Source organism: Mesoplodon bidens (genome assembly GCF_964165515.1).
Source record: "Mesoplodon bidens genome assembly, chromosome: 13".
NCBI classification, from domain to species: Eukaryota; Metazoa; Chordata; class Mammalia; order Artiodactyla; family Ziphiidae; genus Mesoplodon; species Mesoplodon bidens.
The window spans coordinates 38,037,028-38,144,007 of record NC_138169.1 but is presented as its reverse complement, the minus strand read 5'-3'; the positions used below and the strand labels follow the sequence as shown (position 1 = coordinate 38,144,007).

Below are 106,980 nucleotides of genomic sequence, written 5' to 3'. Positions count from 1 at the left end.
CATTGCAAAACCAGGTCAACCAAGAGAGCTGCTGCTGCTTCTTTTTTTTTTTTTTTTCATGTGGACTATTTTTAAAATCTTTATTGAATTTGTTACAATATTGCTTCTGTTTTATGTTTTGGTGTTTTGGCCGTGAGGTATATGGGATCTTAGCTCCCTGACCAGGGATCGAACCCATGCCACCTGCCTTAGAAGGCACAGTCTTAACCACTGGACCCCCAGGGACGTCCCCAAGAGAGCTGCTTCTATTCTAAGTTCAGGAAACCACTCAATCCCAAAGTATACCAACGTGGCAAGCATCAGGATAGTGTCATGATCAGGAAGTCACACCACTGCAGTTTCTCTGCGGTACTTTGCCATGCCTGCTGCATTCCACACCACGTTAGATGATGTGTTTCATTCTCTTACCATTTAGGAACTTTGTGTCTGAACAGTGGGGTCTCTGTCAGTAATACCTCAGAAAAATCCTTTTCATGAGCCTCCCTATCTGCTGGCATTACCATACCCTCCATCTCACCTCTGCCTTTTATAGGTGCATCTGCTCAACCAAAATAAATCACATTCAGAATTCTAGCTGTAAGAAAGTCTGGGAAATGGAGCTTTTAGCTTTCTATCCTCTTGATTACAGGAAGACACAGAGTGTAGAATAAGATTCAGCCTCAAGCCTGCCCACCCACCACTCCTGAGAGCTTGGGTTGAAGTCAGGGATTATGGGCTAGAAAGAAAACAGCCCTTGTCATGATTCACAAGCTCAAAACAACGATGGGTCACTTGTCATTATTTGGGGTTTCAGCTTAAAATAATCTGTCCATCCTTCGTTTAAAGAAATATCAATAAGTGAAATAATTTAAACATGGCAATCAAACTCTGATAAAGTATGTGTTTTTTCATGTCACTAGAAGTTTTGTAATAACTAAATTTGGTATTTACATAAATTAGTTTGTTGATTCTTACTGGGTTGCTGGTTTGAGCTTTTTAATTTTTATTTTTGGTATTCCAACACTTCTGCAGTTTTTCCTGCTCAGAAAGAAAACACAGCTACTAGCAGCTAGTAGGATGAATAAAGACAATGTCTTTAAAAATCAGTTAGTTGTGAAGGACATAATATATTGCACTACTACATTTTATTACTCTATGGTATCATTTAATGAGCAAACGTCTTAATTTTAGCGAAGTCAAATTTATTGATCTCCTTTATAGTTAGTGCTTTTTGTATTCTATTTAAGAACTCTCTCCTATTCACAGGGTCGTGAAGATAATTGTGCGTTAGCTTCTTGAAGTTTCATTGTTTTGACTTTAACATTTACACAATAGGGAAAGGATTGTCATGTCAATAAATGGTGTTGGGAAAACTGGATACCCACATACAAAAGAATGAAAATGGACCCTCAACTTACACAAAAATCAACTTGGATTAAAGTCTTAAGTGTAAGAACTAAAACTCAGACTCCTAGATGACAACATAGGGTAAAAGCTTCTTGACATTGGCCTTGGCAATGATTTCTTGGATATAACACCAAAGGCACAGGCAACAAAAGCAAAAACAGGCAAATGGAATTACATCAGACTAAAACTTCGGCACAGGAAAGGAAACAAAATAGTGAAAGGCAAGCTGAGGAATAAAAGAAAATATCCGCAAACCATATATCTGATAAAGGGTTAATATTCAAAAACTGTAAGGAAATCCTACAACTCAATAGCAAAAACCAAAAACAGATAACCTGATTTAAAGTTGGGCAAAGGACCTGAATAGACATTTCTCCAAAGATGATATACAAATGGCCAACAGGTGTATGAAGAGATACTCAACATCACTAATCCTCAGGGAAATTAAAATTACAGTGAGATATCATGTCGTACCTGTTTGAATGGCCATATCAAAAAAACCCAAAAACCCAAAAGATTTGTGGAATCTAAAAAATACAATAAACTAGTAAATAGAAGCAGACTCACAGAGAACAAACTAATGGTTACCAGTGGGGAGAGGGAAGGGGGAAGAGCAATATAGGAGTAAGGGGAAATAAAGGGTTATGGGATTACACAAAATCATCTGTGTGAAACTTTTTATTTTATTGGAGTATAGTTGATTTACAATGTTGTGTTACCTTCGGGTGTACAGCAGAGTGACTCAGTTACACATATACATATATTCATTCTTTTTCAGATTCTTTACCCATATAAGTTATTACAGAAAATTGAGTAGAGTTCCCTGTGCTATACAGTAGGTCCTTGTTGGTTATCTATTTTATATATAGTAGTGTGTGTTTATGTTAATCTGAAGCTCCTTATTTATCCCTCCCCACTACGTTTCCCCTTTGGTAACCATAAGTTTGTTTCCAAAATCTGTAAGTCTGTTTTGTAAATTTTTGTAAATAGTTCGTTTGTATTATTTTTTAAAAATTAGATTCCATGTATGAGTGATACATAGGATATTTGTCTTTGTCTGGCTTCACTTTGTATGATAATTTCTAGGTCCATCCATGTAGCTGCAAATAGCATTATTTCATTCTTTTTTATGGCTGAATAATATTCCATTGTATATATATACCACTTCTTTATCCATTTATCTGTCGATGGACATTTAGGTTGCTTCCGTGTCTTGGCTATTGTATATAGTGCTGCAGTGAACATTGGGTTCATTGTATCTTTTCGAATTATGGTTTTCTCCAGATATATGCCCAGGAGTGGGATTGCTGGATCATATGGTAGCTCTATTTTTAATAGTTTTTAAGGAACCTCCGTACTGTTCTCCATAGTGGCTGTACCAATTTACATTCCCACCAGCAGTGTGGGAGGGTTCCCTTTTCTCCACACCCTCTCCAGCATTTATTGTTTGTAGACTTTTTGTTGATGGCCATTTTGACCAGTGTGTGTATGAAACTTTTGAAAATTGTAAAGCACTATAGAATTTAAAGAACCTTTCATTCAATTAAAAAAAACATTATTTATCCCTTACATCAAAAAAAAAATAACAAAACAAACAAAAAAAGATCAGTGTTGGCAAAGATGTGGAGAAAAGGGAACTTCTGTACACTGTGCGAATGTAAATTAGTACAGCCACTATAGAAGACAGTATGGAGGTTCTCAAAAAAATTTTGCTTAGTCAGCATTACAGCATTATCAGGAGAGGCTAGATTATCAAACAATCCCCCAAATCTCAGGGGCTTACAAAAACAAAGGTTTATTTCTCCCTCACATGACCTGTCCACCATGGGTCAGCTGCAGCTTTGTTCCACATCCTATTCACTCTGGGACTCCATAGCAGCCTCTCTCACGAACATCACTGACCATCATGGCAAAGGAAAAGAGAACATGGTGACCCATGAGCTAAATCTTAATGCTTTGGCCCAGATGCAACACATGTCACTCTCATTAATATCTCATGGCCAAAGTAAGTCATAGGCCAAACCTGCCATCAAGGAGAGGAGGATACATAATCATATGATTGGGAAGGACAGGAAATTGGGGGAACAATAATGTTTCCTACCACAATTATTTCCTTTTTCTTTGACCAACAAATCAAGGTTTTTACACATGAGCACCTCAATACCCCATTTTACTGAAAGAAAAGTGGTATGATTTTTGTCTATTTTTGCCAATTTAACGTAATCTTTTCCATTTTCCCCCTCCAAGCTATATTTCTTAGAGTGACAGAATTTTAATGTTGGAAGTGATTTTAGAGATAGTCCAACTCAAGCTACTTATTGTATCAATACTCAGGGAGGAAATTGTAACATGTCCATGTCCTAAATTGCAATTAGACACAAAACAGGATAGAACCCATGTCTCCCAGCTCATAATTGAATGCTGCTTCTACCACATATAGTTTCATTTTCAAACCTGAGTTATTAAAATGATATGCTTTTTAATAGAGTACATGTTATTCAATACACGAACATGATTACAGAAGACATTTAAACGTGTAGGAAAAAATGTAAAGATGGAACTCATGTTTGGATATCACTTTACAACATATGCTTTTGTATACAGAATCTTTTGGTTGCAAATGGAAAACCCAACTCAAACTGACTAAAGAAGAGGAAATTTATTGACTCGTGTAATTATAAAGTTTAGGAGAAAAGTTGGCTCTGAGCTTGAATCCAGGGGCTCGAATGATGTTGTCAGGATCCTTGTTTCTCCAGCTGTTTCCTCTGGGTTGGCCTCTTCACATAGTCTCAAGTCACTGAAGCACCAGGCTTACATTCTAGAAGTGTAGCAATCTCAGCCAAAAGCCTAATCATTCCTAGGATCTGGGGAAATCTTCTCACTGCTTGCATTATATGTCTATCCTTGAGCCTATTCCTGTGGGCAGAGGGTGTTACCAAACCAAACTTGGGTCCCCTTGCCCCATACACAGCAAAGCCAATCTACTGACACAGGGTTGTAATGCAGGAAAAATACAACAGTTATTGCAAGGCCAAGCAAGGAGAACGGGCAGGTCATGCTCAAAAGCCCTGAACTTCTGATGGCTTTCAGGGAAGGGACTTTAAAGACAAAGTGAGGGAGAGAGTCTCAGGGTATGTGATCGGCTTGTGCACAATTCTCTGATGGGTTGATGGTGAGGTAACAGGGTGATGTTTGGGGAATCTCCATCAACCTTCTGGTTCTAATTGGTCTGGGTTCGGCATGCAGTTCACTTCCTCCACCTGGCAAGGGTTTTAGTATCTGCAAAACAAATCAAGGATATGGCTCAGGATATTGTCTAGAGCCCTTGAGGAGGAACTAAAGGTCCTTGACTTTGTTTTATAGCTAAATTATTATTATTTTGTCTTGCGTGGCTGTTTTCCTGTGTTTCTTCATTTTCTCACTTCTCTGATTAAATTTGCTCTTTGGAACTCGTGGAAGACCTAGGAGGCTAAAGCTTTTTAACAAACAAGAGGTGGAGGACGTGGTGGGGGACCTGTCCCCAGGAAGCCCTTGCAGGGTCCTGCTTGGCTTCAAGGGAAGAAATGTTCTGATTGGTTACACATGAGGTCAGACCCACACAAACCTTGTACATTGAGAGAGGAGGAGGAAGGGTTGGTTTGCAAAGGGAAAATCAGGCTGCTTTTATGCAAAAACGCAAGAGGCAAAAGCAACAGATGTTCTTTATAGCTGCTGGTTGCTCTGGTTCTCTATAGGGAAAACCTGGAAATTTTGGCAAATTTTATAATCTTTAAAAAACTGAATAACAACCAGAAAATGGATTTGATATATAGGTGTATGGTGAAAAATAACATGAGAGTAATTACTATAAGAAATTTTAGCATACACATGGTCAACTTTTTTGTGGAATCAAAGGAATCTGAATGTGAGGATAAGAAGTAAACTGGGACTCAAAATTCATGTGATTAAAAGACTTTCTTTGGGAAGTGCCTGCATTTTTTCCCTCCTGTTTCCCTCCCAAACACACTACCCACCACCAATTTTTGTTATAATGTGTGTGGGTTTCTAGGAGGAAAGAAATTTCTAGTTTTGTTGCTATGGCTCTCGGGTGAGTTGCCAGGAGGAAAACAACACTGCTGCTATTTTTTTGACAGAGCATTCTGTCGCACTGAGAACTCAATTGAGAGCGCATGAGCAAGCAGATTTTAAACCAATATTTCTGCTACTACCACCCAGTTCTCCATTTAAATTTTCTGCTTCAGTGTTCCAAAAATGTTGCTCCAAATTACATGATATGCAAATTATCCTTTTTCTCATTGTAGGAAAAAAAAAGTAGAGAACATTGATGTGGTCTTTCTGTCTTGACTGAAAGGGATCCCTATAAAAGAATTCTTGATGTAGGTTAGATCTTCACTTTGGAGTAAGAGATTACATGGAAGAAATTTCAGTATTACTCTTCTTGTTTGTGATGACTAGAGACTTTAAGAAGATAGAAAACCCCACTTAGCTAAGACTAAACTTTTTATCCTGGCACACAGGCTCTCTCTAATTGCGTCCCATATCACCCACCCTACATTATCTATTGCCACAGCCCTGCACATGTGTCCTCTGCACTATTCTAGCTAGTCTCCTTCCTGTCCTCCGCATGCATAGTTATTATTTATTTTAATAATTTTTCCTACATTTTCTGATAGGTTATGAGCTCCTGCAATGCAGGGTCCATGAGTCGACAATAAATAATTGTTGAATTAATGAATTTGATTGCTATGATATTTTGCTTTTTCTCTCTAAAACCTTCCTGCTCCCAACTGCTTCCCATTTGCTTCAGTTTCTTTCTACTCTGAATTCCTATCAGCAACACCCAAAATCCACTCTTCAGCAAATATATCAGATACCCTCCATGCTGGGTCTTGGCCCTGATAGAGACTACATTTCCCAGACTTCCACGCAGCTTGGCTGTATAATTGTTTTCACCAGCGAAATGTGAATGGGCGTGGTTTGTGCACATCCCTCCCCTTACTCTTGCTTAAAAGGAAATTACTGCCCTGTACTTTTCTCCATTAGATTCCTCCTGTGTGCTGTTAACCCAAATGTGTCTGCAACCCATCTTCGACCAAATAGAAAAAGACAGGTTCTTTACTGCTTTGCTGCTCAAAAGAGTGATTTCCTGAGAGCTTGTTAGTATCTTAGACTTCATCCAAGACCTACTGAATTAGAATCTGCATTTTAACAAGATCCCAGGTGATTCACATTCACATTAAACTTTGAGAAGCTCTGCTTTAGGGGCTGGCAGAGGAATTTTATGGAAAGAATGTTGGTCTTTGATGAAGACCTCGTGAAGCGGAGCAATTGCTCCTCCCATATCTATATGATTTGGGAATATAATATATGTTATATATTTATATATATTATATATAAATAATTTGAATATGAATATACATGTTTTCAAATTATTTAAGGCTAGACTTTTTCCTTCCAAGTGTTTATAATTTAGTAGAGGGGAAAAGATAGAGGAATATTAAAATTATAGATGCTATAAGAAAGTGTACTGCATATTTGCTGGTTTTCTTCTTGGGGTGGGGGAAGCTTGTGGTAGACAGTGTAATGCTCCCCCAAAGATGTCTGTGTCCTAATTTCCTAAACCTGTGAATATGTTACTATATATGCCAAAAGGGACTTTGCAGATATGACTACTCTAGGGATGTTAAATGAAATTATCCTGGGTTAGCCAGGTGAGGCCAATGTAACCTCAAGGGTCTTTATAAAGAGGGAGGCAGAGGGTCCAAGTCAGAAGAGTTGCTGGGAGGACGGAAGCTGAGGTCGGAGTGATGCCTTTGCTGGAGCGGGGCCATGAGACAAAGAATGCAGGCAGCCTCTAGAATCTGGGAAAGGTAAGGAATGGATTCTTCCCTAGAGCCTCCAGAAAGAGTGCAGTCTTGCCAATAGCATAAGGTTAGGACCGTTCTTGGACTTCTTCTGTCTGCCAGAACTGTTAAGATGATAAATTTGTGTTCTGGGGTTTTCTTGGTTTTTTTGTTTGTTTTTGGATTTTTGTTGTTTTGTTTGTTTTGTTTTAAGCTACTAAATGTGTGGTTATTTGTTACAGCAGCGATAGGAAATAAATACATAGCTCTTTGGTTTTGGGCAGCCCATGCCCCACACCCTGATGTGTCTGGGAGGTGGAGCCAGGCATTCTTTTCCTCATCCTTGGTCAATTATATGTTCTTGCTCAGGACATGGAATTTTGAGAGAGTGAGGTAGACTTGGAATTAGAAATTAGTCATGGGGGTGGTGGTAGCAGTGGCCAGACTGTTTCTGTGACATGACCTGGCCTATGTTTCCCACTGCCCATGTCACTGGGTTCCTATCCATTATCTAGACCTGTTTCACAGGTTTTCCTATTGATTGTGTCAGTTTACCCTGTCTTACCAATTAACTTCTTCTCTCAGGTTTCTATTGTTTACAGCCAAGAGCTCTGATGAATTCAGAGAAGCATATAGTTAATGTGTGCATATTTCAATATTCCTAGTAGATTCTCAGTCTTAGGAGGGGAGAGCCTTTGTTTCATTCATCTTTGTACCCACGGCTTCTACAGTGAGTGTCTTGCACCCAATACATACTTGTTGAATAAAAGGAGCAAACAACTACGTTGCTGCTACTTGAAAGAAAGGGGTAATTATAGAGGTAGGCTTGAAGTTTATATGAAGGAGTTAGCATTAAATAGAGACTTGAAAGATGCATAGGATTTCTGTTGGCCAGATAAGGAGGGGGCATTCTAAGCAATAAACCATAGGTGGTTCACCAGCTAAAAACCTTTCTGGTATTTGGCCACCTTTTGGAGACCTTGTTTATTTATTTATAAACATGCAGGTTAAGATATTACCAATATATTCATTATTTAAAGAAGTCAATCTTAAGCAGAAGATTCTCTCCATTAGACACCTGTAGACCAGGGCTTAGCAATGTATGAGACATGGGGCAAGGTTGCTGCTATCTACAACTCTTGCTGACATCCAGGGAGACCAGCCATGCAAATTTCCTTTTATGCTTCCTTTCAGTGCTAGCTAGCCCTGTTCCACATCCTTACTGTGCCCCATTTGTCTTAAATTCAAATTCCCAGATCCCCCAATGAGGCGAGAAGTTAGTTGTACCAAAAGTTGGGGGGGTGTGTGTTGAAAACAAAGTTAGTCTAGAAGACTCCCTGGTCAAGTATATAACGAGTAAGCTCAAAATAGTTTTCTCTCACATTCCAGTTCTCACAGCATCAAATAATTCCAGAGTACCTGCCAGATAGCCACAATTCCTGTTTATAGTTTGGTCAGGGGAATACAGACGTTAAAGAAATAGGCATATGATGAAAGTTACTAGAGGGAAAGCACAGGGTGCAATGAGAGACAGTATATGATAAGCACTGGCATCCTTCCATCTTTAGGCCTCCCTTACTGTCAACTTCACAGGGCAGCAAAGAGTTTCCCACTGAGGACCTATCCAGTATATTTTTAAAGATATATTTTATAGAACTACATTACTGAACATTTGGAAAATAGAGAACAAAGCTACCCATAGTCCTCTACTCGAGCCACACCCTACAAAATCCCTCTCAAATTTTTATTGTGTAATCTGTAATAGCTACCATTTATTGTACACTATGTGCAATGCACTGTGCTAAGTATCTTCTATACAGGATCTTATTTCATCCTCGCAACAATCCTATAATGTAGACATTTTATCTCCATTTTATAGATCAGGAAACTGAGGCTCAGAGGTTACACAGCTAGTAATAATGAGATTCAAAACAAATCTGAATCGCAAACCAAATCCAACAACACATGGAAAGGATCATACCCCCAATCAAGCTGGATTCATCCCAGGGTCACAGGGATGGTTCAGTATACACAAATCAATCAATGAGTTACAGCACATCAACAAAAGAAAATACAAAAACCACATGATCATCTCAATAGATGCAGAAAAAACATTTGATAAAAATTCAACATCCATTCATGATTAAAAACTCACCAAATTTGGTATAGAGGGAACAAATCTCAGCATAATAAAAGCTATTTATGACAAACTCACAGCCAACAAAATACTCAACGGTGAAAAGCTGAAAGCCCTCCTGCTAAATTCTGGGACAAGACAAGGATGCCTACTCTCACCACTTCTATTCAACATAGTATTGGAAATCCTAGCCACAGCAAACTGTGAAGAAAAAGAAACAAAAGGCATCCAATAGAAAGAGAGAGGTAAAAATGGCTTCCCTGGTGGCGCAGTGGTTGAGAGTCCACCTGCCGATGCAGGGAACACTGGTTCGTGCCCCGGTCCGGGAGGATCCCACATGCCGCGGAGCGGCTGGACCTGTGAGCCATGGCCGCTGAGCCTGCGCGTCCAGAGCCTGTGCTCCGCAACGGGAGAGGCCACAACAGTGAGAGGCCCGCGTACCGCAAAAACAAAACAGTGTAGTATTGCACAAAAACAGACAGATGGATCAATGGAACAGAACAGAGAGCCCAGAAATAAACCCACACACCTACGGTCAATTAACCTTTGACAGAGGAGGCAAGAATATACAATGGAGAAAAGATACCCTCTTCAAGAAGTGGTGCTCGGAAAGCTGGATAGCTACATGTAAAAGAATAAAATTAGAACATTCTCTAACACCATACACAAACATAAACTTAAAATGGGGCTTCACTGCCGGTGCAGTGGTTAAGAATCCGCCTGCCGATGCAGGGGACACAGCTTTGAGCCCTGGTCCAGGAAGATCCCACATGCCGTGGAGCAACAAAGCCCGTGCACCACAACTACTGAGCCTGCGTTCTAGAGCCTGCGAGCCACAACTGCTGGAGCCTGCGCACCTAAAGCCCGTGCTCTGCAACAAGAGAAGCCACTTCAATAAGAAGCCTGCGTACCACAACGAAGAGTAGCCCCCACTCGCCACAACTAAAGAAAGCCCGCGTGCAGCAACGAAGACCCAACGCAGCCAAAAATAAATATAAATAAATAAATAAATAAACTTAAAATGGATTAAAGACCTAAATGTAAGACCAGATACTATAAAACTCCTAAAGGAAAGCATAGGCAGAATGCTCTTTGACATAAATCGCAGCAATAGTTTTTTAGATCTGTCTCCTAGAGTAATGGAAATAAATGAGACCTAATTAAACATAAAAGCTTTTGCACAGCCAAGGAAACCACAAACAAACCACAAAGAAAACCTACAGAATGGGAGAAAATATTTGCAAATGATGTTACCGACAAGGGATTAATTTCCAAAATACACGAAGAGCTCATACAGCTCAATATCAAAAATACAACTCAATCAAAAAATGGGCAAAAGACCTAAATAGACATTTCTCCAAAGAAGACATGCAGATGGCCAACAGGCACATGAAAAGATGCTCAACATCACTAATTATTAGAGAAATGCAAATCAAAACTACAATGAGGTATTCCCTCATGATGGTCAGAATGACCATCATCAAAAATTCTACAAATAATAAATGCTAAAGAGGGTGTAAAGAAAAGAGAACCCTCCTGCACTGTTTGTGGGAGTGTAAATTGGTGCAGTCTATGGAGAACAGTATGGAGGTTCCTTACAAAGCTAAAAATAGACTTACTGTATGATCATGCAATCCCACTTCTGGGCATATATCTGGAGAAAAAAGATAATACATGCACCATGTTCATAGCAGCACTATTTACAATAGCCAAGACATGGTAGCAACCTATATATCCATCAACGGATGAGTGGATAAAGATGTGGCATACATATACAATGGAATACTACTCAGCCATAACATAGAATGAAATAATGCCATTTGCAGCAACATGGATGAACCTAGAGATTATTATACTAAGTGAAGTAAGAGAAAGACAAATATATGGTATCACTTATAAGTGGAATCTTTAAAAATGATACAAGTGAACATATTTACAAAACAGAAATAGACTCAGACATAGAAAACAAAGATATGGTTACCAAAGGGGAAAGTAGGGGGAGGGAAAAATTAGGAGTTTGAGATCAACAGATACTACTATTCATAAAATAAACAACAAGGCCTCACTGTATAGTACAGAGAAGTATATTCAATACCTTGTAATCTACACTGGAAAAGAATCTGAAAAAGTATATATATATATATTCTGAATATATATATATAATATAGAATACATATAGAATCACTTTTCTGTACACCTGAAACTAACACAACTTTTATTTTTTAATATTATTTATTTTTGGCTGCATTGGGTCTTCGCTGCTGCACGTGGTCTTTCTCTAGTTGCGGCGAGCGGGGGCTACTCTTTGTTGCAGTGCCCAGGCTTCTCACTGCAGTGGCTTCTCTTTGTTGCGGAGCACAGGCTCTAGGCATGTGGGCTCAGTAGTTGTGGTGCGCAGGCTCAGTAGTTGTGGCACACTGGCTTAGTTGCTCTGCGGCATGTGGGATCTTCCCAGAACAGGGATCGAACCCATGTTCCCTGCATTGTCAGGCGGATTCTTAACCACTGCGCCACCAGGGAAGTCCCTAACACAATTTTTAAATCAACTATACTTCAATAAAAAAAAGAAGTCTGGGGTGGGATACGGAGGGTGGGAGGGAGGGAGATGCAAGAGGGAAGAGGTATGGGGACGTGTATATGTATAACTGATTCACTTTGTTATAAAGTAGAAACTGACACACCATTGTAAAGCAATTATACTCTAATAAAGATGTTAAAAAAGTTTTTTAAAAAGTCTGAATCTATGAACAATGGTTTTATGTACTGCATAAATCCGATATACTCAATAAATCCGATATACTTTTTCCACTTAATATTACACATATTACTTTAATCTTCTGTATATCTTTGTGTTACTTTGGTCACATTTTGGATCATATTTTTATGATAGGCCTTGAATAATGAAGTAGTGAAGGGTGAGTAAGACTCCTGATGTAGACTGGTAAAACTCACTCTCCTATGGGCTGTACTGTTTTAAAATATGGACAATTTAATTTTGAAATACGGACAGTTTCAACTCCTCTTTTGCAGTATAGGTGATCATTATAAAACCTCTATATTAGGCAAGAAAGCACCTCAATTTTAATTTCCACGTTTTCAGAATTCCTTCGTTTATTTACAGGTTCTATTTCCTTTCTAACTCATCTAGAAAGTTTTAAACTGATCTCAGCCGTGACAATTTAGAGTTTGAAAAAGGCCTCAGAAACCTTCTAGTCTAGCTTCCTCATTTACCAGGCTGAGGAAACAGGTCCAGAACAATTAAGTGGAGGGCTGCACGTAACTTCCACGGGGCAGTCAAGGGCGCTGTATCTACTCCTTTACTAGAGCCAACCTAGGGTCCGAACAGGTGTTAGAAACAGCAGTAATACAACCAAGACAGACCTATCTCTGAAATATTCAGATCATTTTGATGTTTATTTCTGTTGCAAAATCTTGAATGGGAGGGCTAGACATTTTCATTAATAAGTAGACCAAGTTGAGGGGCGGAGCAAGGCTTTTCTCCAGCCTACATTAACAGAGAGAATAAAGCCCCAGCTCGTACTGCCCCACTGTTTGGAAACAGTGGTGAACGACCTCCTAAGAGGCTGCCGCTGGGACACTAGGTTCCCACTATGTCTGCAGCCGGGCGGGGCGGGGCGGGGCAGGGCAGGGCAGGGCTGGGCTGGGAGCCGGTGGGCGCAGACGGGGTGCAGTACGCAGGCGCGCACCTGTGAGGCGCAGGGGCCCCGGGCGCCCCGCCTCTCCCGGCCGCTCCCACCTCCCTTGTCTCTCCACCCGCAGGCCCCGCCTCGCCTCCTCCCCACAGGCGCCCCGTGGCTCGGGCGGCGGACGGCGTGTTGCTGCGTCATCGCCAGTGGCCGGTTTGAATGAGGCTCTCGTCGCACCGTGTCTGCCGCCAGCACCGCGCCTCCGCCTCGGCCGCCGCCACAGCTTCTTCACGGCCCTTTCCTTTCGCCGCCCTTGCCAGGCCCAGCCTTCCTGCGCCGCCGCAGCCTCCTAGCGCGCCCTGCCATGCCGCTCTACTCCGGTGAGCGCCCTCCTCGTCCCTTGCTCCACAGTCCCGCCCGGGGCTAGGCCTCTGTGTAGGCCTGGCCTGCAGGGCGGGCGCCCTGCTGAGCACGGGGCGGGGATTCCGCGGCGTGGAGGGGACCCTGGCCCCTTTCTCTCTCCCTGCGAGTTCCGGGCCCTGCTACGCGAGGGAGCCGTGCCCCTCCTGGGCCGCCGGGTGGGTGGGGTGGGAGCCGGAGGGGAGGTGGGGAAGCAGCGAGCGTCCACCCCTCCGAGTGATGACTTTGCAGAATAGTTCAGTCTCTGTCCTCGGGTGCGGGGTAGGGTGAGGTTGTGTCCTGGGGCAGCAGGGACCAGGCTGGAGGTGCAGTGGCATTTCCTGGGCCTCTTCAGTGGTAGCCGTAGCCGTGGAAGGGAGCGGCCAGGAGGGAAGCCTCGGTAACGGAGTGATGGAGGGACCAGGGATGTGAGGTTAAGCCTTCCTTCCTTCGTCGTTCTGGGGGTTTCCCTCCATAGTCTCCCTTCGCTTACCCCTTGGTGCCACCACCCCGTTTGTACCAATTTCAGTTTTATCCCGAGGCAGATTGCGAGCTTTTTGCTTCATTTTCATTTCATCAAACACTGTTTTGTGTTTCTGTGTCCGAAGCACAGTGGTAGCTTTGAGAGGTAAAGGAATACAAATGTCAGCGGGTATCATTTCCTTTTGATTGGCGTTTGACAGGGTTTTTTTTTTGCGTGATGGCATTCCAAGGTGTTGGCCAGGGATCATGTTTTTACTGAGTTAATGGACCTTGCTGTCTCCTAGTGTAATTCAAAATGGCCTCTAAAGTGTATGTGGTGGCTCCAGTTGGCTATGGATGTGTGATTCACTGGCCATCCTTGACACTCTATCATAATTCCTTTATTGAAGATTCAGCGTTTTCAAAGAATGACATCAAACAAAAGAATAATGTTTAAACTTGACATGGATTCTTGATGTTCTAGAATCTTGAATGCTTTAATAATGATTTTTTGTTTGTTTTTTGGTGAAGTATAAAAGAATAGCTTTATTGCTTTGCCAGGCCACAGCAGGCTAATGCCCTCAAAACTGTGTGTCCCCAAATGCTTTAATAATGATTGCTCAACCTCTTTTTCTAAGGCCACAACAATGGAACAGTAGAATGGTACTTGAAATCTTATTTTTATGCAATATAGAATTTAAGTGGCATTAATTAAGTAATGGCGGTAAATACCTGTGTATGCGAATACTTAACCACACACAGGTAGCTTGTTCCCCTCAAAAAATGCCTGTACTCACCAAACTTTCTATCTTAGAAATTGAGTTCCATCTTAAATATTTAATCAGATCTTTTCCTCATTTCCAAAATGAGGGAATTGAAGTAGATTTCGAAGGTTTCTTCCTTTGACATCTCCATATTGAGAATCTGTATTTTCAGATTCTGCAAAAAGCCCTATATTAAAATAAGAACATCTTAAGTACTGTCATAAGTTTTGATAGAAAATTAAACGTCCAGACACTTATGTGTTTAAGCGCTGTAAAAATTAGCGAACACTTTTTTGTCTGGTACAAAGCTAATGTTTTTTATACATGTTGCTTTGTTTTAATTTTCAACATAGTCCCGTGATACTAGTATAATTCTCCTTTATGGCAGCGGTCCTCAGCCTTTTTGGCACCAGAGACCAGTCGTGGAAGACAGTTTTTCCACAGTCCCGGGGTGGGGGGGGGCGTTGGGGGGCATGGTTTCGGGATGATTCAAGCACATTACATTTATTGTGCACTTTATTTCTGTTATTACTACATTGTAATATATAATGAAATAATTATACAACTCACCATAATGCACAATCATTGGGAGCCCTGAGCTGGTTTTCACTTCCCACTCACTGATAGGGTTTTGATATGAGTCTGCAAGCAATTGGTTTATTATGGTCTCTGTGCAGTCAGATCTGTCTGCTAATGATAATCTGTATTTGCAGCCGCTCCCCAGCGCTAGCATCACTGCCTCAGCTCCACCTCAGATCATCAGGCATTAGATTCTCATAAGGAGCAAGCAACCTAGATCCCTGCTTGCGCAGTTCACTGTAGGGTTCGTGCTCCAATGAGAATCTAATGCTGCTGATGATCTAACAGGAGGCGGAGCTCAGGCGGTAACGCAAGCCATGGGGAGCGGCTGTAAATACAGATGAAGCTTCTTTCCCTCACCTGCTGCTCACCTCCTGCTGTGCGGCCCAGTTCCTAACAGGCCATGGTCTGGTATGGTCCGTGGCCCCGGGGTTGGGAACCCCTGGTTTATGGGTAAGCAGAAAGTTTAACTTGCCCATGGTGACACAGCTAAATAAATTTCAGATAGATTCGTCTTCATTATTTCTAATACTGTTTTGATTTAGTCCTCTCTCTTTTGTTTGTACTATTGTTATATGTTTCTGGTTTGTCTCAATGATTGTAGTCGTTCCCCCTTCAAACCAATATTTTCTCTGCTGCTGGTAGAGTGTTCTAATGTTCAAACCAGACCAAAGTGGCCTTTATGAAAACCTTTCAGGGGCTGCACATATTGTACAACCTGAAACCTGTATGTTTTAACGTGACTTATGTTATCTTCCCTGTCTTGATCTTTGGTCAGTTTCTTCTTTTTCAGCTGCTTCCCCTTCACCCTGGGAATTACTTGTATCTCAGAGGACACCATGCTGCTTTATGCTTTTGAGTGTCTTTTCCAGGAATGCTTTTTTTTTTTTTTTTTTTTTTTGGCAGTACGCGGGCCTCTCCCTGTTGTGGCCTCTCCCGTTGCGGAGCACAGGCTCCGGACACGCAGGCTCAGCGGCCATGGCTCACGGGCCCAGCCGCTCCGCGGCATGTGGGATCTTCCTGGACCGGGGCATGAACCCGTGTCCCCTGCATCGGCAGGCGGACTCTGAACCACTGCGCCACCAGGGAAGCCCCTCCAGGAATGCTTTTATTCTTATTCTCTGGCTAACACCTGATTTTTTTCTTTGAGACTCAAAGTTGATAGTGGTAACTCACAGTTAACACTTTCTCCAGAGAATCCTTCCTCCCTCATGAAGCATTCCACTGTGCTCCTCTAGCTTTTGTAATATTTATATTGTATTGTTAATTATTTTAACCTTTTTCCTCTCTCCTTTATTAAACTGTGAGTTCGCAGAGAGTCTCCCTAATCCTTGTTACTGGGCTTATCATTGAATGAACGCTAACACGTTAATTGAACTAGTGAAAGAATAGGGATTTGGAGTCAGGGTCACTTTTTTATATTCTGATTTTAGTAATCAGAGAAATTAGACAACTATTAATTATGGGCTTCTCATTTTGCATAGGTATAAATTTTTCAGTGGAAAAAACTATGTACATCCTTGAATGAGTGAGTTTGTTTGTTTGTTTATTTATTTATTTTTGGCTGTGCTGTATGGCTTGTGGGATCTTAGTTCCCTGACCAGGGATTGAAACCAGGCCCTGGGCAGTGAAAGCATGGAGTCCTAACCACTGGACCGCCAGGGAATTCCCTAGTTTATTTATGTTAACATATTTCAAAAGTTAGCTATTTTATGAGATGGAAATTTTTTATTGTGGTAAAATATATGTAACATAAAGTGTAGTTTTAAACATTTTAAGTGCACAGTTTTTAACATTGAGTACATTCACATCGCTGTGCAGCCGTCATCACCACCCACCTCTGGAAATTCTTCCCGTTCCTAAACTGAAACTCTGTACCCCTGTTTGCATTTCCCCCAGCCTCCTGGCAACCCCCATTCTTCTTTCTGTCTCTAGGAATTTGACCACTCACATAAGTAGAATCATACAGTATTTGTCCTTTTGTGACTGGCTTATGTCACTTAGCATAATGTCTCCAAGGTTCATCCATGTGGTAGAATGTGTCAGAATTTCATTATTTTTTTAAGGCTGATTAATATCCATTGCGTGTGTATACCACTGTTGATGGGCACTTGGGTTGCTCCCATTTCTAGGTTATTGTGAAATAATGCTGCTAGGAACATGAGTATACAAATATCAGTTTGATTCCCTGGTTGCCATACTTTTGGGTATATACCTAGAAATGGAATTGCTGGATCACATAGTAGTAATTCTATGCCTGATTTTTGAGGAACCACCATACGTTCTGTCACAGTGGTGGTACCATTTTTATATTCCCAGAGCAATGCACGAACGTTCCAGTTTCCCCACATCCCTGCCAACACTTGTTATTTTCTGTGGTTTTGTTGTTGTAGCCATCTGAATGGCTGTGAAGTAGGATTTCTATAATTTTTAATGATTTAGCTATATTTTTGGATTCTTCTTAATATTTGACCACCTCTTGCTCAGGAGGCAGACCTTTCAGTTCTTCCACACCTTTCTTCCTATAATCCAGGATCTATATTCCTTAACCTGTTTTCAGTGTGCTTTATTTTCCCAAGAATATTTTTTCTTTTCAAAATATTCTAGCCTTTCTTTCCCCTCTCTACTTCAGCAGTATGTAATATTCAACTGATTTTAATGATTGTTTAAATAAACACATTCTGAAGTCTGTGAACTTTATTCTGGGAAGTGTTTCAGTGTGGTCATATTTTGCAGATATTATTGGAGTAGGATTCAGAAGCCCTGAATATTTACTGACTAGTTTTGTGACATTAATCAATCAGCTTCTTTTAAGTCTCAATTTCCTTTTTTATCAAATGAGAAGTTGGATTAGATCCGGTTAAATTTTATCCAAGATCTATCGCATTCACTTCACTCCTGATTTGGTAGGCATTAGGTGTGTAAAAAGATTAATGACATAGTTTGGCTTTTAAGAACTAGCCTAATAGTTCCCTAAGGATCTTCTAAATCTTAAGTCTTGTTATTTTGTAAAAAAAAAAAAAAAATTATGGTTTGTTTGCAGTTACTGTGAAATGGGGAAAGGAGAAATTTGAAGGTGTAGAACTGAATACTGATGAACCTCCGATGGTGTTCAAGGCTCAGCTTTTTGCACTGACTGGAGTCCAGCCGGCCAGACAGAAGGTTATGGTGAAAGGAGGAACATTGAAGGTAAAATTTAGTCCAGATTTTCATTATGTACTAGTGAAAATAACTAGCACCAGAAAATGTAGCATTTAAGGTATTTTTTATTTGGTGAGAGTGTATAGTCTGTGGTATTAAAATTCTTATTCATGTTAGTTTAAGGAAGGAACTTTGTAGCCATTTCAAAACACTATATTATAAAGCATCATTAAAATTTTTATTTTAAAATGCATTTTATCAATGATTATCTCTGGGGGTCAGGGGACTGGGGCACTTTCCATTTATCTGTGTTTGAATTTTTTTCTTATGAGTGTGTGTTAAAAGTATTTCATTTTGTATAGACTAAAAAAGTCTATGTGTATTTCCTTAGTAATTTTCAGTTATGGGGTTAGAAATTTTATCTCTGTTAAAACTATGGAACAGTATGGTAAATTTATTTTTTAAAGGCTACTACACAATGTGTTTTTGTATATACATACGAATGTACCAAATTTACTAAGGCCCTGGTTCTGGAATACTGGAAAACTGTTAATTTTTCCTTTGGCCTTTCTTGCATCCTACCATTAAAAAGAGCCCCTTTCTCTTAGAAGTAATCACTATCTAACACCTGCCTGGAGATGGGAGGAAAGAAATTTTTGTTTAAAAGAGAGGGAATTTAAGTTTTCCATTAGTTCCCTTGGAATGATCACATTGATTACAGTTAAGAGTCCAAGCTTACCAGTATCATTGATGAAGGGCCACAGAAAAGATGTGAAGGTATTTTCTTTATTATTGTTTGTAATACTATATAAGTGTAGTTTTTAAAATACACTTTCTTCAGGAGTTAGATGTGAAATGCTAAAGAGCTCTAATTAACTTTAGAGATAAGGATTGGCTACCCTTGTTAGCTGGGCCGTAAAACAGGTATTGGTGAAGAAACATTGTTTCCCCTCAAGTTGCAGTACGAGCTTTTGGTCATTAGTGAACTTGGTAACGTAATTTGTGCTGAGCTGTGTACTGGTGGTATACTGTGGAGGATTACAGAAAAATGCTAATTAAATGAAACTATGACTAATAGCTACCACTTACTGAATACTTATTCTGTGCCAGGCTTTTGTTTTCTTTAATTTTCAACTGTATGTATATTAAAAATGAGGAAAGTAAATGTATTTTACATATTTTACTGAGCATCAGAGAGGCTTAAGTAACATACAGTAAGGCACCAAAAGAACATATGATTTACAAGTCAAGCAGATCTGGGTTCATTTCCCAACTTTGTGTGACCTTGGATAAGTAGGAGGAGGCATTATTTGAGGAGACATTTATGGTTATCATTCCTTATGATTAGCAGTAATAGCCCTTAAACTGAGAAGGGCATTTAGAAACTTACTGTTCTACTTTGAAGCAGGATGCCCAAAAAGAAATAGTGGCACCACCAAAGGGAGGTGTATTGAGTGCCTGGTACCTTCGGTAAAAAGGAAGGAGTGATATGGAACTGACTATCCTCTGAAGGGAAGGGCTTTTAGCTGCCAAAATATCTGTGGACCAATCGTGGCATTTCAAAAAAAACTTGATTTAAATTGAACATACTGAAGTCAAAGTATTTGTTAATTGATTCATAGATGTGAAATGTAGGACTTGAGAAACATTTGTGGACGCAGCAAATACTATTAAGGGTTAGTTTGCCTTGGGTAGTCTTGTTTACTCTCCTGATACAATTTTTAGTAGCACTTTCATTCTCAAGAGTCTCTTGATTTGGGTGATTAATTATATAATCACCCTAATTATGTAGACCTTATTTCATTTCTGAAGTTATTCTTTATTCTTGTCAAACATATGCTAGTTATTAGCTCTGCTGGTTCCAAATATGCAAAAAATCAGCATCTGTCATTTGTCATCAGTCAAGTGTTTAAGTACTTTTGGTGCTGCCAAGTTTACTGTCTTTTAGATTGTATCTTACGTAGTTTGAACAATTGTTAGACTCACTAGTTTTAGGACTGCATTTGTTTTTTGTTTTTTAAAAAATACTTTTGATTATAGTAATTTTAAGTAAAATCTGCATATAGACAATTTCTATTTTGAAGTAGAAATCTAAAATTAGTTGATTTTTAGGTTATGTTTGGATTATATGGGGGTGGTTAAATGTTTATTATTTGTCTTTAAAACAGGATGATGATTGGGGAAACATCAAAATAAAAAATGTAAGTATTATCTTAAGAACACTAGTTATAATGCAGTTCCCTAATTATTACACAAAATGTATTCCAAAGGCCTTTTTTTCTGTCTGTATATCCAGTTGTTCCAGCACTACCTGTTGAAAATATTTTCCTTTTCTCGTTGATTTAAGTCAGAGTCTTTCTTGAAAATCGGTTTTTGGTCTATTTTTGGACTCTTGTTTCATTGATATATTTGATTAACCTTATACTAGTACCACATGGTCTTGATTACCAAAGCTTTATAATAAGTCTTGAAATAAGATAATGTAAGTTCTCCAACTTTTTCTGTTTCCTCACAAATATTTTAACTCCTTTGCATTTCCTTATAATTTTAGAATTAGTCAACTCCTGCAAATGGACTCCTGGAATTTTGTTTAGGTTGCATTGAATCTGTAGTTCAGTTTGGGGAGAATGAACATCTTAAAGGTATTGAGTACTGAAATCCTTAAATAAGGTGTACTTCTCCATTTCTCTTAGCTCAGTTTTATAATTTTTCACTATAGAGAGCTTGCACGGTTTTTGTTAGATTCTGGAACTTAACATTTCTTGGCTATTTAATGATACTTTAAAAAAATTTGTTTTCCAGTGTTCATGGCTAGATTATAAAAATACAGTTTATTTTTAACCTGTGACCTTGCCAAATTCACTTTCTAGTTCCAGTAGTTTTTTTGTAGATTCCATTGGGTTTTCTATGTACGTAAGCATGCTCTTTGCAAGTAGAGGCAGTTTTACTTTTCCCTTTCCAGTCTTTATGGCTGCTATTTCTTTTTTTGCCTTATTTTACTGGCTAGGACTTCTAATACAGTGTTGAATAGAAAGTGGTGGGAGCGGACATCTTTGTCATTTCCTAGTTCACTAAGACCTTTTAAGTTATGAATGGCTGTTGAATTTTAAGTGCTTTTCTGCTTCTTATTAAAAGGATCATATGATTTTTCTCTTTTATTCTGGTAATCTGGCTAGTCTCATTGATTTTTAACTATTAAACCTTGCATTTTTGGCATGTGCAGTTCTCAGATTTCTTGGTCTTTGTGACCTCTTTACACTCTCAGAAATTATTTTTTAACCCCAAAGAATTTCATATATATGGGTTACGTTGATATTTATTGTATTAGAAATTAAGGCTGAGAAATTAAACATATTATTCATTTAGAAGTAGCAATAGCAAACCCATTACCTTCTTTTTTTTTTGAATTATTTTATTTATTTATTTTTGGCTGTGTTGGGTCTTCGTTGCTGGGTGCAGGCTTTCTCTAGTTGCGGTGAGCAGAGGCTACTCTTTGTTGCGGTGCGCGGGCTTCTCATTGTGGTGGCTTCTCTTGTTGCGGAGCACAGGCTCTAGGCACGTGGGCTTCAGTAGTCGTGGCTCACAGGCTCTAGAGCACAGGCTCAGTAGCTGTGACGCACGGGCTTAGTTGCTCTGCTGCATGTGGGATCTTCCCGGAACAGGGCTCGAACCCGTGTCCCCTGCATTGGCAGGCGGATTCTTAACCACCGCGCCACCAGGGAAGCCCTATCTACTTCTTTTGTCAAGCGTGTCGTAATCTCCAACTATTCTTGTGGATTTGATTATATCTCCTTTCAGTTGTATCAGTTTTGTTTTGTGTATTTTGAAGTTCTGTTATTAGGTGCATGCATATGTAGGATCGTTAAATCTTGATGAATTGACCTTTCATCACAAGGAACTGTTCCTCTTTATCCTTGGTAATATTCTTTGCTCTCAGTTTTACTTTGATTTTAATAAAGCTACGCCATATTTCTTTTAATTATTGTTTGCATTTCATGTATTTTCCCATCCTTTTGCTTTTAATACATCTGTGTCTTTGTTTAAAATGGATTTTCTTAGGTTAGCATATACTTGAGTCTTGCTTTTTTATCCAGTCTTACAATCTCTACTTTGTAATTGGAACCTTCAGACCACTTATGTTCGATGTTATTATCCACATGTTTGGGTTTAATTTACCATCTTGCTGTTTGTTTTCTGTCTCATTTGTTCTTTTGCTGCCTTCTTTTCGATGATTTTTAATTTTGTGTTTATCTCTGCTTTGCTTTATCTCTGTTTTGTTATTTATGCTTTTATAATAAGTTTTCTGAGAAAATTCACTGACTATGAAATTCAGCACTCTAAAATGTTCATTTCAGTGTGTTCTGCTATATACATAGAGTTGTGCAACCATCAACACTGTCTAGTTTTAAAGCATATCATTATCCAAAAAGAAACCCTGTGTTCATTAACAGTCATTTTCCATTCTCCCTTCCATCCCCAGAGTTTTAATGACTTCTCTAGGGTAGCAGTTCTCTGAGTGTATCCCGGGAACTCCAGGCAGTACCCAGGACTCTTTCAAGGGATCCTTGAGATCAAAACTGTTTTCATATTTAAAAAACGTATTTTCATGTTGACATTAAGATTTTATTTGCCTTTTCTATCGTTGATTATGTATGTACAGTAATTTTTCAGAGATTGTGGGACATGTGATACTGCAGCAGATTGAATACAGAAACAAATATGAAAATCCACTGTTTTCTCTTAAGCCAAACATTAAAGACATTTGAAAAAATGTAAAACAATGTCAGTCTTCACTAGTTTTGTTTTGAGAATATAATTATCTTTCATAAAAATGTTAATTACCTTAACATTAAGTGGGTTTATTGTTTTTGAATGAATATTATTAAAATTTCTCAGTTTTAATTTCTAATACGGTAAATATTCATGGCTAAGACCTACATAACAGAAGTTCTCAATTTTTAAAAATGTGAAGCAGGAACTCTAAGCCAAATCTGGCCTGCAGCCTGTTTTTGTAAGGCGTGCAAGTTAGGAATGATATTTATATTTTTAAAGGGGTGGGGTTGAAAACAACAAAGAATATGCAACAAAGATGGTATGTGGCCCAGAAATTCTAAAATATTTATTATATGGCCTTTAATAGGAAAAGTTTGCCAACTGTTGGTATAAAGGGTCCTGTGATGATGTTTGATGTTTCTGAATTGCTGTTGTAGAGTTTATGTTATGTATCTATAACGAGTGATTTCAGGCATAGTATAAGACTATTACAACAGTGTATTTCCATTTCCCTGCTTTGTGCTGTTGTCATACATAGATATAGTTTACTTCTACCTGTTAGAAACTCCATACTACATTGCTATTATTTTTACTTTCTACATTGCTACTTTTGCTTTAAATAGTCATTTATCCTTTAAAGAGATTAAAAAAGGTAGAAAACCCATATTTACCATTTCTGGTGCTCTTCCTTTGGATCCAGATCCAAATTGCCATCTGATACCATTTTCTTCTGCCTGAAGAACTTCCTTTTTACATTTTTTGCAGAGCCTATCTATGCGTTTTCTCTGCTTTTGTTTTTCTGAAAAGCTCTTGGTTTCATTTCATTTTTGAAAAACATTTTTGATTGGTATTAAATTCTAGATTAACACTCTTTCAATACTTGAAAGGTGTCTTCTCATTTGTACAGTTGCTGTCATTCTTATCATTGTTCCTCTGCATGTAATGTGTCCTTTTTTCCCTGGGTGCTTTTGAGATTTTTCTCATTATTGGTTTTCAGCAGTTTGTTTTGGTCAGGTTTTCTTTATGTTTATTCTGCTTAAACCTCTTGGATCTGTGTGTTTATAGTTTTTATTAAATTTAGAAAATCTTTAGCTATTTCTTTAGATATTTTTCTGTCTGTCCTTCTCTTTCCTCTTTTTTGAGACTACAGTTACACATATATATAGCGTAGTTTTGCCCATTGTAGAATTTTGGTCCCTTTTTTACAGGTGTTTTACAGGTTTTTAACAGATGTTCATCAGATTGAGGAAAGTTCTCTTCTATTTCTAGTTTGCTGAGAGTTATGAATGGGAGTTGAGTTTTGGCAAATACTTTTTCTATATATATTGAAGTGATTTTTCTTTTTAAATCCTTTAATCTCAATGTGATGAACTACACTGCTTTTTTCGAAATAGTAAACCACTTATATATTTTCCTTTTTATATAATGTGGATTCTATTGGTAGTACTTTGTTAAGTATTTTTGTGTCTCTTTTTGTGAGAGAGATGGTTTGTAGTTTTCTTGAACTGTCTTTGTTTGATTTTTGCTATCAGTGTAATGCTGACTGTATAAAATGAGTTATGAAGCATTCATACCTCTCCTCTTTTCTGAAAGAGTTTATACACTACACACACACATACATACACACATGAGTGTCTCAGAATTCTCTAGTGAAGTTCTCTGGGCTTGGAGCTTTCTTGGTGGAAAGACTTTAAATTCAGAATTTAGAGTCTTTAATAAATGTAGGATTATTCAGATGTTATATTTTCTTTACACCGGTTTTGGTAGTGTCTTTTAAGGAATTGGTCTGTTTAGTTTAAATTGTTGGATTGATTGTCATACTACACTCTTACAGGATATCCTACAGGTTCTAGAATCTGTAGTTCTGTCGTTCCACCCCTCCCCCAGCCCCCGTATTGGCAAATTGTGATTTCTTGCTTATTGTCTTTATCATCTAGGCAGAGGTTGTAAAGTTTCATTGATTTTTTTTCTCCCCAGTCCAAAGAATTAACTTTTGCTTGTTCATTTATTATTTTATTGATTTCCCCTCTTTGCTTCATTTCCTCCTTTTACTTTCATTTTAATATATACTTCTGCTAGCTTCTTAAGGTGGAAGCATATTTAATTTAATTTTAAGCCTTTTTTGTTGACTTTCTACTTATCTCTATTGCCCATTTTTCTATTGTGCTTATATATAGCGATTTTTCTTTAAGTTTGTCCTTTAAAATTTTGATTGTGGTAATAGGCAAGTTTTTAAGATTTATATAGTTAGAGACTAGAGACATGAGTCCTTTCACCTTTTATGTCAATTTTAGAAAATCTTCCAAAAACAGTAAGATTTTTTAGAAAATAAACTTAAATGTTTTGTAATTATTTGTTTCATTTGATTTACGTTTAAATCTTCAGTTTGTAATTCATTTTGGGTGTGGCATGTCATGAGGTGGAGAACTCAGAGTATTTTTTTTCTAAATTATTGTCCTCAACATTCTTCATTTTGTAATCTATTTTCTTAATAATTTTAAAGATATTGTTTTTAGTCTTCTTTTTCAGAAATTTCTTAGCTGTTGTCATGGGTATGAATTTGCTACATGAATGAAACATTTTGTAAAGTTTCAGAAAGGAGTTTAGTTAAATTTATATGATAGTTTGGAATCACATCTTTACATAATTTTTCTATTCCAGAAATCTTTCATGTCCTTCAGTTTCTTTAGGTGTTTTTTAATATCCCTAAGTAAAGCTTTATAGTTTTCTTATTAAAGTATTACATATTTCTTGTTATGTTTACTCTTAGATATTTGTTGGTATTCTTTCTTTTCCATTGTATTTTCTAACTGACTGTTGCTAGTATATTCCTCAGATATTTGGTTTTCCTGAGACAGTTGTCTTTTTTTTTTTAATAAATGTATTTATTTTATTTATTTTATTTTTGGCTGTGTTGGGTTTTCGTTGCTGCGTGTGGGCTTTTCTGTAGTTGTGGTAAGTGGGGGCTACTCTTCGTTGTGGTGCGTGGGCTTCTCACTGCGGTGGCTTCTCGTTGCGGAGCACAGACTCTAGGCACACGGGCTTCGTTAGTTGTGACACACGGGCTCAGTAGTTGTGGCTTACAGGCTCTAGAGCACAGGCTCAGTAGTTGTGGCACACAGTGTTGGTTGCTCCGGGGCATGTGGGATCTTCCCAGACTGGGGCTCGAATCCTTGTCCCCTGCATTGGCAGGCAGATTCTTAACCACTGCGCCACCAGGGAAGCCCGACAGTTGTCTTTTAAAAAAGATTCTTAGTGATAGCTTAGTGCTGCTTTGCTATTATCTTATAGAAAGTTTAAGTAAAAATAATAGGTGATAGAATGAAGATTGTTGGATTTGAACATAGGTACTCATAAGACTATGAGTTTGGTGACTTTATTAATTTACTAATTTTAATCTTTGTCTAGATATTTTTATTTTATTGTCCTTTTTTTAAAAAATACTCTCCTTCTGGCCTTTTTTTTTCTTTTAAACCTCTCTACCCTCTGTCTTTGTCTCAGATGTTTGTGTCTTCCAGAAAGATATTGAATAAGATGTTCACATTTCAGGATTTTGAGACTTAGGGTGACAGTGTCTCCATTGTTCTTCTATTGTATGGAATGGTGTATCTGTACTGAATATAAGTATTCCCTTAAGTTACTAATGTGTAGAATTATAAAATTAGATATTTTGAACTAATTTATATGTTTGGTTTGATATTTTCTAATAATGGAGATTTCAATGCTTTCAAAATATTTCTATTCAAATGTAAATAATGGTTACATTTCACAATAGACTTTCATAGAAAGAATCTTATCAGTGCTTAGTGTGTTATGGGGAGAAATGATGCCACTAAATATTAATGATCATTTGAAGAATTCTCTCCTTTCCAATATTGAAAACATTCTCAGCTTTCTTTGTTACCCTGTTTTTTCCATTAGCTTTATTGACGTATAGTATATAGAGAGTAAGATTCACCTACTTTAGTGTAAGAGTTTGATGGATTTGTTTAACTTTATACAGTCATGAAACCACCACCACAGTCAAGATAAAGAAGTTCCACTATTCTAAGAAGTTTCCTTATACCCCTTTTCAGATAAGCAGGTGACCTGTGGCCTGAGGCAGCCACCCTAGTACTTTTTTTTTTTTTTTTAACAGTTCAGTGATCTTTAATGTATTTACAGAGTTGTGTAACCTTCACCACAGTCTCATTTTGGAATATTTTCATCACCCCAGAAAGAAATGAGTTCCCATTTAAAGACACTCCCTATTCCCACCTTGAGTTCTAGCAGCCACTAATCTACTTTGTGTCTCTCTAGATTTACCTTTTGTAGCAAATAGAAGCATGCAACATGTGTTTTTCTGTGTCTGACTTCTTTCATTGCACATAAACGTGATCAACTTTTTAGCATTTTCATGAAATTAATTTTTTTTAAACAGGGAATGACTTTACTAATGATGGGGTCAGCAGATGCTCTTCCTGAGGAACCCTCAGCTAAAACCGTCTTCGTAGAAGACATGACAGAAGAACAGTTAGCATCTGCTGTAAGACATACCACATTTTATATATTTGATCACTACTTTTAAGAAGTACAGTTAGTAAGATGCCTTTCAGAAAGCATCTACATGTTTTAAAGATTTCATCAATATTAAGATGTATGTTATTAGCAGTAAATAAAAGTTTTATCTTTGAAATTGGCTCAAGGAATCCTTTTTTAATTGAATAATTCATTATAAAGTCAGTGAATATCTGTAATAAATATGTGTCTGGCAGATAGTGCTATTTAAATGTTTACTATTATTTTATGGGAAAACAGGCTCAAAGAAGTTAAATAGTTTAAATGCTGGGATATTTAAATTCTTAAAACCTTCCATGTTGAAAATATACAATTTATCCTTAATTTAAATGCAGTGTTGGTTTAGAAACTGGTCAACACACACTTGTCAAATATTATTATTTTTACTACCCAGCATTTATATAGTACCATTCATTTTTTTGAAGTGTTTCTGTATATATTTTGTTACCCTCTTCCAGTGATAAACCTGCAGATGAGGCAGAACTGATATGATTGTTTTCTTATTATTTTTAAGAAGGGAATTAAAACAGGATGATTGTCCGCATGATGCAAGTAAAATTTTTTGTTAGGGAAATAAAACATTGTTAAGGTAGAATAAATTGGTATGAGTTGGTAAATTGTATTTGCTTCAATGTGTTTAGTGATTTATATATGCTGTATCATCTTATAAAAATGATTTAATCCTTTTCCTTATCAGATGGAATTACCATGTGGATTGACAAACCTTGGTAACACTTGTTACATGAATGCTACAGTTCAGTGTATTCGTTCTGTACCTGAACTCAAAGATGCCCTTAAAAGGTAAGACAGAAGAGAGATTGTTTTATGTCTTTTTTGGGTAACGGAGGTTTGGATGAATAGTGTTGTTTTACGTATATGTGTGTGTGTGTGTGTGTGTATGTGTGTGTATACATATATATATATATATTTAGCAGCTTTATCATGATATAATCCATTTATCGTACAATTCACCCTTTTAACGTGTTCAATTAGATGGTCTTTATTATATTCACGAGGTTGTGCAACCATCACCACGATCTAATTTCAGAATATTCCCCTGCCCCCCCCAGAAGAAACCTCATACTCATTAGCAGTCACTCCTTATACCTTTCCCACCTCCAGCCCTAGGCAACCATTAATCTACTTTTTGTCTTACAGATTTGCCTATTCTGGACATTTCATATTAATGGGATCATACAGTACGTGGTCTTTTTGTTGACTGGCTTCTTTTACTTAGCATAATGTTTTCTAGGTTCATCCATGTTGTAGCATGATTCAATACTTCATTCCTTTGTATGGATGAATAATATTCCATTGTATGGATATACTATGTTTTGTTTATCCATGCATCAGTTGATGGACATTTGGATTGTTTCCACACTTTAGCTATTATGAATAATGCTGCTATGAACACTCAAGCACAAGTTTTTGTGCAGATGAGTTGTTTTCATTTCTCTTGATTATGAGTGGATTGCTTGGTCACATGGTAACCTGTGTTGAGCAACATTTTAAAAGTATTGTAAAATGTTTAGCTTTCTCCTGCTTCAAGGTTTATGTTGTTCTCCAATTTTGCATATAACTGAACTTCCACATCTGCTAACACCTGCTGAATTGATTCCACTCTGGATTCTAAGGTATCAATTTCTTTTTGGAAATTTTTCTTTGCTTCTAACATTTCTTGATGTTTCTTCTTGAGAATGGCTAATGAAAACATCACTAATCTGATGAGATATCATTAAGCAGTTGTCATCTGCAAGTGTGATATCCTCACAAGCATCTCCTAAATTTCGGAGCTGTTTCTTTTTTAATTCTGTTTCTTCCTTTAACTGTGTGATTCTACTTGTATTCTGTGCAAATTTATCTTTTGTTGATCTTCAGATGTAACATTGACATCTATGCAGTCATCTTCACGGTGGCTGCCATCTTGGGACTCTGTCTTTGATTAAATCAGCCATCCTAAGGGTGAAATGGTATCTCATTATGGGTCTCATTTGTATTTACCTAGTGACTAATGATGTTGAGCATCTTTTCATGTGCTTATTGGCCATTTGTATATCTTTGTAGAAATGTCTGATCAGCACATCCTTTTCCTATGCTTTAAATGGTTTGTCTTTTTATTATTCAGTTGTAAGTGTTCTTCATATATTCTGGGTACAAGTCCTTTTTCAGGTAACTTGCGAATATTTTCTTCCATTTTGTGAGTTGTCTTTTGACTTTCTTGACCGCATTCTTGTAGCACAGAAATTTTAAATTTTGATGTAGTTGAATTTTTTTTTCTTTTTTTTTGGTGTCATATGTAAGAAACCATTGCCTAATTTTTAGGTCATAAATTTTTTTTAAGAGTTATATAGTTTTAGCTCTTAAATTTAGGTCTATGATCCATTTTTAGGTGATTTTTTTGTATGGTGGGAGGTAGTTTTCCCCATTCTTTTGCATGCAGATGTCTAGTTCCTTCAGTACCATTTGTTGAGAAGACTAGTCTTTCCTGTTGAAGTGTCTTAGCACCTTTTTTGAAAATTAATTGACCATAATGTATGTAATAATAAGTAAGATTGGATTCTCAATTCTAGTCTAGAAACACATATGTTGTATGTTTATCCTTATACCAGTGAGTAATGGTTTTTAAAAGAAATAGAACTTTGTTTTATACTATTGTATTTACAAAAGTAAACAGTTATCCATGTTTTGAGAACATATCAAATAGTCTATAAACTGAGGGTCCCTTCTCTTCAGTGAGTATAAATGTGTAACTTTAAAAAATATGTAATTTAATTCTGACTAAATTTATTACATCTATTTTGATTCATACATTGCCAGTTATTAATATGTGGTGGAATTCTGAACTGCAGTTTGGAGTCTTAGACAGCTTTATGAATGCTGTGTATTTTTTTCTCCCCTACTGGCTTATGAAATGCTTTGATAAAATTGAGCAGTAGAGAGGAGAGAGAAGGGACATGCAGAAACCTGAGAGTAACTGAAGGTTTTCTGAATTTTTCTGAAGTGAACACTTGTCAGGTATTTACATGAAGTTGCCTAGATTGCCACTAATATACTGCCAGTGCACAAGACAGAGCACCTGTCTTCAAGGTACCGACGGTCTGATGGAGGAAGACTACCAAGTAAACGGGTACTGTTTCAGAACAGCTTTGCTGGGAAATGTTAAAGTCATTTATTTTTCCTCAGAGATTCATAGTTATTTCCCCACTGTTTTAGGGTGCCCATGGTTACTGATGAGAGGTCTAATATCAATCTCTATTCTTAATCTTTTCTGTCAGTAACTTTTAGGGTTTTCTCTTTATTTTTGTTTTCAACGTTTTCCAACAGTCCTAAGGTGTGGGTTTTCTTTTATTTATCTCATTTAGCCCTCAGTGGGTGCTTTCAGTCTGAGAACTGTTGTCCTAAACTCTGGGACATTCTTAGCCATTATTTCTTCAGATATTGCTTCTCTTCTATTTTACCTTCCTCTTACATTCTAAATATTGGAGTTTTTGGATCTGTTGCTAATGTCTTTTTTTCCTTTGCACTTTTATTTTTATGTGCTGTGTTTTGGGAGAATGCCTCAGTTCTGTTTTACATTTCACTGATTTGTATGTTAGCTTTGTTTCACAACTGCTCATTTATCGCAACTTCTTTTTTTTTTGCGGTATGCGGGCCTCTCACTGTTGTGGCCTCTCCCGTTGTGAAGCACAGGCTCCGGACACGCAGGCTCAGAGGCCATGGCTCACGGGCCCAGCTGCTCCGCGGCATGTGGGATCTTCCCGGACCGGGGCATGAACCTGTGTCCCCTGCAATGGCAGGCGGACTCTCAACCACTGCGCCACCAGGGAAGCCCACAACCTTCTTTTTAATAAAATCTCCCTTTCTTAACTTTTGGATATGATTCCTGCTTTTATTTCTCTGAGGCTCCAAAGTACTCTTATTTAAAGGTATTTTTCCTGTTTGGTCCTTTAACTTTGTTCTCTTTGGATATATAGATTGATCTTCATTTCTTTGAAGATGGTGTACTTATTATATGCAGTGTATTCTCTTGTGTCCCAAGTGCAAATTATCTGAATGAGTAGCTTGCTGGGGCAGCTCCCTGTCATAGAGGGTGGCTAGTTGGGACAGATATACCTTATTTCCAAGACTTCCTCTTTACTTTTTTCATCTGGGATTCCTTATTATAGTCTCTACTTCAAGGAGAGCTCTCTTTCATGTTTTGGAGTTAACTTCTCTGAGTTTTATATAAGCAGGGAGATTTCAACTTGTTGCTTCCATTTTCTTGAAACCAAGTAAACTATTTTGAATTCTAAGTTGTTGCAAGAGGGTGGAAGCCCCTGTACTTACTAACTTAATCGATACAGAATGACGTGGATGGGGTTGTATGTCTTTGGGAAAATGACACTAACTGATAAAATAGGAGTGAAAGAAAAGAGGACAATTCCATGAAAGATGCTTTACTGCTGGAGATGCTGAAGTTCATCCTTAAATGTATGGCAGGTTCTGGAGAGAGGGATGTATACTGATGAAGAGTAGAAGGAAAACGCATTCAAGAGAAACAGGCTGGATTAGCTGAAGAGAGGCAGTGAGGGCTAAGAACAAAAATACCTGCGGATAAAATCTGGTTTGCTTGATGCTGCCCAACAGTGGAACCTCATCTTAATATGGGAGTTCTAAATTTAGAAACTGAAGTGAAATGTGTATATAATAAAAATTACTTTTGAAAATTCTATAAGTTACTTGTAAAAGACAGTATCACATGACAATCTTTTTGTCTTATTGGAGACTGGCAAGCCAACTCTCAATAAGTACAAAATAGTGTTTTCATTAGCAATTACTAGACTGCTATTTTACTTTCATTTTCAAATTTGTAGAGGAATGATCTATTTTTGATAGAAATTACCAATAAAATTGGCTGGACCCAACTTTTTTGGGGGCATTTTATTTATTTTTATAAATTTATTTATTTTTGGCTGTGTTGGGTCTTCATTGCTGCGCATGGGTTTTTCTCTAGTTGTGGCAAGCGGGAGCTACTCTTCATTGCGGTGCGTGGGCTTCTCATTGTGGTGGCTTCTCTTGCTGCAGAGCATGGACTCTAGGCCTGCGGGCTTCAGTAGTTGCAGCACATGGGCTCAGTAGCTGTGGCTTGCAGGCTCTACAGCACAGGGTCAGTAGTTGTGGCGTATGGGCTTAGTTGCTCTGTGGCTTGTGGGATCCTCCTGGACCAGGGGTCAAACCCATGTCCCCTGCATTGGCAGGTGGATTCTCAACTGTGCCACCAGGGAAGCCCTTTCTGGGGCATTTTAAATGTCCATTTTCTGTGTCTTTTTGAGTCAGTTTTGGTAATTTATTTTTTCCTATGAATTTGTCCCTATGTCTTTAAACTATTTTAGCGTATGAGTTACTCTGTTTTGGGATCTGTATTTTTTTCTCCATTTTTATTTCGTATTAGTTATTTTTTCTGTTTTGATTACCTTGCCAGAGGTTTGTGTATTTTTCACAGAATCAGCTATTAGCTTTATTGACTCAGTTCTTTCAGTTGTCTGATTTGTTCTACTTTTGTTTGTATTAATGTTTTATTTCTGTTTTCCTTAGGCTTGTTTTATTATTTTTTAAGTTGCATGCTTGGATCATTAATTTATTCTCGTGTAGGAATGAAAGTATTTTAATTCTGAGGTTTTGCTTGTTTTCTATTCATTAGATGAGATTGCTCAGATGTTTTTTTTAAAATGTTATAAAAGGGACTTCCCTGGTGGTCCAGTGGGTAAAACTTTGTGCTCCCAATGCAGGGGGCCGGGTTTCGATCCCTGGTTGGGGAACTAGATCCCACATGCATGCCGCAAGTAAGAGTTTGCATGCTGCAATTAAGTAGTCCACTTGCCGCAACTAAGCAGCCCGCATGCCACAACTAAAGATCACGTACGCCACAACTAAGACCCGGCGCAGTCTGTCTAAATAAATAAATAAATAGATAAATAGATAGATAGATAGATAAATAGATAAATAGATAAATAAATAAATATTTTAAAAATAAGTTATAAATTCTTATCTTTTCCTTTTGCCCCAGAGTTTTTTGTTTTTTGCATTTTTTATTGAAGTGTAGTTGATTTACAGTGTTGTGTTAATTACTGCTGTCCAGCAAAGGGATTTGGTTATACATATATATATTGTTTTTTTAATATTCTTTTCCGTTATGGTTTATCACAGGATATTGAATATAGTTCTCTGTTCTCTATAGGACCTTGTTTTATCCATTCTGTATATAAAAGCTTACATCTGATAACCACAACCTCCTACTCCCTCCCTCCCCCAACCCCCGCCCCCTTGGCAACCACCACTCTGTTCTCTGTGTCTGTGATTCTGTTTCTGGGATAGATTCATTTGTGTCATATTTTAGATTCCACATATAAGTGATATTATATGGTATTTGGCTTTCTCTTTCTGACTTACTTCACTTAGTATGATAATCTCTAGTTGTATCCATGTTGCTGCAAATGGCATTATTTCTTTCTTTTTTATGACTGAGTAGTGCTCCATTGTATGTATGTACCACATCTTCTTTATCCATTCAGCTGTCGATGAACATTTAGGTTGTTTCCATGTCTTGGCTGTTGTGAACAGTGCTGCTATGAACATAGGGGTGCATGTATCTTTTTGAATTATAGTTTTGTCCAGATATATGTCCAGGAGTAGAATTGCTGGATCATATGGTAATTCTATTTTTAGTTTTCTGAGGAACATCCATACTGTTTTCCACAGTGGCTGCACCAGCTTACATTCCCACCAACTGTGTAAGGAGGGTTCCCTTTTCTCCATACCCTCTCCAGCATTTGTTATTTGTAGACTTTTTTTAAAGGTATTATTATTTTTTAAAAATTTATTATTATTATTTATTTATACTATTTATTTTTGGCTGCATCGGGTCTTAGTTGCAGCATGCAGGATCTTTGTTGCGGCATGCGGGCTCCTTAGTTGTGGCATCTGGACTTCCTAGTTGCTGCACGCAGGCTTCTTAGTTGCAGCATGTGGACTATTTAGTTGTGGCATGCATGTGGGATCTAGTTCCCCGATCAGGGATCGAACCCAGGCCTCCTGCATTGGGAGTGTGCAGTCTTACCCACTGGACCACCAGGGAAGTCCCTGCCCATTTTTGGATTGGGTTGTTTGTTTTTTCGTTGTTGAGCTGTTATGAGCTGTTCATATATTTTGGAAATTAAGCCCTTGCCTGTTGCATCATTTGCAAATATTTTCTCCTGTTGTCTTTTCATTTTGTTTATGATTTCCTTTGCTGTGCAAAACCAAAGTTTGCTTTTAATTATTGAATTATATAGAAACATATACAAATGAATTATCCCAGAGTGAACACATCCCTGTAACCGATGGGGATCAACAGAACTCTGTTAGCACTCCAAAAATCCCCTCCCCGATCCCTTCCTATCCACTGCCCCCACCCTTCTTTGCAAAGTTGTTATACTCACCTGACTTCTAATTTTGAGTAATTTTGCTTATTTTGAACTCTTCATGAACAGAAACGTACAGATTATGTTCATTTGAGTCAGGCTCATTATATTTGGCTTTTCCATGTTGTGTGTGTGTTCATTCACGTTCATGCTGTAGGGCAGCAGTCCCCAGCGTTTTGGCAACGGGGACTGGTTTCATGGAAGACAGTGTTTTCACGGACCAGTGTGGGGGTGGGGGGGAATGGTTTCGGGATGATTCAGAGCATTACATTTATTGTGCACTTTATTTCTGTTATTATCACATTGTAATATATAATGAAATAATTATACAACTCACCATAATGCACAATCATTGGGAGCCCTGAGCATGTTTTCACTTCCCACTCACTGATAGGGTTTTGATATGAGTCTGCAAGCAATTGGTTTATTATGGTCTCTGTGCAGTCAAACCTCTCTGCTAATGATAATCTGTATTTGCAGCCGCTCCCCAGCGCTAGCATCACTGCCTCAGCTCCACCTCAGATCATCAGGCATTAGATTCTCATAAGGAGCACGCAACCTAGATCCCTCACATGTGCAGTTCACAGTAGAGTTTGCACTCCTATGAGAATCTAATGAGGCCCATGATCTGACAGGAAGCAGAGCTCAGGCAGTGACGCGAGAGATGGGGAGCGGCTGTAAATACAGATGAAGCTGCTTTCCCTCGCCCGCTGCTCACCTCCTGCTGTGCGGCCGGGTTCCTAAGAGGCTACATACTAGTACCATTTAGTGTCCCGGGGGTTGGGGACCCCTGCTGTAGGGTACACCATTGTATGTATATACTACCAAGTAATTATTCATTTTTCTGTCAATGAATGTTTGGGTTGATCTGATCTATGACAATGTTGTGAATATTTCACAGATGATAGAAAAGTCAAGACATCCTCTTTTTGTAGGTGATAAAGTATAATAGGCATTAAGTTTATTAATTACATTCAGATTTTCTATATCATTATTTAATTTTTATTTATTTGCAAAGATTAGGAAAGGTACCCTATTGGTTCTTTTGTCTGAAAAACCTCTCAGTATTTTTATCTGTTAAAACTCTTAGTACTCCTGTCAGTTCCTTCTTTTTTCTAGCAGTTTTTTCTTTGTAAAGTTCATTATGAATGTTTGGCTTATTGGATGGTTTTATCTTAATTAGGAATTATAAGTTTTCTTGGTATAATATTGAGAGTTTTAGGGGGATGGTATTAAATTAGCTATGATTTTTCTGTTCTCAGATAATTAAAAAAAGATTGATAATTCATTAATGCAGCTTTTGTCATAAACATAGAAATAGTTACATACTCATGTTACCCTGTAACTAGATGTAAATTCATAACAGCGGCAGTTATGTAATTACATACTTCAGTGATATTATGGGATGCATCTACTTTATGAGTACTTCGTTTTAACTTAAGAAGTGCCCTTTAAAAAGTTGCTAAACTGTCTGACAGGGAAACTATTATGATTTTTATTTTTTAAATGAACATATATAATTTAGACAACATGCATTATTGTATATTGAAAAATTAAGAATTTTTTAGTTGCAAAAGTTTGCAAAAGATCTAAACAAGTGAAAAAAAGAAAATTATTCCATTGAATATAATTTAACATAATATTTTCTGTGACCTCTTTCATTCACTTACATAAGCACAGAGTTGTTTTTTTTTTCTTGGCTGCATTGAGTCTTCGTTGCTGCGCAGGCTTTCTCTAGTGGTGAGCGGGGGCTACTCTTCATTGCAGTACATGGGCTTCTCATTGCAGTGGCTTGTTTTGTTGCAGAGCACGGGCTCAGTAGTCGCAGTGCAAGGCTCAGTAGTTGTGGCACATGGGCTTAGTTGCTCTGCAGCATGTGGGATCTTCCTGGACCAGGGATCGAATCCATGTCCCCTGAATTGGCAGGCAGATTCTTAACCACTGCACCACCAGGGAAGTCCCCTTTTTTAAAAAAAAATTGGAATATAATTTACATCTAGTGAAATGTATGCATCTTATGTGTTTGGTGTGATCAGTTTGGACAAATGCAAATTTTCTGTAACTCATTTTACAATCAGATTTATAGAACATTTTCATCATCCCAGGAAGTTTTATTGTACCTTTTCCCAGTCAACTGCCCAGCTCCCCTAAGTAACCACTGATCTCATATTAGTTTTGTGGGATCTCTCCCATTGCCCGGTGTTTAATACCTGAATGATAATTTTTGATCCTTTGTCATAAAACATTGTATAAGTAACTACAGTGGTTTGAATATTTCCTTTGGGTGGCCAGTCCTTTGTAGTGCTATAAATTAACTGAGAATCATAAAAGTGAATTTAGAAATCATTTAATAGGAAACCTTCATTTTATAGGTGAGAAAACTGACTTGAAATTTAAGTGACTTATTTAGTGTTGTGTAGGAAGTTAGTGCTGAATGTAGATTTATTGATTTTGATTTAATGTTTTTGATCTAATGATCTTTTCGTCATTTCTGAAATTACATTTTATTTTCTTTGTAATAATGGACATTAAATATGTGCTTTTTAATTTTATTTTTTAACATCTTTATTGGAGTATAATTGCTTTACAATGTTGTGTTAGTTTCTGGTGTATAACAAAGTGAGTCAGCTATATGTACTTTTTTGTTTACACAATTTTTAGAAAGTGTTGTAGATGAGTTAGACAAGAGGAAAGAATTTAAAGTAGGCTTCATTCATCTAATTTCCGTTTTTTCTTAGCAGTCCTTTTTTGCCCATATAATTCTTAAAGGAACCAGACCAGAAGAGAAGAAGAAAAAATGGGGGGAACAACTCAGAGAAACTTGAAGTTGAGGGTTTCATAATAAGTCCTTGGAACTAATTTCTTCCCATTTGAGTTTCAGAATAAAGTGAATATTTAATTCTGTCTTAATGTTCCTAGGTATGCAGGTGCCTTGAGAGCTTCAGGGGAAATGGCTTCAGCACAGTATATTACTGCAGGTCAGTATCTTAAATATACTAGTTTTCAAGAGGGAGTATGGTATTCAATAAACGTCATTTTTCACTCACAGTTTTTTTAGTATCTTTCTGTTTTCAAAATGTATTTTTAAAACATCACCTCATTAAAATTAGAGTACTTACACTTACATTAAACAACTTGGGACTTTTTTTTTTTTGCGGTACGCGGGCCTCTCACTGTTGTGGCCTCTCCCTCTGCGGAGCACAGGCTCCGGACGCGCAGGCTCAGCGGCCATGGCTCACGGGCCCAGCCCCTGCGCAGCATGTGGGATCTTCCCAGACAGGACATGAACCCGTGTCCCCTGTATCGACAGGCGCACTCTCAACCACTGTGCCACCAGGGAAGCCCCATGGGACTTATTTTATTAACCACATTATAAACCAGTGATGTCTGTCCTATTTGAAAAAATCTTTGGATTAGTGGGTATTCATGTAAGGAAGTTGGATATGAAGTATGAGGAGAAATAGAAATTCTAGAAATACCTTGTTTCTTTATTACATGAGACAGTGTATTCTGCCCCCACTGCCCCATTTTGGACAGTTTTACAAATGAATACTCTCTTAAATCCTTGGGCTGGGTTGATAGGGTTTTTAACAGCCCTGCCTTTTTTTGGGGGGGCAGGGGTGGTTTGTAACAGCTTTATTGAGAGACAGTTCACATACCGTACTACTCACCCATTTAAATTATACAATTCACTGTTTTTTAGTTTACTCATAGAGTTATGCAGTCATAACTGCATAGATAAGAAACCCTGTAACATTCAGCAGTCACCCCGTTTCCTGTCACCACTACCAGCCCTGTGCAACCAGTAATCTACTGTCAGTCTATAGATTTGCCTCTTCTAGAATATTGATATAAATGGAATTGTACAATATATGGTCTTTTCTGATGGCTTTTTTCACTTAGAATGTTTTTGAGTTTCAGCCACATCATAAACATGTATCAGTACTTCATTCCTTTTTATTGCTGAGTAAGATTCCATTGTATTGGATATATCACATTTCATTTATCCTTTCATCATTGATGAGACATTTGGGTAGTTTCCACTTTTTGACCAATATAAATATTGCTAAACATTTGTGTACAAGTCTGTATGGGCATATGTTTTCATTTCTCTTGGGTATATATCTAGGAGAGGAATCGTTGGGTCACATGGTAACTATGTGAGGAACTGCCAGACTGTTTTCCAAAGCAGCTGCATCATCTTATATTCCTCCCAGCATGTATGAGGATTCTGATTTCTTTGTATCCTCACTGACACTAGGTATTGAATGTCTCTGATTATAGCCATTCTAGGGGTGTGAAATGGTATCTCATTGTGGTCAGTCATTAATCTGTAATACTATAAACAGTAGGTTTCTTTGCATCATTTGGAATTAGTGAGATTTTCCTCTAACCTTTTTCCCTGAAAGTAGATTCATTTGTTGAAATGAAGTTTTTTTTTTTTTTGAAGATGTTGGGAGTAGGAGTTTATTAATTAATTTATTTAATTTTGCTGTGTTGGGTCTTCGTTTCTGTGCGAGGGCTTTCTCTAGTTGTGGCAAGTGGGGGCCACTCTTCATCGCGGTGCGCGGGCCTCTCACTATCACGGCCTCTCTTGTTGCGGAGCACAGGCTCCAGATGCGCAGGCTCAGTAGTTGTGGCTCACGGGCCTAGTTGCCCCGCGGCATGTGGGATCCTCCCAGACCAGGGCTCGAACCCGTGTCCCCTGCATTAGCAGGCAGATTCTCAACCACTGCGCCACCAGGGAAGCCCCCTGAAATGGAGTTTTTACTGGGAAAATGTGATCACATATCTAGTTCATCTGGTAACTTACGTATCTAAGAGTTGCTCAGAATTTCAACAGCTTCTCCAGAGTCTTATAGGAGGCTTGCAATATTGATGGGATGAAAAATACCGTTCTTTACTTCTTGCTTCTTGATTTTTAAAGTTTTTTATTTTGAAATAAATTTAAATTCACAGAAAAGTTGCAAGAATTCACTAATTACTAACTTTTTGTCACATCTGGTTTATCAGTCATTGTAATGCATGTTCTTTTTTTCTGAACCATTTGAGAGTAAGTTGCAGACATCCTGTTTTTTGTTCCTGAATACTTCAGTATGTATTTCCTGAGAATAAGGACATTCATAACCACAAGATGGTTATTTTCCAAAGTCTGGGAGTTTAACACTGACGTTAACTCATAATACTGACTTGATTAAATTTTGCCAATTAACCCTGTATTGCCCATTGCTTCAGGAGCCAATTTAGGATCACACATTGCACTTAGTTATGTTGTTATGTCTCATTAGTCTCTTAATGTATAGTGTGTCTTTTGACCTTTTTCTTTCAAACTAATGAAGTATTTGAGATGCTCCATTCATGGTATATATTAAATTAAATCATTGGGGGTTTTTCTTGTTTTTTTTTAGTGAGAAGTGTATCCTTTAAAGTGTTATTACAATTTAGGCATTTTTTATTTTAAAAATTATTAGCTGAGTAGGGACGCATAATTTCAGCTCTGCCTCCTAAAATATTTTTTAAACATTGTGTTTAGTAGTTTTATTCAGGAACATTTCATTGAGTACTTACTTTGTGCTGAGATGTTGTATTTTAGTATTTGCTATGCTAAATAGTCTGTATACTAATGATAACATTTCACATTTTAGTTAACAAAACAATGCAAGATAAGCTAGATTATAGAGTTTTGTTACACGTGAAGTAAGGGCAAGGTGTGATAGCTAGGGAGTCAACAGAGAAAAAGTATTCTGAACTCAAGAGCAGGGCTGAGTTTATGACCATGGGATTTATGATGGTGAGAGAGGATAAGCAGAGGAAAGATTTTGAAGAAGGCAAATTAGTTTTGGTTCTTAGCTGTTCAGTACAGTCAGGAAGTTTGTTTAAGGATTTAAACATACTTATTTAAACATACTCCAGATTTCAATACTCAGGAGTTCAGTACACGGGAACCAAGTATGGACTTAAAGGGAGGAGGGCTGGGAGTGGTTACCTGACGTCCTGATAATGGCGGAACTGTAACATCATGCCTCTGTGATTCCTAGACAGAAGTTATGTGTTGTCTGTATTAAATGAATATACCCTGCTTTGTTAGGGAAGACAAAGGCTGTCAAGGAGAGAGAGACATTGTTTATAGCTAGTGATTGCGTTATAAAGTCTTCTGGTGAGTTAAGATTTAAAAACAAATTATTTTCTTATTAGGGATCCAGCAATTGCAAAAGGAATAGGTATACTTAAAAATAATTAATAAGCATTTCTTGGTATTGAGAATTAATTTACAGTAGCATGTATTAAATATGTCACTATTTTACTAAGGAAGTATTTGCTTTGTTTTTAAGCCCTTAGAGATTTGTTTGATTCCATGGATAAAACTTCTTCTAGTATTCCACCTATTATTCTACTGCAGTTTTTGCACATGGCTTTTCCACAGTTTGCAGAGAAGGGCGAACAAGGACAATATCTTCAACAGGTAATCAGGGCAAGGTTCTGTGGTTTTCATTTTGTAAATGTAAAACTTAGGCGTCCTACACTTACTGGAGTATATTTGGAAATACAAATAATCAGTTCTCTCTAGTTCACACCACCATTATCTCTTGCCTGGAGAGGTGCAGTAGTCTGTTAACTGATCATCTTGCTTCTGCCTTTTGTGGTGTTTCTCTACACAGCCCCCAGAGTCCTTTTAAAAATGTAAATAAGATAATGTTGGTTTCCTTGTTCAGTATCTCCTAGTGACTTTCTGTCTCAGTCCTAAACAGTCTAGCTCCTGGCTACCTCTCTGAGCTTATCATGTGCCACTCTTCCCCTTGCTCAATTCTCTCCAGATACACTGACTTCCTTGCTATTTTTTAAAAACCCTCCAAGTATCCTGTTTCTGTAGGGCCTTTGCTCTTGTTCCTTTGGCTCCCAGGTGCATGGCTTACTTCCTCACCTCATTCAGGTATCATGACTCAAATGTTAAGGCATCAAAGAGGCTTTCCTTCACAGTCCTATTGAAATAGCACACTTCCCTTCCCCTAATCACTTTTTTTTTTAACATCGTTATTGGAGTATAATTGCTTTACAATGGTGTGTTAGTTTCTGCTTTATAACAACGTGAATACATATACATATATCCCCATATCTCCTCCCTCTTGCACCTCCCTCCCATCCTCCCTATCCCACCCCTCTAGGTGGTCACAAAGCACCTAGCTGATCTCCCTGTGCTATGCAGCTGCTTCCCACTAGCTATCTGTTTTACATTTAGTAGTGTATATATGTCCATGCCACTCTCTCACTTTGTCCCAGCTTACCCATCCCCTTCCCCTTGTCCTCAAGTCCATTCTCTATGTCTGCATCTTTATTCCTGTCCTGCCCCTAGGTTCTTCAGAACCATTTTTTTCTTAGATTCCATATATATGTGTTAGCATATGGTATTTGTTTTTCTCTGACTCACTTCACTCTGTATGACAGATTCTAGGTCCATCCACCTCACTACAAATAACTCAATTTCGTTTCTTTTTATGGCTGAGTAATATTCCATTGTATATATGTGCCACATCTTCTTTATCCATTCATCTGTTGATGGACACTTAGGTTGCTTCCATGTCCTGGCTACTGTAAATAGAGCTGCAATGAACATTGTGGTACATGTCTCTTTTTGAATTATGGTTTTCTCAGGTTATATGCCCAGCAGTGAGATTGCTGGGTCGTATGGTAGTTCTATTTGTAGTTTTTTAAGGAGCCTCCATACTGTTCTCCATAGTGGCTGTATCAATTTACATTCCCACCAACAGTGCAAGAGGTTTCCCTTTTCTCCACACCCTCTCCAGCATTTATTGTTTGTAGATTTTTTGATGGTGGCCATTCTGACCAGTGTGAAGTGATACCTCATTGTAGTTTTGGTTTTCATTTCTCTAATGATTAGTGGTGTTGAGTATCCTTTCATGCGTTTGTTGGCAATCCCCTAATCACTTTCTGCTCCCATATTGCTTTTTTTTCCTTCATAACCCTCTCTTTACTTGAATTTGTTATATTTTGATTATGTTCCCCATCAGGACTTTTTCTGTTTTGTTGACTGCTGTGTATTCCTAGTGTCTAGAATAGTGTTTAGCATAATAATGAATTCACGAAACATCTCTTGAATGAATGAATAAACTATTCTGGAATTCTTCATTGTTTTGAAGATCATATAATATTTAATTTGGCTTAATATTTTTAAAGAAAAAAACTTCCTTCCCCTTCTCTAAGGAAACAGTAATTACTTTGGAAAGATTTTATAGATCAAACACTGTAATAGCCAGGATTACTTACTGTGTCACTTTTTAAATTACAGGATGCTAATGAATGTTGGATACAAATGATGCGAGTATTGCAACAGAAATTGGAAGCTATAGAGGATGATACTGTTAAAGAGGTAATTGAAATATATTTATGAATATGACTTTGATTCTCTATCCCACCCCCACCCTAAAGTCTTAGTTCATCTTAATAGGTAGACATGTACTTGAATACTTTAGATGCTGAATCTGTAGTTGGAACTTGACAGCTTGCATTTGATGCTTAAATTCAATGCATTATTTGTTAAATATACTCAATTGAGATTATTGAGCATCTGTAATTTTTTGGTAATATTTTTTGATCAGTAGAAGGATTTTACAGAAAGGGATTACATTTTATTTTATTTATTTTATTTTTTTTTTTGCGGTACACGGGCCTCTCACTGTTGTGGCCTCTCCCATTGCGGAGCACAGGCTCCGGACGCACAAGCTTAGCTGCCATGGCTCATGGGTCCAGCCGCTCCGCGGCATGTGGGATCTTCCCGGACCGGGGCACGAACCCGTGTCCCCTGCATCAGCAGGCGGACTCTCAACCACTGCGCCACCAGGGAGGCCCGGGATTACATTTTAAAAAGCTTAAATGTGTGTTACTGAACTGGATTGTGTGGGAGCCAATGTACATTAATATCCATGTGAAGTAAAGTTGGAATTTTTATTTCATCTTAACTTTTGCAGACAGATTCTTCATCTGCACCAGCAGTGACACCTTCTAAAAAGAAAAGTTTAATTGATCAGTTCTTCGGAGTTGAATTTGAAACTACGTATCCTTATGAGCCAAGATTAGTATGACTGTAATCATAACTTATTAGAAGTGAATTGGTATGAGTAGCGTTGTTGCCTGGAGTGGTGGGTGGGATATGAAGGAAAATTCCTCAGAGGTTTTTATGCTTAAAAAATATGGAAATTAGGAATTTGGAAAAATACACCCTTTGGAGTGCTCTTGAAGTTTAGATAAATGTACTCTTTAAGGACATTCATATTTTTTCCTAAGAACATCTTTAGCAGAATACCTCATTAATTCACCTCATAGAGAATTAATTTTTAATTATGAAATGGGATAAATCAGCTAAATTATATACATGAGATTGATATAATTAATAAAACATGAATTTAGGAGAATACTATTTTCTACATCATGGGTGGAAACTTAGAAAAAGATTTGTTTATCTATCTTTGGGTTATTAAGACCATTTTAAGACTATAAATACCAACTTATATTTGTTGAGAGTTTATCCTTTTACACACATTCGTTAATCCGTATTGTTGGTAAGTGAATGAGCATTTTTAAGTATATTAAAATGAATCTGTATTGGAAGACTGAAATGTTTTAAATGCCAGTGAATGCTATTTTAATAGCATTAGGATAACTTATTCAAGATTATATAACAAATTGAATGCCTATTGGCAAATTCCTTATCTTAATTTTCAAAGCATGAAATGTACAGAATCTGAAGAAGAAGAAGTCAGTAAAGGAAAGGAAAGTCAGCTTCAGCTTAGCTGTTTTATCAATCAAGAAGTCAAGTATCTTTTTACAGGACTTAAGTTGGTAAGGACAATCGCAGTTCATCCCCATTGTTCGTAGATTCTGTGTTTACAAGTACACCTTCTTGCTCAAATGTATTTGTAACCCCAACATCAGTACTCATGGTGCTTTCATGGTCATTCGTAGATATGCACAGGGTGAAAAAAATTTTGAGTCGCCTGACTCACACTGTTTCACCTGAGGTCCCCAAAGGTGATGCTCTGCCTTCTTGTTTCAGCGCTCATACTATAAACAAGTACCCTTTTTGCGGTAATTTTAATGCCACATTTCTTGCATTTTTGTGCTCTTTGTTGGTGATCTTGCTGTTTATAATGGCCTTCAGGCATAATGGTGAAGTGCTGTCTGGTGTTCTAAGTGCAAGAAGGCTGTGATGTGCCTTAAGAAGAAAATAACATTTGTTAGATAAGCTTCATTCAGGGATGAGTTATAGTGTACTTGGCTGTGAGTCCATTGTATGTTAAGGTGTCGTTAAATAGCAGAAACACACATGAAGCAAGGTTGTGTATTGACTGTTTGACAAAAATGTGTGGCCAGAGGCTCGAAGGAGGCCTCTGAGGGTATTATAATGAGGATATATTAATAATTGTGAGGTATCAACTGGGGTTGTACTGTGCAAATGAGGGCATGTAGTCATTCTGCCATTGCACTAGTATTAAAGTTGAGGCCCTAGAATTTAAGTGACTTAATTGGTTTGTGGCAGAGCCAGAATTAAAACTTGTCTGTCTTATTATTCAGTTAGTACTGTTTCCCCAGTGCCATGCTAAAGAATCCACTCTAATGAGCAGATTGATAAAATAGAACAATTTTGCTTGCCTAACATTTATTTGATATGGTTTGGGGGAATATGTACATCTCTTGAATGATGGGCAGTGAATTGGGGCAGGGATTACATTGAAAACAAGATTATTTGTTGTCAGGGAGCTCCCATTTACAGTTTGGGGTAAGATTGGTTAGGGGAAGTATTGGTAAATGTTTCTATAAGAAACAGATAGATAAATAGTGCTATTCTTTGCCCTGTGATACTGAGGGGAGAGTTGTGGTGAGGCATAATGGCGTTTAAGAGAAGTTCACTTGAAAAGCATACGTAAATATATGCAAATCAATCAATGTGATAAACCATATTAACAAATTGAAAGAGAAAAACCATATGATCATCTCTCTAGATGCAGAAAAAGCTTTCGCCAAAATTCAGTACCCATTTATGATATAAACCCTCCAGAAAGTAGTCATAGAGGGAACTTACCTCGACATAATAAAGGCCATATATGACAAACTCACAGCCAACATCGTTCTCAGCGGTGAAAAACTGAAACCATTTCCTCTAAGATCAGGAACAAGACAAGGTTGTCTACTCTCACCACTGTTATTCAACATAGTTTTGGAAGTTTTAGCCACAGCAATCAGAGAAGAAAAAGAAAGAGGAATCTAAATCGGAAAAGAAGAAGTAAAGCTGCCACTGTTTGGAGATGACATGATACTGTACATAGAGAATCCTAAAGATGCTACCAGAAAACTACTAGAACTAATCAATGAATTTGGTAAAGTAATAGGATACAAGATTAATGCACAGAAATCTCTTGCATTCCTATACACTCATGATGAAAAATCTGAAAGAGAAATTAAGGAAACACTCCCATTTACCACTGCAACAAAAAGAATAAAATACCTTGGAATAAACCTACCTAAGGAGACAAAACAACTGTATGCAGAAGACTATAAGACACTGATGAAAGAAATTAAAGAAGATACCAACAGATGGAGGGATATACCATGTTCTTGGATTGGAAGAATCAGCACTGTGAAAATGACGATACTACCCAAAGCAATCTACAGATTCAGTGCAATCCCTATCAAACTGCCAATGGCATTTTTCACAGAACTAGAACAAAAAGTTTCACAATTTGTATGGAAACACAAAAGACGCTAAATAGCCAAAGCAATCTTGAGAAAGAAAAACGGAGCTGGAGGAATCAGGCTTCTGGACTTCAGACTATACTACATAGCTACAGTAATCAAGACAGTATGGTACTGGCACAAAAACAGAAATAGAGATCAATGGAACAGGATAGAAAGCCCAGAGGTAAACCCACGCACCTATGGTCACCTTATCTTTGATAAAAGGGACAAGAATATACAATGGAGAAAAGACAGCCTCTTCAATAAGTGGTGCTGGGAAAACTGGACAGCTTCATGTAAAAGAATGAAATTAGAACACTCCCTAACACCATACACAACAATAAACTCAAAGTGGATTAAAGACCTAAATGTAAGGCTAGACACTATAAAACTCTTAGAGGAAAACATAGGAAGAACACTCTTTGACATAAATCACGGCAAGATCCTTTCTGACCCACCTCCTAGAGAAATGGGAATAAAAACAAAAACAAATGGGACCTAATGAAACTTAAAAGCTTTTGCACAGCAAAAGGAAACATAAACAAGATGAAAAGGCAACCCTCAGAATGGGAGAAAATATGTGCAAATGAAGCAACTGACAAAGGATTAATCTCCAGAATTTACAAGCAGCTCATGCAGCTCAATATCAAAAAAACAAACAACCCAATTCAAAAATGGGCAGAAGACCTAAATAGACATTTCTCCAAAGAAGATGTACAGATTGCCAACAAACACATGAAGGGATGCTCAACATCACTAATCATTAGAGAAATGCAAATTACAACTACAATGAGGTATCACCTCATTATAAGTCAGAATGCCCATCATCAAAAAATCTACAAACAATAAATGCTGGAGAGGGTGTGGAGGAAAGGGAGCCCTCTTGCACTGTTGGTGGGAATGTAAATTGATACAGCCACTATGGAGAACAGTATGGAGGTTCCTTAAAAAACTAAAAACAGACCTACCATACCACCTAGCAATCTCACTACTGGGCATATACCCTGAGAAAACCATAATTCAAAAAGAGACATGTACCACAATGTTCATTGCAGCTCTATTTACAGTAGCCAGGACATGGAAGCAACCTAAATGTCCATCGACAGATGAATGGATAAAGAAGATGTGGCATATGTATACAATGGAATATTACTCAGCCATAAAAAGAAACGAAATTGAGTTATTTGTAGTGAGGTGGATGGACCTAGAATCTGTCATACAGAGTGAAGTGAGTCAGAGAAAAACAAATACCATATGCTAACACATATATATGGAATCTAAGAAAAAAATGGTTCTGAAGAACCTAGGGGCAGGACAGGAATAAAGATGCAGACATAGAGAATGGACTTGAGGACAAGGGGAGGGGGAAGGGTAAGCTGGGATGAAGTGAGAGTGGCATGGACATATATACACCACCAAATGTAAAATAGACAGCCAGTGGGAAGCAGCCACACGGCACAGGGAGATCAGCTAGGTGCTTTGTGACCACCTAGAGGGGTGGCATAGGGAGGATGGGAGGGAGATGCAAGAGGGAGGAAATATGGAGATTATATGTATAACTGATTCACTTTATTATAAAGCAGAAACTAACACACCATTGTATACTCCAATAAAGATGTTAAAAAGGGAAAAGTAAAAATAAATTAATAAAAATAAAAGCATACAGATACTAGCTTACCACCCGAAGTCCTATAACAAATTATGATGCAAATAGCGGGGCATCAAAACGTGATGTAAATGTTAATTGGAGAGTGTGGGATAGAATATTTCGGCAGGGACTCTCCAGGGTGTATTTTTCATAATTTTATAAAATTCCGGGAAAACTAAGTATACCTGGAACTTCTAGATGATAATGGATTGATGATAATAATATGTAGCTTACCTGATGAGTACATTGTACCATATATCCTTTCTTTAAAAATATGTATTAATGAGATGTTGTATTTGTTGTCTTGGTAATTTTTTAGATTCCTTATCATCATTCGTTCTTTTTTGAGTAATTTTGCTCCACATTTCTTTACCTCTTTGTTGCCAGATAAACTTGGTTAAATGTTAAAAGGCTGCTTCATGGTGCTTCCTTTTCTAATTAGTAATTTTAAAAAATCAAACCTGAAACAATTTTTATACAAGTGTAACATGCTTGTTGAACATAGAATATATACCAAATAGTTCTCCAAGTTTTCTCCATGTACTAACTCATGTAATTCTAACAGCAGCACTGTCACGTTAAGTGCTGTTAGCACCATTTACAGGTGATGCACCATTTACAGATGATGCCCAGAGGGATAACTGTCTTGCTCAATGTCACACAGGCTGTAAGGAGTAGAATGGCAGACATGATGGTTATAAGATATAATGGCTAAAGGCTTTCCCACATTTATTAGATTAACAGAGGTTTTCTGTGTTATGACTTTTCTCAGATTTAACAGTAACTGATTTGTTCTGGAAGGCTTTGCTAAATAAAGCGTAAAGAACAAGGGTTATCTGCATTCTCTTAATTTTCTTCTAATATGAATATTCTGATGATCCATAAGTAGAGGAATACCACGATAGGCTTCCTTAGGTTGTATAAAATACAGTATAAACTCTCAGAATCTGAGCATTTGGATCATAATTAAAAGACTTCAAGTATTATTTACATTCTGAGGAGTGCATGCCAGTAAAAATTGATGCCTTTTAAGAACTGAGCCATATCTAAAAGCCTTCCCACATTGTCTTCATTCAAATTATTTCTCAGGGGTATAAATCCGTTGACATACTATATGTTGTCTATTGATTAGTACTGTTGATAATTTTTAAAAGAATTAAAGATATAACTGTATTGCAGAAGAAAATTCTTTAATGTTTGGACTTCTGTTACGTTCTTTTTTAGCGACTTCAGGAAGAAATCACCAAACAGTCTCCAACATTGCAAAGAAATGCTTTGTACATCAAATCTGTAAGTTTTGGAATCCAATTCCATTTACTAGAAAGGTTTCCAGCTAATTAATGTTACCCAGTCTTTGTTTTTACCAAACTGAGGAATTAAAAACTTGTGTGGTATTTGTATGTTACAGAATTTCTTTCCACTTTGTCTCCTCAGTCCAAGATCAGCCGGTTGCCTGCTTACTTGACTATTCAGATGGTTCGATTTTTTTATAAAGAGAAGGAATCTGTGAATGCCAAAGTTCTTAAGGTTAGTAATGAACTTTACTATAATAAATTATTGTAATTCTTTGAAGGTAATTCCTAACTTACAATAGGTTTCTTTATTCTTTTAGGGATAAACTCACTTGAAAATACTATAAATAGGGAAGTTATTAACATTAGACAAGTGGTTCTTAATCAAGAATATGCATTGGAATTATCTATTGTCCTTTTTGTTTTAAATCATACACACGCCTGCCCCTCATCCGCCACCAAGCATCTGATTAAGTGGGGCCTTAGGTCTTACATATTTCAAAAGATTCCCAGGTAATTCTGATGGATGCCCTCCATTCCCCAGAAATATTGACCTAGACCAGATCCTCAATTCCAGAGATACTGGTCCAGTAGGTTTGGGGACGGGAGTGGGGTAAGGAGCAATATAACACACTATTCTAGGCGGTTCCTTTCTTCCAGGTGAAAGGAGAGTGTTAAATTACCGGTGCCCAAGGAATACTTAAATTGTAATCGTTTGATGTCAGAGCCAACCTTATGATTTATCTGTTTTGTTGAACTGTAGCTCTGCTGTGTATCCATAGAGTCTGATCCTTGGGAGAGGTATATATAATTTTAGCCTCTTGAGCTGAAATTTATAATACATTTTCAGATATACTTAGGGTCATATGAACAGGTTAAATGTAGTTGAAGTATCTGCTAGTCTAGTATTTCTGAAATGCTTCTTTTATTGTTTAAATTAAAAAAGAAACATTTGGCTGCGTTGGGTCTTAGTTGCAGCACACGGGATCTTCATTGCGGCATGCGGGATCTTTCGTTGTGGCACGTGGGCTCTTTGCAGTGTGCAGGCTTCTCTCTAGTGGCACGCGGGCCCTAGAGCGTGTGGGCTCAGTAGTTGCAGCACTCAGGCTCTCTAGTTGTGGCGCATGGGCTTCAGAGTGCACGGGCTCAGTAGTTGTGGCACATGGGCTGTCTAGTTGTGCGTGGGCTCTAGAGCATGCAGGCTTAGTTGCTCTGCGGCATATGGGATCTTAGTTCCCTGACCAAGGATCGAACCCGTGTCCCCTGTATTGGGTGGATTCTTAACCACTGGACCACCAGGGAAGTCCCTGTTGTTTAAATTTTTGGTAGCTCCTCTGCGGTCAGTTTCATGGGTTAAAATGTTTAATGGAAAAATTAAAAATTTTTTTATCTTAAAGTTAGGACCATGGGCTTCCCTGGTGGTGCAGTGGTTGAGAGTCCGCCTGCTGGTGCGGGGGACACGGGTTCATGCCCCGGTCTGGGAGGATCCCACATGCCGCGGAGCAGCTGGGCCCGTGAGCCATGGCCGCTGAGCCTGCGTGTCCGGAGCCTGTGCTCCGCAACGGGAGAGGCCACACACACAAAAAAAGTTAGGACCAGATTGAAAATAAACACTGATATTTTCAAATGCACAGATTTCCACGTGATTTTTACAGTGCTTATTTTCAACTTTATTTGAATATGAAAGCAGTACTTAAAAAGTGTGATGAATATTTTAAATAACTACTTTATAAGTCTGTTTACACTTTTTCTTTTTGGTTTATATATAGGATGTTAAATTTCCTCTTATGTTGGATGTGTATGAACTATGTACACCAGAACTTCAAGAGAAAATGGTTTCTTTTCGATCAAAATTCAAGGATCTGGAAGATAAAAAAGTAAATCAGCAGCCAAAGACAGTAGGTTCTTATTGGTCATTTTCTAATCTTAATATGTTTATCTTTAATCCATGTCCAGTATTCATTTTATATTGTTAACCTATTAGTAAAAATGGATGAACCTGTGTTTAGCATATATACAAATCTTGCAGGTATTGGTGCAAGCCCTTAAAGTTTTAGGTGTGTTTTAGCATAAGAAAAAGAACTATAGCTATGCTAAATGGGTCCTTTATGGTAGAATAAACTTAATATTTTCTTTTCCCATAAAAATCTGCAGCTTTTATTCCTTTTATATCAGTATTTATTTCCTCAAAGCACTTCACGTAAAATCTTGCCTTGTAAAATTCAGAGTATTTTATTATTTTCCTCGTAAGGCATCTCCATTTTTTAAAATGGCGTTAGTGTTATCGAATATTGCTTCATTATGCCCACTGTGACAACTTAAGTCATATCTTTTAACAAGCACCTATAACTGTTAAAATTATAACCTTAGCAACTTTATATTTAATAAATTGTATATTTTAAATTTAGAGAAGGGACAGGTGAATTATATGTTGGATTGTTTTCTTCAAAAGGAAAAAGATATTTCCTGGTAACTAGGAATATTTCCAGTGTGATATTATATACCAAATGTTAAAATTAAATTCTTCTGCAGGTTACTGTGTGTGTGTGTGTTAAAAGCAGTTTTTAAAAACTTAAATTTTATTTTGAGATAATTGTAGAATCACATGCAGTTATAAGAAATAATAGAGTTCCTGAGTACTTTTTACCCAGTTTCTCCTAGTGGTAACATCTTGCAAAGCTGTAATACAATATCACAACCAGGATACTGACTTTGATGTAGTCTAGATGCAATACATTTCCCTTACCACAACGATCCCTCATGCTGCCCCTTTGTAGCCAAATCCACTTTCCTTTCCCCCTACCCCCTTCTTTTTTAAAAAAAATAATTAATTAATTAATTTTGGGCTGTGTTGGGTATTTGTTGCTGGTGCAGGGTTTCTCTGGTCGCACGCCATGACTAGGGGCTGCTCTTTGTGTGGTGTGTGGACTTCTCGTTGTGGTGGCTTTTCTTGTTGCGGAGCACGGGCTCTAGGCATGCAGGCTTCAGCAGTTGTGGTTCACAGGCTCAGTAGTTGTGGCATGCGGGCTTCAGAGTGCAGTCTCAGTAGTTGTGGCGCACGGGCCTAGTTGCTCCGCGGCATGTGAGATCTTCCCAGACCAGGGCTCGAATCCGTGTCCCCTGCATTGGCAGGCAGATTCTTAACTACTGCGCCACCAGGAGAGTCCATTTCTTGTACTTCGGTTAAATTTATTTGTAACTATTTTATTCTTTTTGATGTTTTTGTAAACGGCATAGTTTTTTTAAATTTCATTTTTGCACTCATTGCAGTTGATTTTTGTATATTGATCTTACATCCTCTACTCTCCTGAATTGATTTATTAGCTGTTTTTTTCTCATTTTTTTGGTAAGAGATTGTGTAGAATTGGTGTTAGTTCTCTTTTAAACGTTTGGTAGAATTGTCTTGGTCAGACAGTCTTGGCCTGCAGAGTTCTTTTTCAGGAGTTTGTTTTGTTTTGTTTTGTTTTGTGGTACGCGGGCCTCTCACTGTTGTGGCTTCTCCTGTTGCGGAGCACAGGCTCCGGACGCGCAGGCTCAGTGGCCATGGCTCATGGGCCCAGCTGCTCTGTGGCATGTGGAATCTTCCCAGACCAGGGCACGAACCCGTGTCCCCTGCATTGGCAGGCGGACTCTCAACCACTGCGCCGCCAGGGAAGCCCCTCTTTGTCAGTCTTGCTAGAGGATTGTCAATTTTATTGCTCTTTTCAGAGAACTAGCATTTTGTTTCATTGATTTTTCTCTGTTTTTCTGCATCTCGTTTTATTGATTTTTACTCTTATTTCCTGTTTTCTGCTTGCTTTGGGTTTATTTTCCTCCTCTCTTTCTAGGTCCTTATGGTGTGGGAACTTAGATCTTTTATTTCAGACTTCCTGTTTTCTGATGTGTGCATTTAGTGTTGTAAATTTCCTCTTAGCAGTGCTTTCAGATCGTGTCCTACAAATTGTTGTATCGCATTTCCATTTTCATTGTGTTTCTTGTATTTTTTAAAAAACTGAGACTTCTCTTTGACCTTGGATCATTTAGAAGTGTCTTGTTTAATTTAAAAGTGTTCGGAAAATTTCCTGTTATCTTTTTGTTACTGATTCTAGTTTGAGTCAATTGTGGTGAGAAAACACACTCGTGTGATTTAAATTCCTTTAAAGTTGTTGAGGTTTGCTTTATGGCTCAGGATGTTATCTATCTTGGTACGTGTTCCATGGGCACTTGATAAGAATGTGTATTTTACTGTTGTTGAGTGGAGTGTTATGTGATGTTGATTAGATCCAGTTGGTTGATGGTGTTGTTGCTTTTTCCTGTAACCTTGCTGTTTTTCTGTCTAGTTGTTCTGTCAGTTGTTGAAAGAGGAGTGGTGAAGTCTTCAACTAAAATTGTGGATTTGTATGTTTCCCCATTCATTCAGTTCTGTTAGCTTTTTGCTTTTCATGGTTTGTAACTGTTATTTGGTGCATACACATTTAGGATTGCTCTGTCTTGGTGGAGTGATTATTATGATTATTACTGATTATGATTATTATGATTATTACTGATTATGATTATTATGGAGTGTCCCTCTTGGTTCGTGGTCATTTTCTTTGTCCTGTAGTCTACTTTATCTGATATTAATATTGCCACTGCTGCTTTCTTTCTGTTAATGTTTGCATGATACATCTTTTTCCATTCTTTTACTTTAAATTTGCCCATGCTATATTTGAAGGTAGTTTCTTACAGACAGCATATAGTTGGGTCATGTTTTTTAATCCTGTGTTAACCTCTGTCTTTTTATTGGTACATTTAGACCATTTACATTTCATGTAATTCTTAATATGTTAGTGTTTGAATCTATTTTATATTTTGCTATTTGTTCTGATTTTTGTTTCTGTTTTCCCTTCTTGTAGGTTACATGAACATTTTTTAGAATTCTAGTTTATGTATAATTTTTTTGAAGAATTTGATTTTTTAAAAATTTATCTATTTTATTTTTGGCTGCATTGGGTCTTTGTTGCTGCATGCAGGCTCCCCCTAGTTGCGGCAAGCAGGGGCCACTCCTCGCTATGGTGCGCGGGCTTCTCATTGCAGTGGCCTCTCTTGTCATGGCGCATGGGCTCTAGGGCTTTCGCACTTCAGTAGTTGTGGTGCATGGGCTCAGCAGTTGTGGCTTGCAGGCTCTAGAGCATAGGCTCAGTAGTTGTGGCGCATGGGCTTAGTTGCTCCGCATCATGTGGGATCCTCGCGGACCAGGGCTCGAAACCATGTCCCCTGCATTGGCAGGTGGATTCCCAACCACTGCACCACGAGGGAAACCCATGTGTAATGTTTTTTAATGTGTTTCTTTGTATAGCCTTTTTGGGGTTGCTCTAGGTGTTAAAAATATATATAAAGGAATGGTTGACCTAATTGCCTTTCTTTGTTGTAAGATCCTTTGGCTTCTTGTCACTTTAACTGTCTTCTAAACTGCTTGCATTGTCTTCATTATTATTATAGTCTTCAAGAACTTTGTGTCCATATGCCTAAGTAAGTTGTTTTTTTTTTTAATTTTTATTTTATTTATTTATTTTTAGCTGTGTTGGGTCTTTGTTGCTGCACGCGGGCTTTCTATAGTTGTGGCGAGCAGGGGCTACTCCTCCCTGCAGTGCGCGGACTTCTCATTGCGGTGGCTTCTCTTGCTGCGGAGCACGGGCTCTAGGCATGTGGGCTTCAGTAGTTGTGGATCGTGGACTCTAGAACGCAGGCTCAGTAGTTGTGGCTCACGGGCTTAGTTGCTCCGCGGCATGTGGGATCTTCCTGGACCAGGGCTCGAACCCGTGTCCCCTGCATCGGCAGGCAGATTGTTAACCACTGCATGACCAGGGATGCCCCTGCTTAGTTGTTTTTATATTACACACTGAAATGGGTTGAGGCAAGAGAGTTCCCACTGAAGATCCTTGTCTAAATCACACCTCTTTTAATTTAGGTAAATATTTGCTGAATTAAATATTTCAGTTCATTTGGGCTGAAGTGGCAGGTGGCCATTGCAGTAATTCGACTTCTGTTTTTGTTTTTTTTTTTAATTTTTTATTTATTTATTTATGGCTGTGTTGGGTCTTTGTTTCTGTGCGAGGGCTTTCTCTAGTTGCGGCAAGTGGGGGCCACTCCTCATCGCGGTGCGTGGGCCTCTCACTGTCGCGGCCACTCTTGTTGTGGAGCACAGGCTCCAGACGCGCAGGCTCAGTAATTGTGGCTCACGGGGCTAGTTGCTCCGTGGCATGTGGGATCTTCCCAGACCAGGGCTCGAACCCGTGTCCCCTGCATTGGCAGGCAGATTCTCAACCACTGCACCACCAGGGAAGCCCTCGACTTCTGTTTTTTTGAGGCAGGTTTTCTTTTCTTTTGTCTTCACCTATGTGGTTTGATAGTGTTCTGGAAAAGTTGCAGAATTGGGTTTTCTTTTTCTACCTTAGAGCAGCGTTTATCTGTACTCTGTATTCACTGGTGTGCTCTAGGTTTAGTGGTTTGAAGTTGGTTCTGTAATCAGGATTTCCTACTATACATATGAGACTGTATGTTGTTAAAGAGTAGGACTTTTGGGTTTACAGTTTTATGTAAACTGTAGCTGTATCATTTGAGCAATTTGTAAGGCAGATCATATTTTTTCTTTGTCTTGCCTTGGTGATTTGCATTATAGACAGTAAATATTTGTGGAGATGGATACTCATTGAGAATATAAATTTTATTTCCAATATCATGAACACTTAAAATTAAAATTTTTTTCCCCTCAGAATGACAAAAAGAGTAGCCCCCCAAAAGAAGTTAAGTATGAACCCTTTTCTTTTGCTGATGGTAAGTGAAATCTTCATTTGAGTTTTACTGTGTGTAGGTTTTTTTTTTTTAAGGTAAAATTACTGTCTTTCCACATATTTTTTTTTCAGATACTGTTCTTTAAAAAAAGTTGTTTCTTATAATTTACCTTAGTATGACATAGTAAAAAAAATCACTTTTTAGTGAATATGTTCTATGAATGATAGCATACTTCTTAAAACATCTTTCATGAACCTTTAATTGGACAGTAGTATCTTATTGGATTTTAACAATAATAGTACTTCTCTAGGCTAAACTTGAGTTGTTCTTGCTTGTTACTTAGCTTGAGAAAGCACATATCTGTTCATTTCTAATATTATTGGGTTTACATCTTTCTTTAGACATTGGCTCCAATAATTGTGGATACTATGACTTACAAGCAGTGCTAACGCACCAGGGAAGATCTAGCTCTTCAGGTCATTATGTATCATGGGTGAAAAGGAAACAAGGTAAAGATTCTGTTTTTTTAAATTGTTCCATACTAGTTTGATAAGTTGTTTAGATTTTTACATTTGTTCTCAAACTTTTTGATCTCAGAACTCCTTTTGCATTCTTAAATTATTGAGGATCCCAAAGAGCTTCTATTTATGAGGATTATCTCTTAATATTTACTATAATAGAAATTAAAACTGAGAAGTTATTTCTTTTAAAACTGACAGTAATGAAGTCATTACATATTAAAATAAATAACACTTTCAAAATAAAAATTACGATCTTTTCCAAAACAAAAAAAGGCAAAAAATGATATTGATTTACATTTTTCTAAGTCTGTTTTGTTAGGCTTAATAGGAGACAGCTGGATTCTCCTGTTTCTGCCTTCAGTCTGCTGCTTTATCACACATTGTGTAACCTCTGGAGAATTCCAAAGCACATTTCACAGAATGAGGGGGAAAAGGGAAATGCTTTAGGAGTGTTATGAAAATTGTTGTAACCTTCATGGAACCCCTGAAAAGATCTTGAACCTGAGTAGTCCCTGGACCACACTTTGAGAACTGTTGGTATGGCAGATGGAATACTACTGTACATAAAATTACTCAGTACCTTTTTTGCAATGGAAGTCTGAAAAAATTATATGAGATTAATTTCATTCTTCTCTTTTGCACTTTAGATGAGTGGATTAAGTTTGATGATGATAAGGTCAGCATCGTGACACCAGAGGATATCTTGAGGCTTTCTGGTGGTGGAGACTGGCATATAGCTTATGTTCTACTCTATGGGCCTCGCAGAATTGAAATAATGGAAGAGGAAAGTGAACAGTAATCTTCATTTTAGCTATTTATGCTTAGGTGTGAAATAAATGTTGTTTGTTGATCATTTCTATAACCCAGAGCTTTAAAGGAAGATTTTTAGGTGGTTTTACATGTTTCCCCTCATGTGGAACAAAAGAGGGCAGAAGCAGACCACTCTGTGTTATCGACCTAAAAAATAACAGAAAAGAGAAAATTGCCTTTGGACTGTGCTGCCCTATATAAAGGTGACAGGAAGACATTTTTAAAAAGCTTATTTCTTGGATTAATTTTTAAAAATTATGAGTTGAAATGCCTTTCAACCATTACCTTCTGTGATAATTTTTCTTCCTGTCTTTTTCAGCCCAAGATTCAGCAATCAGATGTTTATTGCACACCTATTACTCTATTACTTGTTGTTTTTGCATGGTTCAAACCACCAGTGATTCAGTAGCTGCCCCTCCTTTGCATTATCTAACAAAAATTTTGCCAGGACGGTGGAAAGGAAGTTAAGTGTTGATCTCATTGTGTAACTCAGTGCTGCTGTCCCCATCCCATGGAAACATGGATACAATCAAGTATTTGTCCAGCCTGTTGCTGGCTTTTCATGACTTTAAAATAAATTGTGATCAATAATAGTACATTTGATTATACATTTATTACTGTGTCTCTGACGTACTAGGTTTGTACATTTAACTTTGCAATGGTTTTGTAGTAATCAACCTTAAAAATAATGTTGACAAGCTCCAGTTGCTTATTTTTAGAAAATTAGGATATTTAATAAAAAAACAAAACAAAGAGGGACTAACAGCGTTTGACCTCAAGTCTTTTGTCTGTTGAGTGTTGGAGCTTGGCTGAAGTTCAGATGTTTACTACTATTAGTTTCTGCAGATGGTTAGTTTAACTATGCTCTTAGGCATCCATTTAAAAATACTGTCTTCTTTGCCTGTAGCATAATATTGTTTAAAAAAGGAATAGAGTTGTAAAAGTAATGGAGTTCTTTGGATGCTGAATGCAACCATGTTATCAGATCTGTTCCTTGGCTCAGTTGGGTGTTTCTTTCTACTCCCCTGTCAACTCCCAAATTCTTAATGTCTATCAAAATTTAATACCAATGATTTTTAAAGTGATGGTAGAAATACCAGAGTATGAGATATCTCAATATTGGTAGGTTTCTTCCATTTTAATACTCTAGTTAATTCATTTTTGTTTTAGGAGCCTTGCTTGGTTGTGAAAGGATAGAGGATTAGCTGACTTGTCTGATTTCCTTTGAGTTAGATATTTATAATAAAGTTTTCGGGGATTATCATGAAATCTCATCTTTGCTTATGCTGTTTTAACGCTCTGCAGAGCATAGTAGTGATAACTATTAGATTCTTAGAGAATAATGGCCATTTCCTCTCAAGTTTGAACAATGTAATCTAAGAACACTAGGGGATAAAATAAGCATTTCAGGAAAATTTATTTGTAAATAGCTTCAGCTAAGCTTTAATAATTGGCAATCAGGGCTTCCCTGGTGGCGCAGTGGTTGAGAGTCCGCCTGCCGATGCAGGGGACACGGGTTCGTGCCCCAGTCCGGGAAGATCCCACATGCTGCGGAGCGGCTGGGCCCGTGAGCCATGGCTGCTGAGCCTGCGTGTCCGGAGCCTGTGCTTCGCAACGGGAGAGACCACAACAATGAGAGGCCCACATACCGCAAAAAAACAAAACAAAACAAAACAAAATAATTGGCAATCAGTACTCTTTTGCCTTGGAGGGGGTGTAGAATAGAATAGGGAGGATGAGACCATAAGAATTGTAATGATTCTTTTATATATTGGTGTGATGCTTGTAAATTTGTGAAATTTTTTTATTCACTAATTTTCTGAATTTTGAGGACACCAATTTAGGAATTAGAATTCAGATTTTACGATTTGGAGGATGCTGTAGCTACTAGATCAGGTAGGGTTAGAACAAAGTATATAAGCCTTTTACGGAATTAGCATTTTAAATTATAATTCCTTAATTGTCATTACAAAACACTTGACTTCATTTTATTTGATCCAGAAAAGCATTATAAAGTATAAGAAATAGGACTTATACTAGTGTTGTTTTATACTAGTGTTTTAAACTATTAAGGCTATTTTAGAATTCAGCCTTTCATGTAAGATCTTTGAAAAGAGAGAATAAGCAAGAAAATGTCTTGATTGATTCCTGAGCGTGCCTTATGTGCTGTGCCCCTCTCGCACTGAGGCCCTTTTGATATAGAGCTGTGCTGGATCACTGTTGGACTAGCGAGTGAGGTGAAGCCCCAGCAAGAATATTTTTAGTGACAGGCACTTAGCCCTCCTTCCGGATGCAAAACAATGACCGTAGCGCCCTAAAGGGTAACTTACGTGGGAATGGAAACTGTCTCCAGCCATGACTATAGTGCTTTGCTGTTTGTAGGATGCTCTCACATACATCTCATTTGAACTTCACAACAATCCCTGAGGTATGTATCCCTATTATTTTAATGACTTGAGAGCTTAAAATAAGTTCTGTAAGGCTAAAAGAACTACGTTTTAGACCTCACCCCATTTCTTTTAAAGTTGGGGGTTGGAGAATATTTTCTGCCATGGGCCAGGTATTTTAAATATGTTTTAAGCTTTGCAGGTCACAAGTCTTTGTTGCAACTATGTAACTTTGCTGTTGTAGCATGAAAGGAGCCATAGACAGTACTTAAAAGAATCAGCATGGCTGTGTACCATTAAAATTTTACTTACAGAAAGAGGTGACAAACAGCCCATTGTTTGCTGATCATCTGCTTTAAAGCACAGATGAGACTAGAGCAGTCATATGGTTTCAGAAAGTATTACTGTGGGATGTTCAGGATAGCAAGTTAAATTCTGTAACTAATGGAATGCAGGAAACCAGTTTGGCATAGTGTATCTTAGGAAACACCATGCCCCTAAATATTGTTTACTGACTTTATAAATGTTTAGTTAACAAAAATATTATGTGACCTTGAGGTCACTTTACTTTGGCCATTTCCCCAGCCTACCCCCTTGTCCCCCCAGACCCTGAGGTCAGTCATCAAGAGCCACCATGCATTCTGTTGTTCTTGGAGCACCAGCCAACTGTACAACTGTTATAAAAATGTTTATTGTTTACCAAAACCAGTGAACCTCTTATCAAATGCTGCTTGGTAACAAAAGCTTATCACAGTTTTAATAATAAAAAAAAAAAGCTAACTATTTGTCTCATTGTCATTAGTTAGACTTTCTGCAAGGTCACTTAACCCAGACTTGTTGAGTGCATTGATCAGGTTCTCAGGTGTAGCATGCACTCCCTCCTGATCCTGCCAGGCAACTAGCAGCTGCTTAGCTCTCATCTTCATGTCTTCAATGTCACACTCAATCTGTCTAATTTCTGAGTCTTTCATTTCCAAGTAGGGGGCCAGAATCTTCCATTGTTCACCCAGTTTGTTGGCAAATACCTCTATTTGGTCCCCTGTTACAGGTTTGTCTCGCCGAACATCAGGACCTAGAAAACACAGGAAACAAATTATGAACAAAGTACGAGGATGTGTACGATTCAAAATATAAAATGGAATATGGGGCCACTGAGGTATCAGTCACCTTTAATAAGCTTTATTCTAAAAGTAAAACAGTTCCTTTTTATACTTTCCACGGGTTGAATTACCATTCTTATGATCATTAGGGATTCAATCAAAGCTAAAGCTGTTGCCTCTATCATAATTAGGAAGGCTTCTGAAACCAGCGGCCCCCAATCTAAACCCCAAGAAATAACAGGTATGAGTTGTCTTCAAGTGTAAGTACTTGTCTTCCCAACACTTCCAAATTTTACTGTATAAAAGGTACTATTTTAAAAGTTATTATCAAGCAATGTTTTAGATTCCTCACTATAAGAAACAGCTGAGAAAAATAGAAGTTGAGAAGTAGATCAAATAACGTACCTCTCAACAAAGAACCCCAATCTTTTCCAATTTTGTAAAATAGCCAAGAAAATTCAATTCTTACTTTCATTTTCCTTCAGTAAAGCATCATTATCTTCCTCATCTTCATCCTCACCTGTTTTTATTTCTTCAGAAGGAGGCTAAAATGAGTAAAAGAATGTTTTAAAAGAATGCCAACTTCTAAAATCAGGTAACTGGAGATACTTTCTATTTAGTTATGAGATCCAATTACAGGACCCAGAACTTTCCCCTTGAGAGTGTTAAATGTGAATGTCAGGTAAGGATCACAGTGGGACAGTGTTAACCTGGAGAAGGAGGGGCGGGGAAGACTGAAGCTTGGAAAGACTCTTACTCCAACCTGGGAAGAAGGGAGCCAGTAAGAAGTATGGTAAGATGACTTGCAAGTACTCAGAATATGGTAATAATGGTCTAGGGAAGACTGGGGGAGCAACCAGGTCCTTAACATTTTTTTTTTGAGTAATTTTATTCAGATTTATGCATACAGTATAGTTACTACCATATTGTATTGGAAAAGAGAAAAGAGTAGAAAGATAGGCCAAGCTGCCTACCACTACCCCATGGGCCCTACCTTTGATAAAATATAATGCATTGGCAAACAAAAAATAAGTTAAATCAAAGTATAATAATTACGTTAATAATTTTTTATATAAAGTTACTTTATTTATGTACTTCCTATAAATGTATACTCAAATGCATTTTCTTCCTCATTCTAGAACAAGGGGGTTTATGGATTTTTTTTTTTCCACATGATAAAGGCTAAATTCAGCTCTTAGCTCAAACAGCAATAGCAGTTTAAAAAAAGAAGGTAACGCAAACTAAAGGATGTAAAAATTGATCTGTGTTACTTACTGGTAATTCCTTGGCTAGCTTTATTACCATGTTTTCGAGATATTCTGGCAAACTTTTAAACTGCTGGTTGGTTGGCTGAAAGAAGTGAGGGCTTCTCCGTGCTAATAGTCTCAGGGCTCTCCAACCATAATTAGAATTGTTCACAGCCCTACAAAAAGAGATGTCAGTCTTGTAATTTATACTTCTTTATTTCTATATTCCCTTCCAGTTAATGTAGTTCACCAGGCAAAATTCTATACTCCCCAGGTCAGTAGCTGAAGGCACCATTCTTCTCATTCTGATCATAGCCCTAAAGGATCTCTCAGTGTGCAGTTCACTTCCGAGTCCAAAGAGGCAGGTTCATATGCAGCAAACAGTTTTTAAATTTAAAAAGTTTACATACATTTTAAGTTAAAAGTCAATTAGTATGTGTCCAGGACTGGCTAGATGCTGTGTGTGCAGGACAGATCATCCCCCTGGTCATTTAGAGAGAAAAATACTCATAGGTTCACTATGTTCAGTTGACTTGATATCCAAACAGGCAATGCCATCTGCACGTGTGAGTTTCAGAATATTTTATAAACCCAACAGTTTTCATCATGTTAATCTGTTTTTTAAAAATTTATATAACATCTAAACTTTAATTTGCTGAATATCAACCTCAGTGAATAAAAATTACTCCAAAACTAAAAGGGACACATCCAGTAGCCAACACCATAAGCAGTGATACCAAGAACAGAATCCACGAACTGTTCCTTAATATAGGTGGTACACAGTAAGGTAAGAAAAACCTGAGAAACTCTAAAGATAATGTTTTGGAAACAGGCAAGCTACAGAGAATCCAGAGCACAGACTTGTTCCACTTAAGAGTTTTTGTAAGTGACTTGGAAGTCCCCACAAGTTCTTAAGAGTAGCAATCTAGTTTATTGGTCACTGCTCATAAATGAGCCTCATTACCTCTGAGACAGTCTTGGCACCTGAAAAACTACCACTAGGCAGTGCGTGGTTCAACGTGAACCATCTTATTGAATGCTCAGGATAACCCTGTGAGATGGGTACTATTACTATTTAACAGATAACGAAACAAAGCAAAGAAGGGTTTAAATTAGCCCTTAGAAGCCTAGCCAGTAAGTGGTAGAGTCCCAGGACTGACCTAGGCAGGCTGATGAGAGGGCCCTTGCCCTCGGATCACGATGCCATAATGCCTGTTTAAAACCATGGGGCTGTGTGGTGTCACCTGGAAGATACAGCTAAGACTGACTCCTGAAGTTACTACAAAATTTGAGTTAGATGGAGAGCCAGACAGACGGTGAGGCAAAGGGAAAAACAGGAGGAGAGTGCATGTCAAGCAAAGAAAACATTATCTAAGCAGGGAGAGATCAACTGGAGAATGCTGCTGAGAGGTCAAAAAATGATCAGAGCTATTTCAGTGGAGTGATGGGGAGACAGGCATGGGCTGACCAGAGAACAGGAGCTGAGGAAATGAAGGCAGTAATTATCAACCACTGTTGGACATACTGTGATTTGAAGGGGAACAGAGAAAAGAGGTGATAGAGGTGGGCTCAAGGGGGATTCTTCTACTTTTCTGACACAAGCGTGACTCGAAGTCACGCTTAGATGGGAATGGGAATGGTCACTGAAATCAAGACGTGCAGTAATGTGAAGCTGGCACATAAACTCAGCTAAAGGGAAAAGTACTATGCTCTCAACTGTCTGCCTTGATAAGCATTCTAGTATACATAGTTCTTAAGAGGTATTAGGGAAATTAGTTCATGAGAAACATTACTTACTTGTATTCATTTTCAACCATGTTTTCAGGGTCTGCCTGTTCAATGGCTTCTTCAAAGAATTCCTCCAAAGTTGGCATATATTCCCTGGGCATTAAAAAAAATAACTAGTGAGGATCATGTGTGTTCTTAATGCTCATACAATGGTGGCAATAAAGATTCCAGCATTACCCACACTGATTTTTCAGTTAGATTACTTAGGAACTCAGATTTTTAAGGAGGTGACTCAAATTCTCAAAGGGGACAATGAAGAGGGCAGTGTGGTACTACACCATTTTATATACTATATAATGTAACACACACTGCGCTATATACTGTCACATACGACAGCGCTGCTGGTCACAGGGTAGCCAGGGGTTTAAGGGCATTTAAATTTTACCAGCAAGCAGGAAATGTTCATGCCATGTCCACATCCGTGGATATTTATTTTTAAAACCAGAATTGAACCAAAACTAATAACCAGAGCATATGAATTTAACGTTTAGTTTAGATTGTTACCATGGTAGCATGATTGGTTTTTAATTGCATCTTTCTTGCATTTGTATGTAGAGATAAAATTTGATGTAGCCAAGCAAGTAAGACCCAAGAATCTTATCAGAAGACATCTTCGACTAAAATGAGAAAAATGGGCTCTCTAAAGAGAGCCTATTAAATTTTGTAATTTCAATGACTGTGTATTTTTTTAAACATTTATCACATCTTTACAAAAATTTTATATACAATTTTAAAGATTATTTTCCATTTACAGTTATTACAGAATATTGGCTATATTCCCTGTGTTGTACAAAATGGCTATATTTTCTGATTGCTACAAGAAGTACTTGTCTTTTCTAATTTGCCTGGTCCTTTTTGAGAGTGCCATGTTCCTTTTAGTTGCTTCTTCTGTCTGCTGATTCTTAGTCATGGTAGCTTGTTTTCTTAAGTTTGGATGGTGAGTTGATCTTCAGACTTACCTGTAGAATCCTTGTGTGGCTTAGGTTGAAGGTGTGGCCGCCCTACCCTGCCACAAGCTTTCTATCATCAGCCTGGGACTTTTTAGTTCACCCTCTTAGCTTGAGGGTCATTCCTTTATACTGCTGGTAGTATAAATATAAACTCTTAAGACCGCATGACAGCAGACCTGTGGTTATAATTTCTCAGGGAATACTTTTTCCTTTTCACCCACATCTCAGGTGGAAATGGATGAGCTCCTTGCTTCCTGTGCCAGTGAGCAAGTCCCTCCTCCTCCTGCCGTGCCCTTCTTTTACAGATAGTGTGCACTGAGGGCCTCAGCTTTACTTAGGGGAAACTCAGCTACATATTTGTGCAGCCCTAAGGCTTTACTTTCTGTCCTTTTGTGGCCGTTAAAACCCAAGTTCTCTGGTTCCCCAATGTGGGAATCACCTGCACTGCTCCCCAGCTAGAAGCAACCGCAGCATTAGTTCTTACTTTGGTTTTTAGTTCCCCCTTCTTTTGCGAATCTTTATTTCTTGTGGTTTCTACAATTATTTTATCAGTACTTCTAGGTGTTTTATGGAAAGCTATATTCTACTGGGCCAAAGTCAACCACAGTAAACTTTAAAATTTCTTTTGAGCTCTGCTTATAGCTGACAAAATTCTACTCTAGTTAACATTTGAGAAAAGCAATACTTTATATGAAACATTTTAAACCTGCCTTGTCTCTGATTTACAGGCTTCCATATTATCAGGACAGAGATTCCAAAGCCTTGTTAACTCCTCACTGCAAAATAGACAGACACAAAAATAAATACATTTTTTATGGACACCATTCTCTTCTACCTTAAAACTATAAAAATACTTAAATAGTGGATTTTGGGGTGGTGATGAGTTTTAATCATTTTTGGTATTTAGCAAATTTTCTATATGAGGATATATTTAATGATTTTTTTTCCTTTTCATTATTGGAGTAAAATTGCTTTACAATGTTGTTAGTTTCTGCTGTACAATGAAGTGAATCATGTATGTATACCTATATCCCCTCCCTCTTGGCTCTCCCTCCCATCCCCCCCCCGCCCAATCCCACCCATCTAGGTCATCACAATGAGCTGAGCTCCCTTTAATGATAGTGATGACAATTACTTTTTTCTAAAAATATTCAAATGCAGTATAATGCAATGAATAGTTAACTAGAAGGTAAAAGAAATGAAAGGATTATAGTACTATGCAACAACTAGAAGTAAGCTGGATCAATCTAACAGCAATTGTATCGTCTGTGACATGGAAAAAACGGCAGAACCTAGAGCCATGGATTTTGGAAACAGGAGACAAAAAACGTAAGTTTTGTCTCGATGCATGAATCCATGATGGACCCTACAGATTGATAGGGTGTGGTTTGCTTTAGTCATCCGTGTACACACCAAACACACACAAAACTGGAAGAACACGAAACCTTGGGAGTTCTTACAGTAATATTTTCACAATATAAACGCCTCTATGATAACATCCCACCTAGGAGACAGGTTAACCTACTTTCCCATCAGAATTTTTTTGTTGGGTCCTTTCCCTAGGAAGTCCTCTGGGGCCATTCTCTTCCGTAGTACTCTTGTCGGCTTGGTATCTGACGTTCTGTGGTGAACAAAACATACTGGAATTTCAAATGTTTAATGTAAAAGAAAATTTAGTTATTGTTTTCTTCCTAAAAAAGCTTCATATGAAAGCTTCACATTATTACACTCATCAGAAGACAAAAATGCCACACCAGGGGACAAATTACAAGGAGTGGGTACACAGCATTTTTTCCCCCCAATAATTAATAACAGTTCAGTTTGTTCTGAGAAGTTAATGACAAGAAATTTGAGATAAAAATGTCAAATAGTATATCAAAGTGGTTGTAATTTTTATGGAATACATTTACATTTTTTATATGAAATACATTTACACATATCTGTACATAATGTAAAATAATCATACTAAACTGTATTTTGAAAGCCTTTCTCAATTTACCTTTCTTTCACAAAACTTGGGCAGCCTTCATTTTTCCATGAGTTCCAGTTTTCTTCAGTGTTTAATATATGCTGGGAAAAACAAAGAAATTACAATTCCATAATGAAGACTTTGAAACTCTATTGGGTGCTAAGAAGACTATATAAATATAAGACACATACCTCTACCATCTTTGAAAATCTTTCTCCATCAGGGGGGTTTTCAGATAGTAGCTGTGATTAGAAAGAATATACTAAGCTTTCAACAACTTTCTGCATCATAGGAGTGGTTTGTAGGCAGAGAACCAAGAAGTGTTTGTGGTCTTGTACCTGAGCTTAACTTTATCCTTATTTTCCTATTTGGGGCTGAAACAAAGAAAATTCTAAATTTTCATTTTGTTCAATCATGGGTTTGTTGCGTGATGAACTTACTTGATAAACTGATTTTGTAGTATCTTCAATCCAGAGTGATTGCTCATCAGTTAAAACATAGTTTGAACTAGGAAACAAAGCAATAAAAGCATGCTTGAGTTACAAGAATGTATATTCAATTTTAAGGTTTATGTACTGTCTTGAAGAAACACTGAACAAAGCAATGAATGCTTCCTAAAATAAGTTCAATGTGGGATAATAGCCTCAGAGAAAATGTTAACATACTCCTCTCCAAGATGCACATTCAAATAAGTAACACTATGTTCCTTTAAAACGCATTCAAGATACAATGAATAAAACCCCCAAAACTCTAGAGAAGGCTGAAGGCAGACCCAAATTGTTAACAGCTGCCATTAATTCAGCTCTCACTATGTACTAGGTGCTCTATAGTTTATAGCCATCCAACAAATACTTATAGAGACTGCCATGTGCCAGGATCTAAGGACTTTACATACATTATTCATTTAATTCTCAAAACAAGGACATGTGCATATATTAAACAGACTACAGAGGCTCAAGCCATAAAGCTTGCACTCAAACCTAGGTCTGCCTCCAATTTCTACAATGCTATACCAAACCTCCACAACAGACAGAAGGATAACAACATTTTTGAGTGCTTGCTATGTGTTATCTTGAAATTACAAGTCTGAAAGCTGAACTGCAGCTAGTGGGTGATGAAAGTGGGATTCAAAACCAGAAGGTAGGAAGCCACATTCTTTACAACTAATACAACACTGCTGTGCAAACTTCCGATACCAGCAGGGAGCTCTGCTTCAGTTTTGGGTGGGACAAGAGGGACTAGTCCGCCCTACAGGTGGATGTATTCAGACTGACAGCAGAGGTCCTGATTAGGTTTTCTGAAACCCCAAAGAAACTAGAACTCCTCCGTGCTTCAAAGCTTTACTTAATTTTTTTTCAGTTCTAACGTCCTTGATAGTCCCACACCTGGAGAAAGAAGTATTATTGGCTGAGTTTGCAAATCAGGTTTGGAGAAGGTCTGAGTGAGGTGAGGAATGATGGAAATCAGGAGCAGAGACCTCCACCCACCAAGACAACTGAGAACTCCCAGGATGCCGGGCTCTCAGCAAGAAAGACACTGGCAGCAGATACAGTCAATGCCTTTTCTCTAAAACAAATACCTTAGCATCTTGTTAAGCTAACAAAAGCCCCTGATTATCTAATATTGCTGCAAATGAAATGTTTCAGGGAGGTGAGCCTTCCACACAAAATGAGCCCGCTACATAAAGATATACATCAGTAAGCAATCATTCTCTTTGCTGCTGTTTATATAAAGCATTTACTACCCATATTAACTTACCTTTTAAATTTGACCTGCCCCTTGAGATACTGGAATAAAATGAGATACTGCAACAGGATGTGTCGACGAAAGTTACTGTCGCTCAGTTGTAAATCCATCAGCTACTCGAAAAACAAGCACACACACAAACCACCACATTAAATTCAAGTTCTACCTAAAGGTGCAGGTGATGCTATTACAGAAATGGAAGATTTCAATTCAAAAAACACGTGCTGAGAATTCACTGCATGTGAGGCGTTACTGCACAAGCCCCAGGACAGAGTAGCAAAGCTTCATTTAGCTTTCTTAACCATTTCATGCCATGAGGTATTTATGTTGGTGGAGAGCAATGTTATATCTGTGGTCCTGAGGTCAGGATAAAAGCAGAAATATAAAAAAGTAAAAGTATGGCTGTCACTTTCCCACATATAAAGAAATAATGGCTAAAGAAGAGGTCCCTGTGGATAAACAATACAATACTGAGGGATGTCGCTCTTTTCTGTAGTCCCAGGAAGTGCCTGCAACAGGGTGGGTGCTCAATAACAAGCAAATGAGAAGAATCAGAGGTGAAAAATCATCCATGAATTAAATGGATTGTTTTTATATTTTAGAGAAAATTGTGTCATACCTGTATTATCACAGAATTTGGATTAGAAAGGACTTGAAGGTCATCTATGAGGAAGCTCTTCAACAACACTGCCACCTAGCTGGTCTTGCTGTTAAGAATGACCTCAGTGATGAAGGCGTCATTCTGATTCTGTCCCACGTGCTGAGGGAAAGCTACGTCTATGTCCACAAACCCTGTTTGTGCTGTTCTGCCTTCCAGACCTAAAGCAACAATGGAGGCCTCCTTCTTCTAAATGAATAACCAGTGAGACACCTGACAGCCCTAGGAACGAATTTCCAGTTCCAGATCCCAAGTTCCTTGGGCAACGCATCACACGCTATGCTTTCATCTACTAACACAGGAGTTGGGCTGCACCCCACAGGCCTGCAAGCCCTGTACTTGCCCAGCCTCAAGACAGCAGAGCCAGAGTCAGCAACAGAGACATCAATGGTTTAACGGACGTGGAAGCTTACACGTTCGAAAGTGAGGCCTGGAGTGACACCCCACCATGTGTGGCAGATGGTGGGCAGGACGAGGCAGCAGTCTTCGCTCCCGGGGGGGGGGGGGGAGGGGAGGGGGAGGTTACCAGTTATAGTGGGAATTGATGTCATCGGTTACCAGGGAAACTAGCAGAGGCGCATGCCCCTCACTGCCCCTTAGGTAAGCTCTCCTGGTGCAGATCTTCTGACCTAAAGATTAGAACAATCACCAGCTGGGGCCTGGGGCAGGTGTGTAGAAGGGCAGTCATGTGAGCAGGGTGAAGGTGAAGCAGGCACTGGTCGGCAGGGGATGTACAGAGAGCAAGAGAACAGCCATCCTGGGTGACCGGGTCATGCAGCAGCCTAACATTCATTAGCCATTTACTCACCAGCCACTTCTTCCACAAGGCTGGTTCTTGTTCAAGCAAACGCCATGCCCTTTTTTCTTTTAATTTTAAACATACGATTGGCCATCCAGTGGGGGTTCCCTCGCCTTTAGAGATGTGATTTAAGGATCTGATTCTGTTGCTGTATTAACCATCCCAAATTGGCAGGCTGGATGGCATGCTCTCAATCTCCCTTTCCTCCACTCCTGGATGGTTTTATGTCTCCGCTTGGGCTCTCAGTTCCCTGACCTGAACTCCACTGATAGTCACAGCTCCTCTACTTTGGTCCCCGACTACCATGGCCACAGCTGGACCTGGTTGTCACTTGCAGCTGCCCCAGCTCTGAAATCTAATTCACAAGACACTCACTTCAACCTCCTATCCTTCCCACGCAGTTGTCCCATTGTACCTAATATTTGGACTTTACTGAGACCTTAAGTTCCTTGGACCCTCTATTTTCTGCCTATCTGTAAGTCCCATCCTGTTTTTACTATAATCCTGTTTTAGTCTAGGTAAAGGTCAGGAAACGTTTTCTTAGAGGGCCAGAGAGTAAATATTTCAGGCTATGTGAGCCAAGAAGCATATTATGGACATTATGTAAGTACTTATGTAAACATTTAAAATGTATAAAAACAACACAAGACAGGCAGTGGGCCACATCTGGCCTGTAGTCAGCCGACCCGTTCTACACTACGTGGTCTCTCTCTTCAACGACTTTCTTGCCAACTTCCTTAACACCCTCGTCCCATACTTCTGTCACATCTACTGAGCAAAAGGGCAACTTGGAGCAAACCAACTGCTGGTCACCTTCTCTATCCTAACACTAAGGCTTCCCATCTAGCCGCAGGTGGAGCTGCTTGAAAAAAAATACAAATCAAGGCTTCCCTGGTGGCGCAGTGGTTGAGAGTCCGCCTGCCGATGCAGGGGATGCGGGTTCGTGCCCCGGTCCGGGAAGATCCCACATGCCGCGGAGCGGCTGGGCCCCTGAGCCATGGCCGCTGAGCCTGCGCGTCCGGAGCCTGTGCTCCGCAACGGGAGAGGCCACAACAGTGAGAGGCCCGCGTACCGCAAAAAAAAAAAAAAACCAAATCACACAGCTACGCAGATGGTGCCACTGCTATGTTACTGTCTCCAACTTAGAATTCTCCCTTGTCTCTAATCAGCAATCTTTATCTTCCAAGGCTGTTCTCCCTCCTATTCTCCACAGCAACTATTTCAAATCCCTTGTACTTAACCAGAACACTACTTACTACCCCTCTCGCTCTCAGTAGATACTTCCCTCTACCTTCAACGAGGAGAAAAACTCATTAAAATGGAAGTTTCAGCTGCACCCACATCCTTGTTCGCCTCATTTCCTCTGCCACAACATCTTCAGGATCTTCGCTGAAGGTGATCCTTCTATCTGGACATCCCATCAGTTAACCACCCTGGTGCCTTATCTTCAACCCTTTCTTCTTTCCAGGCTCCTTTCCATTAGCATTTAATAACTTCTCTCAAAAAGATCCTACAGCCTCACCTTATCCTTCCTGAACAGCAAAGCTTCTTGTAAGAACTGGCTACATTCACTGTTTCCAATCCTCCCCTCAACATGCCTCAACCAGTGGTGTTCTGGGTCACCGATCCACGGAAAGTGTTTTGCCAAGACCACCGATGACTTATTTGTTGTTAAATCCAATGAGCACTCTTCATAGTCCTCATCCTACTCGATATGCTTGGCTTCCATGGGGTCATATTTTTCTAGTGCTCCTCCAATCTTACTGGCTACTCTTCTATCTTCTTCTTCTCTCCTTCTCTTTTCCTTCCCCCTCAAATGCTGATTTTCTTCAGGATTTGGTTTGATGCTTTCTTCTCTTTCCAGTCTACACTCTCCTCTTTAATTACCACGTATAAGCTAATAACCAAACTATACACCAAATCTATACTCTCAACCTAGATCTCGCTCCTAATCTCCAGATCTGTGTGCTCAAGAAGCTACTACATATCTCTATATGAATGTCGACTGACACTTGATCAGATTTCCTGTCCAAAATAAAACACACCAATTTCCTCAACAAAGTCTGCTTTTCTCTGGTGTTGGCTAATTCACCGAGAGGCTCCACCATCCATTTGCCTAAACTACTCCAGGAACACTTCCTGAAAAAGCAGCAACCATGAGCCACAGGAGCAAACCTACAGTTGGAGCGTATAGAAGAAAGAAACAGGAGGTACAAAGACTGAGGCAAGTAAAAGACTGGCCTCTTTGAAGACCCTGAGGCGTTCAGCTTAGAGTGAAGACAGGAACTCCTGGCTTGAAGAAATAGGTGCTGTTTATGAACTTTTCATCTACCTTGAGCTTTAAGTCCCCTATTCCACATTTATTTTTTATGTTGGATAATTTTTTTTGACAGAAACAATGGATTGAAAATAGGAGTCAACAAGACATTGAATCACAGGTGGGAGGGGACTAGTTTGATCATCTAAACTAACTGCATCACACTATCCTTAAGAAAATGAGGCCCTGACAAGTTAAAATGACCCCTGCAAGGTTACACAGCTAGTTAGTAAGAGGTGGGACTATCAACTGTATTCTTTCTTCGATAATATATATTTTCTAGTCCTGCTTTCCTTTGGTTATTTTTAAAATTACACCATTTACATCATGCATTGGGTCAAATATTTCTTTGTTGTCTTTCTTTTGTGAACAAAGGGCCTTTTATTGTCCTTAGCTTTTACTACACCTCTTAGCTCAGGCCTCAGCCTTCCTGATTATTATTCTAAACCTAAAAAGGCTCAGGCTACTCTTCTTATTCTTATGTGCCTTTCTGTCAATAAATCATACATACAAACAATATTCCTTTCTGCACATTTGAAACTTTTCATAATAAAAAAATTTTAAAGCAAAACAATGCTCTGGAAAAATTAAACTGAAGTATGAAATCTTCCATTTCTGTTACTTTAACACAAAATGCTTAAAAAATCTTTGCTAAAAAAAACAAAATATTAAGAGCATTCTCATTAATTAAATTCTTACTAATTTGTGATTATTAACACATCAGATCAAAATATCCAATTTTCAAATTGTGGAGTATTTTTTAAAGTTCAAAAAGGTACAGTTAATACAACATTCATGTCTCACGATCCACTTACTTATCAAATCCTAACATTTTTACTTGTTCCACATTTCTTAAAGAAATAGAATATTACCAAAACTGTTGAAGCCCCTCTATAAGCTCCCTCCACTATGGAAAGCACTACCATGTATTCGGTGTTGCTGATTCTAATGCATATTTTACACTATTATACATATAGAGGCATCTATAAATACCAAGGTATTTTGCATGTTTTCAAACTCTATACTACACACATTATTCTGCAATAAGCTATCTTTCATATATTATGTTTGACATTTACACAACTTGATACATGTAGCTCTAGTTTAGGGGTTGGCAAATTTCTGTTAAGGATCAGTAAATTATTTTAGGCTTTGTGGTCATACAGTCCTCGTCCCGACTACTTACCTCTGCTGTTGCCATGCAGAAGCAGCCACAGATGACACGTAAAGGAGTGAGCATGGCTGTGAGCCAATAAACTCATTTACAGAAATAAGCAGTAAGTAATGTGCCAACCCCCATCCTAAGTCATCCATTTTCAGTGCTTTATAGAACTCGATGGTATAAATTTACCATAATTTACCACCCAGCCAGTCTCCTGCTTATGAACATTTGGGTCGTTTCCTCACTTTCACTTGCAAACACCTAAGTTACAATGAGTCATCTATTTCCTTGTGCATATGTGTGACTCTCTAGGGCCCACATCTTAGAAGTTTTAACTTTGCTCTTTATTATAAAATTACTCTGCAAAGTGGCTGTATCAATTTATACTTCAGCGGTGTGTTAAAGTTCTCCTTTCCCCACACTTTTGCCAATACATTTCATTTATTGTTAGGATATTTAATTTTGGTCAATTTGACAAATGTGAAGTGATTATCTCATCATTTTAATTTCTTTGGCTACTAGTGACATTTAGCATCTTTTATAAGCTCATTAGCTATTCAGGTTTCTACATCTGTAAATTACCTGTTCATACCATCTTTCCAGTTTTCCATTTGGTTGTCTTTTTGTCAACGGTATATTCAAAATACTAATCTTCCTCAGTTCTGGAGGTGGTGAATATCTTCTCCTACTTTGTGGCTTGTCTTTTCACTTTGTCTAGTCCTAGTTCTTTTTTCTTCTTTATACCTGTACTAATACTTACTGTTTTAATTATTAGAGCTTTATAGGTCTTAGTATCTATATCTGATAGGGCAACTGTTCCTTCTTAGGAGGAAGTAGTTACTCTTGGCTTAGTTACTCCTGGTTTTTTGCTTTTCCATAAAAACTTTAAGATCAACTATTCAAGTTGCCTCAAAAAGCCTGTTTGGATTTGATTTAAAATACACTGAATTTATGGACACATTTGGGGAGAAGTTGCACTGGGTCTTCCTATCTATAAATGTAGTCGTATCTCTTTATTTTTATAATTTTCTCCATGAAGATTACTCATAGGTATTAGTTTTCATTGCTATTTTAAATAACATTTTGTAACCAGTTACTTATAGGAACACTATTGATGTTTCTTTTGTAACTTTGCTGAAGCCTCCTTAATTCAGTTTGTTGGTTCTCTTGGATTTTCTCTGTAGACAATTATATTGCCTTCAATTAGAGACAGTTCAGTCTTTTCTCTCCAATACATGTAACTCTCATTTCTGTTTTGTTTTCTCTTATTGAAATGTAGGTCCTCCACTACAGCGCTGAACAGAAATATGGTTGGTAGATATCCGTGTCTTGCTCTTGAAATGACTGAGAATACTTTTGAAAGTTTGATCATTACATATGATGCTTGCTATAGGGTTTTTGTCAACCCCCTTAATCAAGTTAGAGAAAATTCCCTTCTACTTCTACTTCTGATTTGGTTTTGTAATGAGTATTAGATTGTATTGAAATAATTTTCTTGGTATCTGAGATGATCATAGTTCTTATTTAAAAACTGTTAATCTATTAATTTCATATTAATCTTTCTGGTATTGAATCATACTTACAATCCTGGGATTATTAAAATATTAATAAATATTAAGTCTATTATTTAGAGACTTAAATAATAAATATTATTAAATATTATTATATTATTTAGTCTCTTTTTTATTTATTTTATTAAATTTATTTATTTATTTATTGGCTGCATTGGGTCTTCGTTGCTGTGCGCAGGCTTCTCATTGTGGTGGCTTCTGTTTGTTGTGGAGCACAGGCTCTAGGCGTGCAGGCTACAGTTGTGGCACATGGGCTCAGTAGTTGTGGCGCATGGGCTCAGTAGTTCTGGCTCACGGGCTCTAGAGCGCAGGCTCAGTAGTTGTGGTGCATGGGCTTTGTTGCTCCACGGCATGTGGGATCTTCCCAGACTAGGGCTCGAACCCGTGTCCCCTGCACTGACAGGTGGATGCTTAACCACTGTGCCACCAGGGAAGCCCCTAGTCTCTATTTTTTAAAAATAGCTACTATCAATTTAAAAAATTGATTTGTGAGTTTTTACAATATATTTTTCATCTCTATTCATAAGTGAAATTGATATATATACTTTTTTTCTTGTTCTGTCCTTATTGGGATTTTATTTAAAAGTTACATTAATCTCATATAAGGACCTGGGTTGCTTTTCCTCTATTCCTTGAAGTGCTGATAATACGTACCTAAAAAAATTGGGCCTGGGCTTCCCTGGTGGCGCGGTGGTTGGGGGTCCGCCTGCCGATGCAGGGGACGCAGGTTCGTGCCCCGGTCCGGGAGGATCCCACGTGCCGCGGAGCGGCTGGGCCCGTGGGCCGTGGCCGCTGGGACTGCATGTCCGGAGCCTGTGCTCCGTGGCGGGAGGGGCCACGATAGTGAGAGGCCCGCGTACCGGTGGGGGGGGGGTGGAATCTGGGCCTGATGTCATTTGAAAGGCGTCACTTTGATGACTATTTCTTTAATAGTTATATATTTATTCAGGCTTTTAATTTCTTTGTGAATCCATTTTGGTAATTAAGTTTTTCTACATAATTACTATTTCATTAGATTTGAATATAGTCTCCTACACATTTTACTGTCTCTGTATTTCCAATTACTCCTATTTTGTTTATTGGTACGTTTTCACTTCTTTCCTTAGTCAGGCCTGTTCTACAAGAACTTCTACAAAAATTCTTTTTATAAAATTTTTCTTTTCAAAGCCTTGGTTTTCCTGATATGTTCTATAGTTTCGTTGTTCTATTTCATTAATTTGTGCTATTATTATTACTTCTCTCTTGAGGTTTATTCCATATCTTTTTTAGCTTCCTGAATTCTCAATTTGTCACTCATAAATTTTTCATTAATGCATTTAAAGTGGTAATTTTTACCTCTCACTTTATTTGTGACCTACACACGTGACATAAAATACTTTGTCCTTCTTCAGAACTAGGCTCCAAATCCAGTCTACACTGGCAGGGTATTTTTTTTAACCCTATATTTAGTCTTTCCTAAATGGCTGCTTGGCAGCACCAAAGAATTTACTCTTATCTTGCTTGCATAACTATGGATTGACTCACACACAGAAGGGATTCTAAAAATAATAAAAAGAATGATGAGTATGCTCTAAACTTTCCAATATGTTCAATGGTATTTATGGAGCTGCCCTGTGTCAGGCCCACAGAGTATAGGAGTGTCACAATAAAGAGGGCGGCTCATGCCTCCCACCTTGCGGACCATTTCAGATTGATTTTATGCATGTAAAACTTTAGTAATTGTGTTTACCTTTTCAGATGAGTGGAAGTACACCCATATGTTAAAACTGACATGAGTGTCAGCAAAAGTCTTCAAACAAACTGCAGTTTGTAAAACCCTAATGATTCATCAATGCCTTCATGCCATAGAACTGGAATTCAGCAGAGAAAGTCAAACATCAAAAGAGAATTCTGAAAAATAAACTAACCCAAGAGTTTGTATATATTTCAACTATAGTGGTTAGACACATTGCCTACAGCTCATACGACAATGAGATCTATAGTAAACAGAAGATTTGGTTTCTCTCCTTATGAAATATTAATAGTAGGCCAACTAAATTTCTGATACTTCCCCAGTGGCCACCCAAGGGCCCACACTGATGTGCTAGATAATGTTGTGTTAGATTACTTCATAGCCTGAATCAAGTGTGTCAAATATATTCTAATCACAGTTGTGAGAAGCCCAACCAGTCAACTCAGATGGATGGTGTCAAGACGTAAAGTCTAACAACTGATTTACATCAAGGTTCATCAGGGGAAAACATTGCTCTGTTCTTATTGAGAACTGCTGAGTGCTTATATGATTTTTAAAGTGTAAGGCCTTCCATCTTGGACCTATAAGAAAATGTCAGCGCCACCCATTTAACAGCTTTTTGCTATAACTTTTTTTTCTCTGGGGGCACAGGGATCAATGATCTAGTTCCTACTTAAATTTCTGACAAATCCAGGAACCTCATGGTACACTCCTGGAACTATTTGGAGGGCTGGCTCTATCTCTGGCTGCAGACAAGGAAAACTCAAGCGGTGTTCCAGAGTTGTCCAAAAACCTCCCAGTCCTGTTTAAAAGGAGTCCCATATGAAACAACTGATGAAACTAAAGGAAATTATAGGAAAGTGGTTAGCCTGGCTGTCTGTCTATAGGAGGGTCTTACTTCTGAGGTCATTTCCTAACTAGGTTGTAGTTAGGAGGTCTCATAAAAGATGAGACCTGTCTTTGCCTTCACTACATAAACACTCAGCCTTGGCTATCTCTCAAATGGACAGAGAAAGTATGAAAAATTTAAGGCGGTACTGATAGCTTCTTTCTGTCAAGAACTTTTTTTTTTTTAAGTGACTAAAAGTTCTTATTTGAGAGCTCTTCATACAATGCAGAGTCTGGGAAGAATTGTTACTTCTCTTACCTCCAAGAACAAGAATGGTCTAATGACCACACTAGTGTGTGACTGTGGGGCAACCACTCTGGTAACTGATAGCTCTGGAGTATTCCCCCGGATCTTTTTCATTAGGTCACTGAGTCTCAACTGTAAAGGGAAGAGGAGTCGGTATTCTGAAGAACTGGGTAACCCTGAAGCTCATACCTAGTTACTGGCTGGCCTTTTTTCTGTAAGAACTCAAAGATACAAACATACATTCCTTTAACCATCATGCTAACACTCATGATACTTGGAATTTTGTTTTAAAATGTTGGTTCTACTTTTACATGCTACACAGTACTGAGGGAGAAATTCCTATAATAATACAGTGCCCTTCACACAGTATGATAAACTGGACAATTAGAGGTGAAATCCTCCCTTAAAATTTCTGAGTATGACTCTGGACTAAACTTAAGGAACTGGTAGTTCTCCACTAAAAATAATAATCCAGGGATTATTTTGCTACGTTAACAAGGGAACTATATTGTTGGAAATAAGTGTTTACAATCAGACCCTAGGCATGAGTTTCTAGTGGAAACTTCACCTTTAAGAAAGAAGGTATGGTAAGTTAGAAATGAATCTATTTTATCTGTAAAATCTGTGCCTACCTGAAGCTGCTACATGATCGGCCTGTCTCTAACTAGAAAGGTTATATCATCCTTCCTAAGGATGATATAAGGAAAACTCTCCTAAGAAAGTTTGACCACATTCATGTAAGCAAAACACAAGGGTTCTGGGTAATAACACGGCCATCAAATGAGGCTAAATGCTCTATTTGAGTGATGAAAGACCTAACCTTGTAACGACAAGACCACTCTCCCAAACCTGCTCACCACTGAAACGATGGGCTATAGAATTATACTCCAAATAATTAAATGGCGTTTGATTTCACTTAAGCTAGCTCTCACTGGCAAGAAATATATCCCTGAAAAATCAAAAGTGTTTCTGTCATTTACCAAATCTACAACCAGAAGAAAGTTGAGAAGTAACATTAGATTGGCACATACTTAGGTGGGATGGCCTTTTCAGAAATCCTGGGATATAAAACGTCATGTAAGGTGTTATAGAAATGCTAGAAGGCTTCTTTTAGTGAAGCAGTAAAACATCAAATGGTGCCATAGGTGGTGCATTACAAATATTTTCACTTGGATGCTGAGTAATAAACATTGGAAATACATAGGAAAAATACGAAGATTGCACAGGAAGGGTTCTTTTATAGGTTGAAATTTAAGATAAAGTTACTGCTTAAGAGGCAACAAATGGAAGTGAAGATGCAAAACATCACATGCCTTACATTCTTTGTTGCAATTCTCTGTGCCTTTTTTCTTTCCCATATTGTAAAGTTTTAAGCTTCTAAAACCTGCTTTTCCCTCTATCAAAACGTTACCTAATGGAATTCCAGTGCTTAACCGTGAAAGCTCATGCTGTCTGCACTGCTGGTGAAACAAAGCTCACTCACAAAGAGTCAGTAAGGGAGACACACTATTCAGGGACCAGTTCTGACAAAGTGGTGAATGGAGATGGATACAAAAGCACTGATTTTACATTCCAATGTGGAGATGTCTCTGAAAATGTATAATCCTGCTGCTTTCTAAAATGTCATTGGAAATATCAACTGTCCAAAAAAAAAAAAATCTTTTAAGATATCCAGGGTTTTGAAATAGTTGTCATGTCCTGAGAAATGTGACCTTTAACTGCTAAAGGCATATAACTCTTACTGGTTGTTGTATTTTTTAACTGTTTTGCCCTGATAATATTATTTAAATTGATATCTCAAGCTTTCTGAAAGGTATATATCTTTGGGAAGCTTCTTTGTTAAGTTAGAGGAGGCTTTGGCATTTTCTTTCCTTTCTAAATATGGTAAAATAAAATTTTGAATTCTTTATTCAACCAAAGAGTTTTATATGTCTGTTTCATTTAAATGAATAAATATACCTGGATTAAAAAAAAATCCAATGTGATAATCTCTCTTATTAGGTAAATTAAATCAGTTTATACAGTCATTACTGATATATTTGGACTTACCTAACCTTCTCTCTTTTTTTCCTCCCTTCCTGCCATCTGTTGGATTTATAAAGTAGTCTATATTCCTTCTTGTCCCCTTTTTAACCCCTTGCCATTTGAGAGCTACAGGCTGTTTTTCCTTTTGTGGTTTCCCTTTTAATATAATAATGTCTAAAGTTATTCAGCATTCCTTTTCTCCTCCTGAGGATTACAAGGACTGTAGCATATGCTTAAATTACTCACTAAACATCTGTTTTACCCTCCCCGATTCTTATTGTTATCTAGTTTACATACTACATTAAATTTTTTTTAAAAATCAGTTATTATGACTTTTTTGTTTTTAATCAATAGTAAACTGAAATATTTTTCAATTTCTGTGCTCACAATTGCTTTCTGTATTCCACTCCTTTCTTATGGATTCACTTTCCTTCTTCCTGAAGATCATCCTTTAGTAGTTTTTCACAATGATGGTCTTAGAGTAGTATGCTTTCCTGGTCTTAGAATGAAAATGCCTTTATTTCATCTACAGTCTTGAGTGCATTTAGCTGGGTAGGAAATTCTGGACTGATAGTTTTTTCTCAGAAATATTTCTCCACTGTTTTCTGGTATCTATTATTGATAACTGTTAGAAATCTGTTCCTTTCCAGTATATTTGTGTTTTCTTCCTCCCCTCTTTGGTGGCTTTTAAGGTTTTCTCTCTATACCTGCAGTTACAGCATAATGTACTGAAGTATGGATTTATCTTTCTTTATCCTGCTTGGTAGTTGTAGCACACTTTTAATCTGAGAACTTGGGACTTCCTTCAGTCCTTTAGTTTCTCCAATATTCTCTCCATTTTGTTCTCTGGCAATCCTAGATATATGCTAGAATTTCTCAGTCTATCTTCCATGGCTCTTAACTGCTTTCAGGTTAACAAAAAAATCTGTCTCTGTGCTGTGTTCTGGGTGAACTTCTCATCATTAGTACTCTTGTCATCTATGTCCAAACTATAGTTTAATTCTATGTGCTGTGCTTTGGTTTCAGTGATATTTTTTCATTTTCAAGAATCCCAATTAGGTGTCATATTAAACTTTCCTATTTCATTTCAACTGAAATGTTTCAGTTTCACAATTTCTTACTCTCCATGGATGCTGTACTATCAATTATCTCTTTGATTATCCAAAACATATATATTTTAAAGTCTTGGTCATGTATCTAAAATAAACAAACATACATCCCAATAGTTGATTTTGTTGGTGATCTTTCTTAGCACTGGATTTCGGAATTTTAATTTATCAGAGAGTTTTGAATGGAAGGCTTTTGTTTTGGGATTGTTGCTTATTTCTTCTTCTTTATCTCTGTGTATAGCTTTTCCTATCTAGTAGTTTTGCACTTTCTTTTACCAGGTCCATGGGCCCAAGTCTGGAAAACAGTCTCATGATGACTTTTTGGAACAGCTGTTTCATGAGTATACTGGGGATATCTCATATCTGGTCATAGAGCAAGCAGAGGACACAAAGTTGTGCCTTTGTTATCCCTAGACCCACAACTTCCTATGAAACCACAGCCTTTGGCAGAAGACTGGTAATATCTACCTTAGCTTCTTTTCAAAAGTGGGTTAAGTTCTACCCCAGTCTCTGGCTTCAAGCAGTGAATATGGCTCTGGCTCCTGGTCCCACATGGATCTGGTCTCACTTGTAGCCAAGCTCCTGGTTGCCACCACCTGCTTGGAATATACAGTCAGCAGGCCCAAGGCTTCATTTTCACTTATTACTTGGCAGTTCTGGTCTGTGAGGATATTTATCTTGTCTCTGGAAGCCCAGCTTTGTCTTTTTGGTTTTCTCTTTTTATATTTTACCTGTCATTGCTATGTGTTTGGAGCAAAGGGAGTGAATCAAAACACAAACTCAATGTGCCATCTTGACTAGAAACTTACATAATGCCTTAGCACTGTATTTGAACAAAATTTACTTATTACTTATTAAACTGTGTAAATAAGATTAACAGGGAATTTTAAAACCCCTTATTTGTACCTAAATGGCAAACTATACAAAATACTTTCATAAATGCAAATGAAATCCTAACTTGAGGTTCAGAATATACGTACTTGAAAGTAACTAAAATGTATTTAATCCAAAATAAATCTACAAAACAGACAATGCAGAACTTTTCACCTTTGAAATTAAGTTAGTCTTACTTCTACAAGAAGAAATAGGACTCTCAAACTAACATTTATCAGTTTTAACCAAAAATAAACTAAGAAACTTTTCTACTGTATTTAACTTAAAAGGATATCAGCTAAATAGAGAAAACAAAAATAAAAACATTTCTTACTATGCTTAGTGAAAAAGAAAGATTTATACCTTTTCACTTGTTAAAAACTTTGCAAAATATACATGCTCTCCTCCTGTTTTCAATTCTTCCATCTTTTTCCTTGAGGCCTGAGTATCATCTAATTTATAACTCTTAAAAACAGCTAGAACTTCTTCAGAATACTGCAAAGTAAAAATATCAATTAGTTTTATTTGGCATTGTTGCCCAATCATTTGTTTAGTGCTTTTCTTTATCAAAATAATGTACAATTTATTCCCAGTTAACCATATATGCATCCTTAAGGCACACTAAACAAGAAAAATTATGATAGCAAAATGAGGGTAAAACTATTGTTTGTGAGATATCATGGTTACTGTAAAAGTAGGAATAAACTCTCTACTTCTGGAAAAATGTGATTTCTTATGCAGTTTGTGTAAGGGGCAAACAGAGAAAGGAATGCTTTGAAAGTATACAGAAATTTACCAGTAAAAGTAGCTGTTTAATCAGCAATGGAACTCTCAAGCATTTCTTGTGCTAAACACTGTGACCAAATAAAAAAATGATGTCAAAGCCTATCCAATTGAGGAACACTTCCAGATGATTTCTCACTTACCACTTAATCTGAATTTGGATAGTTATGGGGAAAAAAAAGATACTGCATATAAAATAAAAACTTTAAAAAGTAACACAGAAAACACACCATGCTACTTTTAAGAGCTACCTATTAACTTTAGATTTTGATTACAACAAAAAGGACAAACTGACCTTTAAGGAGCCAAGAAAAAGAAATAGAGAATTCTTATAAAAAAGAGGTTAGTAAACTTTTCCTGTAAACAGTCAGATAGCAAATATTTTAGACTATATGGCTCAAATGGTCTCAATCACAACTACTCAAGTCAGCCATTATAGCACAAAAACAACCACAGATAACACGTAAATGATTGGTGTCACTGTGTGACAAAATTAACTTTGTCTGCAAAAGTAGGCAGTAGGCTGGATGTGGTCCAAAGCCATAGTATGCAGAGTCCTATTCTTAGAGGATAGCTGAAATAATTTTGTGCAAAGGCAGGATGTATTCTGCAAAAGTTCATCAATTCATGTTGACAATACTATGTAAAAAAAAAAAAAAAAAACCAAGGCAGTAATTACTAAATTTTAAATCCTCAAGTCATTTATAAACTACTCTCAAAATCAATTGTTTATATATTAATTTACAATTTAGCTTCTATATTATGAAATAGGTATAAAAACATAAGAGGTAGAACTATATAGTGAAAAGTATGCTGGACAAGAGTCAAGTTCTGACTCTGCCATTAGCTATAAAATATTGGGCTTTTGGTAGTCTGTAATTGGCAACTCACCTTGAGAAAGGTTTTCCATGAAATTTTCTCATAGCATTGCACAGGGTTCCTAAAGTAATCCTGAAGTGACCAAAATTTTCGGTACAGGTTGTAATCAATTGGAATGGAGCTGATAAAATAAATGTTACATTAAATAAATCATTTAAGTTCTTTTAGAAATATCTAAATGCTTTAACTTTTCTTGGGTCACAAATCCTCTGAAAAAGGTAAGGAAAGCCATGGTCTCTTTCCCCAGAGAAGTACACAAATTCATGAATATTTATATAAAGGTCTATAAATAATTTCAGGGGGTACATAGACCCCTATTCCCTCTTTACCTTCAGTGGTGGAACCCCTGAATTTTGGCTGGATACATTCAGAATTTAAGGCTCTCTTTCCCAACCTCTCCTGCACTAGGTGTGGCCATGTGATTAAATTCTGGCCAGTCAGTGGGGAGCGGAAGTCATATGTCTTATATGGGCCATGTTTTACCATTTTCCCTTTTTGCTGGCTAGAATGCAGATATGATGATGAACCATCCTGGACTATATGAAAAAGAGCAAATACCAAGGCATGGTGGAACAAGAAGTTAGAAGGAACATGGGTCCCCAGACAATCTCCCTGAAGAGTGCTACTGCATCAGCCCTGAACACCTGTCTTCAGACTTTCACATGAGAAAGAAATCAATTTCTATGTTGTTTAAGCTAATGTTAATTTGACTCTAATAGTAAAAGCCCTAGGCATTATATCCTAACCAACACACAAAGACCTAGTATGAAACAAACACATTAGGTACATATCAACTTAGTATTACAAAAATGGCGTTACTAATTCAATTTCTAATTCGGCTATGTTACAAATCTTCAGTGTCAATACATATTTTTTTAAACATCTTTATTGGAGTATAATTGCTTTACAGTGTTGTGTTAGTTTCTGCTGTATAACAAAGTGACTCAGCTATATGTATACGTATATCCCCATATCCCCTCCCACCCTCCTTATCCCACCCCTCTAGGTAGTCACAAAGCACCAACCTGATCTCCCTGTGCTATGCAGCTGCTTCCCACTAGCTATCTATTTTATATTTGGTAGTGCATATGTCAGTGTTACTCTCTCACTTCGTGCCAGCTTACCCTTCCCCCTCCCCATGTCCTCAAGTCCATTCTCTATGTCTGTGTCTTTATTCCTATCTCGCCCCTAGGTTCATCAGAACCATTTTTTTTAGATTCCATATATATGTGTTAGCATATGGCTCAAGACATGTTTTAATTTTTAATTTTACAAGCAATCATTACACTACAAAATGTTTCAATTTTTGATTTTAAAACAGACGTTTCAGGGTTTATATTAGCAAAATCCTCTATATTACTAAAAACAGCCAATAAAGTCTTTTAAGTAGTAACCATATGTCAAAAATGCTTGAGGTATCAACTGTTTCATACCCTCAAATGTCCACAAAAATTTTCAACATCACCTCTGTAAAATTAATTTTGCCTGTAAACACTATTGTATACTATCTTACTCCATTCTTTCCAAATAAACCTTAACAAGTTGAACCTATGGATTACAGTTAGCAACTGTGCTAAGCTTCATGCCCATACAGATATTCCAAGTAAGACTGTAATTTTATATGGGAAACAGGAAGTAGATTTAGTGATCCACACAACACCATGATCTCAAAATGAAATGGAAGGGAGAAGGGAAGGAGTGCGTAGGTTGCCTGTGGTTGGCTTTTCAAACGTTATGAATATAGATAAGGTAGGTTACACCTAAACAACGGACTGCCTGCACACAATTTAAAAACCAACTGATACAGCCCATTAGTGATTTTGGAGTTGTAATTTTAAGTGATATACATTAAAGTTACAAACAAAAGAAATCTATAAGCATGATCTCCTTCCTCCCTGTCTACATTCTCACCTTAGTACCTGATAAGTCATAAGGTATTCTCTTTGTAAATCAAGAAATCTGAACTTCTAAACACTCACCAAGTTGTTGGAGCTTCATCATCCCCCATTTCACCTTCTTCCACATCCACTCCTTCTTCTCTGTCCTCCATGTGCTAAATTAAAAGAATGTACATCCTGTCATGAAGCAGTTGTCAGGCAGAGGAGAATTCTATATGACAGGGATCCGAGAACTCAAGAGCAGTATAACAATAATATAAGCTAGTCATGAAGACATGGTGCAGGGACCTCCCTGGTGGTCCAGTGGGTAAGACTCTGTGCTCCTAATGCAGAGGGCCTGGGTTCGATCCCTGGTCAGGAAACCAGATCCCACATGCATGTCGCAACTAAGAGTCTGCATGCTGCAACTAAGATCCCACGTGCCGCAACTAAGAACAGTTGCAGCCAAAATAAATAAATAAATATTAAATGAACAAATATTAAATATTTATATAAATAAATAATAATAAAAGAAAAGAAATACCTATTCATTAAAAAAAACAACAACAGGGCCTCCCTGGTGGCGCAGTGGTTGAGAGTCCGCCTGCCGATGCAGGGGATACGGGTTCGTGCCCCGGTCTGGGAGGATCCCATATGCCGCGGAGCGGCTGGGCGCGTGAGCCATGGCCTCTGGGCCTGCGCGTCCGGAGCCTGTGCTCCGCAACGGGAGAGGCCACAACAGTGAGAGGCCCGCATACCGCAAAAAGAAAAAAAAAAAAAAAAAAAAAAAAAACAACAACAAAAAACATAGTGCAAAGTTTTAAACCAGTACTTTTCCAAACACAGTCAGTACATTCTCTCTGGGAATAGAGAATCTATGGCAAAATATGATTTGGAAACACAGTATACAATGACTTGTTGGAAAAGTGAGAAGATCATTAGTACAATAAGGATTCCAAGAACCACAGTAAATAACTCAAAGTGATTTAAGTAGTTTTTGTCCCCAACTTTAATTTGACCTTGAAAATCTTCCCCCACCTGTACACGTAACACTTATTATCTGGGAACACTTTAGGATATGCTGGGTGTACAGCTCCATATTGAAAAAAAATTTTTTAATAATTAATTTTTATTGGAGTATAGTTGCTTTACGATGTTGTGTTAGTTTCTACCGTAAAGCAAAATGAATCAGCTATACGTATACATATATCCCCTCGTTTTTGGATTTCCTCCCCTTTTAGGTTACCACAGAGCATTGAGTAGAGTTCGCTGTGCTATACAGTAGGTTCTCATTAGTTATCTCTTTTATACACAGTATCAATAGTGTATACATGTCAATCCCAAGCTTCCAATTCATCCCACCACCCGACTTTAAAATAACAAGTCTACATAGAATAGTCCAAGAAATACCTAAAATATACATAAAAGGGAAAGGCAGATTTTGAAAAATCTTAAAGTCAGTATCATTTCCAAATTGACAATGATTACAATTTAAGGGATAAATTAAGTAAGGTACTCTGATTAATTTACAGTGAAATATTAGTTACACCTAATTAATAATTTTTTAAACTTTATAAGTTGCTCCTAAATGAAGAGCAGGTGCTGAATGTCCAAAAATTTGCCAGCTCTGGACTGTCTTCTGGACACATCAAAAATAATCTTTAGGGGGTGTCCCTGGTGGTGCAGTATTAAGAATCTGCCTGCCAATGCAGGGGAACATGGGTTCGAGCCTTGGCCTGGGAAGATCCCACATGCTGCGGAGAAACTTAAGCCCGTGCACCACAACTACTGAGCCTGTGCTCTAGAGCCCGCGAGCCACAACTACTGAGCCCACGTGCCATAACTACTGAAGCCTGCGCGGCTAGAACCCATGCTCTGCAACAAGAGAAGCCACCGCAATGAGAAGCCCGCACACCGCAACGAAGAGTGGCCCCGGCTCACTGCAACTAGAGAAAGCCCGTGCACAGCAACGAAGACCCAACCCACCAATAAATAAATAAATAAATAGGTAGGTAATAGATAGATAAATAAATAAATAATCTTTAAAAATAAAGTTGATCTTGCTGATGTCCTTTTGAAAAAATCAGTGGGCAAATGATGGATTATTTAACAAATGGTTCTGAAATAACTGGCTCACCATCTAGAAAAAATTAAATTATAACTCAACTTACTCCAAACTCCAACCTTCCTGCTGGGTAAAAGATTTAAAAGAAAAAATAAAATCATAAAAGCACCAGAAGAAAACAAAGAATTACATACTCCTGTGTAGTGGAAGCCTTCAGTATGACACAAGGCTAGAAACACTAAAACAAAAGACCAACAAATGTTAATATTACTATATCCAAATTTAATAGCTCCATATAGAAAACTATAAAGTTACAAGAAAAACCATAAACTGAGGAAAAAAATGTATCAACACACAGTAGGAATGAATTCATAACATTCTATATAATGAGTTTCTACACATCAATAGAAAAAGATGTTTCAGCAGTAACATGGGCAAATGTCATGAATAGGCAATTCTCTTCCTCATTGTTTCTAATCAGCACAGAAGAAAAATAAATTCCAATAAACATACAGTAAGTTCCTCGACCTCATTAATAACCAAAGAAATGTAAGTTAAAACAAAGACGACTTACCTTTCAAGTACGTATTAATTAAGCAAAAATTTATTAAAACTGGTAATTCCCCATGTTGGCGTGAGGCTGTGGGGAAATGGGAAGGCATTCTCTATGTGCCACTGGGGGTGGTATAAATGGGTACAACTATTTTGAGAAGTACCCGGGCAACAGTTATCAAAATTTGATATATGCATTTATTTTGACACAGAAATTTCACTTATCGAAATTTATCCTAAGGAGACACCTACATAATTTAGCAATGATATACAAAATACTATTTACTATAATGTTGTTAACAAGTTTTCACTATTAGAGATTATCTAAATGCTCAGTGACAGGAGACTGATATATCCAAAGACTTATCATGAGTCATTAAAACACAGAGACAAATCTAAATGTACTGATGCAGAAATGCAACCATTTCATACTGTTAAAAGAAGAAAGTGAATTTCAGAACAGTATGTATTGTATGACCTCAATTTTGGAATAAAACTACATACACACAAAAAGTCTTGTAAGGACAAAAAAAGAATGTTAAGAGTGGTTATCTTTGGGATTATGGGGTTATCTTTGGGTTATCTTTGGATTATGGGGTAGCTGCACTTTTTATTTTAAATATTTCTATTTTGTTTGCATTTTTTTCTACACAGAATACATATTATTTCTATAGATTGAAAATAAAGGTTTTCAAAATTTTTGATTTAGAAGACCCATTCATCTGAGTTATCTCAATAACAAACTTAAAATATGTTATGTTAGATTTCATATCAGCCTCACCTTTTGACCCAATGTGCTTTCCTGCTCATTGGTATTGAAAACAGTGACATTTTCCAGATTAAACTGACTCTGCAAGTTAAGACCTATTAAAAAAAAAAAAAAGATTTTCAAAGCAAATCCATCAAACACCTAAACTTGTTTAAGAGTATAACTTTGTTGTCATATAACCAAAATACATAAAATGATAAATCCATAATTGAGCAAAAGATCAAGTCAGAATAACATCACACTTGATTTTCAAATTCTTTCTAAAATTCATTTTTTTAAGGTGCCTTTAGAGTATGCCAAATTCTGTATACACTGTAACAGATATATTGATCCTTGTTATTTGTGAATATTCTAGAACAATTTTACAGAATGCAATATGTAGTAATTTATAATTTTGCTGAAGCACAAATAGAAATTGTATTATTCAAAAAGTATGAATGTATAACAATATTTATAGGAAATATAGTTAGTGAGGGCCAGGTTTCTCGCTCTCAGGGAAAGAAGTTATAAATAAGCAGATCTATTGGTGTTAGATTAGACTCACAAGTTATCAGTCACTATGATAGCATTGTTTTCGTTGTTGGTCATTAAAAAAAATGTAGACAGATACAGAAATACAGATGCTTACATATACATGTTAGTATACATATGTATCTTTCCAAGCTCTGTCCACTGAGAGGGCTCAGAAGCAGTGATATTCTAGTAACAACTAGCATTATCTAGGTCCCAGATCTTGTCTTCTAAATACCATTTTTAAGTAAAACAAATCAGGCTCTTTGGAGAAGTGGCTGATTCCAGGGGTTGGGCAGGGAAAATACAAGATGTGCCTGGACTATCCTCACCTACATGAAAGAGCTCCCGATGGGGAAAACTATAAAAATTTGAGCAACAAAGTAAATAATGATATTATGAGATTATAACCCATATAAAATAAATATCCATGAGTTCATACTGAAATAGATGACTGAATTACAAGTAAACAAAGGAGAAGAGACAACTCTTCTTTTCTTTTCTTTTTTTTTTTTTTGGCTGCACTGTGAGGCTTGTAGGATCTTAGTTCCCCAACCAGGGATCAAACCCAGGCCCCCTGCATTGGAAACACGGAGTCTTAACCACTGCACCGCCTGGGAATTCCCAAGACAACTTGTCTTTAGAGAAGAATCCCAATTCATAAACGTAGAAGGAATGAAAGAAATAGAAAATCACCACCAGGACAACCTAATAATAATCACTGCAGGCAAGATCCACTGATGAACAGTACTAAACTCAGCCGGCAAAGGTCTAAGGAAAAAAAGCATCTGCATAGCCTCAAAGTATCTCCCTCCAAATATTTATTAATTACAAAGGGGAAAATAGTAACTTTGTAGTAGAGAAATATGGTGATCAAGGATAATATCTTAAATAAGTGATGAAAGATAACACCCCCAGTAAAAAGACACATCAATACCATGTTGAAACGATGCACTGAGAAGGGCCCATCACCTCTGTGGTCTTCTTCCCCAAATCCATAACCTCAATCTAATTATGAAAAACATCACACAAACATGAATTGAAGGGCATTCTACGAATTATCTGACCAGTGCTCTTCAAAACTGTCAAGGTCATGAAAAAATAGCAAAGACTGAGGCACTGTCACTGACTGGGGAGATTGGGGAGATTAAAGTGACATCACAACTTAGTAATACAGGATCCCAGATTAGATCCTTAAAAAAGAAAGCACTGATAAAACTGGTAAAATCCAAATAAAGTCTGTAGCTAACAGTGCTGCACCAATGTTGATTTCTTAGTTTTGATAACTGTACCATGGCATGTACGAGGTTAACATTAGGTGATGCTATTCAGGTACTCTATACTATCTTTGCAATTCTTCACGTCTAAAGTTATTTTAAAACAAGTTTTTTTAAAAAGCTAGTATGCTAGATGACGTCATTAAGCTAGTGAATGAACCTGGCTGACCATTTAGCATTGACTACTTAAAATATTTTTGTCCATTTTCTGTTTATTACTCAACAAAGCACATGCCATAATTCTCAGGTTAAAAATCTCAGTCATACTTTACTAAATTTAATGGGTAAATTACATGTTAAGACAGCTTTCTGAAGGTCTTGGGATATACTCTAGTGAATCTTACGCATTTACAAATGTAAAAAAAGAAGAAAAAATACTGCAAGAAGATATCCCCAAATGCCAATCTAGCTTATGTTAGGGTGACAGGATTGATTATGAATTTTTTTTCCCTTCATTTTCCAAATTTTCTGAAACAAGGTTGGGTAATTTTATAATTTAAAAATTAAATTTAAAAATATAATTTATTAAAAGATATATATATATAGTTTAAAGCTACCTTTAGCAATATAGTCTTTCAACTAGTTAATAAGAAAAAAGTGATTTCTCTATGTCTTGTCAATTTAGGAATGTAGCATATTGAAAAAGAGGTTAAAATGTTTTTTAAAAAATGAGAGTGGAGGCTGGAGATAAACAGGAAGGACTAAAGAATGGCTGAGAATTGAAACCTTGTTCTTATGTTTTCTGTAAATTCCAGAAAAAGAAATCACAAATCAGTACTTATGAAGGGGCACTTCATTTCACAAAGAGATAGAGTTTCATTCATCAAATATTTAAATAGTGACTAGATATCTGGTATTAGAAGTTACTAGGCACAGAAAATACAGAGGTGAACAACACAAACACACTGAAAATGCCAGGTGGTGCTAAATTCTAAGAAGAGATTTGAAATCAGGTGGTGATAATGGGTAACTGTGGTGGCAGGTTTAGATTAGATGCTCAAAGACAGCCTCTCTAAGGTAGTAAAATTTAAACTGAGATTGAGTGACAGCAAAAGTCAGTAATGTGACAATAACGAACAAAAGGATTACAGACAGCAGAAAGAGTGCCAAGGTCCTAAGGTTCAATTGATCTTGATATTTTGAAGGTAAAAAGAAGGCAAGATGCCAATTCAGTGGGAAAAGAATAGTTTTTTCAATAAATGGTGCTGCGACAACTGGGTATCCACATATAAAAAGAATGAAATTGGAACCCCACCTCACACCACATACAACAATTAACTCAAAATGGATCATATACCTAAATGTAAGAGCTAAGACTCTTAGAAGAAAACGTAGATGTAAATCTTTGTGACTCTGGGTTAGGCCGGGGGTTCCCAACCCCCAGGCCGTGGACCAGTAGCGGTCCGCGGCCTGTTAGGAACTGGGCCGCACAGCAGGAGGTGAGCAGCAGGCGAGTGATCGAAGCTTCACTTGCTGCTCCCCATCGCTAGAATCATCGCCTGAACCATGCCCCCCACCAACCCCAGTCTGTGGAAAAACTGTCTTTCACGAAACCAGTCCCTGGTGCCAAAAAGGTCAGGGACTGCTGCGTTAGGCAACAGTTTCTTAGAGATGACACCAAGAGCACCAGCAACAAAAGAAAAAATAGATATATTAAACTTCATCAAAATTTGAAACTTTTTTGCTGCGAACAACACTATCAAGAAAGTGAAAAGGAAATCCACAGAATGGGAGAAAATATTTACAAATTATATATCTGATAAGGGTCTAGTATCCAGAATATTATAAGAACTTGTACAACTAAGTAATAAAAAGACAAATAACCCCATTTTTAAAATGGGCAAAGAATCTTAATAAACTATTTCTTTAAGGAAGACATGCAAATGACCAGTAAGCACATGAAAAGATGCTTAACATCTTTAGTCATTACAAAAATGCAAAGCAAAACCACGAGATACCACTTTACACTCACTAGGATGGCTATAATAAAAAAGACAATAAACAGTCAGTGTTAGCAAGGATGTGGGGAAACTGGAACGCACTTGCATCAATGATAAAATGATGCAGCCTCTTTGGGAAACAGTTTGGTAGTTCCTCAAGAACTTAAATACATCATTCGTAGAGACATGGATGGACCCAGAGACTGTCATACAGAGTGAAGTTAAGTCAGAAAGAGAAAAACAACTATCGTATGTGAACACATATATGTGGCATCTAGAAAAATGGTACAGATGAACCAGTTTGCAAGGCAGAAATAGAGACACAGATGTAGAGAACAAATGTATAGACACCAAGCGGGGAAAAGGTTGGGTGGGATGAATTGGGAGATTGGGATTGACATATATACACTAACATGTATAAAACAGATAACTAATGAAAACCTGCTGTATAGCACAGGGAACTCTACTTCACTTTGCTGCACAGTAGAAACTAACACAACATTGTAAAACAACTATACCCCAATTAAAAAAAAAAAAAGAAGTTAAATACAGAGTTACCATATGACCCAGTAATTCTACTCTTAGAAATCTATCCAGGAGAAATTAAAACAGTTACCATATGACCCATCAATTCCATCCTATGTATATAGCCAAGAGAAGTGAAAACATACATCCACATAAAACCTGTACACAAATGTTCACAGCAGCATTATTTACAATAGCCAAAAAGCAGAAACAACTCAAATGTCCATTAACCGGTGAATGGACAAAATGTGCTATATCCATATAGAGAATATCATTCAGCCATAAAAAGGAATGAACTACTGATACATACAACACAGATGAACCTTGAAAGTATTAAGCTAAGTCTAAAAAGCCAGTCACATGAAGTGAGAGAGTAGCACTGACATATATACACTATCAAATGTAAAACAGAGAGCTAGTGCGAAGCAGCTGTGTAGCACGGGGAGATCAGCTCGGTGCCTTGTGACCACTTAGAGGGGTGGGATAGGGAGGGTGGGAGGGAGGCTTAAGAGGGAGGGGACATGGGGATATATGTATACGTATAGCTGATTCACTTTGTTATACAGCAGAAACTAACAACATTGTAAAGCAATTATACTCCAATAAAGGTGTTAAAAAAAAAAAAGCCAGTCACAAAAGACCACATATTTTATTATTCCATTTTTAAAATGTCCAGAATAGGGAAGTCCATAGAGACCAATAAGTAGATTAATGGTTGTTTAGGGCCTGGGAGACAGGGTAAGGATGGAGGTAAGTGGAGAGTGACAGTTAATGGGTGCAGGGTTCCTTTTGTAAGTTAAAATATTCTAAAATTAGACTGCAATGATGACTGCACAACCCTGTGAATATACTAAAAAACAGTAAACTGTACATTTTCAGTGGTGAATTGTATGGTATGTGAATTTACATCTCAATAAAGCTGTTAAAAAATATAAAAGGCTGAGCTTCCAGTAACGGAAGGCTAATTAATTAGCTAATTAATTAATTCAGATTAACCCTCTAAGGACCACTGAAAACTTGGATAAATTACATTAATTCTATGAATACTTACAGAGCATAAACCATGTTCACAGCACTGTTTTAGGCAATGAAACAGAAAATTGTTTTCTTAAAAATAGTAAAGAGCTGACATTCAGTGAGGAATATATGGCAAAAATCAAGAAGGCAAGAAAGATAAGCAATGCACCATCAGCACTCAAAGCCACTTTTGCCTTGAGGATATCTGCCAAACAGGAAGAATCGGCTGCAAAACTGAGCTACTCTTTTAGCAGCTTCCTGAAGTGAGGATGATAAAAATAAATCTCTGAGTCCAAGGGAGGTGGGGAATCTAATAAGTCCTACCCCAACCTTCTTCTAGACTGGGACCTACGTCCTCAGGTAAGGATGAACCAAACTGCAGTCCAGTGCCAAGTCTTCTCGATTATCTAAGGAATCACAGGCCTTGAGCTGGGCTAGATTAAGGTTATCTTGGACTAGTAGTAGCACCCTTCTAAGGGTGCCTGGCAGGAGTAATAAAAACTCTTATCTGGAGAAAGGTATCTAACCTAGGCCTCAAAATTATTCCCTCAAATATCTTCTCAAATATAACATCAAACACTAACCAGAAACACAAAGGGGTAAGATACAATGAGTGAGAAACAGTAGAAACAGACACTAGAGACATACCCACAAAGACTTAAGACACTGGAATTATCAGACACATAAAAATAACAATGCTTACCCTGGTTAGAAAATTAAAAAACAAGTTTGAGAATATCAGCAGGGAATAAGAAACTAAAAAAGTGATACAGCAGACTTAAAAAAGACTTTCTAGAAATGAAAAAATACAATTACTGAAATTAAGAACTCATTTAGCAGATTATTCATAGCTGAAGAGAGAAGTAGTGAACTGGAAAACATTTCTAAAGAAATTATGCAGAATGTGATGGAGAGTAACAAGGAGATGAAAAATGTAGAAAGTGTAAGAGACAGAGGATACAGTGAGAAGATATAGGATGTCTACTAGAGTTCCATAAAGAGAAAAAGAGAAAGCAGCATATATAATATTTGAAGAAATAACAGCTTAAATTTTTACAAACTGGATGAAGGACAACCAATCCATAAATTCGAGATGCCCACAAATCTGAAGAATGATAAGTTTGAAAAATCCATGCTTAGATACATCATATAAAGCTGAAAAACAAACAAAAAACCCAAAGAAAAATAAAACCTTAAGAGCAGATAGAGAGAAAAAAAAACCTAGATTATCTTCAAAGGAGTTAGACTGACATTTGCCTTATCTATAGAAGCTAGAAGGCAAAGTAATGATTATCTCCTACTAAATGAAATCCTATATCCAGTGCCAACCTACAATCTTCTACTGAAACCATTCTTCAAGAGTAAAGAAATAAAGATTTTGAAAGGAAACACAAATCTGCACTAAAGTAAAGTCTAAAGGGGGAAACAGACAGAAGGTCAGAAATACAAGTAGTAAATACACTGATAAATCAAAATTAATCCTGACCACATTAAATAAGAGGAAAGAAAAAAAACAGATCTAGCAGGACAAAAAGAAAGCCACATGTAAAACAACTGCTAACATATACTATAGGTCTTACCATATGCAGGCACTGTTGTAAGCTCTTCACATATTTTAATTCATTTAATCCTTACAACAACATATGAAGTAGGTGGTATATTAGCCTGATATTAAGGAAGGGAAGACTGAAGCAAAGAGATATTAAAATCTGACATATTTGAACAGATTGTGGTGGGCTCTAGAGAGCCTTGTGGTGGGCAATGTTCCACTTCTGGACCTGGACAGTGGTTACACAAGTATTTGCTTCATAATTATTATACTATATTTACTTTATGCCCTTTTCACATTACCATTATATTTCACAATAATAAATGATAAAAGAAATGAACAAAGTCAATGTGGCTGAACAGTAGTGACTGAAGGAAAAAATGGAAACAGAAAAATAGGCATACATTAGGAAATGAAATAAAAACATGATTCACAGCTACATATTTCAGTGTGATTCAACTGTACATTATTATTAATAAACTTTGAACTTAAAGAATCAATAACTTTAGGGACTTCCCTGGTGGTCCAGTGAGTAAGACTCTGCGCTCCCAATGCAGGGGGCCCAGGTTCGATCCCTGGTTGGGGAACTAGATCCGGCATGCATGCCGCAACTGGGAGTTGCATGCTGCAACTAAGAGTCCGCATGCTGCAACTAAGAAGTCCGCATGCTGCAACTAAAGATCCTGCATGCCATAATGAAGATCCCGTGTGCTGCAACTAAGACCCGGCACAGCCAACATACATACATACATACATATATACATACATAATACAAAAAGAGAAACAAACAGGCTTGCAGGAATCAATGACTTTATTTAAGGGTTACCTGTATCATACACTGGGACACGTATAACTACTTATAAGTAAAATAAAGTGGCAATTTCCTATGTTTTCAACTTTTTAGAACCATTTTTCTTTTTTATCATCATGGTAGATTCTAATCTGGTAAAGATTTTCCTGCAAAGCATTTTACGTACAAAAGCTTACCTGGGGCTTCCCTGGTGGCGCAGTGGTTGAGAGTCCACCTGCCAATGCAGGGGACACGGGTTTGTGCCCCGGTCCGGGAGGATCCCACATGTCGCGGAGCGTGAGCCATGGCCGCTGGGCCTGCGCGTCCGGAGCCTGTGCTCCGCAACAGGGAGAGGCCACAGCAGTGAGAGGCCCGCGTACCGCAAAAACAAAACAAAACAAAAGCTTACCTGACTTCTCAGATAAAGGGAAAAGTCTGGCCAAAAAGAGCTGAATTCGTCCACAGAAGACTGTATTCTGGGATTTTGATAATCTTCGTAAGAGATCTAACAACACATGGAAACGAAGGTTACACAGGTGAGATCATTCTATGTTTATTACAACCATACCCAAGTTTCTTAACCAGTTTGTCAAAAGTATTTTCCTAAAGCAGTAGTTCTCAAAATGGGGGTAGAAACTATTTTTGTCACAAAAAAGCTCTAGAAAATTAGGAATAAAACTAAACAAGTTTAGCATGGGTAAGACAAGCTTTACTAAATTTTTTTGGTTTTTCATTAAGTTTATATCCAGAACAGGAATAGTTTAACTTACAGCAAATGATCAGTTTTAATAAGTCAGACGGCTATTTAAAAATGAAGATACAATCTACTTTAAAAATTTTACCACTTATGTTTAATTCCACCACCTGTTTTCCTGGCCACATTTACTTTTTAAAAAACAATCATTTACTGTTGAATTACTTACCATTGCACATACGTAGTAAATAATTTTTCCCAGCAGAATAGAATGTATTCTGAAATTAAGACAGAAATTATTACTATTGTTCTGAAGTTGCTGCACATTCTTCAATAATAAGTCACAGGAAGTAAAATTTTAAAGAACACTACTATGCACTAAGAATCTACTATGCCACTTTCACTTTTTGCAAGCAAATAACATTTTTAATGAAATAAAAATATTTTCAAACATATAACAAAACACGATTCTAAGTAACTTTTAAACATGTAAAAGTGTGTGTTTTCAAGTTAATTGTATCTACTCAAATTTTGTACTTCCATTTTTTTCTCCATATGACTTTTACTTGGCTTTTCCAAGAGAGCAGAATATATAATTCTCATAGGGACAAACTTTTTGGCAATCAGCAATATTAGAAATATAAGCAAAAAACAAACAAAAAACAACAACAAAAACTACCCTCAGAACTCTGGATCTATAGAAAGATAATATTAGCAGAAAAAGAAACAAAGGCACTTACTGATTTCCAAGTAGCAACATTTTTTTCCACAAAAGTGAATATTGTGTCACACTGATCCAAAGGAAGGCAATCCAAAACATCTCCCAACAATACAAAAGGTGTAGATGCTGTACAAATACCTTCAAGTGGAGCACAAGCCAATTAAAAAGTTTAAAATACTGTTGAGTAAAACAGCCCATGCAAAATAATTTTGTAGAAAATATTAAAGGTATACTTTGTCAATCCTAACAAGGCTGTGAAAGACAAGAAACAGAAGCAACCTAAAGTCCCCAAACAGGATATACTTAAGTAAGTGTTGGTATGTGATGATGATAATCATTCTTGATAACACATCTAGAGCATTTACTATATGTCAGGCACACTAAAGCGCTTTACGTGTACTAACACATGTAATCCTTATAACCCTATGAGGTAGATAACATTATCTCCAGTTTATAGAATGGGAAAACTGAGACACAGAAGTTAAATAACTTGCCCAAGATCATAGAGCCAGTAAGTGGTAGAGCTGGGATACGAACCCAGGCAGTCTGGCTCCACAGTCTGTTTTCTTCACCACTAAGCTATTCAAAAGAATATAATGCAGCCAATTAAAAACGATGGTTATGACGACTATAATAACTTGGAAAATGTTTATGATATAATGTCAAGTGAAAAAGGCAGGGTTCAAAACTGTATGGGTATTATGGTTATCACAATAAAATCTTTTAAAAAGACCAGAGAAACTAAAACCATATACCAAAATAAATGGTAGTTTTTTTTTAAAGTAGAAGAATTAGGACTAGTATGTTCCCTTCTCATTTCCAAATGTTCTGTACTATTGCTAAAATTTAAGTTGTCTGTGATTTGAAAGAACTACTTCAAAAAAGATAACAAAACATCATTGTAAAGCAATTATACTCCAATAAAGATGTTAAAAAAAAAGGGTAAATGAACTTCAAATTGAAAATTCTGTTCTTCCACTCTTCCTAAAGCTTTCAAAGCCTTCTGAAGTGGCAAAATAAATATCTGTCTCTAAAAAAAAAAAAAAAGATTTGATACTGATTTCAACTCATTAAACTTTTACAATACCATTGTTTCAAGGGAAAAAGGGTAAAATTAAAAGTTGTTTATTTCTAAATTCAATCTTACTAAAGTAAAGCAATAAATTAAAGACTTTAAGGTCATCTAGGCTAGCTAAAAATACTTTTACCTCCCTGCTCATTCTTCCTTCTATTTTTACGTAATAGATACTAACACTTGTTAAGTGTTTAGGAAAAGTAGACACCTCAGCATGATATGTAAAAAAAAAAAAAAAAGGGGCTTCCCTGGTGGCGCAGTGGTTGAGAGTCCGCCTGCCGATGCAGGGGACACGGGTTCGTGCCCCGGTCTGGGAGGATCCCACATACCGCAGAGCGGCTAGGCCCGTGAGCCATGGCTGCTGAGCCTGCGCGTCCGGAGCCTGTGCTCTGCAAGGGGAGAGGCCACAACAGTGAGAGGCCCGCCTACCGCAAAAAAAAAAAAAAAAAAAAAAAAAAAAAAAAAAAAAAAGTACTGAGGGTGTACTATTAGCCCAAAATACTGCATTAACACAGTATGTTCAGAAACAGGAAGGAGTATTTTCAGCTCTGCTCTGCACTGGTAAGATCATATCTGGAATGTGATGTGAGGGATACTGCCTAGAACCAGGGAGGCATAAGGCAGCAAATTTCAACTCAATACAAAGGGGAAATTGCACTATCAGAACTATCTAACAGAAATTAAATCGTGAGCTCCATCAATGGGAGTAGAGGCTGGATGACCACCCGCCAAGGACTTTACTGAGGGGAGACAGGATAGGCCAGAGACAAAAACAGACCATATGACCTCTAAAGTCCTTTAACACTTAGATTTGTGATACTTTTATGTCCTGTATATCCAAGAGATTTGAGAGGCATACTCCCTGCCCTTAGCAGAAGTATAGTCTGGCAAAAGTTAATTCACATTAATAACTATAGAAAATTACCTAAATTCCACTCTCAAAGATTCGGATTCAGTAAAACAAAGCTAAAGCCTGGCAATCTCATTTGAGGGGCTTCCCTGGTGGCGCAGTGGTTAATAATCCACCTGCCAATGCAGGGGACATGGGTTCGAGTCCTGGTCCAGAAGATCCCACATGCCGCACAGCAACTAAGCCCGTGTGCCACAACTACTGAAGCCTGCGTGCCTGGAGCCCGGGCTCTGCAACAAGAGAAGCCACTGCAATGAGAAGCCTGTGCACTGCAACGAAGAGTAGCCCCCGCTCTCCACAACTAGAGAAAAGCCCACGCGTAGCAACGAAGACCCAACGCAGCCAAAAATAAATAAATAAAAATAACTAAAAATAAATAAATAAAAGAAAAGTCTCTTGAAACTATCCCCTACTGCCACTGCCCCATTTTAATTGTCCTCTACCTAGTTTTCCTGCCAGCAGTTTCTCCCAATTCAATGGCTCTTCCATAGGTCCTCTTTAGCATGGCACACAAAGCCCTTTACAAATGGCCCTAACCTACCCCTCCTGCTTATTTTCTTCACCATTCTCATCATCCTCTCACCATTCTGCTCCACATTTTTTTTAGTCATGGTGAACTAGGTCTTTATATAGCTATATCCTTCTGTTTCTGCCTGACAAATTACTCATCCCTCACATCCCAGCTCTTATGTTACAGTTTCCTTTCTAAGACCATCCTGATTCCTTCAGACTCTGAAGTTTAGAGAATCACTTCAACCATACTTCATTCCTACTTCACCCCCCACCCCAGTAAGACATTTAGACGTGTTTCCTCCATTAGCCACTAGGCTCCTTACAGGCAGCGAATACGTTTTATTTACCACTGAATCTCCCAAGTCCTAGCTCAGTACCAGGCACATAGTAGATGCTCAATAAATATTTACCTGATGAACAGAACAAGTGGAGAACAAACAAAGTGCCAAAGTGTGCACTGTATACACTAGTGACAAGAAATACCTGTGAGCTAATTTCCATGGGATTTCTTGGCAAAGGGGGTAGGCAAAATTTTTAAAATGAACAAAATCAATTAGGTAGAGAGGTATGGGGAGAATAAGTTTTAAATAAAACATGTCGTGCCCAAGATTGCTTTAAAAAAAAACAAAACAAACCCATACTTACCTTCAGTAACTCCCCCAATAGCAAGAGAAATAATAGCTAAAAAGCTTTCACATGATGAATGATTTATCTACCAACAAAAGAGAAAACAGCTTAATTCAGGAGCCAGACTTTAGACTAATTTGATAATAAGAAAAACATATCCTCTGACATTAAATTGATTATCACAAACCCTGGATAAAGATATTTCTCACAGAAGATAAGATTACTTTCTAAGATGAAAATTTAAAAAATGAACAGTAATAACCCTAACTGTACAAGTATATCAAACAATTAAACAGCAGGTGATTCACTTAAAATCCAAGTCTTAGGAAGATCGTTACATTAGCATGATTAAGGCTGTAAGCTAATCAACTACACATGTGCTGAGGCCATAACTCACTCAATGGCACAGGACAAAGGCAGGGCCAGGGGAATTAATTGTACTGGTGCATCAATATGTCTGAAGGAGGGTTTTAATAGAAGAGAGGTGGTGCTTAGGTTTGATAACATCATAAAATCCAGCATTTATTGAGTGTACATTAAGTGCCGTTTCACACAACCACCATGAAAAAATGGTATTTCCCCTCTTACAAATGAAATTGAGGCTCAGAAAAGCAAAGTAACTTGCCCAATACCTGACAACAGGTAAGTGACTAGGTCTGAAGAAGAGGAAAGAATGAATTTGACATAGAATTGTCCAAAAGAAAGGGACACTGTTTTATGGACACGGGAAAAGGGTCTAGCTTCTTGAGATCTAAGCTTTGCTAAACCAAGAATAAACTATTGAAACTTTTCCTTTCATTTGGGTGCTCCACTAATGGTAAATAAATTCAGATTTTTCATGTTTAGATTAAATTTCTCTACTGAAGTTGGATAGGCTATTGTTATTTTTGTTATTTTTGCAGGCGAACTGATAAGGGGAAAATGAGGGCATGGAATCCCAGCTCCCATGCTGAACACCCTTGGACTAGACCTTTTATGCCACTACAAGATGTGTCACTGTTTGTTTATACAGCAAAGCAAGAGGGTTCACCTTCAAATTATAGTTTTTGCTCAGGAAGACCTCTTATCAACTTTTCTTATACATATTCACTTGCAGAGGGCTCTACTCATTTAGTAAACCAAACCCTTAAACAAGTCAAACTGTGCTATTAAAACCCTTAATCCTTACACAACTCCTATACTAACTATGACCAAGTTAAGTTTCACAAAGTAACAAGTTCACTCTAGAAAAAATAGTCATGTTTAAATATCTATTCTAAGGATAAAAGCAAATTTACAAATAATATTAATTTGCCAGCAAAATTCTAACGATAAATAAAGGAAAAACATACTTACAATTTCTTCTTCTAGAACACCTCTAAAAGCTTGGTCAAGGGTACATTTTTTTTCATTTTCACTATTAAAAACAAAAAACACCTGCATTTTTAAAGCAGCTCAGGGTAAGTATAAAGATTTCAGCGAGCCTATTTCATGGATATCAATGCCTTACCTTCCAGGCAACTGGCTGAAGGTATTCAACAAGGGCTTGATATTTTTGTTGTTCAGGGCCTCTCTGGTAGATTTCTAGAAAAATAAAAATAGCAAATAAGTAGAAAGATTTCTGCTTATTATTTACTGAAAAACATATCACTCATCAATAGTATGTCTAACTAAAAAATGTTTATACCTGGGAAAAATTACCTATGAGTCATTCTATCAGTAATTCTTATTCAAATACCACTTACTGATATAGACTCATCACTTTAAGCCTTGCAAGAGCTCCCCAGCTAGACTTTCTCATTCCAGGTTTTCCCTCCTCCTTTCTTTTTAAATATCCCATTCATGAGAGTATCCTGCTTTTAAAAAAAAAAATCTCTAAGTGGCTCCTTATTTCGTAGCTTCCTCTAAACGCCCTTGATAATGTTATCCCACCCAAGCTATGCAACCTCATTTCCCAGTACCCCCTAACACATACTCTCTACTAGGGTCTAGCCATTTTCCCATCATTTTCTATCAAGCTCACTCTAGTGTATTCATTCCCATTATTCCTCCCACGTGCTCACGCAAATTCTATCCATTCTTCAAGACCCATCAAAAGTCCTACCTCAGTCCCTAACACCAAGTAAACACTGATTGTCTTAAAGTAGTAAACCTGCCGGTTGTCGTAAAGTAGTCATAATTGAAAGACAAAAATATTGCCAAGTCATTCATTCTGTGAAAATTCACATACACTTGGAAAATCAATGTTACCTCACAGGAGTTACATTTATACTGGAAAAGTCCATTCCTGACTCTGCCTGTGAATAGGCTGTGTAATCTTGGGCATACCCCCTTACCTCTGTGCTTCATTTTCCTCACGAGTTAAATATGAGGGTTGTTGTAGATCCTTACTACCAACAGCAGCAGTGGCATCACCTGAGAACTTGTTAGAAATGCAGAATCTCTGGCCCCATTCCAGACCTACTGAACCAGAATCTACATTTAACAAGATCTCCAGGAGATCCCACCCGATGCTCAAGCTTGAGAAGCACTGGGCTAGATGAGCTCCCATTAAATGGTCCCCTCCAGGACTAATATAACCTTGGATATTCCTAACAGTTACTCCAGGCAGAATTTCAGAGCACTAGGGAGAAATACAGTCAAACAATTTAGTGATGGGCAACATAAAAAGAATACTGGGTTTGAAGTCAGAGAAAACAGTAAAGTAAATCATTTAACTTTTGGAGTGGGGGGAGGCTGTCTCAGTTTCTATCTCATCTACCAGGGATAATAAAACAGCCTCCTGACAGTGCTATCTAAGAGTTAAACAAGCTAACATGAAAACGCTCTGTAAAGTGTTTCCCAAATGCTTAAACTACTGTTCCCCAATGTGTAAGAATAAAATGACAGCTGACAACCCTTCCCAAGCTGACCTGTTTGTCCTGTCCCACTTAGGACCTTCCTCTTCTTTCTCTTAGGAATGAGATACGGAGGATTAAAAGGTGGTGAATAAGCGGCCAGAACAACCACCTGGCAGCTTAGGAGGCGGGGCGGGAGCCGGTTCTCTGGGCTAAAGTCAGTCCCGCCCTCCCCCTTCAGCAGACCCCTTCCAGTTCTGGAGACACCTGCCCAGCTGAGAGAGCACTGCAGAGGAGCTGGACCCGAAGAGAGGTAGTCTGCGGGTGACCCCTCCACGCAGGGCGCAGACACGCCCAGAACGCGGGGTCCTGGGACCCGCCGGCGGGAAGGTGGAGGCGGACCGCAGAGGACGCGCGGAAGACACAGGTAATGCGCCTTTGCCACTTCCCAGCCCACGACGAGGCCGGGAGCCCGTCGCCGCGGCGCACACGCCTCTGTCCCTGCTTTACCCTAGAGAAAAATTCGAGTAATTTCAGGGAGAGGAGGGCAAAAAATAGCGCTGAGCCAGGGCCGCACCCACCCGCCTTCCGCTCACCGTAAACCGCGTCCGCGCTTCGGGCAAACTGAAGAGCGGCGGCGTAGGAGACATCTTCTCGGCCGCGCGTGCCCGCCACGGCGCCGCGGCGCCCGCCGATGACGTCAGGGCGGGAGCGAAGAGATTGCCCGCTCCGTGCGCGGCTAGAGCGGCATGTGAGCGCAGGGGCGGGCCCGGTGGGGGATGGGAGCTTCTATGGTGACCGAGGACGGGCGGGCGCTGGGAACCGGGGTCAGCCGCTCAATGCCCGATTCGGGCTCGTGGGTAACCCTTGAGGTGACGGTAGATGTGTGGCCTTGTCCTGTAAGCGCTGCGGGTTGCAGGCCGGGACGCGCACTTTGGCTGTGGTTTTCCTGTTTTGGGGAAGCCTGGTGAAAGGCGGCTGGTTACGGCTCAATGGGCCGCGAGGGAAGGTAACCGCCGCCCGAGAATCCAAGGCAGGTGGGTTATCCGGGAAAGCTCCAGGCTGGGGAAGTGTTGGCAGTGGCCGTGCACCGCCGGACCAAAGTCCTTTTCGAGGAGTGGTCCCAGCTCCGGATTTGCGTTTCTGCCCTACAGTTCATGGGCCCTGTAGCTCAGGAGCAGCCTCCTCTTCTGAGGAATAGACATAACGCTTATATCTTGGGCTGTGGAGGAACGTCAATGAAATCATGAATGCGCGTGTGACTTGTATAGCAATGCAAGTATTATGAATGTTTGGGGATTCGTTAACTTTGCTGGCACATAGAGGGCTATACTGAAAGAGGAAGATCTTGGAGGAAGGCAGTACTCGGCGCTGATTGGATAGCGCGTGGCGCCGCGTCAAGGGTTGGAGGCACCTCCTGCAAAACCTTGTCTCAGCAGTTTCCTCCCTTGGCCAATGAGAGAGGCTTGGCCAATGAGAAGCCAAGTGGCAGTAACTTTTCAGTTGGAATTATGCTGTGGGAGAAGAAGCACTGACCCAAACACTTCCTACCAGCTCTTATTCACCTCCATGTGAACCTAAATGAAGAAAGCTAGGCGCGCTTTATCTTGTTCCCTTCGTTGATATCCGGCGAGAATACAGGACACTAACAAAAAGACAGCTTTGCATAGTCTTGTCCCTAAGTGGGAATTGTGAACAGTGCTGGCTACCTGGAGCGTTGCAGGTTTTTTAGAATCAACAGAATCATTCAGGTTTGATTGTGCAATGTAAATTTCCAAATTGCCAAAATAAACAGGTTTTAACTGATTTAATAGGTAGCTGATGTATTAGGATTATTATTATACTATAGATGATTATTAACTGTGTGGAGCACAACTAAGACCCAAGAGGTAAATAAAATTATTTTTTACAAAATCCAAACAGAAGAAGAGCTTGAGTTTATTGACTCATCCATCAAAGCCTAGTGACTTAGAATTGTGTTTATTCACACATTTGCTGGGCACTTTGTACACAGTGGACAGTATTTGTTGAATGAGTAATAAATATATGGACATATGATTGAATGAACAAAATAATATAGCTTAATTGCTGTTTTGAGGAGCTCAGGTCGACATAAATGAAACAACTGCAGTGTACAATTTTGATCACGAGTAATTTGCATCATAGCTGCTGTAAGAGATCAAAGGAGAGAGGGACCATATGAGGTGGTCAAGGAGCCTTTGTGGAAAAGAGAGAATACGAGCTGGACCCTGAAGGATTCCAATAGACAGGTCAGAGTGTGAAGGGGTGAATAGGAAAGACATTCCAAAGGGTGAGGAAGGTGTGAGCAGAGGTGTGGAAAGAAGAAAGCACAGTGAAAGGTAGCTGTTGACTTTGACTTAAACTTTGGATTCTGAATAGAAATAGAGTTGAAAAACTGGGTTGGAACCAGATTGTATTCGTGTTTCAGGCCAAAAATGTTACTGGTTTAAAAATGGCATTTGCAGTTCCTCCCAAGTTATAGCCAGCAGTATATTTTGTGGGAAGGAGAGAAATGAGCTGTTGTTGCTAATGAGTGAACAAATGCCAGATAAACAGTAGGGGAAAAAAAGCAAACATCAGGGGATAATGGGGAGTTACTGTTT

General features: G+C 38.0%; 2 protein-coding genes and 1 pseudogene across 5 annotated transcripts; 1 reads left to right on the top strand and 2 right to left on the bottom strand.

Moving 5' to 3' along the window:
* Nucleotides 1-13,108: 13,108 nt before the first annotated feature.
* Nucleotides 13,109-60,814, top strand: USP14 (ubiquitin specific peptidase 14). Of its 2 annotated transcripts, XM_081252056.1 has the most exons (16): nt 13,109-13,393; nt 18,261-18,406; nt 20,527-20,559; nt 27,552-27,656; nt 28,386-28,489; nt 38,047-38,105; nt 41,460-41,590; nt 43,433-43,513; nt 44,112-44,197; nt 44,868-44,982; nt 49,748-49,813; nt 49,958-50,050; nt 51,585-51,692; nt 56,550-56,610; nt 56,970-57,077; nt 57,737-60,814. In XM_081252056.1, exons 1-16 carry the CDS (start codon nt 13,378-13,380, stop codon nt 57,886-57,888), a joined length of 1,464 nt encoding a protein of 487 aa, XP_081108182.1. In that variant the 5' UTR covers nt 13,109-13,377; the 3' UTR covers nt 57,889-60,814. The 2 variants fall into 2 exon arrangements, with proteins under 2 accessions (XP_081108182.1, XP_081108181.1); XM_081252055.1 differs by lacking the exon at nt 51,585-51,692 and having other exon boundaries at nt 13,113-13,393.
* On the bottom strand, nt 28,497-29,689 carry LOC308626686 (prefoldin subunit 4-like; annotated as a pseudogene). Its single transcript has one exon. The product of its transcript is annotated as a prefoldin subunit 4-like (transcript).
* Nucleotides 60,815-60,944: 130 nt separating the features above from the next.
* Nucleotides 60,945-105,156, bottom strand: THOC1 (THO complex subunit 1). Of its 2 annotated transcripts, XM_081252054.1 has the most exons (21): nt 104,953-105,156; nt 103,030-103,103; nt 102,876-102,936; nt 101,559-101,625; nt 98,435-98,553; nt 97,924-97,972; nt 97,410-97,505; nt 89,405-89,487; nt 86,109-86,182; nt 84,142-84,250; nt 82,831-82,962; nt 69,099-69,199; nt 67,781-67,847; nt 67,532-67,582; nt 67,371-67,441; nt 66,897-66,992; nt 66,082-66,147; nt 64,431-64,514; nt 62,662-62,809; nt 61,856-61,931; nt 60,945-61,358 (listed from the first exon to the last, which is right to left on the bottom strand). In XM_081252054.1, exons 1-21 carry the CDS (start codon nt 105,004-105,006, stop codon nt 61,063-61,065), a joined length of 1,974 nt encoding a protein of 657 aa, XP_081108180.1. In that variant the 5' UTR covers nt 105,007-105,156; the 3' UTR covers nt 60,945-61,062. The 2 variants fall into 2 exon arrangements, with proteins under 2 accessions (XP_081108180.1, XP_081108179.1); XM_081252053.1 differs by lacking the exons at nt 101,559-101,625; nt 102,876-102,936; nt 103,030-103,103; nt 104,953-105,156 and adding an exon at nt 100,416-101,312.
* Between the last annotated feature and the right edge of the window lie 1,824 nt (nt 105,157-106,980).

What these genes read in the sequence shown, in the direction of transcription:
- USP14 (XM_081252056.1), top strand. An exon ending in TGAAAGGAGGAACATTGAAG is followed by an intron (nt 18,407 to 20,526) that starts GTAAAATTTAGT and finishes TCTTTAAAACAG; the next exon opens with GATGATGATTGGGGAAACAT. An exon ending in TTTTTACAGGACTTAAGTTG is followed by an intron (nt 44,983 to 49,747) that starts GTAAGGACAATC and finishes GTTCTTTTTTAG; the next exon opens with CGACTTCAGGAAGAAATCAC.
- THOC1 (XM_081252054.1), bottom strand. Translation starts at nt 105,006, where the DNA reads ATGTCTCCTACGCCGCCGCTCTTCAGTTTGCCCGAAGCGCGGACGCGG. An exon ending in AAGCGCGGACGCGGTTTACG is followed by an intron (nt 103,104 to 104,952) that starts GTGAGCGGAAGG and finishes TTATTTTTCTAG; the next exon opens with AAATCTACCAGAGAGGCCCT. An exon ending in ATGTTGCTACTTGGAAATCA is followed by an intron (nt 97,973 to 98,434) that starts GTAAGTGCCTTT and finishes TCTTAATTTCAG; the next exon opens with AATACATTCTATTCTGCTGG.